Source organism: Phocoena sinus, chromosome 5 (assembly GCF_008692025.1).
Source record: "Phocoena sinus isolate mPhoSin1 chromosome 5, mPhoSin1.pri, whole genome shotgun sequence".
Lineage (NCBI taxonomy): Eukaryota > Metazoa > Chordata > Mammalia > Artiodactyla > Phocoenidae > Phocoena > Phocoena sinus.
In genome coordinates this window covers 35,887,546-36,031,724 of record NC_045767.1, presented here as the reverse complement: position 1 = coordinate 36,031,724, position 144,179 = coordinate 35,887,546, and the positions used below count along the sequence as shown (strand labels likewise).

General features: G+C 36.0%; 1 protein-coding gene across 1 annotated transcript; it reads right to left on the bottom strand.

The window, feature by feature from the left end:
* Positions 1 to 48,571: 48,571 nt before the first annotated feature.
* TACR3 (tachykinin receptor 3) lies at positions 48,572 to 117,426 on the bottom strand. The gene is made up of 5 exons (XM_032632838.1): positions 116,344 to 117,426; positions 92,371 to 92,559; positions 90,484 to 90,634; positions 51,010 to 51,206; positions 48,572 to 49,592 (listed from the first exon to the last, which is right to left on the bottom strand). The coding sequence occupies exons 1-5, from the start codon at positions 116,886 to 116,888 to the stop codon at positions 49,280 to 49,282; spliced, it is 1,395 nt and encodes a 464-aa protein (XP_032488729.1). The 5' UTR covers positions 116,889 to 117,426; the 3' UTR covers positions 48,572 to 49,279.
* Positions 117,427 to 144,179: the final 26,753 nt, after the last annotated feature.

Sequence of the window (144,179 nt, the reverse complement as noted above, 5' to 3'; positions counted from 1 at the left end):
TGCAGTAGCTGGCCCTGATCTTGTTTTACTATGAACATGGAATGTAGAAAAATAATGGGCTTTTCAACCAATAAAATTGAGATTTCATTCTTAACTCTACCACTTACTAATTTTGTGACACTTTGGATAAGTTACTCAAACTCTGAGTCTTATTGTTTTTATCCTTAAAATTAGGATCCTATCATATAGGGTTGTTCTGAGGATTCAATGACTTCATGTAATTAAAATTCCTGACATACTGTTTATATATAGCGTGGCATAGGGTAACTACTTTTTATTACTTACTTAATACTTACCACGGGCCTACTTGAGTTCTATCACCACTTTTACTCTGTTCTATCTACCAAAGCTGGCTGCAGTTTTGTTTTCCCAAAGCTCTTGCTTCCCCAAAGTTCTTCTTGTGGATAACAGGTTAAAGAGATCATTTACATAACTCCAACTTGAACAATATCTGTAATATATGGTTGCCTGATACATGTTAATCTCTCTCCCATCCCTGTTGTAGCATACTCTCGTTGGGTTGCTTTGCCTTAGGGTGGTTTTCCGCAGTTTCTGTCCTTTGGTACTGTAATCATCTATTTGCATTCTCTTGTGGAGGTCTGAATCTCAATGTACACTGTACTGTAAATATAACATTTACAGTGCTTTGTATCATATGAGACAATATTGATGTAGATACTGACAGGAGGACTATTCATCTTGTAAACAGATGATGTAAACTTATGGTATTGATAAATACAATATGGTACTGTAAAGGTATTTTCTTTTCCTTATGACTTTCTTAATAACATTTCTTTTCTCTAGCTTACTTTATTATAGAATACAGCATAAAATACATATAACAAACAAAATATGTGTTAATCAACTCTTCGTTATTGGTAAGGCTCCTGGTCAACAGTAGGCTATTATAGTTAAGTTTGGGGGAGTCAAAAGCTATACATGGATTTCCGACTGTGCAGGGTTTGGTACTCCTGATGCCTGTACTCAGATTCACAGTATTTTGTTTCTTGGGAGTATTTTTGGACTCTGCAACAAGTAAACTTTATGTTCTACATAAAAGGGTAATGCTAAATAGTCTAAGTTAAGCAATGCAAAGTAAACAGCTTTAGTACAGTCTCAATACAGAAATAATATGTAAAGTTCCAATATTTTTATTATTATAAATATATTTAAGATTCTAGAGTTTATAAACTACCATTTGATGATATCATTAAGGTACAACATTGCTTTCTCAAGTGGTTTGACTATTCAAAAGTGTTTAAGTTAGATTATAAGTTGGCAAATGTTATCATACACATTGTTAAAAATGTTTAATATTTTCAAATGTCACGAGAGAACCTGGAACTGTAATATCAAGCATTGCACATTTGGGATTTAATTTTGTAGTTCTTTGTAACATTTACCTTGCTAATACTTGGTATTAATCTCCTTCTTTTTGGTTTGATTTGCTTTGGGTAAAACTTTTAAAAATCTTTTATTTTGTATAAAATCTATAGTTTGTACTTGAAACATAAAATTTCTACTTTGGTTTCCCGGTTGTATATGTATATCAGATCACTGAGGTTTTCAAGCCTGAATTATACATAGAATAAATTTATCTGAAATAAATTTATTGGATAAAGCCAGCTGATATGGTCCAACGATGTGATCTACACTTTCACATACACATTACTGTATTTTTAATTATTTTCTGAATGTTTAACACAGTTACCTAATAGAGTATAAAGAAAATTTTAGTAGTTTTCTTACTAATTTTGCTTTCTTGTACTGTGTGCCCACACTCCAACACAAGTTGTGTTTATTTTTTCAGGGAAATTTTAAGATAGAAACTTGAATATTTTGGCCAATTTTTTTTTTTTTTTTTTTTTTTTTTTTTTTGCGGTACGCGGGCTTCTCACTGTTGTGGCCTCTCCCGTTGTGGAGCACAGGCTCTGGACGCGCAGACTCAGCGGCCATGGCTCACGGGCCCAGCTGCTCCGCGGCATGTGGGATCTTCCCAGACCGGGGCACGAACCCGTGTCCCCTGCATCGGCAGGCGGACTCTCAACCACTGCGCCACCAGGGAACGGGCTACCAATTTTAATTTCCTCAGGAAGTACTATCCTCACAGGCATCTCAAATATTTTCAGTTTACAACTATAATATTGATTTATAGTATTTAAGCAATGCTAAAATATTTTCAAATCTCTATGTTGGCATTTTGAAAATTATTTTATTCTTTAGTACCTATATGTAGATTTTTCTTGGGAAATATTTTATTGAAAAAATTTTCACTTTCAAAAAATCTACAAACAATAAATGCTGGAGAGGGTATGAAGAAGAGGGAACCCCCTTATACTGTTGGTGGGAATGTAAATTGATACAGCCACTATGGAGATCAGTATGGGGGTTCCTTAAAAAACTAAAAATAGAACTACCATATGACCCAGCAATCCCACTACTGGGCATATACCCAGAGAAAACACAAATTCGAAAAGACACACACACCCCAATATTCATTGCAGCACTATTTACAATAGCCACATCATGGAAGCAACCTAAATGTCCATCAACAGAGGAGTGGATAAAGAAGATGTGGTGTATATACAATGGAATATTACTCAGCCATAAAAAGGAACAAAATTGGGTCCTTTGTAGAGATGTGGATGGACCTAGAGAGTGTCATATAGAGTGAAGTAAGTCAGAAAGAAAAACAAATATCATATATTAATGCATATATATGGACTCTAGAAAAATGGTATAGATGATCTTATTTGCAAAGCAGAAATAGATACACAGATGTAGAATGAACAAATGTACAGATACCAAGGGGGAAAGGGGGCAGTGGGAGGAACTGGGAGATTGGAATTGACATATATACACTATTGATACTATGTATAAAATAGATAACTAATGAGAACATACTGTATAGCACAGGGAACTCTACTTGATGCTCTGTGGTGACCTAAATGGGAAAGAAATCCAAAGAAGACTGTATATATATATATATATATATATATATATATATATATATATATATAGCTGATTCATCTTGCTGTGCAGTAGAAACTAACACAACACTGTAAAGCAACTATACTACAATAAAAATTAATTTAAAAAATAAAGTTCACAATATTGTTACATAATAATACATTTGCATATCTCAGTATTTGGAACCACAATGCCTAGGTTAGAATTTGAGCTCCACTACTGATGTGCTCCATCTTGGGATTGTTACTTCATCTTTCTAAACTTCAGTTTTACATTATAAAGTGAGGAAAATAATAGTACTTATTTCACAATATTGTTATAAAGATTATATGATTTAATATATGTAAGACAATTAGAAGAGTGCCTGGAACACAGTAAGGGCTATAGAATTGTTTGCTTTGTTACTGTTATTTTAATTATTTGGGAAAGCTTAGGAGAAAAGGGTATGAATTATAAACCTGAAGAACAAATTTCCTACAGAGCAGTATTACAATAATCTCCCCCAGAAAAGGGCACTAAGATTCTCACTAATCAAGATTAGATTTAACATTGATGTACAATGAATCAGAGAAAATTTTACATTGATCAGTATGAGATGGTTAGAAGAATCTTTTAATATCTAAGTAATAACTGTTCTACTGAATTCTGCCCCTTAATAAGGCAAAATATTGGAGAAGTTATAATTCTTTGCTATCCTCATTAGTATCAATAGGTCTTAGGTGAAATAAACCAATAAGAGCTGAGCTGCTACTTCTGCTGCAGCAGAGGGAGATCGATGGCTTACTCAGGAAAGGGCCTGTTCATGATGGTCACAGGCCAGGAATGTGGCAGAAATATAAGATGCCAGGCTCTCTCAAGGCTGGGACTCCTGCATTACACAGCACTGTTGTGCTTTGAGATCTAGCTTGCCTTTGATCGCTTACTCTATGAGAAACAGATGTGGGTCCAGGAAAAGTGACTCAGGGTCCAAAAGGGAGTGTTAACATTATAAACATGTCTAGTTATTTCCATCCCAAGGAAGACGCAGAGTTGTAATCGTCTCTTATCTTGGGGTCAGGGATGGAAGAAGAGAGGGACGATTTACCCCACTTTTCTTTTTTCTTTTAAAAATGTACTGTACCCAATGTGCTGCGCTTCAAATGTATTAACTGGGTTGTGCCATGCTGGTGGACTAAGGAGAGTTAGACAAACTAGTTTAGAGGTCACTTCTATAGGTGCTATTTTAATTTTATAAAGCATGTCCTAATGCGATACCCATTTGTTTCAAACAGGTATCTCAGACCTCACTCATATTCCCCACCCTGCCCCAAAATTGTTTCCTTCATATCATTCTTGATTAATATTATCACTATCCATCCACTTTCAAGGCTGTAAATCTTTGTAATTCTATTCAAATTCACTCTTTTCCTCATTCTCTATATCAAATTCATAGTTCACTCTACCATGTGCCAGACACTGTTCTGGGAACTAAGAGTTACATCAGTGAAAAGAAATCAATAACAACAACAACAAAAAGAGTATCTGTCCTCATAGTGTTTATTTCTAGTGGGAGGAGACACATAAATTTACAAATAAATACATAATTTAACCTAGTGGAATATTATTGTTTTGTTATATTATTATGATTTGTCTCAAATTATTGTTGTAAATAACTCTTTAGAAGTAAAAGTAAAAGAAATCTGGAATTGAAAATGAAAAGTATTAAAAATGAGTAGTATCATCAGAAAACATTACAATGGACCAGAAAAAAACAAAAACATGTTTTTGTTTTAGAAAACAAACAGAAAAATTATCTTGAGCTTTGGGAAATTTAATCAAGAAACATTTATTAGAAGCTTACTATTTATGTACTTATTCATTCCACAAATATTTCTTGAGAATATCCTAGGCACTGGGACAAAATAGTAAACAAAATAAAATCCCTGCTCTTATGGAGTTTGCTTTCTAGTGGAGACAGATAAATACCCACCCCACCCCCTGCCACCCTGCCATGCACTATTTTCTAACTATTCTATTTTCTAGCTCTTCAACCTGCTCTCCACGCCCCCCTAATAAAATCTTTGCTACCAGGACCTTAGTGTGGGGCACTTTTCAGCCAAGGATTATTGTGTTTTAACTGGTCTCAACTCCATCATTCACATTGCCACAGTCATCTTTCTAAAACATAGAGTTAATAATTGCATTCCTCTGCTTATAAATATTTTGACTCCCTATCATCTGCCTTATGATTTTATTCACATTCTGGCCTATCTATTTTCCAGCCTTATAACCTATGTAACATTTCCTTTCAGCTGACCCTCCAGCTTTTAGCTGAAGAGCTGCTCTTACTCTACTGGGAAAATAGAAACAACCACACAGGAGTGCTTTCATCTTCTTAGCTCGATAGCTGTAACCCCATCTCCATAAGAGAATATGAGTCATATTCTTTATCTTCCTTTAAAGCCTATCATGGCCAATACTTCTGCTTGTGGTGCAAACCCCAGCTTCTCTCAATTTTTCAAGATCTTTTGAAGTAATTGTATCATAATAGGCTTCCTTTCTAGTGGTTTATTTTCACCTTTATTTGATATGCTCTTATGTCATTGATTAAAAAGTCTATTCCTTCATTTCATTTTCCCCTAAATATTTTACTCTAGTTTTCAAAACACTGTTGTCTTAACTTGTTCTCTCTATTCTTCACCTACTGTTTGCTCATCAAACTCTAGTGAACCTTCTCTGTACTCATCTTGTTGTATCATGCAGCAACATTCAATATGATTCACCTTTCATTCCTTAAAACTAGACTCTCTAAGCTAGTTCCTCTTTTTTGGTCTTCTTGCACTGCTGGTCCTTCTCTTCTACCTGAAATCACCGTATCCATACGTTCTAGCTAGGTGATTTCATTTAGACACAATGTTTTAAATGCTAATAGTTATGAAATTAAATATATCTATCCCTGTCTATACTCTGAGCTCCAGATTTATACATCCAAATGCTTATAGAGCATGTCCATTTGAATGCTTAATAGGCACCACAAACTTAAAATTTTCAAACCAAAACCCTTAATTGTTCCCCACTCCTCAAGTCTTCTTCAGGCTGTCTCCCCCATCCCAGTAAGTGATACCACCATCCACCCAATTATACAAGTCCCAAACCTAAAAGTCATATATTATTTCTCCATTTTTTTTCTAGTCCCTCCTCACAGAATCCATCAGCATGTTCAGAATATATTTTAAATCTGTCTACTTCCCATCTTTACTACCATCACCTTGGACTAAGCCACAATCATATCTTGCCAGGACAATTGGAGTAGCTTCTTAACTACTGTCTTTGCTTCCTCTCTTGATTCATGCCCACGTAGTTGCCAGATTAATTTTTATTAACATATTATCAGATCCTGACACTTCCTTGCTTAAAGCCCTTCAGTGGTTTCCCATGTCATTTAGAATAAAGTCCAGGATCTTTACTGCCAAGGCGGCTCAGTATGATTTGGCCCCGGGATACCTCTTTGAGATCACATGTTAACCTTTTACCCTCTAGCTTATTCTACTCTAGCCATTCTGTCCTTTTCTCTGTTCCTTGAGTAAGCCAAACCCTTTTCCGCCTCAGAACATCGGCACTTGATATTCTCAACATTTAGGATACTCTTTCTCCGGCTTTTTGCATGGAAGTTTATTTTTCTTGAATCTTAGCTCAACTATCACCTCCTCAGAGAAGCCTTCTTTACCCTTTATTCAAAATAGCACACTAGTCTTGTGGGGAGTTCTATGACAAACATTTGCTAGATACAAATACATTTAAGACATGTTCATATATTACATTGCTGTTTTGGAATTCATATGCACAGTAGCACATTATAACTTCATTCATTTGTTTATTAATTCATTCAGCTAATATTTATTGAGCACCTTCTGTGTGCCAAGAATTATTCTAAGTGCTTGAGATACATCAAAAAGTAAAACAGATGTAACTCCCTAACTTCTAGCGAGTGAGACAAATAAATAATAAATATAATGAAAAGTAAATTATATAGTGTAAGGAAGGCCATATATGCTATAAAAAAAAGGAGAGCAGGGTAAGGAGGATTGAGAGTGCTGTGGAGGTGAGGGGTACTCTGAGAATTGTGTTATAAAGTAACCAGCATTTCCCCAACTTACTTGACTATAGAAATTGTATTATGAGCTTATGAAACTAATCTTTTAAAGAACACAACTTTACCTACTTTCTGTCTCTTCCCTCCTGCCTGTAAGGCACACACATCATTTTATGGAGTAGAAACCTGCATTCTAGAGATGCTATCTAATTTTCCTTAAGTCACAAATCCTTCCTGGAATTTTAAGATATGATCTATGTGATACAAAGTTGATTATGGGGATTATGATAACAGAAACAATAAGTTTTATACCTAGCATATTTGACACTTCAAACAGTTTATTTATAAGACAAAATTACTTCCAGTAATAGTCTTGTAATAAAGCAAAAATAATGGTTAGGAAAAAAGGGAGATCATGAAAATTTTCTTTTCATAAATTGTGTATATATGATCATACCAATGAAAAAAAATAATAAATAAAATTAATATTATAGTACAAGAATGGAAAATAATAATGGATTAATGTTTTAAAACTACATTAATGTATTTTTTTAAAAAAGAAAAGGTTATATATGCTGATTGTTATGGATTGAATGTTTGTGTCCTCAAGTTCATATGTTGAAACCCTAACTCCCAGTGTGGCTGTATGTGGCGTACGAAAGTAATTAAGGTTAAATGAGGCCATAAGGATGGGACCCTGATCCAATAAGATTAGTGTCCTTATAAGATGAGATTTCAGAGCGCTTACTCTCTCTCTTTTTCTATGAGCGCACACTGAGGAAGGACCATGTGAAGGCAGCATGAGAAGTCAGCCATCTGCAAGCCAGGAAGAGAATCCAGAAACTGAATCAGCCAGAACCTTGATCTTAGATTTCTACTTTCCAAAACTGTGAGATAATAAATTTCTGGTGCTTAAGCCACCCAGTCTATGGTATTTTGTTATGGCAGCCAGAGCAGACTAATACACCACTGTATCGGTCTGCTACAGTAATTAACATATAATAATACAGTTTTTGTTATTGAAACTTAACCTCTAAAAATTTGTCAGTAGCTTTATGAAAGTTGATGTTCTTTATATGGTCCTACTTAATAGATTGTGTAGCCAGATTTGTCTATCTATCTTTACTCATAATAACTGGAGAACACTTTTTATTCACTTTTTTTTAAACTTTAATTTAAAAGTTTTGTCACAAAAAGCAACAAATATAAAACTAGAAAATATTCTGTCCAAGATTTTCTTTCTGGTCTAGAGGACTTGGGGCTGGCTGTTCAATTTCTTTAAAAATATTGGCTGAACAACTTGAGTTGGGATTGTATGTGATGGAGGGGAAGAAAGCATGGGGGTAAAGGGAAGTCTTTCTAGCTTATTTCTATTTATTTAAATCATGCGATCGTGAAGCTCCATTTCACTCTCTTCATAATGGTTTACCTCAATGTTGGTTGATAACATCAAAATATATAATACTGGTAAAAGTAATCATATTGTTTTCCTATATTCTTTAAGTTATTATTATGGAATCACACAATGTACCTTTGTTTCTCTATATTAATCATCTTGGAGAACTTTCCTGCTGTGAATATAATTATAAAATTTATTTTACTTCTTATTTAGATGCTAGAGGGAAATTGTTTTAATTTTTTCTTTTTCAACCTTATTTTTATTATGAAAAGAGAAGATATTTAAATTTTTTTCTTTATTTTATGTTATTTTATTTGTTAAATATGTAACCTTGGTAAACATTTGGTAATTCTGTTGTTTCCCATATCATATTACTCAAAAAAATCCTGCCTGCGAGTATGCAAGAACACCAGTATCAGCCTGTATTTTTCTAGCTTATTAACTTGTCTGCTCTACTCAGCCTCCTCTGTCCTACAGGGCCCCATCTGTACTTTAACAGTATTGATGATTAATTCTACAAAGGATTGTTTAAACTGCAAAGCAGAACCTGGAACTAAGCCAGAGAGTGGCCATATGCGCTGAGACATCTCTACAGCATAGAAAAGAATGTTTTCCGAAGAACATTTCTGTTATCTTGCTGAAAGACAGTCTAGAAGCTCCTGCCCCAAGTGGTTCTGGAGGGCCATAGTAATAAGTTAGATGATTGTAAACTTGCAGTAAAAACGACCCAGTTTAGGCCCTCATAGTGACTGCATGTTAGATTTCAGGAAAGCGGAGTATTTCTCATACTCAAAAAAAGGAGACCATTTTGCCTTCCATATAATTTGTTAAATTTTTCTTCTGGAACTCCTTTTTCCCCTTAATATTTGCTGTTACCATATCACTGTGCATGGCAATATGAGTATTTTCAATGATATCCCAGCAATATAGAATGATACCAGACTTGAAATTATTATTTCTACCACTTATGATTCATGTGATCTGGAAAACACCTTATTTTTTAGAAATTTCAGTTTCTTCTTTTGTAAAATCCTCCTTCTCCGGATGGTTGTAGAGCTTAAACAAGACAGTGCATATGAAAGTATCTGGCACAAAGCATCAGATCAGGGTGGAATTGGAAAGGCAACGTAAGGTTATAAGAATTCCCTGAGTCTGTAGAACATCTATATTCATAGCTGTCTGATGTGTTATTACTGAATTATTTGGCGTTTAAAAGTCAAAGGGGAGGGTTTCCCTGGTGGTGCAGTGGTTGAGAGTCCGCCTGCCGATACAGGGGACATGGGTTCGTGCCCCGGTCCGGGAAGATCCCACATGCCGCGGAGCGGCTGGGCCCATGAGCCATGGCCGCTGAGCCTGAGCGAAAAGTCAAAGGGGAAAAACTTACATCTTTGATAAAATAAGGAGTAGCATGTGTATTTTAAACTTTAAAAGACAAATTTGCTTAAATTAGCTAAAACAAGGTAATTATAATTTAGGTGTGTCTTTAACATGGACAAAGTTGTTTATTTAGTATTAAATTTATTGAAGACATTTAGAGATGATTTGTCTTAATGATGGTTTTTATTGCTAATGAATTATTTGTAAAATACAGGAGGAAAAGAGAGGCTTGACTTGATTATGTAGAATAATTAAAAACAGGGTATAATATCAGCATTGGTGATTATATTCTTAATTCTCCCCAAAATAGCTATTTCTTACCTGAAATCATCTTTATTTTACTCTTGGTTTTATTTATTCTCTATTGTCATGAATTGTGGAAATAAAGAAGGCATTACTAAAACCCCCCATTAAATCCATTAATATGATTTTCATATTTTTTAATTTAAAGTATTTGTATAATTATAATAGTTACTGGTATATGATTATAAAATGGTTAATAAAATAGTTTTAATTCAATGGGATTAAGAAGTCCTTTTAATCCCAGTTTTACTAGTTTTACGTTGGGAATTAAGAAAAAATTTGCCAATATTCCCAAATTCCAAACATTTAATCATGCAGTTTTGTTTACTGTGCCTTTTAGGCATTTTCAACTCTAATTCTACAGCTACCATTGTTGTTTGGTCTTCTTATTGGTCCTTTACCTTGACTGTGTAAACTGTAACTTTCTTATACTGTCTTCCTACAGTATGTTCCACTCCAATTCTTGTTCCACAATATAACCAGTCATTTTAAAAATAAGATCATATAAATTCTTTCTTTAATACCATTATATGGTTTCTAATATCTAGAAGGAAAAGCCTGAACTTCTTAGCACTGTATAAAAAAGTCTTTATAATGTCCCCAACTTTCATTGTTGATGGGTCCCCAGCACCCAGGGCCTGCGTTTAAGCTGCTCAGTGCATTTTTGATGAATGAATGAATGAACCTCCCATTTTAGGCTTCTCCTGCTTCCATACCCTCTACCCCATTCCCACACTCAAATCTTGCTTTGCTTTGAATAATGCTGTTTCCTTCCCTGTTTCAAGTACATTTAAGCCTACAGAACAGGCTTAAGTAAAATGGACTAAAGGGGTTTTGTCTGTGAGGCTCATAGGAATGAGTTCAGGCCATAATCAAGTGCAGAAGATGGTTGGCATAGTTACGTATTATAAAACAAAGGACTCGTGTAGGCACTGATGAAAGCATCACAGTGTTTATAAATGGAGCTTTGTTTTAATCCTGTCCTTATTGTCACTTAATTTTATGATTCTAGGAAAGCAAAACCGGTAAATGAAATAATACTGCTTCATAATGATGAAATGAAATTATTTCTCTCTCAGGAGAAATCCCACAGGGTTTCAGAAGAAATTATTTGGAGAGAGGAGGAATGTGAAGATATGGAATAGTTTTGAGAGACAAGAGAGTTCTGAGAAAGAGCTGTAAGAAGAAATGATAGCTTTTTTACCTTCTAGAATGAATAAGAATAAGAACCTGGGGGGAGCAGGATAACAGCGGAAGGCATGACTCGATCCTGAAGTGTAGGAAGGAACCATTGAGAGTGGAAATGAAAAAGGAAGGGAAGAAGGAACAATTAAGAGCTTCTGGAACAGGGACGGCTCTTCAGGGCAGTCTGCTGTGTGTGCGGCGTTTTGGTGTGACTTGTTTTATTTTCTTGCATAGTAATAGTCATAGGATCAAAGTAATTAAATGGAATAAAAGTAAAGGAGTGGTGAAAATAATGATTCCGAAGGGTATTTTTGAATAACATTTATGTTTAATGAATGAACTCCTCTTGGAAGATAATTTGGAAAATTTTAGTTATCTATTAAGAAATGAACAAGATCAAAATAGAATTTGAAGAAGAGAAACTAGGGAAAGCAGAATGCACCCATACATCCATAGCACCACAAAAATAAAAACAAAACTAATTCACATAGGAAGAAGTGATAAAAATAAAACAAAGGAAAAGTAACAGATTTTATGAATGGAACTTGATAAGAACAATGTGGGACAAAATGGAGAAAGATATACCAGTTATGACTGGTTGTGAAGTTGCAATGACAGGCCAAAAGCTTTATATACAGAGAAAGAGGACATACAAGAATATGACATATCAAGGGCTTGGATTACCACTTTACTAATAAATATCAGTAAAAGGTAAATACCAGGTGCATATACTGCTTAGTAGAGGGAACAAGGTCTACTTATCTAAAGAATTTAGAGGAAGCTTATCCAAAATACGTGGTACAGGGATGGATCAGCAACATTTTCTTTGGCAGAGGGAGGTACAGGATCCCTGGTCTTAAACTTCACCAGGAGATACATAATTGCACATAGTGAGGTCTAAGTGACTGAGGATCCCATCTAGAAGCATAATTTTCTCTATTTAGCAGTCCTGCATGTAACCTAGTCTAATACTTGCCAGATACTACCTCAAGGTCCAGCTTAATGATCATGGAGTATACACAACACAGTAGAATTACAGGATAGAGTATATTCAGAAATCAGGAATGCCCTCATCGACGATAGACTTTCCAGGCTATGATAGACCTTTCCTGGTTCCAAGTACATTCCTAAACTTAGTGCTGCAGTCTCAGATCCATTCCCCCATAAGTGCCTTAGAGACCAGAGAAAAAAACCTAGACCAGTCACGGGTTCTTCTGCAATTCCTTAGTAGATTATTTTTAAAAGGAACTTTAAGAATTGGGAAGAATTTCAGGTTTAGCAGTAACAGTTACAGAAAGCACTTACATGCACTTACTATGTGCCAGGCACTGTTTGGTGTGCTTTGCATATGCTAATTTGCTTAATGGTGCTGCAACCTTGTTCCATTACTATCCCATTTTCCAAATGGAGAACTGGAATCCACAGAGGTTGAGTGATTTAAACCAAGGTCACACAGCTAGTGACTGATGGGACTATGATTTGAACTCAGGCAGACTGGCGCTAAAGACTGTCCCTAACCATTTAGCTACACCACCTCTCTATGGCAACTAACTGCTTAGCACTTTATTCTTACCTACTTGCTTGTGTCCTTTACTGTTTTTTACATATAAAGAAACCAAGAGATGGAGTGGTTAAATCCAAAGTCACATAATGAGTTTGGATTTTTGAACTCAGGTTTGTCAGATTCTGTTGACTATGCTATATTTCATTCTGATCTTTGGAGTACAGCCCATTGCTGGATTTTGCTGCAGGTCAGAAAAATCAGTTGTGTGACCCTGAGCAAATTACTCAATTTCTTTGTGCCTCATGTTCTCCATATGTAAAATGAATGTAGAAATCGAGCCTACAGTGTAAGGTTGTCTTATTGGGTGAAGTTTGGAATGGTTAAAGTATATGAAATGCTGAGACTAGGTCCTTGTCCTCAGGGACAGAAGGATCTGTGGGATTAGAAAAGATTGAACAAGAAGCAGAGCAGTATTCATGGGCAGGAGCCAGATTATGTACCTCATTCCCAAAGATCGATGATTCTCACCTGGGAGCAATTATGAGTCCCTCCCCCCACCCAACCTAGGACATTTGTCAAAGTCTGGAGACATTTTTGGTTGTAACAACTGAAAAAGGGTGCTACTTAGCATCTAGGGGCCAGGGATGCTGCTAATCATTCAATAACTCCCAGGAAAGTCCCCCATAAAAATGAATTGAGTCCATACACCAAGGCTGAAAAACTGTGTGGATAGACCACAGTGAAATGTTATATTGGCCTTAGTCAACATATGAGATATCAGACATGTTTAATTTTTAGTCTACGCACAATACTCCAATACAAATTGAAGAATGATACAATACGTACTTTAAAAAAATTGGTTTGGTAACTTTATTTTTGGACTTTTATTTTTTAAGTTTAGAGAAAATATTTTTATAAACTACAGCCTGAATTATTGCCTGAATTACCCACCCATCCTTCAATGACTCTATCATATACTGCTTTAAATTGTCCATATAATGGACAGTCCATACTGTCCATACTGTTTTCTATTTCTTTTCTAAGAAGGAGCTAGTTTAGTTCGTTTGATTCTCTGGGCTATAATCCAACAGGTATGAAAAACTTTCAACTTATATTTAACACTATAGAATAGCATTTTCAATATATACTGTGTCACTGACAGTCGCTCAGTATTTTGGCAGGACAGCTAAGTATTCACACTTGTAATTACTTTTGAAGTATAATAGTATGAATTGATTTTTTTCAAGTAGTTTAATGGGTGAAGTACAGAATTGGGTATTGGGAATTAAACAATATAGAAGAGTGTTTGGAGAATGAGCACTGTTACCAGACAAATCTGTGTTTGATTCACAGCTCTCTATACCACTATCGGTCTGACTTTGGTTACTTTAAACAGCTTTACTGAGCATTAGTTTTTTGAGCTCTAGTAGTTTCCTGGTAGCGTCCTTAGGATTTTCTATGTATAGTATCATGTCATCTACAAACAGTGACAGTTTTATTTCTTCTTTTCCAATTTGGATCCCTTTTATTTCTTTTTCTTTTCTGATTTTTGTGGCTAGGACTTCTAAAACTATGTTAAATAAAAGTGGTGAGAGTGGACATCCTTGTCTTTTTCCTGATCTTAGAGGAAATGCTTTCAGCTTTTCACTGTTGAGTATGATGTTAGCTGTGGGTTTGTCATATTTGACCTTTATTATCTTGAGGTAGGTTCCCTCCATGCCCAGTTTCTGGAAAGTTTTTATAACTGGTATTTTTGCTTTCTGTACTAATATTTCTGCAGGTTATTATCCACAGCCAACTATTATCCTGGAAGGATGTCCATTAAAGGCTGAACAAGCCTGGCTAAATTCCAGGGTATCCCTTTTGGTTTGTGGAAGTTATGCATTTTCATGCTCCTCTGACAAGCTCTGGAAGTTCAAGCCTCTCCCCTATACAAGGGAATATTTGTTGGAGAGGATAGTATTAGGCCTGGGACTTTGAAAATTGCAATATATTAAAGTTACCATATCTATTATATTTCATAATTATGCTTTTTTATGATTCAAGAAACGTTTTCTCTCGGTTTGTGAGATGTACGATTAGACTATTCAAAGCATCCACTACAGAAAGTAAATAACTTCAAATGAGGGCAGTACTAAGGAACAAAGTCCTTCTTTCACACACATGGGAGAAGAGAATGAAATTTAGGAACAGTCGTGGAAGTGTGCAATTCTTATTAAAACTAAGTTTGAATATGTACTAAACTGCAGAGCACAGGATATAAAAAGCAGAGTAGGAAAACATTTTCTGTTGTACTAAGCAAAACTTAAGGAGAAATATAGAATTTGGTGAACAGCAGAGGAAAACATCTTGATCTATAGGAGTGCATACTGGGTCACGTAATTAATTATCAAGCCAGCAAATATGTAGATAAGTGGCAGTCCTAATTTATGATCCACTTAGGAACAATTAATGATAAAAAGTGAATTAATTGAACTATGTCTTTCTGTAATTACAGGCTTAATTCTCTGTTATATCTTTGGGCATATGTGCTTGCAGCAGGCTTTGCATTTTTTGGAAGGCAATTGAAGGGTGCCAGAAAGACATCTCCAAAATACCTCTACCACCCAGATCCTATAATTCTTAGCATTTCACTGTTGTGTAGTTGCTCCTTTTGGATTGAAGGCTTGCTCTCTCCAGGGAGAGGGAGTGGAACACTTTTTAAAATAAACATATTAAGTCACAATATCTTTAGCTGGATTTTAGCATATTGCTGACTTCTTTCATGGGGACTAGGAACAGCAAAAGAATACTGTGAATTCACAAGGGAAGCACCTCTGCAAGGGGAGATGATATAAAAAAGAAAGTTGGAAATTACTGACAACTTTGCCTTCTTTCTTACAAGTGGGGGGAAGAGTGCCCTGCTTGGGGGGACAGTGCCCTGCTCTCCTAGCCATTCAGATTTTCTCATCACTCAAGACTCAGAGCCACTCCAAGGAATGTAGAATCTAACAGTCTCCATGTTCTTTCCTAAAACTGAAAAAGTACTGGGATATGGGGCATTGTACAGGACTGGAAAGTATACCCAAATACTGGCTGAAACAAATATGGAATATGAATAGAGGTGGAGAATTTATAATATGACATTTTTCCAACCATTTAAAATATGAATGCATGTGGACAAGGACAAGATCATAATATGGGAAAAAGAAAGGTATTAAGATAGAGGCAATAATTTTACTTTTCAAAAACAGTTTAATTATTTTTTTTTTACAATAAAACAATAAATAATGTCTGGGGGATGCATAAGAAAAACTGAAATTCTCAACAAACTCAGTTTTCAGAGCAAAAAAATCACCTATATTAAATTCACTTGTATAAAAGAAAAGGCAGAAGGACAATTAAGGAGTTCTCAATAGAATTTGAATCTTGTTTTTCCTGAAGTGTAAGAGCATAACTATGAAAAATCAAAAAGACTGTTTCAGTGTATGTCATGATTTCTTATAGAAATACTTAGAAAAATAAATATTTTGGAATATCTGCTCCTGGAGTTCAATTTTACTTTGTAGTATTGTTCCAACTCAGATATGTTAAAGTACATAATAATTTATTTATTAAAATTTTTTATTGGAGTACAGTTGATTTACAATGTTGTGTTATTGTCTGCTGTACAGTAGAGTGAATCAGTTATACATATATATATATCCATTCTTTTTTAGATTCTTTTCCCATATAGCTGATTACAGAGTATTGAGAAGAGTTCCCTGTGCTATATATAGGTCCTTATTAATCATCTATTTTACTTTATTTTATTTTTTATATATAGTAGTGTGTATATGTCAGTCCCAATCTCCCAATTTATCCCTCCCCACCCCTGCTGTCCCCTCTGGTAACCATAGGCTTGTTTTCTACATCTGTGACTCTGTTTTTGTTTTGTAAATAAGTTCATTTGTAAAATACATAATAATTTAAATTCTGATTTCCAATATATGAGTTGCTATGGTTACACTTAAGAAAAAGTCTTAAAAATAGTCTGTATAGGAGAAGTGAATTCAAATTTTCTTCCAAAACATAGAAGCATTTCCTCCAGCAATGAATGAGAGACCTGTTGCTCTGTATCTTCACCAGTAATTATATTGTCAGTTTTGGGGATCATAGCCATTTTATTATTAATTAATTAATTTATTTATTTTGATTATAGAGCAATTACAATATTTATTAAGTATCAAATTGTATTATACAATTCTATATTTCTGTCATCTGAATTATTTTTTCAAATCGAAATTGTTTTTGGTCTTTTCACTCCTAAGGAAATTTATATGACCTCATGCTTAGTAGTAATTTAATATATACATGTCAGTTTAAATCCTCACAGTCACCATCATGTGAAGTCCTTTTTTCTCTTTCCCTATCACTTCATGGAGGGTCTTCATCTTCCATTAGATTATTATTTTTCTTTAACATCTTTATTGGGGTATAATTGCTTTACAATGGTGTGTTAGTTTCTGCTGTACAGCCATGTTAATAGATGTGGGCGTAGCTGTATCTCACTGTTGTTCTCCTTTGCAGTTCCTAATGACAAATAATAGTGAGCATCTTTTAATATGTTTGTTGTATGTGTATCTTCTTTGATGAAGCGTCTGCTCAGAGCTTTTGCCTATTTTTAAATTCAGTTGTTTCTATATTGTTGAGTTTTAAGAGTTTTTTTGTATATTTTGGATACAAGAGTTCTTTGCAATTTTGGATATAACTCCTTTATCAGATATTTGTTTTGAAAATATTTTCTTCCAGCCTGTGGCTTATTTTCTCATTCTCCTTACAGTGTCTTTTGCAGGGTAGACTTTTAAACTTGATAAAATCTAAAGTCAATTTTTTCTTTCATGGATCATGTTTTTGGTATATGCAAAACTCATCACCAAACCCAGGGTTATGTAGATTTTCTTCTATGTTTTCTTCTAGAAGTTTTATAGTTGCACATTCAACATTTAAACCTAAGATTGATTTGGGGTTAATTTTTGTGTACAGTGTAGACTTATAAGTTTTTGACTTGGGCAACTAGGTATGTAATGGTAACATTTACTAAGATGGGGAAGACTGAGAGAAAAATCAGTTTGGGGGTTGGAGATCAGAATCAGGTATGTACATGTTATATGACCCCGTTTGACAAACATATGGTTATGCCAAGTAGGAAGTTGCATAGAGAAGAGTCTAGTTCTCAGTTGTCCATTCTCAGATGTCCATTCCTAATATCAGGAGGTATAGGAATCTGGTTTATACCTTAACCAGCACCTTGAACTCCATTCTTCCTCACCTCTTCTCCTTCCTAATGTAATTGAGACAAGGTTCCAACTTTCTGTTTTCAAAAATTTTGTTGCTTATATAAAGTATGCATAAGTTAGAGTCTTTCCCATCTGAGTCCTATTTTGGTGCTTAGTATGTGCTAGAGAAGCATTGACTAGTTGGTGAAATTTGACCTTGATGAGACCTATGGAATAAGAGCAAACCTTCCACATACTGGGACAGGTTTAATAAATCTTTGAAGGTTTGCTGTTTCATCTGCTGGTGAGGGGACAGGAGTGGAAGGATACCCAGTCAAACTTGTCAGGTGCTTTTGGATTACACTTCTTTTAACCCATGAGATTTGCTCTGAGGAATAAAGAGATAACATGTGTAGAGTACGTGGTAAGCTCGTACTAACTAGTTGGTTCTCTCTCCTTCCCCATACATGCAGCAATGTGTGCTCAACATCTGAAGAGCAGTTGTTCAAGTGGAAAAGAGTGGCATAATAGATTTCAGATCAAGCTTAGGAGTACAGTGGCAAATACGAGAAGTGCGAAAAGCTTAGCTGCAAAGATACAATGAAAGACGTTTGCTGTAGGCAGCAACTGAATATACAAGGAGAATATTTTGATACACTCATGGGATTCCTGTGGCTCAATTGTGTTAGAAGTAAAGTATAATTTCTATTTCTATGTTAAAGTAGAAGGATACTATGATTTAATTAATAAACTTGTAGTAGATATTTGTATAGTTGTACTAATGGCTTGGTTTGTCCCAGCTTCTATTTTTGAGGGGTTATTGGGGCAATACAGGCACTTTAACTACAACTTACATTGCTCCAGATATACCCATTAGTAGAAATAGTTTGAGAATGAAAAGATAAATTTCTTTTTACCACTCAGGGAAAGAGCATTTAACTGTAAGAGCTCATCTCATGTATCCCTGTGGCTTCAATTTTCTTTTATATCTACCACACTCATATTTTTCTTTCCAGCTGAAATCTCCTTTCTGAGTTCCATACCTGTATAGCTATGTACCCACTAATCATCTCCACTTGAATTATTCACAGCCATCTTAAACTTAATCTGTGCAAAATGGAACTAATGTTCTTGATGTTTAAATTTGCTCCTCAGTGTTCCCTATTTTGCAAATTGCATGACCATTTCCATTCAGTAGCTCCAACTGGAAACTTATGATATATCACTGACTGTTCCCTCTTCTTTACATCCATCAATTGTTTCCAGTTCTTATTATGCTCTACAAGATTCTGCATAAAATATCCCTTTCTCACTTTTCCCGTTAGAGTAAACTAAACCACTATAACAGGTAGACCTCCAAAAGTAAGGCAGTGGAAATTTATTTCTCAGTCTTATAACAGTCCAGGGTTGGCATACCAGGTGAATTCTGCTCTACACTGGGACCCATGCTGATGAACTCAGCAATCTCTAATGCTTGACTTCCAAGGTTGTTCTGAACATTGCCTGGCAATGATGACTCCTGAGAACAAAGAGTGTAGAAAAGCTTGCATGGGGTGTTTTATGGGTAAGGCATGGAAGTGGGACACCATTAGAAAGAATGTAGCTACATACCACACTTCATTCTGAGGGAAGATGGGAAATCTAATGCAGTTGGGCATTCATATATCCAGAAACTATGGGGAAAAAGTGGAGAATGGCTTTGGTGAATCACTAGCAGTTTCAGCTCCATTTGTTGTTCTCTCCTTCTTCATTCCTTGTGGCCCAGAGACATTGTTTTAGTTCCTTGATTGTTCTCTTCTTCCCTAAGGGTTTAGCATATGCCATTCTTTCTGCTTCATAAACCTTTCGTCCTCTTCTTCACAAGCTGAAAAATATTCAGAATTAAGAGTACTTTATGTACTTGCAGAAAGTTGCTGTCTCCTTTGTAACACTAGGAGAACTTTAATAACTTGTTCAATGACTGTCTACCATGGTGGAGTGTCAGATTCAGGAGTAAAAGAACTCTCAGTCTTGTTCTCCACTGAATCCCAAGCATCTGGTGCATAGCAGTTGCTTGATAAGTATTTCTTGAATGCATACATGGATGGATGAATATAGATGGATGGATCAGTGCAAACATAGATAAGTTTAGGGATAAATGGGAAATAAGCTAATACAACTCCAGTGCAACATCTTTGGGTTTTGCCTATGAATGATAACTGCAAAGGAAGTGTAGGTGGTTGCTGGAAGAAAAATTGAGAAGACTGGTAAAATTTTATGTAGTTACAAAGATAAATGATGAAGGAAGATTAATGAGTAAAACAAAAACTAGTTGGCCAATAATGTTGAGTATTTAATTGTGGTTGAAAATCACAGCTCTGTAGTGGTAACTAACCATTATGATTTTCTCCAGCACTGTATAGTTTCAGAGACAATGCATTTTAAAGACAATATGGTTAATAATGGCTACAATATATTGATTCAGGTATGAGCTTAGCACTTTATATGTAATGTTTCATGTAATATTTTCAACATTTTCCTTATTTTATAGATGAGAACACTGAAAATCAGGAAATTTAAGGCCTAAGCACATGCAGTTATCAATTAGAGAAGGTTTGATTTGTACTCAAATCTGTCAGTCCTCCAGGATAGAGATTTACAAAGCAGGCTGGCAGAGGTGTGACTGTCACAGGAAAGTAACAACAGTGCTGTGAGAATGTCCTTGAAGTGCTGGTTCCTAGGGTGAGTTTGAGTAAAGAAGGTATAAGTTCTCATGGATGCTTAGTGGGAAGAGATAGTGGTAGAGGTATAAACATAGGTGTGCTGATTATATTTTCAAACTTCAGATGAATTTGGGAAGATGACAAGGCCCAAAATATAGACCTTAATAATGTTTTGTCAGAGGGGAATGGGAGTGAAGTTTGTTAGATGGTTGTCCACATGGACATTGTCTTTCAGAATAATGACAGGAATTGGTGGAATAAAAGACTATAATCAGGATACTAAAGGTGATAAAAGAAAGTGGAGGCTAGTTAATGGCTGGGATGAAAGTGAGAAGCACAGGGTATAGCTGAATTTTTAGAGGCTCAAATAAGGAGAGATTTTTGGATGAATATTAAATGTAATAAGAATGTAATTGCAGTAGGTAAACAGGAGAAAGATGAATGTATCCTCTCACTGTGAAATACAAGGAGAATTAACAGCTTCTGTGGAGGACTTTATATCATTAGAGGAGAGCCAGGTTATAGTTAGGGCAAGAGGCAGAGGGAATTGTCAAGATATTGTGTATTATAGAGGAGTTTCTTTAAAATAAGATGAGATTCCATGTAGTTCCAGTAAAAAGAGGTGGAAGTAGAATCAGCAAGATAAGGATAGCTCTGGGAGGGAAAAGATATAAATTAGATGGAGGGGTTTGCAATGTGGATTATAGATCAAAGGCACTATAAAGGCAAGGAATACAGAGGAAGTATTCCTCTGTATTGAAAGTAGCTAACTAGCCTCGGTTCCAGCTTGGGCTTTGATGGCAAGTTGTTTTGTTGCCACTGTAAATTCAGATCCAAGCATCCTGGGGCAGCTAAAGAACAAGAGGCTAATTGCAAAATAATATGAAGGGCTACTAGAGTGACAAAAAACTAGGATAAAAATAGAGATTAACGTTTATCTAGGTTGAATACTTTTGAAAAGGGCGTGGCAATTTGAGGGAAAAACGAGAAAAATAACACAATTTTGGTAGCTCTTATTAAGCCCAATGTGCTTCTCATAATGTATCACCCATTTTCTCCAGCTTTGAGGCATTAGCTGAAATTTTGAGAAAACAGGAAATGTTCTGTTTTCTTCAACTGCAAATTTGATTGTAAATTTTTTCCTCCTTATCTTCTAAATATACAAACATGCTTAATTTTCATTTAAGTGTAAATAACTCACAAAGGGAAAAATTGGAAAAGATAAAAGAGAGACTAGAAGACAAACTCACATTAAAACAAAACAAACTTGGAATTCCCTGGTGGCACGGTGGTTAAGAATCCGCCTGCCAATACAGGGGACACGCATTCCAGCCCTGGTCCAGGAAGATCCCACATGCCGCAGAGCAACTAAGCCCATGCGCCACAACTACTGAGCCTGTGCTCTAGAGCCCACGGGCCACAACTACTGAGCCCACGTGCCACAACTACTGAAGCCCACATGCCTAGAGCCTGTGCTCTGCAGCAAGAGAAGCCACTGCAATGAGAAGCCCATGTACCTCAACGAAGAGTAGCCTCTGCTTGCTACAACTAGAGAAAGCCTGTGCTCAGCAACAAAGACCCAAAGCAGCAAAAAATGAATAAATAAATAATTAAATTTATTAAAAAAAAAAACAAATTTAAAACAGTCTGCTGCTCTGCTTGAATAAAATGTCACAGAACTGGATAAATGTCTTAAGAATTAAGGATTAGGTTACATAATCTCTAAAAGAATTTCAAATATTATTTTAATTACCTTTAAATCCTTTTAATCTTTATTTCACAAGGGTTGAGTTTCATAGAATTCTTATACAAATCAGAGAGGTTAATGTACTCAGAGAAGCTAAAAAATCAAACTCTGGGTGTGATCACACTAGGACACCATTTGGAACAAGTTAATGGTCTGTTCTGCCCTAACTAAGAGTTTGTTTTTCAGGGAAACACATCACTAGGGTCAATTTCTAAAGCAAATCTGATTTAAAACCTATTTGAGAGTTGATATTTCTTCAGGACCCACTGTGTGTCAGGCTTTGGCCTGCCTATAGGGAGACAACAGCAGAATGAGACCACCATCAGCACCAGGCTGAGAGGAGCAAAACACTTTTGGGGAAGAATGACACTAAGAAACCGTGTGGCTCACAGGGTCTTGGTGCTCCAGCCAGGTGTCAGGCCTGAGCCTCTGAGGTGGGAGAGCCAAGTTCAGGACATTGGATCACCTCCCAGTCCCATGTAATATCAGTTGGAGAGAGCTCTCCCAGAGATCTCCACCTCAATGCTAAGACCCAGCTCCACTCAACAACCAGCAAGCTCCAGTGCTGGTTGTACACCCCATGGCAAATAATGAGCAAGACAGGAACACAACCCCACCCATTAGGAGAAAGGCTGCCTAAAGTCATACTAAGTTCAAAGACACCCTAAAACACATGAGCGGATGCGGTCCTGCCCACCAGAAAGACAAGATCCAGCCTCATCCACCAGAACACAGGCACCAGTCCTGTCCACCAGGAAGTGCATACACCCCACTGAACCAACCTTACCCACTGGGGGCAGACACCAAAAAACAACGAGAACTACAAACCTGCAGGCTGTGAAAAGGACACTCCAAACACAGCAAGTTAAACAAAATGAGAAGACAGAGAAATATGCAGAAGATGAAGGAGCAAAGTAAAAACCCACCAGACCAAACAAATGAAGAGGAAATAGGCAGTCTACCTAAAAAGGAATTCAGAGTAATGATAGTAAAGATGATCCAAAATCTTGGAAATAGAATGGAGAAAATACAAGAAACGTTTAACAAGGACCTAGAAGAAATAAAGAGCAAAGAAACAATGATGAACAACACAATAAATGAAGTTAAAAATTCTCTAGAAGGAATCAATAGCAGAATAACAGAGGCAGAAGAACGGATAAGTGACCTGGAAGGTAAAACAGTGGAAATAACTACTGTAGAACAGAATAAAAAAATAAGAATGAAAAGAATTGAGGACTGTCTCAGAGACCTGTGGGGCAACATTAAATGCACCAAAATTCAAATTATAGGGATCCTAGAAGAAGAAGAGAAAAAAAAGGGACTGAGAAAATATTTGAAGAGATTATAGTTGAAAACTTCCCTAATATGGGAAAGGAAATAGTCAATCAAGTCCTGGAAGTGCAGAATCCCATACAGCATAAATCCAAGGAGAAACACAACAAGATACATATTAATCAACTATTAAAAATTAAATACAAAGAAAAAATATTAAAAGCAACAAGGGAAAAGCAGCAAATAACATAAGAGGGAATCCCTGTAAGGTTAGCAGCTAATCTTTTGGCAGAAACTCTGCAAGCCAAAAGGGAGTGGCAGGACATATTTAAAGTGATGAAAGGGAAAAACTTAAAACCAAGATTACTCTAACCAGCAAGGATCTCATTCCTATTTGATGGAGAAATTAAAACCTTTACAGACAAGCAAAAGCTAAGAGATTTCACACCACCAAACCAGCCTTACAACAAATGCTAAAGGAACTTCTCTAGGCAGGAAACAGTAGAGAAGGAAAAAACCTACAGTAACCAACCCAAACAATTAAGAAAATGGTAATAGGAACATAAATATCGATAATTATGTTAAATGTAAATGGATTAAATGCTTCAAAAAAGACATAGACTGGCTGAATGAATACAGAAACAAGACCCGTACATATGCTGTCTACAAGAGACCCACTTCAGACCTAGGGACACATACAGACTGAAAGTGAGGGGATGGAAAAAGATACTCCATGCAAATGGAAATCAAAAGAAAGCTGGAGTAGCAATTCTCATATCAGATGAAATAGACTTTAAAATAAAGACTATTACAAGAGAAAAAGAAAGACACTACATAATGATCAAGGGATCAATCCAAAAAGAAGATATAACAATTGTAAATTTTTATTCATTCAACATAGGAGCACCTCAATACATAAGGCAAATGCTAACAGCCATAAACGGGGAAATCGGCAATAACACAATAATAGTAGGGGACTTTAACACCCCACTTTCACCAATGGAGAGATCATCCAAAATGAAAGTTAATAAGGAAACACAATCTTTAAATGATACATTAAACAAGATGGACTTAATTGACATTTATAGGATATTCCATCCAAAAACAATAGAATACACTTTCTTCTCAAGTTCTCATGGAACATTCTCCAGGATAGATCATATCTTGGGTCACAAATCAAGCCTCGGTAAATTTAAGAAAATTGAAATTGTATCAAGTATTTTTTCCGACCACAACCCTATGAGACGAGATATCAATTACAGGCAAAAACTGTAAAAAATACAAACACATGGAGGCTAAACAATACACTACTAAATAACCAAGAGATCACTTAAGAATTCAAAGAGGAAATCAAAAAATACCTAGAAAAAAATGACAATGAAAAAACGACGACCCAAAACCTATGGGATGCAGCAAAAGCATTTCTAAGAGGGAAGTTTATAGCAATACAATCCTATCTTAAGAAACAAGAAACATATCAAATAAACAACCTAACATTACACCTAAAGCAGTTAGACAAAGAAGAACAAAACAACCCAAAAGTTAGCAGAAGGAAAGAGATCATAAAGATCAGATCAGAAATAAATGAAAAAGAAATGAAGGAAACGATAAAAAGATCAATAAAACTAAAAGCTGGTTCTTTGCGAAGATAAACAAAATTGATAAACCATTAGCCAGACTCATCAAGAAAAAAAGGGAGAAGACTCAGATCAATAGAAGTAGAAATGAAAAAGGGGAAGTAACAACTGACACTGCAGAAATAAAAGCATCCTAAGAGACTACTACAAGCAACTATATGCCAATAAAATGGACAATCTGGAAGAAATGGACAAATTTTTAGAAAAGCACAACCTTCCAAGACTGAACCAGGAAGAAATAGAAAATATAAACAGACCAATCACAAGCACTGAAATTGAAACTGTGATTAAAAATGTTACAACAGGGGCTTCCCTGGTGGCTCAGTGGTTGAGAGTCCGCCTGCCGATGCAGGAGACACGGGTTCATGCCCCGGTCCAGGAGGATCCCACATGCCACAGAGCGGCTGGGCCCGTGAGCCATGGCCGCTGAGCCTGCGCATCTGGAGCCTATGCTCCGCAACAGGAGAGGCTGCAATAGTGAGAGGCCCGCATACCACAAAAAAAACAAAAAACAAAAATGTTACGACAAACAAAAGCCCATGACCAGATGGCTTCACAGGTGAATTCTATCAAACATTTAGAGAAGAGCTAACACCTATCCTTCTCAAACTCTTCCAAAACATAGCAGAGGGAGGAACACTCCCCAACTGATTCTACAAGGCCACCATCACCCTGATACCAAAACCAGGCAAAGATGTCACCAAAAAAGAAAACTACAGGCCAATATCACTGATGAGCATAGATGCAAAAATCCTCAACAAAATACTAGCAAACAGAATCCAACAGCACATTAAAAGGATCATACACCATGATCAAGTGGGGTTTATCCCAGGAATGCAAGGATTCTTCAATATAGGCAAATCAATCAATGTGATACACCATATTAACAAATTGAAGGAGAAAAACCATATCATCATCTCAATAGAAGCAGAGAAAGCTTTTGAAATATTCAACACCCATTTATGATAAAAACCCTCCAGAAAGTAGGCATAGAGGGAACTTACCTCAACATAATAAAGGCCATATATGACAAACCCAGAGCCAACATCGTCCTCAATGGTGAAAAACTGAAACCATTTCCACTAAGAGTAGGAACAAGACAAGGTTGCCCACTCTCACCACTATTATTCAACATAGTTTTGGAAGTTTTAACCACAGCAACCAGAGAAGCAAAAGAAATAAAAGGAATCCAAATCAGAAAAGAAGAAGTAAAGCTGTCACTGTTTGCAGATGACATGATACTATACATAGAGAATCCTAAAGATACTACCAGAAAACTACTAGAGCTAATCAATGAATTTGGTAAAGTAGCAGGATATAAAATTAATGCACAGAAATCTCTTGCATTCCTGTACATTAATGATGAAAAATCTGAAAGTGAAATTAAGAAAACACTCCCATTTACCATTGCAACAAAAGAACAAAATACCTAGGAATAGACCTACCTAAGGAGAGTAAAGACCTGTATGCAGAAAACTATAAGATACTGATGAAAGAAATTAAAGGTGATACAAATAGTTGGAGAGATATACCATGTTCTTGGATTGGAAGAATCAACATTGTGAAAATGACTATACTACCCAAAGCAATCCACAGATTCAATGCAATCCCTATCAAACTACCACTAGCATTGTTCACAGAACTAGGAAAAAAATTTCACAATTTGTATGGAAACACAAAAGACCCTGAGACACAAAATACTAGCCAAAGCAATCTTGAGAAAGAAAAACGGAGCTGGAGGAATCAGGCTCCTGGACTTCAGTCTATACTACAAAGTTACAGTAATCAAGGTAGTGTGGTACTGGCACAAAAAAGAGAAATATAGATCAATGGAACAGGATAGAAAGCCCGGAGATAAACCCACGCACACATGGTCACCTTATCTTGATAAAGGAGGCGAGAATATACAGTGGAGAAAGACAGCCTCTTCAATAAGTGGTGCTGGGAAAACTGGACTGCTACATGTAAAAGAATGAAATTAGAACACTCCCTAACACCATACACAAGAATAAAATCAAAGTGGATTAAATGTAAGGCCAGACACTATAAAACTCTTAGAGGAAAACATAGGCAGAGCACTCTGTGACATAAATCACAGCAAGATCCTTTTTGACCCACCTCCTAGAATAATAGAAATAAAAACAAAAATAAACATATCGGACCTAATGATTATCGGACCTAATGAAACGTAAAGGCTTTTGCATGGCAAAGGGAACCGTAAACAAGATGAAAAGACAACCCTCAGAATGGGAGAAAATATTTGCAACTGAAGCAACTGACAAAGGATTTATCTCCAAAATTTACAAGCAGCTCATGCAGCTCAATATCAAAAAAACAAACAACCCAATCCACAAATGGGCAGAAGACCTAAACAGACATTTCTCCAAAGAAGATACACAGACTGCCAACAAACACATGAAAGAATGCTCAACATCGTTAATCATTAGAGAAATCCAGATCAAAACTACAATGAGATATCATCTCACACCAGTCAGAATAGCCATCATCAAAAATTCTAGAAACAATAAATGCTGGAGAGGGTGTGAAGAAAAGGGAACACTCTTGCACTGCTGGTGGGAATGTAAATTGATACAGCCACTATGGAGAACAGTATGGAAGTTCCTTAAAAAACTAGAAATAGAACTGCCATACGACCCAGCAATCTCACTACTGGGCATATACCCTGAGAAAACCATAATTCAAAGAGTCATGTACCACAATGTTCATTCTACCACATTTATACCATGGAATATTACTCAGCTCTAAAATGAAACTAAATTGAGTTATTTGTAGTGAGGTGGATGGACTTAGAGTCTGTCATACAGAGTGAAGTAAGTCAGAAAGAGAAAAACAAATACTGTATGCTAGCTCATATATATGGAATCTAAAAAAAAATAATAATGTTTCTGAAGAACCTAGGGGCATGACCGGAGTAAAGACTCAGATGTAGAGAGTGGACTTGAGGACATGGGAAGGGGTAAGGGTAAGCTGGGACAAAGTAATAGAGTGGCATTTACATATATACACTACCAAATGTAAAATAGATAGCTAGTGGGAAGCAACTGCATAGCACAGGGAGACCAGCTAGGTGCTTGGTGACCACCTAGAGGGGTGGGATAGGGAGGGTGGGAGGGAGACACAAGAGGGAGGGGATATGGGGATATATGTATACGGATAACTGATTCACTTTGTTATACATTTGAAACTAACACAACAATGTAAAGCAATTACACTCCAATAAAGATGTTAAAAGAAAAAAGAAAAGAAAAACCCTCTTTGAGAACGTTAACTGCTTTCTGAGTCTCTTAAGACTCAAACAAACTAGAAAAGCCACATTTATTTTCTCTTTAACTGCCAATAAGCTTATGATATTTCTATTCTGGTCTTTCCAGTATCCTGTGAGCTTGACAACTCTGGGCAATGGACCCCAATTAGGACTTCATGAAACTGATTTCTGCATCCATTTAGGTTGAGATTTTGACCTGTGCGTGTGTGTGTGTGAACATAAGTTTATTTCTCTTTCATAAAGAGCCAAGAGAGGGATTTTTGAGTCATACAGTGTGTTTTAACTTTATAAGAAACTCCCAACTTTTCCAGAGTGACTATGCCTCATGCATATTCTCCTTTACTTGGATTTTTTTCTCTATACCAATCATATGCTGATAACGAGGACCTCACAAGAATAAGAGAATTATGATAATGAGGACAATGCTGTCTGCAGGATAGGATTAGAAGGGATAGCAGGTTTCCAGAGGTGGGTTCCTTGAGCTGCAAGCAGTATAGCAGTGGAAAATGTATGCCCCTCATTTCCAGGTTAGTTCAGACTTCAAGCACAGACATAGCCACTGGTTTTTGGCATCCAAAAGAACTCTGCTAAGTTTTCTTTTATAATAATAAGTAGCACAAGAATTATTATCAAGTTATGTACATTGGATTTTTTGTGGTGGAAGACTATATTATTTTTTAACTTAACATCTTGAGGCCTGGTTCAAGATCCTGCAATATGCATTTAGCCATAATGAGGGTTTATCTTGGGACTTATTAACTCAAAGTACTCAAAATTCGTAATTATATACGTATGCTTCATCTATACTAGAGTTCCATTGCATGGAGCTCCTTTAACTCGAATTAATGAACATTTACATAATGCTTAGCAGTTTCACCCTTCAAAATAGTCATTTTTGTTATTATCTCTTCTTGTAGAAAAAGTAAAATTTTGGCTCAAAGTAACTTCTGCTTGGAAGTCTAGCTGCAGGGGTCTAAGGAGGGTTAAAAGGAGGCTCTGACAAATGAGAGCTAAAGTGTCAGTTCACATTGTGCTCACATTTATTTGATCTTTAAGGGGAAAAGGATGATAATGATTTCTGCTAGATCCAACCAAGGTCATCCATGTAAGACATCAGATTATGGTCTAAGGCACAAAATCAAGGCCATCCTCATGCTTAAACCCTTTACTCAAAGAAAGCAAGCTTTTACTGCAATTTTCTTAAAATTCTCCATGTTCATTTGGGGGTTCAAATCACCTTGTTCTTGCTGTGGTGCTGCCTTCCCCTCTTCTCTCTGGCTAATTCCTTATTTACCATGTTTGATGGCAGAGCCCAAGTTAAGCTTCACGATGAAGCCTTAGCTCCTCTGCAACCTGACCATGTGCTGATTCATATTGTGGTCTAACTTTGATTTCTACTTGGTGAGATTAAGATTCTATGTAGTATTGAGCACAAAATAGCTAGTCATTACACGTACGTTGAGTTCAAGAAAAAAATACCACTTCCAAGACAGTCTTCAGCCCTTCCTCCTTTGCTGAATAACATCAGCTTCAAGTTGCAAGAAAACAAACAAGCAGCAACAACAACAAAAGAAAAGGTTGGGGATAGGGTCTATGTCATTTCTACTTTCAAGCTTTGGTGAATGATAAGGGTATTTAAGTTTAACAGCTTTCTATAATTTGACTCATTATACTTCATAAATATCCCTATTGTATCTTTGAATATCTATGATTAGTCTAGAAAAAGAACTGACTAGAAATGAGATAGTATTTGAATCTTTATTCCAACTTCAGGTTTACTATGGCCCCCTTGGCTGCCTAGTTTTTCTCTCTGCCAAAGACTGCTGGTAAACTATTGAATACATCTTTCCCTCAATCTGTTTATATTTACACTAAGTTAAAAAATGACAAAAAGTTATTTTCCTTAGTAATTATCTTCTCATCTTAAAATTACAACTTTTGCAGAATGAAATTATCCAGGGAAGCACAAAGTAATGCGTATCAGCTCAGATCAATATGTAGGCTTATTAGTAACTTTACTAAAAGTTTTAATTTCCTAAATTAAAGTAATAACTTTTAGCTTTCTGTGAAGGAGATAATTATTGAATTAAATTCATTAAATACAAAGAAATAATTGTCTGCAGTTACTAAAATTTTAATTTTAAAATGTTAATCTCCATGTAGTAAAACTATAATTGACCAAATCTGCTTAAGAGGCTGTCATATAATTCTTTCTCTTTTGGTAGAAATTGCTTTAGTATATATTTAGTATAATACTGATCCTAGTGAAATGCAATAAATTAATCTGCAAAAATCATAAAGTCTTAATTCAGTTTGGAGGCATCCTCAGTTAGATGACTTTGATTAATTAGTATCAGCTCATTGGAGTGAGGAGTTCTGAAATTTAATGCTCTGAATTTTACATGCCTATAATTTTGTGAATTTTGAAACACCTATTTTCTCTGAAACTACTTACTCTGACTTTTATTTCAGATGTTTTTCTGGAGGATAAATCAATTGATATGTTGATGATCTTTGAATATTATTTTCTCCAATAAAACCATTCCCTTGCACTGAAATGTGAGATTGATATTATCATTTTTCCTATTTTAGACATAGATTTCTATCAGAGTTTTCAAAATTTAATGCCCAGATCTCTCAGGAAAGAAAAACAGGAATGGTTGTGTATCAGTTATGATACATTTGGCTTCAAATAACAGAGAACCTGATTAGTAGTGTCTTAAAACATAAGGATCATTTTAAGTCTCTTTAATCAGAAGCTCATACATAGATGGTCCTAAGGTTGGTTCAAAGGTGTATTTGTCTTTCTCTGTGTGACTTATTTTCACTAAGCATAATACCCTCTAGCTCCATCCACATTGTTAATGGCAGAATTTCATTCTTTTTTAAAGACTGAGTAATATTTCATTGTATAGATATATACTACATCTTCTTTATCCATCAGTGCTCAACCTGCTGATGAGCACTCAGGTTGCTTCCATGTCTTGGCTATTGTAAATAATGCTGCTATGAACTTTGGGATTCATGTATCTTTTGAATTAGTGTTTTTGTTTTCTTTGGATATATTCCCAGGAGTAGAATTGTTGGCTCATATGGTAGTTCTATTTTTAGTTTTTGAGGACCCTCCATACTGTTTTCCATTGCAGCTGCACCAATTTACATCCCCACCAACAGTATACAAGGGTTCCCTTTTCTCTACATCCTCACCAGCATTTGTTATTTGTGTTCTTTTTGATGATAGCCATTCTGACAGGTGGGAGGAGATATCTCATTGTGGTTTTGATTTGCCTTTCTCTGATGATTAGTGATGTTGAGCATCTTTTTATGTGCCTTTTGGCCATCTGAATGTCTTCTTCGAAAAAATGTCTATTCAGGTCTTCTGACCACTTTTTAATGATTTGTTTTTGATATTGAGATGTATGAGCTGTTCACATATTAACCCCTTATCAGTCATATCATTTGCAAAGATTTTCTCCCTTTCCCTAGGTTGTCTTTTCATTTTTGTCGGGTTTCCTTTGTGGTGCAAGAGCTTTTAAGTTTAATTAGGTTTCACTTGTTTATTTTTGCTTTTGTTTCCTTTTGTCTTAGGAGACAGATCCAAAAGAATATTGCCGTGATTTATGTTAAAGAGTGTTCTGCCTATGTTTTCCTTTAGGGGTTTTGAACAAAAAACTCAAGCCAGCATTTCATAAAAGAACAGACCTGTATGACCAATACATTTTTTAAAAGGTACTCAACTTCATTGGTCATTACTAAAATACAAATTAAAACAATAAAGGAGGGCTTCCCTGGTGGTGCAGTGGTTGAGAGTCCACCTACCGACGCAGGGGACATGGGTTTGTGCCCTGGTCTGGGAAGATCCCACATGCTACGGAGCAGCTGGGCCCGTGAGCCATGGCCGCTGAGCCTGCACGTCCGGAGCCTGTGCTCCACAACGGGAGAGGCCACAACAGTGAGAGGGCCGCGTACCACAAAAAACAAAAACAAAAAAAAACCAAACCAAAAAAAAAAAAAAAAAGGACAGCTAATGTGAAAAACAGACAATCCCAAAGTGGTTGAGGACATGGAGCGAATGGGACTTTTGTAGACTGCCAGTGAGAATATAAATTACTGCAACCACTTTGAAAACTGTTTGGCAGTACCTACTAAAGCTGAACTTACATATGTCCTACAACTTTATGTTCAAGGTACCTAGAGACAAATATAAGAATATTTCTTACATTCTTACTCTTTGTAATGTCTCAACACTGGAAATACCCCAATGTTCAACCATAGAACAATGGAGTACTACATATACAGCATTAACCAATTTCAAATCTCATGCAGTAAAAGAAGGTCAGTGGTTGCTTTCAAATGTTACTTAAAGTCTTGAATCCACTGTTGGGTTTTATTTTTGGTGGTGAGCTATTGGACTTGAGATAGTCTTATAACATAAAATAGAACACCTTCTGTCATCATATAGTACATCATATGTTATATGTTGGAGATGGTGTGAAGGAGAATAATTTGGGGGAAAATGCTCAACATCTGACACATGTTCGGTTTAAGTGTTATATATAAAACCATAGAGACAACCATGTTTCATGATAAAATTAATTTCCTTATTAACAAATTTTGTTAAATACATATTATGATCATTTCTCAATAATGTGAAATACATAGCATTTGCAGCTCAAAAGAGTGAGGCAAGTTAAATTGTCTTTCAGCTTTTTAAAACTGTGTGTTAATTTGCTTCACTCTTGTGATCCTAAGCATCTATATAAATTTTCAGTGTGTCACTACAGCACTGTGACTTTTGTATATTTCTACACAATTGTACTGAGGCTTAAACATAGTTTGAGAGACATGATTTAAAATAAACAAGATTACAATTCAGTCACATAAAGTGTAAAGGGAGCACTGCCTCTCTTACATGCTTCTTATTTACAACTTACTTATTTTGCTATAATTTGAAGAATAGATTTTAACTAGAAGCTAAGGAAGTTATACAGTTTCTATTCAATCCTCTTTAAAAAAAACTGTCTAAAAACAACTGTCTAGTAATTGAGTAATCTGAGTGAATTAGAATTTTGTAATTCTGATTTTACTTCCTTCTTCTGTGTGTTGTCTCAAGATTTGTTAGAAGCTGACTGAAGCAGACCATGTCTGTTTCATAACGGTTTTTATTATTATGTAGGTCCTACATTAATAGGAATTGTTTAGAAACATAAAACTCCTGATATCTAATTTAATTCCCAGGAAACCCCTGTGAAACAGTTATTATTCACATTCTACAGAAGAAAACTGATTCAGAAGGATCACACAGCTAGTGGGATGGGAACAATGGCCTGTATTAAGGCAAACTTTATGCTTTAACAACTGCTTTCCTTTGCTTCATTCATTTGTTCTTTTAACCATTATCTATTAATTTCCCATGATGTATCAGGCAAGGCCCTGGATACTGAGATTACGCTGGTAAATAAGCCAGTCAAGGTACTTGCTCCCATCAGCTTCCAGTCTGGTTCAGGAGACAGATATCAAGTAAATGAGCAAATAAATAAACAAGAAAGATATCAGATAGTAGATGTATGAAGAAAATTAAAATAAGGTGATATGGTGGAGACTGAGAGATCAGGGAATATAAGAAGAAATGTTTTAACTCAGATCTGATTGACAATAATTAGCCAGCCATGACAAGATCAGAAGGAAACTCTTTTCAGGCAGAAAGAACAACTAATTTTATTTATTTATTTAGGCTGCGTTGGGTCTTCGTTGCTGTACGTGGGCTTTCTCTAGCTGCGGCGAGCAGGGGCTACTCTTCGTTGTGGTGTGCAGGCTTCTCATTGTGGTGACTTCTATTGCTGTGGAGCACGGGCTGTAGGCGTGCACTGGCTTCAGTAGTTGTGGCTCACGGGCTCTAGGGCACAGGCTCAGTAGTTGTGGCGCACGGGCTTAGTTGCTCCGTGGCATGTGGGATCTTCCTGGACCAGGGCTGGAACCTGTGTCCCCTGCATTGGCAGGCAGATTCTTAACCACTGCGCCACCAGGGGAGCCCAGAATAATTTAAAAGCCGCAAAGCAAGAATTCTAGGGAGAGATGAACAATTTAGTTCTGTGGTTGAAAGAGAGTGGGTGATGCATAGCATAAGACAAGATGAATCAAGGAGGCGAGCAGAATCAAATCATTTAAGACATTGTAAGCCAGGAAAAGAATTTATATTTTGTTTTAAGTGTGATGGAGAACTACTAGAATTTTTTTAAACTGGCTATTGTGTGAATAATGAATTTTTCATAGTAAGAGTAAAGGCTAAGAGTCCAGATAGGGGGTCACTGTGGTGATATAGGTGAGAGATAATATTAGCTAAATATAGGAGGTAATGCAGATGGAAAGAAACAGACAGTTTTGGGTTACATTTTTGAGGCAGAGTTGACAGGACTTTCAGACTGTTTAAATGTGGGTAAGAGGGAAAGAAAAGAGTGAAAGATAGCTTACTGACTTAAGCAACTTGCTGGATGGTAGCACTATATATTGAAATGTAGATCAGAAGGAGATAGTTTCAGGGGTATTATGATGACTGCCTATTCATCTCATGGCTGAAGGAGAGATCCTATGCCCTAAATCATAGAAGGTGGTCAAATATACAACACTGACACTAGACAGATGAGATCGACAATTTATTAGTCATGTATTCTCACAGCTCAGGGGAAGAGGATAGCACATGCCAGGCCAGGCCTAACAGGTGTTTCAGTCAGGGGCACAGTGAACCAGAAGGGGCTGTGGAAGGCAGGTCTTGTAGTAACACGAGGGTCAATTGCCCCCTGGTTCCTGCAGGAGGATATGATTGCTTGCTTAAATAATTTCATGGGTTGGCAGCCAGGTGGATTTGTTAGCTTGAGGACCAGGTTGTGGCAGCTAGTTCAGCTGATAGGAAACTAGTCAGGTGGGTAACATTTTCCCCTGGGTAGGAGCATTTCTGGCAAGAGCAGGGAACTCACAGCTAGACCTCTGGGCCCTGTGAAACTCAAAGATGTCAAGGCAGCACTTGAAATGTTAGATCTTATAATACAGCAGGAAAGTCAAGTTTCCTTTGGTCATATTATTATTATTATTATTTTTTGGGTTCACGGGCCTCTCACTGTTGTGGCCTCTCCCGTTGCGGAGCACAGGCTCCAGACGCGCAGGCTCAGTGGCCATGGCTCATGGGCCCAGCCGCTCCTCGGCATGTGGGATCTTCCCGGACCGGGGCACGAACCTGTGTCCCCTGCATCGGCAGGCAGACTCTCAACCACTGCGCCACCAGGGAAGCCCGTGGTCATATTATTTTTAAGATGCTTGTGTGAAGATTCCATCAAAGTGTAGATGTCAATTGTATATACACATCTAGAACTATGAGAGGTCAAAGTTGGAAGTAATGATTTAGGAGATACGGGTATTTAAAGTGATGGGAGAGTATACTGATGAGGAAGAGAAGGGGGCCCAGGACTTAGTTTTGGATACATTTCCACACTGAGAGAAGGAACGTCAAGTAGACTAGGAAGAGTAGCTGGTGAGATAGGAAGAAAACCAGGAGGCTGAAGTTTCTTGATCCAAGAGAAGCATTCCAAGAAGGAAGGGATCTCTGTGACAAACACTCCTGAGTTGTCTTGTTTGTAGTGAGGTTATCATGTTTTAAATCCAATGATTACTTACCGTACAAGACAACTCAGGAGCATTTGTCACAGAGATCCGTTCCTTCTTGGAATATGACAAGAGTCTCTGTGGAGTTGTGGGAAATGGAGAGGACATTGGATATTCTTTGTTGGTTCTCATTTAGAGTTTAGTGAAACTGGTAGTGTATACTGTTCTCTAGCCTCTAGTTATTGTTTAACGTTGACAACAACAACAAATTCCCTGTGGAATCTAAGGCACACAGATACAGTAAATAAGCATGGAGTTTCCTTCCATAGGAAGTTAGTCTCATCTCTCTTTCAGAGATCGATGTACGAATTTGTGGGTTGGGTCTTATCTGATAAGGTAAGTATTTATCACCTGAGAAGTCACAACAGGCAGGGGTATAGCAGCCAGCACATGGTCTTGCTTTCCTTTCATGTCATACTCCCTCAATGTTTACTCTGGAGCCTTGATAACCTTCTTTTAGTTTCACAAGCAAGACAAGTTCCTGCTTCAGAGTGTTTGTATACACTTTTTTCTCTGCTTGAAAAAAGAATCTACCATTTCTTCTGGATAATCTCAACAGGATCACCTTAGGTTTCTGTTTAAATGTCTCCTTTTCGGGAATCCTCCCGCCCCTCTCAAATGAGGTTTCTCTGCTATGCATTCTCACTGTGAATTTTTCCTTCACAACTCTTCCATGGTAATAATTAAATTGCATATCCATGTAATTATTTGAGTACTATCTCCTCCACTTGACTCTAAATTCTATGATGTCCTAGTCTCTGTTTCGTTCTTAATGATATTTCAAGTGCTTGGCACAAGTGCTGGTATAATGTGAATGAAAAATAAGTATTTTGCTTATTGTCTTCTCAGTCTTAAGTGGAAATGGAAGAGATTCATTCAACAGTAAGGATAAGGACAAAACCCATTCTAAATATTTTTTTCATTTCACCTTATGCCTAGGATAGCTTTTTAAAAAATTGAAGTATAATTTACAACGTTGTGTTAGTTTCAAGTGTACAGCAAAGTGATTCAGTTGTATGTATACATCTATTCTTTTTCAGATTCTATTCCATTATATGTTATTACAAGACATTGAGTATAGTTCCCTGTGCTATACAGTAGGTCCTTGTTGTTTATCTACTTTATATATAGTAGTGTATATATGTTAATCCCAAACTCCTAATTTTAGGATAGCTTACTGGAATAATTTTATTGAAAATATTAATATGTACTGCTGAACTTCCGTGTTGAACTTCACCCTTTAAAAAATCTATTTAAAGCTTGAACTGTAATATTGAATTAAAAAATAATAATTCCAAGGAAGACTACCCTAGTTAATATAGTTCTTTATCAAAGTTATTTTATCTATCTATCTCCCATCTGTCTATCTTTGTAGCTATTTTTATATTGCATCTATCTGCTAAATATTAATAACTGACAAATATAGGGACATTTTATTGGTGATGGAATAGTGCCTCAGAATTATTTTTTTTGTTATTCCATGGACATGAGTATTAGTAATCTACCCTTGAGCAGTAGAAAAGGTTCTGAGGAAAGGCACTTTGACCCTGGGTCCATTACCTTTACTCCATACATGGTCCTTACTCCAAATTTAACTCATTCTGAACTTGATGTCATTCCATTCTTGATCTCTGTACCTTTATTGCCTCCACCTTAAGCCCTTTATCTCTTTATTCATACCTGACTCTCATCTTTTCCTTCATTTCATCCCTGACCTTAAGTAGTTAGTCTCAGACATGGAGTAAGCACATCTGTTTTAGATATTAAATGGCAATAAAAAGAAAGCTGAATATTTTATATTAAAGTCTTCCTGAAACAAAAATGATTGTGTTAATGTTGTTGGGTTAAAATAAAATGTTATGTATCCAATAGCTCCAACAACTTGTACAAATACTGTAAAATAATTAAAACTTTTTTCATTACTTGTATTGATTTAGGAAATACACTGTACCCTGAGTTTGATCTGAAACGTTACAGACAGGAAATGCCTTGATCATTTGTAATCAGATTAGTGTCCGTTCTTATGACTTTGATGCATGATTGGAAGAACCTAAGGAGGATGTGAGGAGGGTGCTTTGTGTGAATCTAAATTGATGTTATAAAAGGTAACTGGCTCTGCCTGGCAGAAGTAATTTATTATTTGACATTGTCAAGCCTCAAGATAATTTTAGTGTTGCCTAGTGATGTACCATTAGCTTTTTTTACTTTTAACTTCGAAAATAATTTTGCAGGTAGTGGGGAAAAATGTGGATTTTTTAGGTCTCCTTGGCCCTTACACTCTGTTCTCTATGCATGACTTTTTCTTCTCTTTGGAAAAGAGATTTATCCTTCGGGATTCAGTTCAAACCCCACTTCTCCTGTGAAAGTTATTCTCTATACATTTCTTTTTTCCTCCCAGTTTTCCCTGGCAGACAGAGGTGCTCTCCCCAGTCTGTTCCCAAGGCACCTTATACATATATTCTTTAATCATTTGCTATATTGTAGTGAAATTATTTGTTCACAAATGTAACTGGGGCTCAGCATTTTGAGGATTCAACAAGGTAGATTCAAAAGAATAGATGCTATATTCATCAACAGTGCCTTAGTCATAGATGAGAATTGTCCAAGGGATAACATATAGAGAAAACTAATAAAAGAAAATGACTATATTATAACCGTTGTCCAGATTCCATGCTCAATCAATTTCCTGAATAATTGTTTCTCCATGTAGGAAGCTAATATGCTAGTTAGCCAATATTATGATATCTTCTCCAGTTGCCTGTGGGATTTACTAATATTACTTAACTAATCTGATTTAGAGTCAACTCTGGGACACCACAGGCTTAGAATAAGAATCAGGACTGACATTTATTCCTTGGAATAACTAGACCTCAGAAGATGTCTCTCCATCGAACTGGTCAGGATCTTCTCTGAAAATACTACATGTTTTGGTGTTTGGTGGTAGTAGTTCATCTACTTCGAAACCACCAAATGCAATGTATACTATCCACACTTTAAAGATTACAATATCAGAATGTGTCAGGATTTTTTGTTTCCTAAGATTGTATCAGCGTCAGAGACAGACATACATAGCCTTTACTGTATCAGGTTTATGTGGCTGGAACTCACAAACTACTAGTCAAAGGTGTAGGTAGCTTCTGGAGTCAAATTCCCTGGGCTCAAAGCTTACTTTCACCAACAGCAAGCTGTGTCATTTGGGGAAGAGTGCTTAAATATCTGTGTTTTAATTTCTTTACTAAATTAATAAATAAATATGGGGATAATATTCTACTTCATAAGGCTGTATAAAAAATTAATAAGCTATGCATGATTTAAAAATACAGTCTAAGTGCTTAAACTGGTAATAGAGGGTGAAGCTGATTGAAGATGATGATGAATATTTTTGCTGAAATAAATGTGTTAACTTTAAAACATTTTTTACTAAATTGAACACGATTTTCTCTTGCCTTCACACAAATGTTTTCTGTTGAAAACAGACAAAATAAACAGTAATTTCTAAGTCTACATGGCAAGGAAATCCTTATGTCCTTGGTATAATATTATGGGCTATTGTGAATGTTCTATGCCCTAATAGTCTGTATACACTCACATTTTCTGAGGATGATCAAAATGATAAAATGAAAGATTACGGTTGTCTCAACTCTACTCTGAACAATGAAATTTCATATGATCACTGAGGGAGGGGTATTAGCAAAGCAATTATATAATGTTTAGATAATTTTTAGCTGCTTTCACCTCTATCCATACAGGGCTATCCTTAATAGTCTGCTCTTCTGTTATCATATGAGGTAGGTGGACTACATTTTATACTTGACCATGATCTTCATGGACTCTGACAGGCATAAAAGTGAAATGGTTGATTCATGTTTACTGGAGTTCCTTTGATTCCTGAGAGAAACCACGAGGTGAAATCTAAGAGAAGTTAAGCCATAGAGAGGAAGCAGCTATCTCTTTGAACTTGAGATGGGGTGATAGGTTTTTCAGCCTGAAGAGAACAGCTAGCACGTGTACTTCAGTTGTCATACTCAGGGTCAAAAGAACTTTCAAAGCTGTTGCTTGATTTTGGCTCACTATGAATCTGGAGCTCCAAGTCTGAAAGAAGGTTTCCCGTAATCCAAGGACAAAGAAGGATACTTCCTATAAAATCCTTCTTGTACTCATACTTACAAAACCTAAAAACAAAACTTTCTGAAATATTTAAATCTTCTATATTAAAAGTTTTGTTCTGCAACAGTTAGACAAGATGTTAAAACATTTGTTAATAACCTCAGAAAGCACAGTACCTTTCAGTATGTAAGTGTAAGTGATCGAATTGCAGAACAGAATATTAAAGGAAAACTTCTGCATAGTTGGTGAAAAAGAAATATAATTATTAATTATTTCATATGCTTATACTCTTAAGGAGTATTTTTACTTATTTTGTGTTTTAACATCCATAGTCAATAGTAAAGGAAGCTAACAATATCTCATTTTTCCATTTGATTCTACACATATGTTTTTGATGCATGTGTTTTCAGATGACAGCCATTAAAATCAGATACTGAAATACTCCACTGCCAGGAACACACAATACTTTTCCTCTAGAGATCCATCATTGCAAGAACCAGTGCCTGCTGTGTGCTTCTATTCTTCCCTTTTTTGAATTTAAGTTTGTAGTTATATTTATTCTGTCCCTTCTCCACCACTGTGTGCTGGATGTGGGGTGGGACAAATGGCTTGTCATTTTAGATTGTAGATCACAGTACCAGGAATAACCCCATGCAGGTCAGATGAAGAGGGCTACACACCACCTGGATATCCTGATCTTTGGGCTGGCTGCAGTAACTGGGTGCCACTTCGTGAGGTCTGCAATGGGGTGTGTGGGGAGTACATTCTGTGTTGAGCACAAATAGTGCTCATAGACATTTAGTGGTCAGATGGGTCATCTGTGTCTGCCCACTATACATATTCTATACATATTTTTCTATACATATATATTTATCTCTTTTGACAGTGCACATTCTTTCTAGTGAAAGGCCACAGGTCCTCTGGGGAAAGCCTTGAAGGGATACTTACAATGTATACTTGTGGTTGTGTTGCAAGGTTCTTCCTCAAGGGAAACTGTCTTCCTCTTTCAATGAACTATGAACATAACTGATGTTGTAATTCTGCAACCCACACAGTTAAATTTTAGGAGTAATTTTTAGTCATATCAGCTCTGTGGTTGCCTAAAATAAGAGGTTATTTTAGGGCCCTCTTATAAAACTGATGGTCTTCCAATAATTACTTGTGATAAAAGTTTAAAGGCCTAAGCTCATCATTTTCACTGTGTATGTTTTCTAGTGTATATATTATTAGAAATACTACTACCTCCCCTCCTCAGTCATTGTAGTTAATAATCCCACAATAAATAAGTACAGCTGCCATTCAGCTTCCCAAAGTCTTGCCTTCAGTAGGCCTTTCATCCCAAGTAACCAAAGGTGATAATTTAATCACAATGACATTGCATGCCATTGATTATTAATGCCCAATTTTCCATCGATTGGGGGTTCAGATGGTATTCGAGATCAAAGACATAATTAAACTAAGCCAGAATCCAAGAAGTCCAGTAAGGAAAAGGTAAATCACATTAGGTATTTCAAGCAGAGGTTTTGGTTCCATAGATGTTAGAAGTCTGAAAGAGCAAAAATCAGGTCTTGATACAATGCAGAAATACATACTAGCTGCGGAATCTTGGGATACAAAAAAGTAAGAGGAGATATTGCTAGACTCTGAGAACTCAGAAGAGTGACCTCAGTGGGCTGGTGCTTGGGAATCTGTGAAAATGTCATAGACCTTCTGGTGAGGGAATGTGGTGTGGTTGGGATCTGATCATTAAAGGGGCACAGCACAGTTGCTACTGTTATCTTGGAGGGTGCATGGAAAGCTAGTGCTGGGGGTGTTGAAGAAGGTAGAGGTTTGCTGCTGCTGGAATACCGCTGACCAGAATTTCTCTCCTTCTACGCTCTGAGTTCCTTCTAATGACTCCTATTACAGAACCTAACAGAAACTCAGGCAATAAGGGAGTCTGGAGAGTGTATTTTACAAAACAGCAGCCCTGGCATCACAGTGAAGAGTGTACACAGGGGGCTTGATGGTATGAGACAGTAGGACAATGTCATCTGACATACTCTGGCATTGGGAAATGATGGCTTTATGAAGAACTTCAATCTCCACTATACCTTGCATCAAAACTTTTTTACTCACTCATTCATTTAATGATTATTTAATGAGCCCATTCCCTAGTAGAGCTTGTACATCTATTCAGGGGAGTAGATACTAAATAGATACTAAATATAATGAATAGATACTAAATATAATGAATAAGTTATATGGTATTCTAAACAATGATTAATGTGAAAAAATAAAAAGCAAGATGGAAAATTGGGAGGAATAGTTTGGGGTGGGGGTAAGGGTTTGCTATTTTAAATAAAGTAATCAGTATTAGCCTCACTGGGCAAAGATTTGAAGAAAATGATGGAGTTTGTCATGCAGTTATCTCGGTGGACAACATTCTAGACAAAAGAGATAGCCAGTTCCAGAGTCCTGAGGTTGTAGCATGCTTGGCATATGCTAAGAAAGAAGTCGATGTAGATGGATCCATGGATCTCAGTGAGCATGGAGGAGAAAAGCAGAAAAACTAAGAAGGGCCACATCACTAGGCCGTTGTAGGGATTTTGGCTTTTATTCTGAGTGAAATGGGAAGCCACGAGAGGGTTTTAAGCAGAGGTGAGAGATGATATGATGCAGTTTTAAAAGAATCTCTCTGGTTGCTTTCTTGAGAATAAACTTTAAGGAGAGCATGGGATGTAGGCTATTGCAATAATCCAGGCAGGAAATGATGGCAACTTGGACCTTGTTTGTAGCAGTTGATATAGTGTGAGTCATTAGAACATTGGGTATCTTTTAAGAGCTTACAGGATTTCCCAGTGCTTTAGATGGGTGGTGAGCTGGTGAAGATCCCTTGCTCTTTTCTCTCCTTCCTGCTTCTTCAGTGAGTTGGTAGGATAGGTTAGGGAATGCTTGTATCTAAATGGGGTTGAGGGACTGAATCAAATAAGATGTCCTTGCAGCTGGTGGAAATGGAGAGTCAGTGTGGGTCATTGCTGCCACCTGACCTGGAATTGTCCCTGAGCACTCTTCCTCAGAGCATGGGAGAGGAGGCCCTGAGAGAGCAGTCAGTGATGCTGCCAAGGAAACCAGAAAGAAAATTTTCTGCTTTTCCTCCATCACCTATTATCTTCTGAAGTTCAACATTTTTATTCTTCAACCTAAAATGGCTGCACCTTTCCTAAGAAGTGAGTTTAGTTTCACATGTCTGAAGCTACTCCTTCTCTTAATTGGCCATTTCTAACCCTTCACCTGTATAGCTTTCCCTGCTAAGGCCCATGGCCAGATGGCAAATTTCCAGAACACTTATGTAATCCCTGAGATCTTGTGGGGACTCTGAAAACAGCCCAGGGCTCAGGGATAGGAGACTATAGGCTCCTTATGCCCCTCAAAGAGCTTTGGATGGGGGCAGAATCATATGGGCAACAAGGGTTTCTTTAATCCCCCCACGCACACAATGATACTAATGATGTTTTTGAACACTTATGTAATGTTTGCTTCTGCCTTATTCATGCAGTAGCTCATTCAATCCTCACATTAGCACTTTGAAGAAATTATTATTTTCTCTTTTTTTATTGATGAGTTAAATGAAGCTCAGTGCAGAGAATCACTTGCCCCAGGTCCCCCAGCTAGCAGATGGTGGGGCTTGGATTTAAACTGGAGTCTGTCAGTTGTTATAGCTCTGATGCCATGGCTCTAAGATGCTCTGCTCTATACTCAGCTACATGCACTTTTCAGTCTGTGTTCCAATTAACCTGCTGCTGCTAACTACTCAGAATATTCTTCTGCAGTTTGCTACCTTTGCTCCCCATAGATGCTTTTTCCGAATCAAGGTAATTTAGGAAAGCTAGACATTTTTATGAAGAAAAATAAAGGAGGAAGCACAATATAGTTTTGAGGGGTGGTTAGGTGAATGTGTTTAGACAAGGTAGGACGTTCCATAACATATGTTTTGGAACATATGTTCCAGTAGGAAAATATTGACTGCTTTTATTTTTAATATAATTTTTAATGCTTTTAAAGGAAAATAAAAAAGAAATCAAATCTGTTACATATCACCACATATACAAAGGGTAATGAATGTATTAAATCTACTCAGTATAATTATCACAACTTGAAAATACTTTATTCACTAGCTACAAACATTATATACATTTATTTCTTATGTACACAGAATTTTTGCCAAGCTATTTTACAACACACAGTTACTGAATTTGTTCAGAACTATTGGACATTATTCTCCATTCCTGCTTGGCCCGAAGGAAAATATTACAACCTGGCCAGTGTCATGCTTGAATTTTCTTAACTTTTGGCACACGGACAAAAATAAGTGGGAACTCAAATTGTTACTGGTAAATGTGCGAAATTGTTATAATTATCCTGCCTTTGTATTTGATGGAGTAAATTACCAGACACTAATCAGAAGTTTTCTGATGAAATTCTGCACTAACAAAAACCAAATTCAAATTCTGAGCTAGGCAGCATTGATTTTTCACATTTATTTTGTTCTTCTGAGGTATGATACTAAGCTTCTTGGCATTCTTCTGTGTGCATTGGAAGGGAGGAGTTCACTTTGAAATGCATAGGATCTCTGTTTATAAGAGACTGGCAGGATCTGGAAAAGAATATGAATTTGGCTGCTGGATCAGAAATGTCATTGTCGTGAAGTTGGGAGATAAAAAAAATGCAGCAGCATACTGAGCTTGCTAAAAAAATAAAAGATGTTTGATTGGATTCTATAGTAATCATGTTTGCTTTAATTTTTTTCCATGCAGGGAATTTCAAAAACACTTTGTCCAGATGCAAAATAATGAAAATACAATGTTTATTATTTTTGTCTTTAAAAACAGTATTTAAAATGATGCAAGGTTTTTTGAGTCTTTTAGAATTCTCTCAAAATAGTTTGTATTTTTCTGCTGTTGATCTAAGTACAAAAACACCTAGGATGTTTTGACCATCTGCCTGGTATTTCCAGCCACTGTTTGCCTACAAACAGTGAAAAAGATTCACAGTGAACTTGAACATCAGAGGGTAGAGTGAATTTTGGTGGCAAATTCTTCCAAACCCTGACAAATATGAAAATACTGGCATAGCTTTATTTAACATGACTCCTACTAAAGCTGGTTTCCATGTGTATCATTCTACAGTTCTCAGTGTCAAAATTCAGACCAAAAATCTTCTCTCTTTCATTTTTTCATATTGTATTCATTCATTTTATTATTATTACTTTTCAAATTTTTGAACCTAAAGTATTCTGCTTCATAAGGTCTTGGTTTAAGAGTCATGAGTATTGAGTAAATGATGTCAGTTTTCCCTAAAAAGTATTAAAGATACTCTCTGGACCTCAGGTATTTGCATCATGCCAGAAGGATGATACTTGGCAAGCAAAGCAACAACAACAAAAGGAATACAAACAAAACAGCTGATTGGAGCAATATTTTTCCTTAGATGTCCTGCTAAATTATACTGAGTTTCCGTAATGTGTGAAGGCAGGAGTTATGTTTTTCAGGTGTATTAAAGTATTTTTTTAACATCGTTATTGGAGTATCATTGCTTTACAATGGTGTGTTAGTTTCTGCTGTATAACAAAGTAAATCGGCTATATGCATACATATAGCCCCATATCTCCTCCCTCTTGTGTCTCCCTCCCACCCTCCCTATCCCACCCCTCTAGGTGGTCACAAACCACTGAGCTGATCTCCCTGCGCTATGCAGCTGCTTCCCACTAGCTATCTGTTTTACATTTGGTAGTGTATATATGTCAATGATACTCTCTCACTTCATCCCAGCTTACCCTTCCCCCTGCCTGTGTCCTCAAGTCCATTCTCGACGTCTGCATCTTTATTCCTGTCCTAAAAGACAACCCTCAGAATGGGAGAAAATATTTACAAATAAAGCAACTGACAAAGGATTAATCTCCAAATTTTACAAGCAGCTCATGCAGCTCAATATCAAAAAAACAAACAACCCAATCCAAAAATGGGCAGACATTTCTCCAACGAAGATATACAGATTGCCAACAAACACATGTGAGAATGCTCAACATCACTAATCATTAGAGAAATGCAAATCAAAACTACAATGAGGTTATAACCTCACACCAATCAGAATGGCCATGTCAAAAAATCTACAAGCAATAAATGCTGGAGAGGGTGTAGAGAAAAGGGAACCCTCTTGCACTCTTGGTAGGAATGTAAATTGATACAGCCACTATGGAGAACAGTATGGAGGTTCCTTAAAAAACTAAAAATAGAACTACCATACGACCCAGTATTAATGTATTTTGGTGAGGGATGATTACATTGATTTTGGGGGCCAGACTTCACATTCCTATTCTACAGCTGAATATGGTCCCATGTATCTAGAACGTTCATTAATGCTAGTCCCACAATCATTTATAAATTAAAGAAGAAGAAATATTTGCTTTAAAATATTAGGCTTTTTCTTGACACTTTCACATTATATGATAAGCATTTACATATTTTGGAATGAACACTTAAAAACATATTCAACAATTAGGTAGTAAATGGTAATACATTTGCTTATCTAAAGCATGCATACAAGCTTCACAGACTTTATTGAACTGTTTGTGGCAACTCTGTAAAGGCCACTACTATTTCAGCATTCAGTTTTGAATTTAATACTTTGAAGTTCTTATATACGTTAAACAGACTGTATGTGTCTGCACACTTGCATGTGTGTGTATGTATGTATGTATGTGCATCTACTTGTTTGTTGGTGTAATCAGAAGAAATTCAGCTTAAACACATACGATGAGGGGTGTGTAGACTTTTTGAACACCTTGTAACACTTTAAATATTTCTGACTTCAGGTCCAAAACAGGGGGTAGGATTGGAAAATTTGATGCTGTAGGAGCAATAGACCGTGATATTCTCTTGAAATAATTGCTTTTATCTTGTTCTTAAAAAAAACCAGGAGGTTCTGTATTGATGGAGACATGAAAATCCAGTAAAGTGTTATCGGTATTTATTTTAGCTGGATAGCTTTAAAAATCTGACTATTTTAAAGGAGAAGTCTGTACTATACAACCACATTCTCAGGAGGTTTCTGCTTTCTTGAGCAGGAGTGAGAGTATCCCTAATTCAAGAAAAGATGGTTTATAAGCACTGAGGTCTGGAAGGTAAATTCTACGCTTAATGGTGTACCTTGTTTTGTTATGGGTTTCAGAAATGTGTCAGTATATTTTTGCTTGTAGTAAAACAGATGCTTCTTTAGGACCATTAGCTCATTTCTTTCTGGAGAAATTTCTGAATTATCTAAGCAGACAAAAGGAAGGGTCTCTCTGTGGAAAGGTGTATATTATTCTCGTTCGCCTGGTATTAGTTCACATTTATCCAAGTATGGTCCAGCTTTCTACTCTAACAGTTGATTCAGCTTTCTATGTCTTACTTGATTTACCTATAGGTACTAATATACATATAGGCAGTACATAAACTTTTTGTCCTAAGGCTTTGCATCTGAATATATTTTCTGATACTTTCCCCTAGTCCTTACTCTTTTTTTCAGTGGGGGAAGGGGAGAGAATAAGGGCACTGTACAAGTATTAAGTTGACATCCACCTTAAACGTTTTCCTTGGGTTATGGAGGAGAAACACGTTTCCCTTTGGAGCTAGTAGATGTTCTTGTCCGCTGTCATAACTATGAATTACTATATTTAATTCTCACCTAAAAATTGGTAGTCAGGGGCTTCCCTGGTGGCGCAGTGGCTAAGAGTCCGCCTGCCGATGCAGGGGACACGGGTTCGTGCCCCAGTCTGGGAAGACCCCACATGCCGCGGAGCGGCTGGGCCCGTGAGCCATGGCCGCTGAGCCTGCATGTCCGGAGCCTGTGCTCCGCAACGGGAGAGGCCGCAACAGTGAGAGGCCCGCGTACCACAAAAAAAAAATAAAAATAAAAATAAAATTGGTAGTCAGAGATTCTTCCCTTCTCCATTAGAAAGCATCTTTAGTGTTTTGTAATCTACCTATCTTTTAAAAATTTTTTTAAATATTTGTGAAAAATAAAATAAGGATCAGAAGGATTTGCTTTGTCATTTTAAGGCCCTAATTTTGTTTCTTAGCTTTTGGCGCTTTAATATATGTAATGGTCAAAAAGTAAATAATTATTTTTTTTCTTTTGAAGCCACTTTCCCAGATAAAAATGTAAAGAAAATAATATGTACAGATGCCTAATAATTTGATTAGATTTCTTTTTCAGTTACATTTCTTGGAGAAAATCTTTAAATCTCAAAAAAATTTTATTCCACAGAATTAGTTCTCTTTTGCAAAGATTTTCATTAACTTTTACTCCTGGAGGTTAAGTTTCCATCATTCTAATGGTAAAATTAGTCATATAACTTTTTTCTGTTTTATAGCTATAGATGAAAACATATCATTTTATACAGGTTTTGTTTTAATTCATTCACATAATTATATTTTAAAGGTTCTTTAATCTTTTGGGAAAATCATATGTCACCTTAGTGTCACAAATGTATATTGCAGTTTTTCCGTGAGAAAAATGGAACATTCTACAAGTATTTTTCAGTATATTTTTCTGTTACATATAATAATTCCGTTTTCAAAGAATAAATTTAAAGGCCATTTTACTTTTGAGGGGGCAAATACCTGAATAGTGTCTTTGTTATACTTATATGCTATCTTTCTCAGTTGAAACATAGTTGCCTAAAAATTGCCCTTCTATTTTCAGAGAGTATGTAGGACAGGGCTGACCGACAATCAGGAGGGTGTGGGCCTATGGTGGCACCATGATGGCCTCACCCTACTCTTTCAGCTGAGGAAATGGATTTAGGAATATTCATCCACAGAAGTATAGGGTGAGCTTATGAAACTTGAAGTGGTGGAGGCAGATTTGGAATTCCGGCGGGAGCAGCCGTTGAAGCTTGGGTCTCTTGGAGGCACTCTCTTCTTCCGACTGGATTTGGTCTTATCCACATCACTGGGGTCAAACACCACTGTCATGGACTCCATCCTGGTCACAGTGTACAGGCTGCTTTGCCGAGTCGGGTGAAACCTGGTGGTCTTGAGCTCCAGCTCATCATAGCTAGAAACTTTGATGAAAGGACACCAGCGGAATGCTCTCTTGAAGCCAGCTCGAAATCTGAGGAGAAGCAGGCCATGGGAAGAAAAAGTCATGTTTTCAAGTGGAAATTTCCTTCAACTGGTGCAGAAAGCCCTACTTAATGCAGTTAAGCCAACTCAGTTTTTAAATTTAATTTTCTAGTCAAACTCTTAGAATTTATGCCACAGTATTGGTACTAGTCTTTTACGTTCTTCTTGTTTGAACTGAATCTTAATTTTCCATCAATGAGAAGCAAGCTCATCATATAGTAAAAGCACAGTATCACTAATCAATATGCTAAAGAAACAGTGTATGTTTCTTTAATAATTTTATACATTTACATAAGTGAATTAAGTTTGCTGGGTAAGGCAATTAAAAATGACATTTCAAAATAGCTTCTTACAGAAATAATTACACATTTATAAAGTCTCATTTAATATTAAAATTAATTGCTCATCTGGATGGTTTTTATCTAATCATATATGAAAGTGCAAAATCCTTGGCTTTGTAAACCATTAAATGAAGTTGATTAAAAACAGATGTACTGCTTATGGGGAGGTTTGAATTGATATATGGCTTATGCACTTACTGAAAAAGAGTAAGAATTTAGTAGTTTTTAAGAAACTTGAGGAACGGTGTGGTAGAGATCCAACTGGAAAACGAGCTTAGGATTTAGGTCATGTAGTTACTTCCATGAAATTCAGTTTCTGCTTGTGCTAAACCATATTGGTTTATTAAGGAAATTATTGACCCTATGAAACTTAACCCTTCTCCTCCATGTGCTGACCTTACAACTAAGGTGCTTTTTATCTGGAAACCACAGTTTACCTTTTTTTTCCCAGTCTTAAATTGAACTGTGAATATTTCTACTTTTCTTTCCAACTTCACTTAAAAAAATAGCGCCCCCTCCACCAGAGGCTGCACCCTGTCTAACTCGCTGACCTCATTATGCTGGAAGGAGGATTGTCATTCTTTAGTGTTGCTTCTGTTGCTCTCACAACACCTTCTATTTTGAAGTCTATTTACAAGACATCCTTTTTAATAGAGTCCACTCACATATGCCATCATCTCTCTGTCTGTGCATTTCTACGAAGTGCCTTCATTTCTTGGAGGACTTGAGCACATTTTCAACTCTCCTCCTTTAATAACAGGGCATTTCTTTGTCTTTGGCAAGTATAATTCTAAAGGGTTTGGAGAGAGAATTTGGCCTATATAAAACCCACCCAGGTAGAATCCCTAAAAGCATTGTTTTGAGGAGGTAATTGTTAAGGTGAGCTATTTCATTAAATAGGGAGGAGTCTAGAAAAATATCTAGCTCTGTGCTCCTCTCAGTGAATTTTTCAATTTTCCCTTCCTTTTGAATTTTAAATGTGCATCAGGGAGCTGGAACAGCATTATATGCTTTCACTGAAGTCAGAAGTGAAAAGGAGCTTGCATTTGGTAGTCTTGTGTTTACCTCTTATTCAGACAGCAGTAGATGATGGGGTTGTACATGGTTGAGCTCATTGCCAGCCAAAAGCTAGCCAGGTAGACCTGCTGAATATATTTCCACCTATTTAGTTGTTGATAGATCGCGGTGAGGATGAAGTAAATATGATAGGGCAGCCAGCAGATGGCAAATGTCACCACGACAATAATCATCATTTTTACAACCTGGGAAGACAGAAAGAGGTCATTTTTGGCAAATATAAAAGTCATTGTATCTATTAGTTCTAATAGCCTACTGCAAATCATATTTTTCTGCCAATACAGTTAAATACATAGCGTGCCTAAGAAATAGTCAATATATTAAAAAATGGCAAGATAATATAAGGATAGTTACCTAAGGTAAGTTTCAAGAAAGCGTGCTTGTGTCACCTAGTGAATGGGTGACAATCACTCAAACAGAACCAAATACATTTTAATTGGCTTGAAGAAAATACATGTTTATAAAACATCAAAAAGCCTGGGGGAGAAAGAAGCAAGAGCTAGGATTTGGCTGTGCTAGCCTGAACTGTAAAATAGTGAAGACATTACATCTAGAGAACTGACTGTTGAGTCACAGTGGAGGTATATCAGGCTGTAGTGGCTGAGTGTGTTCTTCAGTATTTATTATAGCCTGAGTATAGGTTATGGCTGTTTAGATTTCTTTACTCTAATACCATTCCCCCTGGGAAACCGTCTGAATGTTACCTTGGTTTCTTTTCTAATCTGATATTGGTAAAGGTTTCTCTGGATAGTGGAAAAAGATATTCACATTAGTTTGAGAAAATATCACTACTTTTAAATTTGTAAGTAGGCAGTTGGCTTATACAACTGGTTTATATACCAATTTCTTTGAGTTTGGTAAGCATGGGCCATTTCCTCTGTTCTACACTTTTGAACCACAATATGCTGGAAAGCTCTAGTCAAAGTAGAATGTCAATCTCTATTTCTCCTCCATTAGTCTTTAAATTCCTAAAAGACATTGAGAATGTCTTAATTATATTAACGTCCCCAGCATCTAGCACAGTCTCTAGTGTATTGCTGGAGATAGATAATTAGATATAAAATGAATGAATAATGAACGACAATGTACAATTCATAACAGGAAGTTGAATGGGAGGATGTTTTGTGTGTCTGTAAATAAGCTAAAATCTGTTCCATTGTGTCTATAAGAAAGGTAGACTCAAAGTTATTGAACACCGTGAGCAGCTTCACTTTCTATGTGAAAAGAAATAATAATAACAACATCCTCAGATAACCTCATTTAATATTTCTCATTACCAATCTGTCGAGTAAATTTGTTCATACTTCTTTTGGGAATTTGTAAAAAGTTTAGAATAATAAATAAAATAATTTTGAGGCTTAACCACAGTCACAGAACACCAATCAGAGAAAGTCCTGATGTAAACAGCCTATGTAGCATCTTGAAGCTATGAAAGTACATTATTTAAGTACTGGACTCATTATTTGATTGCAAGTTGGGATTCAGATGAAAGTTGACAAGATTAAAAATCATGAGAGACATGATTCTAGAAATAGACAAGGCATGATGGATCAATGTGGAAGGCAAAGCTTTCCCAAGGGCCTAATCGCGGTTAGCATCCAGGTATTTAGTATTAGCTGATGGTAATTGGCCATCAGAGCTGAAAATCCAGGTCAGTAGCTCACAGAATGTCATCACTGGCCCCACCATGCAGTGTTTTGATTTTCTCAATGTTCTGTCAATTGCATTTTTTTTCTGAATAACTGTGTTCAGAATTCTGCATTTTATCTCTCCTATTTTTTATTCATATATTTGTAGAATACAAGTAAGGAGTCTATTTGATTATAATTTTACATTTATACAATGTTTCACACATCTAACAACTTATTAATTGGTTTTCAATTGCACTTTAGGAAGCTGAGGCAAAGACCAAAAGATTTGATGACTGTGATTCATGGGATCTAAGTTAAAATTTTTAAAACTCAGCCTCTTAAGTCTGTTTTTTTCTGCTTACAATTAATAAGGTTTATTGAATGTCTATTGGGTCTAAAAAACATAATAGAAAAAAATAATGAGTAGAAAACTAATTCCTTATCCTGAAGAAGATTATAATATAATGAAAAATGCAAAAATGTAAATTAAAACTGCGTAAGAATGGGGATGCAAACATGTAAATAAATTGAAAATATTTATGAGAACTTAATAGTTTATTATAAGCAGGAATGAAACTTACTAGTTTATTATAAGCAGGAATGACTCAATGCATGTTACCTGTAGACTCAGGGAAGTTTAGACTGAATGACATGGCTTTGGTTGATTTTTTCATTCTTCAATATGTGAACATCCTATTGTTCCTTGAACATTGTACACAAGCTCCTGTCCAAGATTATTCTCCCTGGCTTCTCCCTCTCCTTCTTCCCCCAGTTATGCTCACTGACTAGCAACCTCATCTCATTCAAACCTTTGCACAGTTGTCACTTTTTCTGTGAATCATTTTCTGACCAGCCTATTTAAAATTGCAATCTGTCCTTCCAGCACCCCAAACCCCTTAGCTTGCTCTTTACTTTCAGTTGGTTGTGTTTATTCTTTACTTTGTGTCTCCTTATGCTAGAACACAAAAAAAGCAAGAATGTTCTGCTTGTTTTCTTTACCTATGTATTTCAGGCATGTAGACTGGATTCACACATAATTGGTGTTCAAAGTTTTGAAAAATAAGTAAATGAAACTGAATACAAAAGCTAAAAGACTTTTAGTTGGCTAAGTGATGTTCACAGTTTTACTCTGTCATGAATCACTGGTATCATTTGTCCTCCAACTTTAAAATGAACATGTGTATATAGAACTATTTCCCTTTTCTAGGCAAACAAATTCAGGTAAAGCATGTTAGTGCACAAACAGTATTACTTATATATTATTCTGGATGCATGAAAGCATTGCATTTCGTTCTGAATAAATGTTAAGGGTAAGAAAAATATTTATGACAATGTGAACATGGTACAAGCTACTGTGTTAAATACAGAATCAGCAAATGTACATAAAAGCTTATTTAATTGCTTTAATACAGACTAACCAGTTTCCCTTTGCATGAAACAGTTTTTTAACGATAGCTGAAGAGCTGCAAAGGCTATCAGAGTCTTGTAATGTGACTTCCTACCATCAATGTGGAAGAAGTCTGGAATGTGGGAAAATTAAAGTGCATGTGTAGAAACAGAGTATCAGATAACTTATAATTCACATATATATGGCCTTAAGGACCCTGTTGCAAAACATTTAGAGACCTATTTGAAGATTTTTAGGAAAAATCTAAAAGAACCTAAAAGAAAGGATCTTTTATCGTGAAACAACAGCTATATTTTACTGATTCATTGCTCTCAAATACATTTGAACCATTACCTTGGGTCTCTGCTCATAAAATCTTCTGGAATGATTTCATATATCAAACTTTCAGGCCCCCAGGTTTGATGTAAATGCAAAAGTAGGCTCCTGGGTGGACAAAATTGCCTTGCTTTGTGAAATGCTGAAATCAAGAAATTGTAATCATCTTCCTCATAAAAAGGCAAGGGAAAGAGCACTTTGAAGCACAAACCTTGAGCAATGATAGATGTGCAACTGCTCAGTTCCCCTGTGTCTCATGGCTGGACAATGGTACTAGCTCAGACAGGCTACATATGCTAAGCAGGAAAGTTGGTGGACTTTCTGAAACTCCTGATACGTTTCAGGCAAGATAAGAGACTGGGATAGAGATGACTCAAATCTTTCACCATGCCTTAACAAATTTTATTGTAACTTGATACAAAGATTGATCGATGTTGGGTATTTCTTGAAGCAGAAAGACATATCCAGCTTCTGTGGCGATTGGATTTACTCTCCATGGCAACATGGATAGCTGTGGCCATCCATTGTCCTTGGCACAGGGACTTACCAGTTGAGAAAGAAGGGAGGTGGGACAAGGGAGGTAGCTCTTATAGCAACATTGCCTCTTCTTAATAGTTTAGAATCCACTTTACTCGTACATAGGCAGGATGGAAATGCATGTCATAAGTTAGTGAGAATAAGCTTTGGGCACCTTTTCTTCAGGTATCAGGGAAAAAAAATCTTTGACTTTTTATCCTGTACAGGTTAGACTGGAATGCCTGCAGCTGTTCTTATCTATCATATTAAATTAATGCAGGATGGATGATTTTGAGGTTTTAAGTTGTAAGAGAAAAAAGAATCAGTCTAGGAAATTAATTTGCCAGTCTAGGAAATATTGCCAACCTTAAAAAAATCTAGGAATTATATTCTTCAAGGGGGAATTTATTCTTTTTAAATGTCTGAATTGGAAATGGCCAACTGTATGTGAGAAGGAACTTCTTGTTTTGATTAAAACCTCAGAGCATGTTTTGAAGAACCATCCCATGGACTATATACTCTACCACTTCTCTGTACCTTTTATCTGCACAAATATTCTTAAATAGCCATTATATCTCCTTAGTTCAAAATTACAGGCCTGCTTATTCTAACTTCATAATAGCAAATTAAAATAATATTCTCAAGAGTAATGTATGGAAAAAAATTAATGACAAGCATCAAAATCTAAAGTACTACTTCTTGGACTATTTAGGTTGGACTTTTGCTGCTTCAGTTTAAAAGAACATGCTTAAAAACTTCAGTCCCAAGGGAGAAAAAGAGAACTAAGTAGTAACACTTGTGAAAAAAGTTCAGGATAGTCCAGAAGACGAGTTGAATTTTGCCAATAATTTCATAATTAGATGTGATTATAGGTGTATTTTGTTAGTGTCATCCAAGAAATTTGACACTGTTGCCAAATCCAACTAGCATGACTATACAATTAACATTAGTTTAGAGCAATGCCTGTAAGGAATTATGTCAAGGTGAAACAAATGAGAAAACCCTATGTGTATATACATGGAATGTGGAAAATATTTCTGTGTGAGTGTGTGTGTGTGTGTGTGTGTGTGTGTGTGCAGTATTGTGTTTGGATTCTACTTCTTTACACTTCATTGGTCATGCTTCATTTTTAATGTAATTTCACTTGTCCACTGGAAACTTAGAATTTTAAAGTATTGTAAGATTTCAGGTTTATGATGATCTGAAGACATAAAAGGGAATGCAGCCAGCAGCCACAAAAAGGAAGACAGGAGGACATTAGAATAAGAAGTCCATTAAGGCAAGAGGAAATAAAGTTTGATGTTATGGGATCATGGTTAAAGATAAAAACTTATAGAGGCTTAATATGGACTCAATTATGTCCTCACCACCACATTCTTTAAAGTTTACATTCCTTTTTATTTATTAGAAGTTTTTTCTAGATTTATTGAGATATAATTGGCATGTAACATTGTGCAAGTTTAAGGTGTACAAAATAATGATTTGATACATGTATCTATTGTGAGATGATTATCCCAGGTGGGTTAGTTAACACCTTCATTACATCACATAATTACCCTTTGTGTGTGTGTGTGTGTTGAGAACATTTAAGATCTACTCTCTTAACATCTGTGAGGCATCCCCAGTGGCTTGTGAGCTGGCTTCCTGATGGAGTCCATGATGGGTTAGTGGGATCCAAGTCCCTTTGATACGTTCAGTTTGGAGCCCTGCCTGCCGTTCTCCCAGCTGCTCTCTGTCCCCTAGTTGTGCAGATCTCCACAGTCCTCTGGATGGAGGGAGACAGAGATGGGTATCTTTGGCAGGGCTGCACACATCCGAGGAAGCCTGGCACTCCCCCGTCACATGCTCTTATTGCCCCCCCAGGGAGAAATCACAGCTGAGAAGGCCCTCTTGGCACTGAGCTGTGTCACCTTGGGGAAGAGGTGATGTGTGTAAAGTCAGTTTGTTCCTCTTACTCTTTCCACCGCATCCAACCTCAGATTTTTTTGTGCTGGAACTTCTTTGCTGGACTCCTGGACTTCCACAAAGGCTCTCTGATCCGTGGGTGACTGTCTAAATCACTTTTTTCAAGGGACTCCTGGTTCACAGCTAAGCGGGGGCAGAGCTGGTTCATGGGCCACTCAGGGGTTCACAGCCAAACAGAGGTCTGTATGTCTATTATCTGTCTTCCTGTGGGCAAGACTCTCCCAGCTGTGGTGCTGGTGATGGAACCAAAGCCAGACGGGGCTGTACCCAAGTCCTCAGAGGTATGAAGCTGTTTCTGGATCTGTAGCTGAGACCGTGGTAGGCGAGTCAGCCGCCAGGGTGCAGGCCATTCTTCAAAGTGACTCTCCTCATTCTTGGACTGCACTGCGGTTTCAGTCTCCTACCTGGATCTCCCAGTTTCTACAAAAGCACTCTTGCCCGTGGATAGATGCCAAATTGTTGTCATTGAGTGGGGCTATGATGAGGCACATCTTATTTGGCCATCTTGCTGATGTCACTCCCCCAGATTAATAGATTGAAGTCCTAACCCTCAGTACCTCAGCACCTCAGCATGTGACTGTATGTGGAGACGGGGTCTTTAAAGAAGTAATTAAGTTAAAATAAGGTCATTAGTGTGGGACCTATACCAATATGACTGGTGTTCTTAAAAGAAGAGGTGGGGCTTCCCTGGTGGCACAGTGGTTGAGAGTCTACCTGTCAATGCAGGGGACACGGGTGCGTGCCCTGGTCCGGGAAGATCCCACATGCCACGGAGTGGCTAGGCCCGTGAGCCATGGCCGTTGAGCCTGCGCGTCCGGAGCCTGTGCTCCGCAACGGGAGAGGCCACAACAGTGAGAGGCCCACATACCGCAAAAAAAAAAAAAAAAAAAAAAAAGAGGTGATTAGAATACAGATACACAGAAAGAAGACCATGTGAAGATAGAGGGTTACAGCCATCTGCAACATAGCAGAGTGATCTTAGAAGAACCCAACCCTTGATGACACCTTGAACTCAGACTTCTAGCTTCCAGAATTGTGAGAAAATATTTCTGTTGTTTAAACTACCAGTCTATGGTATTTTGTTATGCAGCCTGAATAGATTAATACAGTGTTTGAAATGCTAAGGAGAGTATATTACATATGGCTTAATTCCAGCAAAGTAGGAGGCAAAATACTATACAAGTTCCCAGTGAAAATGGAGACTTCCAGAGAGGTTTTGATTGCCTGGAAATTGCTTTCGGGGAAGTAAATGATAGACCAGGATCTCTATTTCCATCACTTGAGCCTCTCTTAGGTTATATATGGCCTTCCTCACAAGCACTGTTTTCCATGATAATTCCTTTGTAACAGAAATGACAAGCACTGAGAAAGCTTACTTGCTGGGCAAGGTGATAGATTCTTTGTGGTTGTTATACAAGTCAAAAGTCCAATTGAATCTGTCACTTGAGCTTAGACTGAAGAGTGGTTCCTTTGATTAAGGCAAAAGGCTTCTTTGTTATCAAACTTAGGTATTCACTTCTGAAGGAGCAGATCTGGCTTGTTAGTATTTAGAGGAAGACAGTTAAAATAGAAAATAGCCAGAAAAAATTTCTATGGTTTATAAAACAATAGAAGCAAATTTATCTACCAGTATTTCAGCTATTCAAATAAATAAGACCAACTTCAACAAGAATTAACAAAAAACAAATTGTCACATATTATGAATATTGGGGCCAAGTCATGTTTTTGAAGCTTCTTTTATAGTAGAATAGGGAAGAATGTCAAAATATGGTTTAAAAATGTGGTTTACTTTACAGGTATACATCTAGCTAATAACACAAAAATGTAATAAAATTATAATACTCAGAACATATGGACAAAATATATAAATGTATCATTCATAGTGAACTACAAGGTGATAGTTTAAAAATGGGACTGGAATTTGAAATTGTTTGATCAATATCTTCTGATCTTACTTATTGAGATGGCCTGGGTTGTTACACTGTAACTGGACAGCAATAGAGAGCCCATTCCTGACTTTACATTTCAAATTTCTCTCTCTTAAATTCTGGAAGGTATAGCAGTGTTTTACAATTTCTCATTCTGTGCTCTATTTAAGGACTTTCTTTTCCTTCAAAACTTCTATTTCCTTGTCTTTCCCTTTACTACCTTTCTGTGCTAGTTTGTGATGACACAGTTTCTGTGCTACAGAAACAATGCTCAGCTTGCTGGAGTGCTGCACTCAGCCAGGTAGTTCTAACAGTCATTTTGAGAATCACTAAAGGAAAGTCAAGCTGATAGTTACATTGTCGTTTGAGAGACGTATGGCCAGTGGGTACATTTAAGGGCAGAAGTGGTGTATGAGTCAGTGGAGTTGTGTCCCTCTTTGATTTTAGTAAAAGGCTTAGTGCTTTTTATATTCATTTTAAAACTTTCAAATATATGAGTTTATTTAAACTCCATGAAAAACCTTTGACCATATAGTTTCTCCATTTTATGGATGATAGACTTAAAACCAAGGAGGGAGATGATTTCTTAAGATCCCAAAGGCAAGTTCAGAGCTAGGATTACTGGGCCTCTTCCTTCTTCATTAGCTAGGGATCATTTTGTATACATTCTGCTTCTCAAGACCCTGAAAAATAACCTTTGCTTCTTTCCTCATGTAGCATTCTCAGGGGATGCTTAAGTGAAGGGTAGTCAAAGAACCTTACTCCACTAAGGGACAGCTCAAATGATATTTATGTGATATGAGATATTTTTCTAAATCTGGAAGGGGAAAGAGTGAGAAAGTAAGTTGGAATGGTGGAGTGGGCCTGAGAATTTGAAGTTGGAACCTGGCTGATCTAACACTACATGAATAAGGACAGACTTATCTGTACTAAGACTATGAAATAGGGACTCAATTCTTCAAATATTTTATGTGCTCATATGGTACCACTTACTTCCACGTTATTTATTTATGTCAAACACAGTTAAAGACAAATGGAAAAAAAGCATAAATCTTTGACAATATCATATATTCATTATACCTGGAAACCATAAAGCAAGTCTGCTGAAAGGACTGTTTTAGTCTCAAATAAATAGTTACTGTTAGGGTTTAGGATCTTTTGACAGACAGAAGTGGGGGAGAGAGTCAAGAAGATTTCTGTCTCAGTTACCCTTCTGGGGAAGAGGGTGTAAAAGAGGAAAGAGCTGCAATCAACTGCCAGGTCATCTCATCCTTCTCTGTTCTAGAAGTTGCAAGGAGGGATCTGGTATCTTGAGAATGCTCCTGGCCAGGTGAAGGGCTAGGCTGACATCATTTGCCAGAACAGCAGATTTTATGCCTTGATATGTGTTTATATATCTTGTCCTTTTAGAAACACAGTGTTGTTAATAAATTGTGGTCTGAAAGGTTGAGCCAGCCAGTGTCTTTTGCAATTGGCTTTTATCTTAAAGGTGTGCATACTTTAATTGTTTTTTGAAACAGCATAAATCTAGAATATTTAAGATTACTCTTTTCTATATTTCTATAGAAAATAAGATCAGTCACTGAAAATTAATTTTTTTCTCTATAGTATATGACAAACTAAGAAAACATGGTTTATTAATAAATGTTGTCCTTATTTGTAGTTACCTTGAAATAAATCTACATGATTTGCACATGTTTACCACTGGAATGCCCTAATCCAATTTCTTTCCCCGTAAAATTTTCTCTGCATCCTTTGGGAGAGTACCTCAAGTTCACCTCTTGGAGTAGCTTCCCTCATTTCTTCATGCAGGTAGGGTTAAATACTTCCTAATTAGATTTAGCATATTATACTTATAACACAGATATATGTTACAGTCGAGCATGTTTCTGTTTTCTTCTGTCTGGATATGGGGACAGGCATTATTCATCTTTGTGTCTCCAAAACTTAGCATAGTTCTTGACATTCAATAAATACCTATTGACTGAGGATATTTTAATTTTACCAACCATTTTATGAACACTTTAATTGCAAAAAATATCATTTATCTTACCAGTTTTTTGCCCTATCATGTACATAATAGGATTTCAAAAATATTATTTCAGTGAATAAAACAAAAACACCTTTATATATTTTAAACCAAAATTAAAATCATTATCATTGCCCTTGGCTTTTGTATTTAGCAGGATATTTGGAAAGAATAGCTATATGAACCATGTGAAGGTACAGCTTTAAGAAAGAAGTTCAATTATGTTTGCTTACTTAATCTTTATATCCTTAAATTACAATTGTTCTACAATAATGCCACTTTTCTAAAGAAACCAAGGCCCTAGGCTCTCAAGATACAGTGCTAAATTAAAAAGAAAAATAAAAGTTGTCTATTTTCACAGAATTTACATCCTATTAAAGATGTAGTCATTACATAATAAATACACAAATACATATGAATTACAAATTATGATGATTTCTATGGAGAAAAAGAATTATATCTAGATTTATGGAATGCAATGGAAGTTATATTTGAGGAAGTAATATTTAAGCTGGAACCTAGAGGATGTACAGAGAGAAGAATGAAGGGCATATCATTCTATGTCCTGATAATAGTGTGAGTGAAGACTGAGAAGTGGGATAAACTTTGATGTGCTAGAGCAGGTGAGAGCAAGTGTCACTGGAACATAGTATGTGAAAGGTGAAGTTTCATAGAATTAGATTGGCAGAGTAAGTGGTAGCAAGATTCTGCAGGATCTCATAGGTTATTTTGGGGGTTTGCAATAGCTTTGATCTATTTTCTTAACTATATCGGGGAACCACTGAAAAACTAGGCAGACTGCATGAGTTGATTTAGAATTTAAAAACATCATCTTGTACAGCATGGTGACTATTGTTAACAATACTGTACTGTATATTTAAAAGTTGCTAGGAGAGTAGATCTTAAAAGTTCCCATAATAAGAAAAAATTATAACTATGTGTGCTGATGGATGTTAACCAGACTTACTGTGGTGATCATATAGCAATTTATACAAATATTAAATCATTATGTTGTATACCTAAAACTAATATAATGTTATATTTAAAATTATATCTCAATAAAAAATCTTGGATGCTGAATGGAGAATAAATTTGAAGAGAACAAGTGTAGATCTGGGGAAATGAGTTGGAGAGGCGGTGGTAGTGGACGTAATGACTGTTGTAATGATAGTATCTTGGAGAATTATTTCAATGGAAGTGGAGAGAAGTACAGAAATGGGAGATATTTTTCAGGAGGGACTCATTAGGGTTTAATTTAATACCTGGGTGAATGGAAGTGCCAACTACTAATATTTGGATGACTGTAGAAAGAGTCTGCTTTTACGACAGACATGGAGACTTAAAGATCAGTTTTGTATATTATAATCTAAAAATACCTCAGAAATAGCCAAAACAAGGACATCAAGTATGCAGCTGATTATTGCATAAACTTAGAGCTCATAGAGGAAGTATTGCTTTGGAATATATATTTCAGAGTCAGAGACCTATAGATGATATTTAATGTCATGGAAATGAATGAATATAAAAATGAATATAGAAAGATAGCAATGAATATATTCTGTATTATTGGTTCTGTTTCACTGAAGAACCCTTACTAATACTGCTATGATATCAATTATACTGCACAGCTTCTTATTGCATACTCCATATTTTTGGCCTTCCTAGAAGTAGTCCAATTTCTGAGCACTTTCATTTTTATATAAAAATATATTTGATCTAGGGGAGAATACATTTTTTCTGATCATCTAATCTATTCCTCATTAGTTTAGCTAATGGCATTATGGCATTGCTTCATACATTGTTAATTCATTGATTCTGCAAATATTTATTGAGCATTTTGTATATATATGCATATATATGGTACTGGCTCAAACAATTAGCGAGGCCGAGAACTTCCACAATTTTCCATCTGCAAAATGGAGACCCGGGAAGGCTGGTGGAGAAAATAGATGTCACAACTTAAGCAGTCAGGCAGAGAGCAAATTCAACCTTCTTCTGCTTTTTTGTTGTATTTAGGCTCTCAACAGATGAGATGATGTCCACCTACATTGGGGAGGACCATCTGCTTTACTTATTCCACCAATTCAAATGCTAATCTCTTCTGGAAATATCCTCACAGACACACCCAGACATAATATTTAACCAGCTATCTGGGTATCTGATGGCCCAGTCAAGATGACACATAAAATTAATCATTACAATAGCATAGGCTTCATTATGCCATTGAATTGAATTTTAGTATGTTACTAATAGAGAAAGATAGATACATGTCTGGATTGTTCATTGCATTCTATTTCAATGGTGGCTAAAGGAACTATTTTCATACACAAACTTATTTTTATGATGTGTGATATTATGTCAGTGTAGATTTATTTATACCCTAAGGTAAATATAAGTCAAAACACATATTCTAGAAGCTTGTGCTTTCTCCCCTTAATTTCAGCAGTGGTAAAAAGAAAGAATTTGCTTTTTATTGAAAGGAATAACTCAGAAAAGATAACAATATGTAGGTACATTTAGTTTTATAAGACTGTTTAAGAAAGAGGATAGTAGATAAATAAGCAAGTTAATAAATAATAAATAAAATCTCAAAGAGTAAAAGTAAGGGACAAACAGTTGCCTCCTAAGACATAAGGGAAACTAAAATTTGTTGAGACCCTGTTATGTGCAAGGTACTGTGCTTGCATTGTATGCATTATATGCTCATTTTAATTAATGCTATTGGTATGTATTGGAGGTGCCCAGCTAACTGTGTTTTAATTAAAGTGAAAAGTCTAGTAGGTAAGAATTTATTTTCTAACAGGGAGTGTTGTCAAGAAGTAGAAGAGGCTGATTCTGGAGGTAAAGGTAAATAGAACATCTCTCTGTACATTAAATTCTGTTCAAGTGAATGACTCCACATTGCTAAGCTAGACCTCTCCTCTAACCTTCTGTTACTTTTTCCCTTGTGATCCTTAGGTGTTTGGCATATCTGTTTGTGTTTTGATATATTTCTTCATTTTCAATGGTGACATCTTCTTTTTCAACAATTGGAGTCTTAAATTTAAAAACGATACATTTAGTCTCATGATTTTCATGCCATAATTAAGAGATCTTATCTTTTGTGTTTTAGTCCATGAAGTACAGATTACTCTAAGTGCTCTGCTTCTCTGTCTTGTTTCTAGCAGCTGGGTTCCCTAAGGTTTGTTTTTATTTCCTTTTGCCAAGTCTAGGCCCTGTCTGTCTTTGCCTGTAAAGATAAACTGAGTGTTCTTTTCAGGACTGCAAATCTGACATGACAGAGGGAGCACAGTCTTCTCTCCTATTGTTCAGCTATGTGTCCTCGGAAGATGGAGAAAGACAGTCTAGTCTGCCCCGTGTGGCCGTAGTGGGCGTATTAGCACTTTCACAGTCTCCGGAATAATGAGGTTGATGCATAAAACCCTGTGCTTTTCTCTCCTTGATTGTACCACCTTCTGGCTTCACACACCCTGCTGAGCTCTGCCCACTCTCCTATCACAGTTACTGCTTCACTCAGAAGACTTAGCATGTGGCAGATGAGAAGGTAGAACTCAGGCCACCATCTTCCCCAGAATGGTAACCTGTGTGAATATCTCAAAGACATCTCAAATTTTATGTATTAAAAAATTTCCCTCCATTCTCCACTCCCCCTCCCCACCCCCCCTTCCAAGGCTGTTCTTTCTGTGAACTTCCCTATCTCTGTAAGTGGCACCACCACCCATCTAGACATTTAGAAGTCATGCTTATTTCTTTGCATCCCCTCATTTGCACTGCCCCATTCAATACCTAGGCAAATCCTGTTGGCCAAGTCACCAAAATATGTCTAAATCTTTTTGTCTTGTCATCTCTATTACTATAATCTCTGGGAAAGCATCATTATCTTTCTCCTGGACTAATGCAATAACCACCTAATTGGACTTTGCTGTCAAAGCTATTGTTATATTTTAATAGCTAATAACAAAATAATAATTGTCTTAATTAGCTCAGGCTGCTATAACAAAATGCCATCAACTGAGTGGCTTCAATAGCACACATGCATTTTCTCACAGTTCTGGAGACTGGAGGTTTGAGTTCAGGGTACTGGCATGATTGATTTCTGGTGAAGTTCTGCTTCCTGGTGTGTAGGTGGCCACCATATGTATTTAAGGAGAGAGGGAGAGTGAGTGACCTCTCTGGTGTGTCCTCTTACAAGAACACTAATCCTATTGGATCAGGGCCCCATCCTGATGACCACATTTAACTGTAATTATCACTGTATAGACCCTATCTTCAAATACAGTCATATTAGAGGTTAGAGCTTCAACATATGAATTTAGTAGAGACACAATTCAGTCTTTAGTAATACTAAATGTAAGACATTATAATATCAAGTTCTTATTTGTCAATGTGTTTAGGTCTATTATTTTCTAGAGTTTCCCTTTGAGTTGGTAATTACCTATTGATATTTTCCAGAAAGTAACATTTTTCTTTTGATATTAGTTTTAATATTTCTATTAATATACCATAATTCATTGTTTGGCCTGGGAAGAATAATTCCCAAATTGGAAGAGACACATAACTTATTTACGGAGTTGTTGAGAAAAATTCTTTCCCTGATATTTTAAAGTATAAGTTTTAAACTTGTTTCTATTTAGTATTGAGGCAAATAATTTAAATGGCTTATCAAGTGGCTGATCAGTGGTGTACATTTAAGCACATAACTTTATGGAATAGTTAGAAGCGAACTTTGAAGTTCATTACACAGTAGTGTACAGCAGTGTCAAGAGCATTGGACTCAAAGACTTTGATTTAAATCTAGGCCCTGATTGTAAATAGCTATGTAACATTGGGTAAATTAAATCTTTCTGAACATCAATAGCCTTATTAGTAGAGATAAGAACACTCATCATACAAGGAATTGTGAGGATTAAATGGAAATGAGAATGCCAGGCTCATAAAATACTCAGGGCATGCTGAGATATTCATTTTTACTTCATTCCCAAGATCTGACTAACTTATAAGCATATTTTAAATTATTGGTACTGAGGCCTAAGTTGGTTATGAATGTGCTTTTATAAAGGCAGTGGAGGGCTATGGTGGTGGGCTTGGGGACAGTGGGTAAAATGAAAATTGGGTATTGGAGAGCCAAGGTCTTCTATCAAATTTTGTGGGAGAAGGTATGCAAACATTAGGAGTTTTAAAAACAGCTCTTTTAAAATCATAATTCTTGCTAATCTGAGTTTGTGTGTTTATGTGATTGTGAATAGAAATAGAGATAGAGAAGGAGAGATATGGCATCACTCCATGTTTTCCATTACAGCTAAAAACATAACAAGCCCAATCATTTTATAGTCACAATAGCTTTGTCACATCTTCAACACAGCATATTTCTATAAGATAACAACATAACAGATGTTCCTTGAAAATCTTTCCTACAGGAAAAAAATGAATAAGATTATTACCAGAGGAAGAAAAAGAATAATAAATGTTTTGTTCTTGATTTATATTTTAGTTTTATAACTGGAGAATTAAGAACTTGAAATGTATTTAATAAAATATTAATTGAACAATAAAAAGACCATAAATATTTTTACAAAGTTAAAAAATACCTAGACTCTAATGCCCATTTAACTGTTAACTATAATATTTAGAGCATAAAATTAATCCAAGGCATATAATCTCAGTATCTTTTTTATTGGTATTTAAGATCTCAATTTGTTTGCAAAGTTCATCTGAGAAAAATAAAAATAACCTGTCTATATATTTACTCCTTTAGATGCATGAATAATTTCTGGGAAAGAGAAATATCCTTTAACAATTCCAGAAATATATTTTAAAACATCAAATTTAAGTCCTCCTCATGATATGTCAGGAAAATTGGTGGTGTTCCAGAAAATTAAATTTTATGGGTTCAGTTAGACCAGTAATGTCAGAAATTAGTGACTTGTGCTAGAGGAAATTCCTAGAGAGGTTATTGGGAGACTACTGGATTATAAGTGAAACATTAGTATAAATTTATGGGTCACTACAACACATGAAAGACACAACCAAAGAAAAAGGACAGGATATATTATAAAGATCTTTCTAATATCAGAAACATCAACATATTGTATAGTTTGTATATACTATATAGAGTATATAGAGTGTATATTGTGAATAATATATACAGAGTAACTTGAGTGTGTATATGTAGATGTATATCTATCTATCTATCTATCTATCTACCTTTCTATCATCTATCTATCTATCTTTTTCCCTAAGAACAACTATAAGCTCTGGAAAAAGTATAACTTACAATAACAACTACAAAACTGTTTTATGGCACTGGAGAGTGGTCAAAAGTATGCTGAAACTGGAGACTACATAACCTGGGTGAGATTCATACATATATAAACTTCTCCGAATTCCTTGGCTTCCCCTGCAATGCACAAGACAACGCTACGAGCATCTTAGGAGGTGAAAAACAGCTGAAAGGCTGTAAGAGGGGAGAGATTTTAGCAGTTACTCCTCATAAGAGAGACAGAGTTTAGAGTTTGAGTCTCTTCAAACTAGAGTCTCAGTAGACAACTTGGGTTTTCCACAAGGTCTAGGCCTTAAGATTAAATACTATGCCTAGGATTAAGAAATTAACCTTAAAACCAAGGGCAAAACTAAAATAGATTCATCCTAGCGAAGTACCAAACCTCTGCAAATTTGAATGATCTACCAGCAACTTAACTGCCTGCTCAGAGAAAGCACAGCATTTTTCAGATGAATGGCACCCTGAGTCTTAACATCATATCTCACAATACCCAGTATACAACTCCAAATTGTCGTACATGCAAAGAAATATAAAAATGTGACCCATAATCAAGAAAAAATGAGTCAGTATGTTTTGCAATTAATAGGTAAGGTTTTTAAATAACTATGAAAAATATGTTAACGTATTTACAGAAACAGATGGCTTAAAAGATGGAGAATTTCAGGAGATATATGAAAATTATAAAACTGTAAAAAATTCAGATGGAAATCTTAGAACAATATCTGAAGTAATTTAATAAAGTATTAGATGTTTCATTTCAATTCTGACTATGTAAATATTTGATAAGTACTTGATAATGCTTGATTCATTTTGTCAGTATCTCATCACTTTCCAAGATTACACTCCTAGAATAAGACATTTCTTTTCTTTCTACTACTACTAGAAGAGAAAAATACTTTTTTAGGACCATTAAACTAGCAAAATCATTGAAGTGCTGAGTCCACATTAATTGCTTCTGTTTCCAGCTAGAGTCTATTTTTGATAGCAACTCACAAAACATGAGAATTGGTGTACAGTGCCTTATCAAAAATGAAAACCAGATTTGGAGAGCCAAAATGAGTCATGATCTTTTAATATTAATATTTTATTTGAGTCATAAATATTAGAAGACTGTGAGTAATTTGAGTCATGGTTTAAGACAAATAAGCAAACAAAGAAATAGAAAACTTGCATTCATTTTGAAATACTCTGCCTTTCATAATAAGTATAAGCTTTCATGTGTAATAATAATTATTTTTAAAGTAATGATTCACTTGAGCCCTTCAGCTTTGCAAAGTTTGTTGGAAGAGATAGTTAAGCAAATGGATGTTTCTTATGTAAAGTTGTAGGTTGCATGCTAGGGTTTGCTGTGTGATGTAATGGGAGCACATGGACAAACACTGAATGCAGATTGGGGGTGGAAGTTTCAAAGAGGCTTTCTAGAGGAAGAAGTGCCTGTGATACAGCTTTGAAGACAAATAGGAAATATCCAGGTGAGAGGAGCAGAAAAGGAGTGGGAGAGTGGGGGGAAGAGTGTCCTAGTCACATAAATAAACTATGCAAAGCTCATACCTCACTCTAGTACTACAAATAGTTTGACTGACTGGGGATGTAGCGCATAATATAAGATATGCTGATGAATAAAGTAAGAGAGATGGATTGAAGTGAGATTAGGGAGGGCCAGAGAAACCATTAAAGGATTTTAAGGAGAGTATTAATAAATTTAGATTTTAGAGAGATTACTTTGAAAGCAGTGTAGAATCGATTTTACTTAAACCAGATTTAACGGAGGCAGGAGGATCATTAGTTGATGAGTATATTAATCTAGGTAAGAAATTATGTAGTCTAAACAAAAGTAGAGCAGGAACTTAGGAGAGAAAAAATATATTTATATTTGAGTGCTTTTAGAGTTAATTTGAAGGACTTTCTCATTGACTGAGTTTCAGTTGAAGAAAGAGAGATGTTACAGATTATTTCCAGTTTCTTTTTTCTGGTCACTCTGTGGATATTAGTAATAGTCTATGAAATGGGAAGAAGACTTTCAAAGTCTCGACAAAGTCAGTTATATCATTTTGACACGCTTATTTTGAACTGTCTGTTATACATAGGGTTGGGGCGAGAGATGGTTAATAGAATTTTAATCTGGAGCTCAGAGCCTGAACCTCAGAAGAGGAGTCTAGATATGGGCATAATATTAATGTTGATTTGGGAGTAATTTTCAAAGATGTTGATGTCGTGGGAGTGGATGAAATTATCCAAATAAGACTGTATATGAAAGCTATAAAAATATGAAGAATGGGCCTCCAGGGTAAAGAGTAGCATTGAAGTGGTATAGGAAGAAAAGCCAGAAAAGGATACTAAAGAGGAATATCCTGCAGAGAGAAAGGAGGCAAATTCCATGGAAGGAGAGGCTTCTTAAGTGGTGAGTGATGAAAAGGTATCTACTGTGTCAATCTGATCAAGGACTGAATGTATCCAATGAATTTACAACAAAGAAGGCACAGGTATCTTTGTCAAGGGTAGTTTCAGCAGAATGATATGTTGGAAGTCACAAAGCATTAACAAGAGGAGCAAAAGATTGGTAAACAAGAGGAGAAAGCAAATGTAAACAACACAAGATGGAAGAGATGTGAGTATGCTTACATTTTGGAAGAGAATTATAGTGAAGTGAAAGAGGTCATGGTTCAGAAGGGAGATGTTTTAATTGAGGGATGACTACTCTTGAGAAGGAGGTGCCCAGGATGTAGAACAGGTAATGTATTGACGAAAAACATAAGAAGACAGTGATCAGAGGAAGATAGCAGTAGCTGGATGAGGTGTGCAGACAGTGAGCCTAGTCAGCAGTCTGTGGCCACTTGAACCCCCATCCCTGCATTGAAGTGAATCCAAATATAATACTGCAGAAGAGCTGTGTTGTTGTGAAAACGTGGAGCTCAGTTGTAAGGAACAATCAGACCTGGAAGAGACCAGTATCAACGTGACTGGGGAAGGATATTCATCAGCTTTAGGGAATCACACTTACAAAAATAAAATGAAGTGCATATTAAAGTTTTAATCAAAATGAATTGTAGGGAAAAATGATCGATGGGAATGTTGTGAGGTCATTTGCTAGATCTACCTGCTCTCAAATTGGAGTATACCTACAATTTTCTTGGATAAAGGATTCAAAAATGAATAGATTAATTCTTTCTCCTACTACTTAAAGTTAATATAAATAAAGCTATAAGCTTTTCCCCGCTTTCCCCCTCAACTAGTATAACTTGGTACTTTAGTTGTATGAAAAAACTGATCCATTTCAGAGAAATGAGAATCTGATCTGTACTGTTAAATCACCCAAAGACAGAGATTCTGTGACTTTCCTCTAAAATTTTAAAATACCATTAATAAATTCATGTCTGGAAAATAGTCCCTTTTGCTTATAACAAAATTTTTGGTTTGTTATCACAGAATATAACAGAGTAGCCATTGATATGCCTTATATACATTAAGAACTGAGATCATCACAGCAAAATGTCCCTGAACTATGCCTCCCATCTCAGGCTATGAGACTTGAAGAAGGTATGGGTATACACCTTTACCTCTGAATCATGTGCTCAAAGCTGCCTAAATTCTCAGATATCTTATAGGAAAAAGATAAGAGAGCAATAGAAATGGAATTGTAAGGCCTAAGATCTCCCATTCATTGTATTACAGATGATCCTTAAGTAAATGTAAGCTGATTTATTTATTGCCTCAAAACACTGGAGTTTGTGCTCACTGTACTGAGTACTTCCTAGTGAAAATATGTGGTCTGATAATGAAATGTTCCAGGAGATGCCTCATGAAATCTTATGTCTAGAAGTTAGATTTTAATGTTCCAGGTATTGCAATGATGGAGACCTGGCTTGTATTCTCAGTCAAGTGAAAGAAAAAGTGTCTTCTAGTTCTCCATGAAGCCTTGTCTAAAATTGAACACTCTCTCTTGTTCAAACTGGATTAAATGTGGCATACAAACTTATTGTCACCAGTCATTAGTTTTCAATTTCCTTGAGGCACTGTGTATGAAGGGAACTATTATCTAATACTTGATCTTCTGCTTTTTAATCAGCATGGGTAGCATTTGAAGCACCTGTTGTTTATTCTAATTATTACTGCAGTTCCTATTCCCTTGGTTTTGCAACTACTATTCTGTCCATTGTTTTCAGTTCTTTTAGGATGCTTTTTTCCTTTACAGATTTAATATGTGAGGCATGTATGTGTTCCTTTAAGGTGTCAGTGAAAATCATTCTTTTCATCTGGGCTTAGGTGGCCATGGAAAAAGGCTTTAGGAATTTCTATTTCAGAGACTTTATATATTTTTCATTTCAGATCATGTTGGAGAATGATGAAATAATAAGGCAGAAATAATCTGACGCTAATATCTGAGAGTCCAAAGGTAAGAACTATTTACAGTATATTATTTCACCAATCTAAATATTTCCAAATAAAAACAGGTTAAAAACAGGTTTGGGAGAAATACAAATAATTTTAAAAATCCATAAGTTTGGAAATACACTGCGTGAAGCACACGGAAGTACAGAGAATCATAGTCCTTTGGGGGATCTACTACTTAAGCAAAGTAGTAGAGGTGAAAGTCTCTCTGAAATCTTTTCAGAAGTGAAATAAAAATGAAAACAGTAGCAGAAAGACATCTGAAAAGACTTGGAGCAAGTAATTAGAATCACATGCATAAAGGGTTCATGTGCAACCTGGTGTGACAGAAACAATAACAACAACAACAACATTAGTTTTCTATTTATAATCCTCTCCTGACTTGAAGGAGAGTGAAATTGGGACTATGGAGAATATTGCGTTTGCTGAGAAGGGTAACGGATGTAGGTGGGGATTGCAAGTTTGGAATTATTTGAATCATAGGATCTGTGCTACAGTTTGGATTGTAGGAACTGTGCTGGATTTGTCTTGAAAAATAATGGGTGAGTAGGCTTTCTCAGGCAGAGAAATGGATCAAGTAGAGGCTGCAAGAAGGAAAGGTGAAGAGGGAGAGAGAGACACATACAATTGCCTGGGAGCTGACTTGTAAAGAAATGACAAAAGAGTTTTATGTTCTGAGAGGCAAATTCTCCCTTTGGGCTAATGTACAAAATCCTCAGCAAAATTTACATTTGTCATTCAGGATACATGAAAATGAAAAAAAGTGATATATATGAAGTTACTTAAAATCTGGGTCATATGAATAATGGTAAATGAAAACAGTAGGTTATCGGGAACTAGCTGTCATACAAAATCAAGAGTCAGAATCACTTATAGAGCACTATGTGGGGGGCAGACAGGTGTCATTCTAGGCACTTTCAAGGACTGCACTGTCCCTTGTTGCAAAGATTATGTAAAGATGGAACGGCAAAATACCGTGAGTATTTGACCTGTGAATCACGAGGACCATCTGCCAGCATACCCAAGGTTAAGGTGGGACTGACAGCAGTGCCAACAACAGTGTACTTTATGAGCCTGCACAAAGCATGAAAGGGGACACAACAGAGCACACTCACAGGTGAACAACCCCAGAGGAGGAATACTCAGAGGATTCTCTCCCAGTGGGAGTACTTCAATCCTGCCTACCTTGCATCACAGATCAGAAACACAGCTAAGAAGCATATCTCAGGGCCTCTACTTCAACAACTAGGGAGCACACCATACCCCTGACAGGGCAGTGACAACCACAGAGCAAAGGGGAGGCCCAGCTCAATATCCAGCTCACCCACCAGGGGGCAGAAACCAGAAGCAAAAGGAACTGTGATCCTGCAGGCTGTGGAAAGATACCATAAACACAAAAAGTTAGACAAAATGAGATGACAGATAAATCAGTTGCAGATGAAGGAGCAAGATAAAAACCTACAGAACAACTAAACGAAGAGGATAGTCAATCGACCTGAAAAAGAATTCAGAATAATGATAGTAAAGATGATCCAAGATCTCGGAAAAAGAATGGAGGCATGGATTGAGAAGATGCAACAACTGTTTAATGAAGACCTAGAAGAACTAAAGAACAAACAAACAGATGAACAATACAATAACTGAAATGAAAAATACTCTAGAAGGAATCAATAGCAGAATAACTGAGGCAGAAGAATGGATAAGTGAGCTGGAAGACAAAATGGTGGAAATCACTGCCATGGAGCAGAATAAAGAAAAAAGGACAGTCTCAGAGACCTATGCGACAACATCAAACACAAGAACATTTGAATTACAGAAGTCCCAGAAGAAGAAGAGAAAGAGAAAGGGTCTGGGAAAATATTTGAAGAGATTATAGTCAAAAACTTCCCTAATGTGGAAAAGGAAATAGTCACCCAAGTCCGGGAGGCACAGAGAGTCTCATACAGGATAAACCCAAGAAGGAACATGCCGAGATACATATTCATCAAACTAACAAAAATTAAATGCAAAGAAAAAATTTTAAAACCAACAAGGGAAAGCAACAAATCACATACAAGGGAATCCCCATAAGGTTATCAGATGACTTTTCAGCACAAACTCTGCAAGCCGGGAGGGAGTGTCATGATATGTTTAATGTAATGAAAGGGAAAAACATACAACCAAGAACACTCTATACAGCAAGGCTGTCATTCAGATTCAATGGAGAAATCAAAAGCTTTACAGACAAGCAAAAGCTAAGAGAATTCAGCACCACCAAACCAGCCCTACAACAAATGCTAAAGGAAGTTCTCTAGGCAGGGAAAAAAAAACTTCAAAGAGACCACAACTAGAAACAAGAAAATCACAAATGGGAAAGCTAACTGGTAAAGGCAAACATACAGTAAAGGCTGGAAATCATCCATAAAAAATATATTAAAATCAGCAACAGTGAGAAGAGAAGTTGGAAATGGGAATTGCATTTGAAATGAAGAGACCAGCAACTTAAAACAACCTTGTATATATATAGACTGCTTTATCAAAACCTCATGGAAAACACAAACCAAAAAACTACAATAGGTACACACACAAAAAAGAAAAAGCAGCCCAAACACAACACTAAAGATGGTCATCAGATCACAAGCAAAGAGAACAAAAGAGGAAAGGAAGAAAAAACACCTACAAAAATAAACCCAAAACAATTACGAAATTGGCAATAGAACTACATATCAATAATTACCTTAAATGTAAATGGATTAAATGCTCAAACCAAAAGACTTTGACTGAATGGATACAAAAACAAGGCCCTATATAGGCTGTCTACAAGAAACCCACTTCATACCTAGGGATACATACAGACTGAAAATGAAGGGATGGAAAAAGATATTCTATGTAAATGGAAATCAAAAGAAAGCCAGAGTAGCAATATTCATATCAGACAAAATAGACTTGAAAATAAAGACTGATACAAGAGACAAGGAAGGTCACTACATAATGATCAAGGGATCAGTCCAAGAAGAAGATACTAAATTGTAAATATTTATGTATGGGGGGACCTTGAAGATGGCGGAAGAGTAAGACGCGGAGATCGCCTTCCTTCCCACGGATACACCAGAAATACATACACACGTGGAACAACTCCTACAGAACTCCTACTGAAGGCTGGCAGAAGACCTCAGACCTCCCAAAAGGCAAGAAACTCCCCACGTAACTGGGTAGGGCAAAAGAAAAAACAGAGACAAAAGAATAAGGACGGCACCTGCACCAGTGGGAGGGAGCTGTGAAGGAGGAAAAGTTTCCACACACTAGGAAGCCCCTCCGCGGGCGGAGACTGCGGGAGGCAGAGGGGGGAGTTTCGGGACCGCGGAGTAGTGCACAGCGACGGGTGCGGAGGGCAAAGCGGGGAGATTCCTGCACAGACGATCGGTGCCGACCAGCACTCACCAACCCGAGAGGCTTGTCTGCTCACCCGCCGGGGCGGGCGGGGCTGCGAGCTGAGGCTCGGGTTTTGGTTTTGGACGGAGCTCAGGGAGAGGACTGGGGTTGGCGGCTTGAACATAGCCTGAAGGGGTTAGTGCACCACGACTAGCCGGGAGGGAGTTCGGGGAAAAGCCTGCACCGGCCGAAGAGGCAAGAGACTTTTTCTTCCCTCTTTGTTTCCTGGTGCGCGAGGAGAGGGGTTTAAGAGCGCTGCTTAAAGAAACTCCAGAGACGGGCGCGAGCCGCGGCTAAAAGCGCGAACCCCAGAGACCGGCGCGAGCCGCGGCTAAAAGCGCGAACCCCAGAGACGGGCGCGAGCCCCCGAGACGGGCGCGAGCCGCGGCTGAAAGCGCAAACCCCAGAGACGGGCGCGAGCCACGGCTAAAACCGCGGACCCAAGAGCCGGGCGGGAGACGCTAAGGCTGCTGCTGCCGCCACCAAGGGGCCTGTGTGCGAGCACAGGTCACTCTCCGCGCCCCTCTTCCGCGGAGCCTGTGCAGCCCGCCACTGCCAGGTTCCCGGGATCCAGGGACAACTTCCCCGGGACAACTTCCCCGGGACAACGCACGGCGGGCCTCAGGCTGGTGCAACGTCACGCCGGCCTCTGCCGCAACGTCCCGCTGCCTCTGCCGCCGCAGGCCCGCCCCGCACGCAGTGCCCCTCCTTCCCCCATCCCCCAACCCCCGGCCTGAGTGAGCCGGAGGCCCCGAATCAGCGGCTCCTTTAACCCCGTCCTGTCTGAGCGAAAAAACAGACGCCCTCCAGCGACCTACACGCAGAGGCAGGGCCAAATCCAAAGCTGAGCTCCTGTGAGCTGTGAGAAGAAGAGAAAGGGAAATCTCTCCCAGCAGCCACAGAAGCAGCGGATTAAAGCTCCACAATCAACTTGATATACCCTGCATCTGTGGAATACCTGAATAGACAAGGAATGATCCCAAATTGAAGAGGTGGAATTTAGGAGCGAGATCTATGATTTTTTTCCCTTTTCCTCTTTTTGTGAATGTGTACGTGTATGCTTCTGTGTGAGACCTGGTCTGTATACTCTTGCTTCCACCATTTGTCCTAGGGCTCTATCCGTCCATGACTTTTTTTTAAAAATTCTTTTTCTTAATAATTAAGTTTAATTGTAATAACTTTATTATACTTTACCTTCGTTCTTTCTTTCTTTCCTTCCTTCCCTCCTTTAGACAACGAATCACCCCAAATTGAGGAGGTGGTCTCACGGAGCAGGATTTATGATTTTTCCCCCTTTACCTCTTTTTGTGAAGGTGTATGTGTATGCTTCTGTGTAAGATTTTCTCTGTATAGCTTTGCTTCCAACATTTGTCCTAAGGTTCTATCCGTCCCTTTTTTTTTTTTCTAAATATTTTTTAATTCAATAACTATATTATACTTTATTTTATTTTTACTGTATCATCTTTCTTTCTGTCTTTTTTCCTTCTTTCCCTCCTTCCTTCCTTCCTCCCTCCCTCCCTCCCTCCCTCCCTCCTTTCTTTCCTTCTTTGCTTCTTTCTTCCTTCCTTCCTTTCCTCCTTTCCTTCTTTCTTTACTCATACTTCTACTAATTCTCCCTACTTTTTCTCCCTTTTATTCTGAGCTGTGTGGATGAAAGGCTCTTGGTGCTCCAGCCAGGAGTCAGGGCTCTGCCTCTGAGGTAGGAGAGCCAACTTCAGGACACTGGTCAACAAGAGACCTCCCAGCTCCACATAATATTAAACGGTGGAAATATCCCAGAGACCTCCATCTTAACACCAGCACCCAGCTTCACTCAACGACCAGCAAGCCACAGTGCTGGACAACCTATGCCAAACAACTAGCAAAACAGGAACACAACCCCACCCATTAGCAGAGAGGCTGCCTAAAATCATAATAAGGCCACAGACACCCCAAAACACACCACCAGACGTGAACCTGCCCACTAGAGAGACAAGATCCAGCCTCATCCAGCACAACACAGGCACTAGTCCCCTCCACCAGGAAGCCTACACAACCCACTGAAACAACCTTAGCCACTGGAGACAGACATCAAAAACAACGGGAACTACGAAAGTGCAGCCTGCAAAAAGGAGACCCCAAACACAGTAAGATAAGCAAAATGAGAAGACAGAAAAACACACAGCAGATGAAGGAGCAAGATAAAAACCCACCAGACCTAACAAATGAAGAGGAAATAGGCAATCTACCTGAAAAAGAATTCAGAATAATGATAGTAAGGATGATCCGAAATCTTGGAAGTAGAATGGACAAAATGCAAGAAACAGTTAACAAGGACCTACAAGAACTAAAGATGAAACAAGCAACGATGAACAATGCAATAAATGAAATTAAAATCACTCTAGATAGGATCAATAGCAGAATAACTGAGGCAGAAGAACGGATAAGTGACCTGGAAGATAAAGTAGTGGAAATAACTACTGCAGAGCAGAATAAAGAAAAAAGAATGAAAAGAACTGAGGACAGCCTCAGAGACCTCTGGGACAACATGAAACGCACCAACATTCGAATTATAGGGGTTCCAGAAGAAGAAGAAAGAAAGAAAGGGACTGAGAAAATATTTGAAGAGATTATAGTTGAAAACTTCCCTAATATGGGAAAGGAAATAGTTAATCAAGTCCAGGAAGCACAGAGGGTCCCATACAGGATAAATACAAGGAGAAACACGCCAAGACACATATTAATCAAACTGTCAAAAATTAAATACAAAGAAAGCATATTAAAAGCAGCAAGGGAAAAACAACAAATAACACACAAGGGAATCCCCATAAGGTTAACAGCTGATCTCTCAGCAGAAACCCTACAAGCCAGAAGGGAGTGGCAGGACATACTGAAAGTGATGAAGGAGAATAGCCTGCAACCAAGACTACTCTACCCAGCAAGGATCTCATTCACATTTGATGGAGAAATTAAAACCTTTACAGACAAGCAAAAGCTGAGAGAGTTCAGCACCACCAAACCAGCTTTACAACAAATGCTAAAGGAACTTCTCTAGACACGAAACACAAGAGAAGGAAATGACCTATAGTAGCGAACCCAAAACAATATACAAAATGGAAATAGGAACATACATATCGATAATTACCTTAAATGTAAATGGACTAAATGCTCCCACCAAAAGACACAGATTGGCTGAATGGATACAAAAACAAGACCCTTATATATGCTGTCTACAAGAGACCCACTTCAGAACTAGAGACACATACAGACTGAAAGTAAGGGGATGGAAAAAGATATTCCATGCAAATGGAAACCAAAAGAAAGCTGGAGTAGCAATTCTCATATCAGACAAAATAGACTTTAAAATAAGGACTATTAAAAGGGACAAAGAAGGACACTACATAATGATCAAGGGATCGATCCAAGAAGAAGATATAACAATTGTAAATATTTATGCACCCAACATAGGAGCACCTCAATACATAAGGCAAATACTAACAACCATAAAAGGGGAGATCAACAGTAACACATTCATAGTAGGGGACTTTAACACCCCACTTTCACCCATGGACAGATCATCCAAAATGAAAATAAATAAGGAAACACAAGCTTTAAATGATACATTAAACAAGATGGACTTAATTGATATTTATAGGACACTCCATCCAAAAACAACAGAATACACATTTTTCTCAAGTGCTCATGGAACATTCTCCAGGATAGATCATATCTTGGGTCACAAATCAAGCCTTGGTAAATTTAAGAAAACTGAAATTGTATCAAGTATCTTTTCCGACCACAACGCCATGAGACTAGATATCAATTACAGGAAAAGATCTGTAAAAAATACAAACACATGGAGGCTAAACAATACACTACTTAATAATGAAGTGATCACTGAAGAAATCAAAGAGGAAATAAAAAAATACCTAGAAACAAATGACAATGGAGACACAACGACCCAAAACCTATGGGATGCAGCAAAAGCAGTTCTAAGGGGGAAGTTTATAGCAATACAAGCCCACCTTAAGAAGCAGGAAACATCTCGAATAAACAACCTAACCTTGCACCTCAAGCAATTAGAGAAAGAAGAACAAAAAAACCCCAAAGCTAGCAGAAGGAAAGAAATCATAAAAATCAGATCAGAAATAAATGAAAAAGAAATGAAGGAAACAATAGCAAAGATCAATAAAACTAAAAGCTGGTTCTTTGAGAAGATAAACAAAATAGATAAACCACTAGCCAGACTCATCAAGAAAAAAAGGGAGAAGACTCAAATCAATAGAATTAGAAATGAAAAAGGAGAAGTAACAACTGACACTGCAGAAATAAAAAAAATCATGAGAGATTACTACAAGCAACTCTATGCCAATAAAATGGACAATCTGGAAGAAATGGACAAATTCTTAGACATGCACAACCTGCCAAGACTGAATCAGGAAGAAATAGAATATATGAACAGACCAATCACAAGCACTGAAATTGAAACTGTGATTAAAAACCTTCCAACAAACAAAAGCCCAGGACCAGATGGCTTCACAGGTGAATTCTATCAAACGTTTAGAGAAGAGCTAACACCTATCCTTCTCAAACTCTTCCAAAATATAGCAGAGGGAGGAACACTCCCAAATTCCTTCTACGAAGCCACCATCACCTTGATACCAAAACCAGACAAGGATGTCACAAAGAAAGAAAACTACAGGCCAATATCACTGATGAACATAGATGCAAAAATCCTCAACAAAATACTAGCAAACAGAATCCAACAGCACATTAAAAGGATCATACACCATGATCAAGTGGGGTTTATTCCAGGAATGCAAGGATTCTTCAATATACGCAAATCTATCAATGTGATAAACCATATTAACAAATTGAAGGAGAAAAACCATATGATCATCTCAATAGATGCAGAGAAAGCTTTCGACAAAATTCAACACCCATTTATGATAAAAACCCTCCAGAAAGTAGGCATAGAGGGAACTTTCCTAAACATAATACAAGCCATATATGACAAGCCCACAGCAAACATCATCCTCAATGGTGAAAAACTGAAAGCATTTCCACTAAGATCAGGAACAAGACAAGGTTGCCCACTCTCATCACTCTTATTCAACATAGTTTTGGAAGTTTTAGCCACAGCAATCAGAGAAGAAAAGGAAATAAAAGGAATCCAAATCGGAAAAGAAGAAGTAAAGCTGTCACTGTTTGCAGATGACATGATACTATACATAGAGAATCCTAAAGATGCTACCAGAAAACTACTAGAGCTAATCAATGAATTTGGTAAAGTAGCAGGATACAAAATTAATGCACAGAAATCTCTGGCATTCCTATATACTAATGATGAAAAATCTGAAAGTGAAATCAAGAAAGCACTCCCATTTACCATTGCAACAAAAAGAATAAAATATCTAGGAATAAACCTACCTAAGGATACGAAAGACCTGTATGCAGAAAATTATAAGACACTGATGAAAGAAATTAAAGATGATACAAATAGATGGAGAGATATACCATGTTCTTGGATGGGAAGAATCAACATTGTGAAAATGACTCTACTACCCAAAGCAATCTACAGATTCAATGCAATCCCTATCAAACTACCACTGGCATTTTTCACAGAACTAGAACAAAAAATTTCGCAATTTGTATGGAAACACAAAAGACCCCGAATAGCCAAAGCAATCTTGAGAACGAAAAAAGGAGCTGGAGGAATCAGGCTCCCTGACTTCAGACTATACTACAAAGCAACAGTAATCAAGACAGTATGGTACTGGCACAAAAACAGAAAGATAGATCAGTGGAACAGGATAGAAAGCCCAGAGATAAACCCACGCACATATGGACACCTTATCTTTGATAAAGGAGGCAGGAATGTACAGTGGAGAAAGGACAGCCTCTTCAATAAATGGTGCTGGGAAAACTGGACAGGTACATGTAAAAGTATGAGATTAGATCACTCCCTAACACCATACACAAAAATAAGCTCAAAATGGATTAAAGACCTAAATGTAAGGCCAGAAACTATCAAACTCTTAGAAGAAAACATAGGAAGAACACTCTATGACATAAATCACAGCAAGATCCTTTCTGACCCACCTCCTAGAGTAATGGAAATAAAAACAAAAATAAACAAATGGGACCTAATGAAACTTCAAAGCTTTTGCACAGCAAAGGAAACGATAACCAAGACCAAAAGACAACCCTCAGAATGGGAGAAAACATTTGCAAATGAAGCAACTGACAAAGGATTAATCTCCAAAATTTACAAGCAGCTCATGCAGCTCAATAACAAAAAAACAAACAACCCCATCCAAAAATGGGCAGAAGACCTAAATAGACATTTCTCCAAAGAAGATATACAGAATGCCAACAAACACATGAAAGAATGCTCAACATCATTAATCATTAGAGAAATGCAAATCAAAACTACAATGAGATATCATCTCACACCAGTCAGAATGGCCATCATCAAAAAATCTAGAAACAATAAATGCTGGAGAGGGTGTGGAGAAAAGGGGACACTCTTGCACTGCTGGTGGGAATGTGAATTGGTTCAGCCACTGTGGAGAACAGTATGGAGGTTCCTTAAAAAACTACAAATAGAATTACCATATGACCCAGCAATCCCACTACTTGGCATATACCCTGAGAAAACCAAAATTCAAAGAGTCATGTACCAAAATGTTCATTGCAGCTCTATTTACAATAGCCAGGACATGGAAACAACCTAAGCGCCCATCATCGGATGAATGGATAAAGAAGATGTGGCACATATACACAATGGAATATTACTCAGCCTTAAAAAGAAATGAAATTGAGCTATTTGTAATGAGATGGATAGACCTAGAGTCTGTCATACAGAGTGAAGTAAGTCAGAAAGAAAAAGACAAATACCGTATGCTAACACATATATATGGAATTTAAGGGAAAAAAATGTCATGAAGAACCTAGGGGTAAGATAGGAATAAAGACGCAGACCTACCGGAGAACGGACTTGAGGATATGGGGAGGGGGAAGGGTGAGTTTTGACAGGGCGAGAGAGAGTCATGGACATATACACACTAACAAACGTAGTAAGGTCGATAGCTGGGGGGAAGCAGCCGCAAGGCACAGGGATATTAGCTCGGTGCTTTGTGACAGCCTGGAAGTGTGGGATGGGGAGAGTGGGAGGGAGGGAGACGCAAGAGGGAAGACATATGGGAACATATGTATATGTATAGCTGTTTCACTTTGTTATAAAGCAGAAACTAACACACCATTGTAAAGCAATTATACCCCAATAAAGATGTTTAAAAAAAAAAATCCTTATGTATGCAGCATAGGAGCACCTCAATATATAAGGCAAATGGTAACAGCTGTAAAAGGGGAAATCAACAGTAACACAATAATAGTGGGGGACTTTAACATCCTACTTACACCAATGGACAGATCATCCAGACAGAAAATTAATAAGGAAACACAGCCTTAAATGACACATTAGACCAAATAGACTTAACTGATATTTACAGGGCATTCCATTTGAAAGCAGCAGAATACACTTCTCAAGTGCACATGGAACATTTTCCAGGATAGATCACATCTTGGGTCACAGATCAAGCCTTGATAAATTTAAGAAAATTGAAATCATATCAAGCACCTTGTCTGACCACAACGCTCAGAGGTTAGAACTCAATTACAGGAAACAATCTATAAAAAACACAAACACATGGAGGCTAACCAATATGTTATTAAATAACCAATGGGTCACTGAGGAAATCAAAGAGGAAATCAAAAAATACCTAGAGACAAATGACAATGAAAACATTGATCCTAGATCTATGCGACACTGCAAAAACAGTTCTAAGAGGGAAGTTTATAGCAATACAATCTTACCTTAAGAAACAAGAAAAATCTCAAATAAACGACCTAACCTTATAGCTAAAGCTACTAGAAAAAGAAGAACAGAGAGAACCCAAAGTTAGTAGAAGGAAAGAAATCATAAATATCAGAGCAGAAATAAATGAAATAGAGACAAAGAAAACAGTAGCAAAGATCAGTGAAACTGAAAGCTGGTTCTTTGAGAAGATAAACAAAATTGATAAATCTTTAGCCACACGTATCAAGAAAAAAAGGGAGTGGTCTCAAATCAAAATTAGAAATGAAAAGGGAGAAATTACAATGGATACCACAGAAATACAAAGAACATAAGAGACTATTATAAGCAACTATACACTGATAAATGGAGAAATGGACAAATTCCTAGAAAGGCACAACCTTCCAAGACTGAACCAGAAAGAAACAGAAAATATGAACAGACCAGTCACAAGCACTCAAATTGAAAGTGTGATTTAAAAATGTCCAACAAACAAAAGCCCAGAACCAGACGGCTGCACAGGCAAATTCTATCAAACATTTAGAGAAGAGTTAACACCTACCCTTCTGAAACTCTTCCAAATATTGCAGAGGCAGGAACACTCCCAAACTCATTCTACAAGGCCACCATCACCCTGATACCAAAAACAGACAAAGATATCACAAAAAAAGAAAATAACAGGCCAATACCACGGATGAACATAGATGCAAAAATCCTCAACAAAATACTAGCAAACAGAATCCAACAACACATTTAAAGGATCATACACCATGATCAAGTGGGATTTATCCCAGGGATGCAAGGATTCTTCAATATACGCAAATCAATGTGATACACCACATTAACAAACTGAAGAATAAAAACCATATAATCATCTTAATAAATGCAGAAAAAGCTTTTGACAACTTTTAACACCAATTTATGATTAAAACTCTCCAGAAAGTGGGCATAGAGGGAACCTACATCAACATAATAAAGGCCATATGTGACAACCCTACATCATGCCCAATGGTGAAAAGCTGAAAGATTTCCTCTAAGATCAGGAACAAGACAAGGATGTCCACTCACCACTTTTATTTGGCATAGTTTTGTAAGTCCTAGCCATGGCTATCAGAGAAGAGAAAGAAATAAAAGGAATCCAAACTAGAAAATAAGAACTAAAATTGTCACTGTTTGCAGATGACATGATACTATACATAGAAAATCTTAAAGATGCTACCAGAAAAATACTATAGCTCATCAAGGAATTTGGTAAAGTTGCAGGATACAAAATTTATACACAGAAATCTCTTGCATTACTATATACTAACAACAAAAGATCAGAAAGAGAAATTAAGGAAACAATCCCATTTACCATCACACCAATAAGAATAAAGTACCTAGGAATAAACCTACCTAAGGAGGCAAAAGAACTGTACTCAGAAAACTATTAGATACTGATGAAAGAAATCAAAGATGATACAAACAGGTGGAGAGATATGCCATGTTCTTGGATTGGAAGAATCAATAATGTGGAAATGACTATATTACCCAAAGCAATCTACAGATTCCACACAATCCGTATCAAATTACCAATGGCATTTTTCACAGAATTAGAACAAAAAAATTTACAATTTGTTTGGAAACACAAAAGACCCTGAATAGCCAAAGCAATCTTGAAAAAGAAGAATGGAGCCTGAGAAATCAGGCTCCCTGACTTCAGACTACACTACAAAGCTACAGTAATTAAAACAGTATGATACTGGCACAAAAACAGAAATATAGATCAATGGAACAGGATAGAAAGTCCAGAGATAAACCCACGCACCTATGAACACCTAATCCACAACAAAAGAGGCAAGAATATACAATCGAGAAAAGACAGTCTCTTCAATAAGTGGTGCTGGGAAAACAGGACAGCTAGGTGCAAAAGAATGAAATTAGAACACTCCCTAACACCATTTGCAAAAATAAACTAAAAATGGATTAAAGACCTAAATGTAAGGCTGGATACTATAAAACGCTTAGAGGAAAACATAGCCAGAACACTCTTTGACATAAATCACAGCAAGATCTTTTTTGATCCTCCTCCTAAGTAATGAAACTAAAAACAAAAATAAAATATGGGGCCTAATTAAACTTCAAAATTTTACACAACAAAGGAACCATAAACAAGAAAGGGAACCATAAACAAGATGAAAAGACAACCCTCAGAATGGGAGAAAATATTTGCAAATGAAGTAACCGACAAGGGATTAATCTCCAAAATATACAAACAGCTCATGCAGCTCAATATCACAAAAACAAACAACCCAATCAAACAATGGGCAGAAAATCTAAATAGACATTTCTCCAAAGAAGACATACATATGGTCAAAAAATGTATGAAAAGATGCTCAAGATCACTCATTACTAGAGAAATACAAATCACAACTACAATGAGGTATCACCTCACACCTGTCAGAATGGCCTTCATCAAAAAATCTACAAATAATGAATGATGGAGAGGGTGTAGAGAAAAGGGAACCTTCTTGCACTGTTGGTGGGAATGTAAATTGGTACTGCCACTATGGAGAATAGTATGGAGGTTCCTCAAAAAACTAAAAATAGAACTACCATATGACCCATCAATCCCACTCCTGGGCATATACCCAGAGAAAACCATAATTCAAAAAGAAACATGCACCCCAATGTTTATTGCAGCACTATTTACAATAGCCATGATATGAAACAACCTGAATGTCCATCAACAGAGGACTGGATAAAGAAGATGTGGTACATATATACAATGGAATATTACTCAGCCATAAAAAGGACTGAAATAATGCCATTTGCAGTGACATGGATTGACCTAGAGATTGTCATACAGAGTGAAGTAAGTCAGAAAGAGAAAGACAAATATCGCATAATGTGGCTTATATGTGGAATCTAAGAAAATGGTACAGATGAACTTATTTGCAAAGCAGAAATAGAGTCACAGATGTAGAAATCAAACTTATGGTTACCAAGGGGAGTGAGGGGAGTGGGATGAATTGTGAGATTGGGATTGACATACACTACTATATATAAAATGGACAACCTACTGTAATGATAACCTACTGTACAGCACAGGGAACTCTACTCAGTGCTCTGTGGTGACCTAAATGGGAAGGGAATCTGAAAAAGAGTGGATATATGTGTATATATAACTGATTCACTTTGCTGTACAGCAGAAACTAACACAACATTGTAAAGCAGCTATACTCCAATAAATTTTTTTTAATTAATATAATCATTATCACCAATAATTAACACCCATTTATTGATCACAAAATACATGTGTTGACGTCTAGCAAACTGATATAGAAAACCCTTGTAAAAACAAAAGTATATGCATGGTGTAAATTCTTTTTACTAACATGAAATTTTTGTTTACTGGAATACTATATCAATAATCTATAACGGGGAGAGTCCTATATTATTTTACTAGTGGCAGGGCTAAGAAATATTATTTAACAAAATATGGAAAACTTTCAAGAACAGTTTCATTTATTCAGCAATAGATAAGTAGACCTCATTTTTGGTCCTGAGGATATAATTTAATCCTGAAGATATGAACTTTGTCCTGAAGATTCAGACTAAAATCTTTCCTCTCTGTGCTGAGTCTAGGGGCAGAGTATCAGGTTGGAACTCAGGAAGCCTAATTTCCAGAACTAGTTCTCCGTTTAAACATTTTTGACCTTTAGCAAGTCACATCACATGACTGCATTTTCTTATGTATAAAATGAGAACGCAGCTGATTCACAAAACTTTATTCTTTCAATTATTTATTAATTCACCATCCAGAAATCATTATGCTACGCACTGAGGAGACAATAGTGAGTACAGCACTTCTCTTCAGTAGTCTACAACAGATTTGGGAATTTACCTGTGATAAAATGCCCCACATTTCTTAGGGACATTACCAACCATCATTTTAATTTAACCTAACCTAATTTTAAAGTACCTTATTCTTTCCTCCTCTATTTTTTTGTATACTCTAACAGTACTTGAACTTATTTTTAAATGAGGTTTAATTATAAACTGAAGAATTGTAAATGGATATTAAATGATATATTGTTGAGATAAGTGAAATTTCAATTATTCCAACAGTCTAGTTAAGACTATTTAAGTCTACATTAAGAACTACTTAAGCAAGGTAAAAGAGCTTGAGTTTCCTGATTTGTTAAAAATGGAAGAAAATAGTTTCCACTAGGCTTACCTCCTGGGGATATTGTGAAGATTAGTACAGTCTATGTATGAGAATACAACTTATATAATATAAATACTCAGACGTAAAGTATCCTTCTGAAACCTGGTCCTTTGAGCAAGTTTTCTAAAAGAACTCAACTCTAAAAACTTTTGTCCAGGATTCAAGTCCAAGTTCTGCTACATATTAATTTTGTGAGTTTGAGATTCAATTTCATTTTTATGTAAAACAAGAAAAAATCACATAGATACTGTGAGAATTAAATAATATTCATGTGAGAGTTATTTAGAAACTGTGACTCACTGTAAAATGTAGGTCAATATTATGTTTAAAAAGATAAATGGCCAGTCTTATACCTCTTTACTTTTCTACCACATGATGCTTTCTTATCTTCACAGTACTGGCATATATATTTACAGTAAAGTGCCTAAAGTAACGGGTACCATTTACTGAGAACAGTTCTATGTGCCAGGCACTTTTTGAAGTACCTAACAAGTATTGCCTCATTTAATCCCTATACAGCCACATAGTATATGCATTATTATTATTTTCATTTCAGCTTATAGGGATTGTAACCTCTCTGAGGCTCAGATAGGCTATATTCCCCAAGGTATGTGCCAGAGTCAGCATTTGAACTTGGCACACTGAATAAGAGTCTCTGTTCCCATTCATTACATTAAATTGTCTAAGAGTGACATAAAAGAATGCCATTTGTTTATCCATTCATCAACCCATTCTATATTTCTCTGAATATTTATTTTCCAATTCTCTCAAAGTTTAAATATAATCTAATTCCATAAACAAAAAATCATTTTTAACTAAACAAAAGGATTTTATGAATTTTTATATGTAAAAATAAACAAGAATCACTGAGAAAATTCTGGGAAAAAAAGAGTAAATAGAGGTGAAGAGTTGCCCTATCAGATATTAAAGTACATATAAAGCTTCATTAATTTAACCAGTATGGTGATAATGCATGAACTGCCAGATAAAGCAGAGTAGAAAGGAGACTGAGCCTCAGACACATTGGAGAACTTAGAATATGATAATTGTATCATTTTAAGTTAGTGTTGAAAAAGATGGGTTACTCAATAAATGGAGGTAGATATAACAGGAAAACATCTAGAAAATAATACTGGAGTCTCATTCCACAACTTACATAAATAAACTTCAGCTACATTTAAATTTTACACAACAAACATATTATGAAACCACTAGAAGAGTTTGATTTAATCTAATCTATACATATAAAGAGTGATTTTATAAAATTGACAATAATTGATACTATTCTCACAAGAGCATGTTCTGAAGTATTGAAAATTGTAAGATAGTGGTCCAGGTTCATTCTTTTATATGTTGCTGTCCAGTTTTCTCAACACCATTTATTGAAGAGACTGTCCTTTCCCCATTGTATATTCTTGGCTCCTTTGCTGTAAATTTCTTGAGCATATATGTGTGGGTTCTTTTCTGGGTTCTATTCTGTTCCATTGATAAATGCGTTTGTTTTTATGCCAATACCATACTGTTTTAATTACTATAGCTCTGTAATACAGTTTGAAATCAGGAAGCATGCTGCCTTCAGCTTGGTTTTTCTTTCTCAAGATTGGTTTGGCTATTCAGTGTTTGTATGTGATTCCATACAAATTTTATAATTATTTGTTCTATTTCTGTGAAAAATGCTATTAGAATTTTGATAGGAATTGCATTGAATCTATAGATTGCTTTAGGTACTATGAGCATCTTAACAATATTAATTCTTCCAATCCATGAACACAAAACATCTTTCCATTTATTTGTGTCTTCTTCAATTTCTTTCATCACTGTCTCATTGTTTTCAGTGTATGGGTGTTTCACCTCCTTGGTTAAGTTTATTCCTAGATATTTTATTCTTTTTGATGCAATTGTAAGTGTTATTGTTTTCTTAATTTCTCTTTCTGAAAGTTTGCTATTAGTGTATAGAAATGCAACAAATTTCTCTATGTTGATGGTGTAGCACTTGTTATTGATTTCATATGCTAAACTTAATTTTCCTTTGAGAAATCCACATTATGTAAACTTGGTTGCAATCTTCCCTGCACCTGTAATTGCAGCATGAGAAATATTAATGGGTAATCCATAGAGGAATCTTTTCAAGTGATTGCCACGCACTAAAGGGCTGCAGATATTTCCTCCTAAAGTGCTATCTTTTCTTATATTTTTCGAAAGGAATAAACACTTCCACTTCTCAAGTACTGTAGCAAACTAGAAAGGAATACACAGAAACTTTCCTAGGCTTTTCAAAATAATTCCTATCCACTGCCACTTAGGAAGAAGATTTAATCAAAGCAAGTGACATTTGCGATCAATGCAAAGCTTAGAGGTAGGCGGTACACCCGATTGCAAGTTGTATCCCCGGTGGGGCAGAAGTTAGAGAGAGGGAACGAACAGTTTTCTTTACACTTCACTGCTTCAATTAGAAGTATTTCATGATAATATTATTCATATCTGTTATAAATTTTAGGTGTTTTTTGACTTTGTTTTGATTTTAGTTATTTTCCTTTAAGAAAATGGGGTTTTGAAATACCCAGTTGGATAAATTTTCATTATATCCTGATTAATTAAACTATTTATATAATTTCAGAAGTATGACAAGCAGGTGTGTTCTAATGGTGTTCTTTGATTTATCAGCCAAAATACAAACTTTTCTCAAAATATCTTAATGAAAAATACTTGGTAAAAAATTAGGAACTTCTATATAAAAGTGCTTACAATATTTATTTTTCTTTGTTGGGGAAATATTGTGTTATACATGACAGATACTTAAAAAGATAAGTTCATGGTATTTTACTTTAATTTCCCTAGAAAATCTACTACTAAAATGTTGGTTTTATACCTGGATGATAATATACATTTTTTTAAACACATTTATTTATTTATTTATTTATTTTTGGCTGTGTTGAGTCTTCATTGCCATGTGCAGGCTTTCTATAGTTGCGGCGAGTGGGGGCTACTCTTTATTGCGGTGTGCAGGCTTCTCATTGCGGTGGCTTCTCTTGTTGTGGAGCACAGGCTCAAGGCGCATGGGCTTCAGTAGCTGTGGCACACGGGCTCAGTAGCTGTGGCTCGCCGGCTCTAGAGCACAGACTCAGTAGTTGTGGCACACAGGCTTAGTTGCTCCGCGGCATGTGGGATAAATGAAACTTCTGAAAGACTATATAGTACATCAGAGGCATTCTGTTCAATAAAGGACAAAGATAGCTAGAGCTGCAGAAATACAATCCACTGGGACTCCTACACTGAAATTTCAGAAGTTTCACGTGGTGTAATTAAGAATGCTCTGCAAAAGGTAATAAAAAGTCTTTCTGTAAGGAAGTAACAATATCCCAGACTGATATTGTACATGGCCAGTGGCTTATAGAAGATAAAAGGAAAGTAAAATTAAAAATTGATTAAAAAAACAGGAAAAAAGTAGGAGTCAAGCATCAAATCATATTATATTAAAATGCCATAACTAGGTTTTTTCCCTTCTCTTCACACAAATGCTGGATAAATTATATGAAACAGTACCTTCCTTTTAGCCTTTAGCTGCTCATGATACTTGTCACAGGTGTCCCCTGGGATCTCTCCTCCCCAGAGAGTGATTCCAACAATGGTGTATGTGATACCCATGATGAGCAATGGGAAACAGTAAACCATTATAATAACAATAATATGGTAACTGTAAGAAATAAGAAAAATATATGCTGAAGAGCGTATTGAAATGAAATAGTAAGACTTTGAATTCATTCCATTTTAAGTCATAATTGAACATGCCAAAGATTATTCCCACATTTTCTCTAAGTCCTCATTTCACAAACCCATCACAATACTATGCTATTGTCACTTACAATCATCCAGATGCTACCAGTTGATCTTTGTCAATCTTTACTTCGTGTATGAAAACTATAGCTGAACTGTAGTGCTCATTTAAACTACACACGTTCTCCCTTGCATGGAAGCTCAGGATGAATGCCTTTTCTCTGCTTGGTAGTCATTGAGCTAACCTAATTAAATGTATAATCGGAGGAAAAGAGATGGGACATATTAAACTGATGAATTGACATATTTTCTCCTATGTAAAACTATTACATATATCCTACAACATCAGTCATATTTGAAATAAATCATTCTTCAACCAAATGGAGAAAATGTGACTAGATGCTCTGAGTCACACTGGCATTTTTCCAAAGTCATGGTACATTTGATTGCATCATTAAATTTGGTAAATAATATACAGGTGTGTTAGTCACATCAAGATTATTATACTATAAATTATAACTAAATTTTGGGATTTCATAGCTTTCAATAAAAATTATCAGGATGCAATTAGGGAGGACTAGAAGGGCAACCAATAACATAATAGCCAAATTAGAATTTGTATAAACTTTTGGGTGGCTTCTACTATCTTATGAAGGCTTTAAAGTAATTAAAGAGCTTGGCATGCTAGTCTTCTCAATCCCAGTATTTTTTTGATTTTTTTTTTTGGTAAAGGGAATCTTAAATCTTCTTAATTTCTGTACCCTGATAGCTTATTAAGTATTAACTAAATCAATGGGGAATTAAGTCAACAAATAATTTAATTTTATTATTTTGATTAAATTAATTTTGTTATCATACAACCTAAGAATTCTTAATAGTATATAATGGATAGATGCAGTCCTCAGTTTCATAACTGCTGCCTGCTTTTCCTTTAATAAGTACTTCTTAATGTTTTTCTTTAAAAGTCTGCACGCTGAGTAGAGCAGAGTTTGATAAAATGGCTGCTTTAAAAGATGATCACTGTATTTGCATCATTTGTTATTTTTAAAGGAAAAAATAGTTCACTAAGTAAGAATTTTTTGAAACAAAATTTAAATGGTCAGCATAAAACCCAAAATGCAAACAATTGAACAATTATGTTTTTTTCATTTGCTTTTCTTAAGGTGGGTTCAAATTATGAAATATCAAATTCTATCATATAGCATTCCTATTTCCTTTCTAACCTAGTGCTTAAGTTTCTTTAATGCTAAAACAAAGGAACACAACCAAGAACCTACTAAGACTTCCTTTCCCTTCAGCCAGTTTTCTTAAAAGAGCAATCTTCACCTTTGGGTTTCAGTTCCTCCCTTCTGGCTCGTTTCTCAGTGGATAACAACCTGGCTTTCCTTTGCACTTTCATTTCCAGTGATCTTATCAGTTCCTCCAGAAACTCTCCAGAGCTACCCCACATAGAGGTCTTCACATTTTTCCAGTTAGAAACCTTTGTAACTTATACAAACAAATTGACTATATCATATTGTAGTATAGTATTTTTACGTGTCTCTTTCCCAAGTAATGTGTGAGCCCTTGAGGGAAATATCTATGGCTTATCTATGTAATAGTTGCTCCCAACCTGTAGTTCATTTAGTTGAAAATTGTAATAGAGCGTTAACTTACGTGAAACGTTGTTTGGGACCTTCTGGCCATTGCACATAGCAAAGAGTACGGCCCGGCATGACTTTGGTTTTGGAGTAAAGACACTGAGGGAAGGCAAGTAGAAATGCTAGAATCCAAATGCCTCCAATGACAATCTTGGTTGCAGTGGCAGACAGTCTGGGCTTCAAGGGATCAATAATGGCCATATACCTATATAAAAACAAGCAAAACCATTTTGTTGGCTATCTTGTTAATGGAGTTTAAAATGAGTTTCAGAGGAGTTTCCAGGGCCAGGGTTATCTCTCTTCTGGTAAACAAACTGAAAAAGATTTTGCTTGTATAAAGGCAGCATAGAATAATTATGGCATAGTCTTAGGAATCAGGCAGATCAAGGTTCAAACCCTATCCTGTCACTTATTTAACTTTTTGAACTCCATTATTTTTAAAATAGAAATAAGAACCCCCCTCTCTTAGTGGTGAAGTAACGATCAATAGAAATAATGTAAGTGAAAGGTATTGATTATTTGCTGCTGTGCCTAACACATTATCAGAACTCATATGTCTGCTGGATGGAATTGGAAAGATGTGTATTAAGTGCTTAAAAATATGAATTCTGTACCCCAAGACCTTCATTTTTCTTATGTATGTTTAACTTTTTAAAAAGAAAATTCAAGACAACTAATATGGATAATGTCTACATGATTGACAAAATGAGGAATCCCTCATAAGGATATTGTCAACATAGCCATTTAAAAGCATCCAGAGACAAGTTCAGGTTTAGATAAGGATGAATAAATCAAGTTTGACTGAGACTATACTTTCCTATTACCTCTAAAATTGAATTCATACTATATCATATAAATCTCCATAGTATTTATCTATGTAACTATATATAACATAATTTTTATAGGAAAATATATTTAAGGCTCTAAAATATTTACATATGATTTTTAGAGTGCAATTTTTTTTTTTTTTGTGGTACGCGAGCCTCTCACTGTTGGGGCCTCTCCCGTTGCGGAGCACAGGCTCCGGACGCGCAGGCTCAATGGCCATGGCTCGCGGGCCCAGCTGCGGTGGGATCCTCCCGGACCAGGGCACGAACCCGTGTCCCCTGCATCGGCAGGCGGACTCTCAACCACTGCGCCACCAGGGAAGCCCTAAAGTGCAACTTTTTGAGAAATTAGAAACTGTTTGAATATGGTAACAGAAGTCAAGCTTTATGCACTTGGTAAAATAGTAAGAATATGTCTGGGAGAATTAAATTCCAGATTTAAATTGGATAAAATGGCTAATTGCCAAATTATGGCTAATACTCAGAGTAGAAAATAACATACACCAAATGAATTATATTTTGGCATTTCTATCAATAAAACACATTCTTATTTAATTGTATTATTTTTGCTATTGGCCATTTTGTGTTTCTCAAATATATTTTTATGTATGAAAATTTTCAAAGGTAATATTTTTATCAAAGGATGAGTATTACTTAAACCAAAAACATTTAATCTTATGAATGTAACTATTTCAAAATAAGGGTAATTCATTAACTTGTTTACTGCTCTTTGCTTTTGTAACTATTAGGCAGAATTAGATCTTCAGTAGATATATTGGAACTTATCTACCTACTATTCATAACGTTAACTTTAGTTGTAATTTACTTAAAGAAAGTACTCTTAATTTATTATGTATGACAGCTATTAGGCAAAAGTGAATGTTAGATATGAAAAAAGTAATCATAAAATGGTACCTTGGTTTAGGGAAATAAAGTGAATCATACAAAAAAAATAAAATATACATGTTTGAAACTGAAAACTGTTTAAAATTCACCTCTCATGCTTATGTTGGTAAAGATAATAATAGCAACGTATATTGATTGCTAAGCATGACTAGACAACTTATTGCACACAATATATATACATTTAGTATCCAGAAAAATTCAATAAATCAACTAATATTATCTCTATTTTACAGAAAAGAAAACTGAGGCTTAAAGATTAAGTAAAGTATTTAAAAATGTCCCAAATGGTAGGAATTGGAATTCTAAACCAGTTCTGCCAATCCTCAAAGTCTACGTAGGTACAGATTATGGCTTTGAATATAACCACTCGTTTAAGGAATTGTGGGAGAGAAAGAAAAATATATAAGGTGGTGACTTGAAGAGAATCAGAAGTCGCATCTTGTCTCTAAATTCAAAAGCATTTATGTGCAATATTAAAGACGAAAGTCAAATATATAAAGGCAATAATTGTGATTGGTCATTTCTGTTCCCATTGCTATGGACTATAAATCACCATAGCATTTCTCTCATTACATTGAACTGTTGCTTTATGGTGTTTCCAGAGTCAGACACAGTACTTATCAATAAATTTTGTTGTATTGAACTGACTATTTCTCAATCTTATCATAATCTTTGCTTTTTTGCTTGCCTGGAAATTTATGAATGCTATTTGAATATTTAGACAGCTGATTTTTTGAGACTGTAATGAGAAGTTGAGTGATGTGAGCAGGTTTAGAGTCTTGTACAGCTACTACAGCATGGACAATTCAAAATAAACTACAAATTTCTTATTGATTTTTTTTGTCAATTAGTTTAATGTTAGAGAAATTATTTCCTGACAGGTAGAATATTGTTTTAGTTGGATTGTATGGAAACAGTCAATTTATGTTCTCACTAACTAACACTTTAGTGACAGTAGACATTTTGAAACTTCAAGCTGACATTTTTGTCATTTCTGGTCTGATCTATTATTCATTCATTCAGCCAACATTTCTTGGATGTCTACTGTAGTATCCCAGATACTGTAGTAATACAACAATGAGAAAAAATGACCTTCACAGAACTCACAGTCTAGTGAAGTAGATAGATACTAATCAAATAATCTCACCAATAAACATAAAGTTACAAATATAATAAGTGTTACAAAGGCAATGTTTATGGCTGTGTGAGTGCATTTACTGGGGAAAACATTTAGATTGTGAATCAGTCTTCCCTAAGAAAAGCATTCTGGGTTGAAACTTGAAAGGGTGACTAGGCAAGGTAGCAGAAGGGTGAGCGTTGCAAAGATTTCTGGGGGAACAAACAACATGTGAAAAACTCCTGTGTTAATGGTGGGTTTTTATGGGTTGAATTGTGTCCCCCTAAAAAAGGTACATTGAAGTCCTAACACCCAATATCACAGAAGGTGACCTTATGTGGAAATAGAGTTTTATATAGGTAATCAAGTTAAAATGAGGTCATTATGTTGGGCCCTAATTCAATATAAGGTGTAAAGGAGAACTTTGGAAACAGAGAACCACACAGAGATTGCCACATGAAGATGGAGGATTGAGTGATGTATCTACAAGCCACGGGATGTCAAAGACTGCCAGCAATCCACGAGAAGTTAGGAAGGGGCAAGGCAGAATTTCCTCATAGGTTTCATGGCCCTTGCCAACACCTTGATTTCAGACTTCTAGCTTCTAGAAATGTGAGACATAAATTTCTGTTGTTACTCAGTTTGTGCTGGTTTGTTACAGTAGCCCTAGGAAACCAATTTGATGGGTAAGGGTGGGTGCATTGTGCACTTGAGGAACTAAGGGCTAATGTAATGGAAATGCTGAAAGTGAAGGGGGAAAGTGATTTGAAACGAAGTTGTAGTTCAGGTTATAAAATTTTGTCCTCTGGAAAGTAATTGAGGTGATTCAATCAGGAGGGGAGAGTAATCAGATTTTAGTCTGGAGAATGGATTGAAGGAGGGAAAGAATGGAAGGAAGAAGATAAGTTACCTCATTATTGTTTTGGTTTGGGTGAGAGATGATTGCTGCTTGGAATAGAGTATTACCACTGGAGATTGAATTACATTAATGATTGAGGAAAATAAAGAAATGTTGAAATATTGTAGAAAGGGAGAGCCAGTTGACCAAAGAGGTAGGTAGAACTTCCAGGCACTGCTGAAGACCAATTTGAAATTGGTGATTAGGAATTCACTGTGCCATCAACGTTTCCTATTCTGTGACTCTCTCCTGGAATAATAATTTTCTCAACAGTAAGCATGAAGAAAATGGATCCTTAGGGTCAAATAAATACCCTCTGGACCTTGAGAAGAAATTATCAAACCCAGGATACAATCTCTCTCAAATGAGTGTCAGTGCTTTATTCTTCCTTTAAAGAAATGTATATCTTTGATATGATCACACTAGATTTTCCTAGGTGTTTGTCTGAGCTTCTCATTACCATTTTTCCCCACCAAATAGATTCTCAAATACGTTAGAGTCTCCTTACTCTGACTGTTTCACAAAGAATAGCTAAGATTGGATTCTTTACTCTTCCAATTAGCATAACACCTAAACAAGTTTTAAAGTCACTTTTTGTTGTCTTTCATAGAGGAAGAAATTCTCAGAAATATCTATCAGAAACTTACATTATAATGCCATCTTTTATTAGTTTTCCTTTTCACTCTAATACAGGACCAATGTCCTTTACCATGTACTTCTTTTCCTGACATAATTGAAGGGGTCTTTTTCATGAAAAAGATGATGTCTTTTGCAAAACAGAATTTTTTGACATAACTTTACTGCTCTCAGTAAGTAAGCCTTTCCATTTTGTAATTGTTCTTGGTATATGGTATAATTTTTCCTTTTGGTAGCATTTTTTATTAAGCTCTGTTTCTGGATCTTTACATGCTTATATACATTTAAAATTTTTGGTATAAAGAGAGAGTGCAGTCTTCAGATGTTTATTTGATTATATTAAGTAATATTTGCCTGAAATAATATAGATTTTACTGTTCTCCAGTTTGCTTCTGGCTACAGTAGACATTGCTTTAGTCTGTAAATTCAGGATCCTATAATCTGAAGTGAGGAGATGAAGCCCAAGGAAGGAGCACTTGGTAAGAGATATGTATACAGCTGGAGACTTAGCCAATTTGCAGCAATCCTGAAAGGCAAGAGTGGTAGATATATCCCAAAGGCACTCTCCTTCCCATCCCCTCCAGAGGTCTCGCATTAGAAAAAGCCAAGAAGAGACCCAAGCGTGAGGGACCCTATTGATACAGTCAGTCTACAGAAGTAGTCAGCCTGGTGGGCAGGGGCAGAAAAAAGAGTGGAATAGATAGTGAGTAGATATGAATTGAAAAATGGACATTATCCAGCTCAGATAATAATTTCATGTATTTCACATGCTAGTTTCCTTGCTGAAGTGATTTTTCTTTTGCTTCATATGTTATTCTAAAGTTGTATGACTGGAAAACTTCTAACCATCCTTTAATTTCCACTCAGATTACAGACTGATCACTGTAGATTCTTTCCCTCTCTCTGTGCAGAGTTAGTTTTTACCTCCTCAGTGCTGCAACAGCATTATGCTCATAATGATCTTAGCTCATTGGAGACATGATTTATTCTTCTCTGTGTTCTGTAGCACCTAACAAAGTATCTATATTAGTCAACATCATTGTTGAATAGTGACTGCAAATAGTTGTTGAATATTTGGACAGATGGATGGGTGAATAATTGTTTACAAATGAAAACTTAAGCATGTACACAATTTTTAAAAGGAATAGTTTTCTTAACTTTGCTAAATGGGAATAAACATGGCATAGAGTATGATTATGAGGTTAAAATGACATTACTAATTCATTAAAATGAATTAGTATTCAAGGAGACTTAGGTAATATCAGGCACAGTAGACACTCAACCTAAATCACTCTAAAACTATATTGAATAAAAAATTAACACTTGAGAATTTAAAAAATGTTGCTGTGGTAAGCTCGAGACAAAAATAAACAAAGATAACTTATTTAATGTGGTTCTTAGCTAGTTGTGATCAGAGTAGAAAGAAAAATAAGTTCATGCCAAAATTATGATCTAAGGATTAAAAAAAAAAACTTCTTTTAATATTGTTATAACTTTTCAACAGAAACTGTTCCAGCAGGGTAGTGCATTATAGGTTATTTCTCTTTCAAATCTCTCCTTTTAGAAGAATTTCTTATATGGAGAGCACTAAGGTCTTCTATGTAACATCAGTCAGGGCAACTAGTGCTCAGTGGTTCAATGATTAAATAGAAACGTTGCATGTTATACTTGGAGACTCTGTAAGTTCTTTGGGTGCACTAGGAATTAATTTCCTTCAATTTTATTTAATATGGCCTATACCATATTAAACTCCTTTTTGAAGTGGCCTGTGGCAGTTCCACTCTGTTATCCTTAAACTCAGAAAGATGATGTTGTCCATCAAGCAGAAGGAGTACCCAATCTGCAGGTAATTAAGTTGTGATGATGTAAATTCTTATTTAACTGTGCAAATGGAAGAAAGAAGGTATAGATAACCTCTAAACTGGGATAATAATACATTATTGGATATATACTTAGATAATAAATATATTCATAGCATCTAGGATAATGACTGCACATATTTGGCACCTGATACATATTTATTGTATGACTAAATTAATGAATGAATGGAGGTGATTTTTAAAATTGTTTTTCTGTCATTTTCTATCATTGAATAATTTGTGCTCAAATTACCTTAATAAGGTATCATGAAAATATAATTAAAGAGAAAAATCAGATATGAAAAAAACAGCAAACAACAGCAACAATAACAACTACAAAAAAAAGAAAGAAAGAAAAGAAATAAAAGGCATCCAAATTCAACAGGAATACTGTCTTTATTACTGACAGAAGTAATGCTGTTTTTATTAGCAGATGAAATGATCTTCCTAAGGAATCCACAAAACCCCAAGCCCATTAGAATTAATATGTTCAGCAAGGTCACAGAATACAAGTTCAATGAATTGTATTTCTATATACTAGTTATGAACAATCTAAAAATGAACTTCAAAAAAGTCTATTCAGTAGCACCAAAAACAACCCAAGTGTCCATCATCGGATGAATGGATAAAGAAGATGTGGTACATATATACAATGGAATATTACTCAGCCATAAAAAGAAACGAAATTGAGCTATATGTAATGAGGTGGATAGACCTAGAGTCTGTCATACAGAGTGAAGTAAGTCAGAAAGAGAAAGACAAATACCGTATGCTAACACATATATATGGAATTTAAGAAAAAAAAATGTCATGAAGAACCTAGGGGTAAGACAGGAATAAAGACACAGACCTAGTAGAGAACCGGACTTGAGGATATGGGGAGGGGGAAGGGTGAGCTGTGACAAAGCAAGAGAGAGGCATGGACATATATACACTAACAAACGTAAGGTAGATAGCTAGTGGGAAGCAGCCGCATAGCACAGCAAGATCAGCTCAGTGCTTTGTGACCGCCTGGAGGGGTGGGATAGGGAGGGTGGGAGGGAGGGAGACGCAAGAGGGAAGAGATATGGGAACATATGTATATGTATAACTGATTCGCTTTGTTATAAAGCAGAAATTAACACACCATTGTAAAGCAATTATACTCCAATAAAGATGTAGGAAAAAAAAGAATAATTTAATAAACATAGGAAGAAATTTAATAAAAGAATTGAGACATACATTGAAAACTACAGCACATTGTTGCAACAAATTAAAAAAGACCTCAATAAATGGAAAGATGTAAAAAAAAAGAATAATTTAATAAACATAGGAAGAAATTTAATAAAAGAATTGAGACATACATTGAAAACTACAGTGCATTGTTGAAACAAATTAAAGAAGACCTCAATAAATGGAGAGACAGTCCATGATCATGGATTGGAAGACTCAATATTGTTAAGCTGACAATGCTTTCCAAATTGACTGAAAAATTCAACAGAATCCTTATAAAACTTCCTATTCTAATTCCAGAATTTAAAAAACTGATCTTAAAAATAATTTGGAAGTACAGACCTTCTAGAATAGTCAAAAATTTTGAATAATAAAAACAAATTTGAAGGACTTATACTTTCCATATTTCAAAATTTATTACAGGGTTACAGTAATCGAGACAGTGTAGTACTGGCATAAAAATAGACATGTAGATCAGTGAAACAAAAATATCAAGAGTCTGGAAATAAACACGTTTATGTTCAATTGATTTTTGACAACTGTGCCAAGGCAATTTAATAGGGGTAAATTGTATTTTTTCAACAAACAGTGCTAGGACGATTAGATATCCACATGCAAAAAGATAAATTATACGGTTATGTCACACCACACATAAAAATAATCTCCAAATGTATCACATGTAAATGTGAGATCTAAAACCATAAAACTATCAGAAAAAAAAACGTAAAAATGAATTTTCACAACCTTGGGATAGCTAATGATTTTTTAGAACTGACTACAAAAGCACAAACAATAAAAGAGAAAAATGATATGCTGTACTTCATGAAAATTAAAACCTTTTGCTTTTTAAATATGCAAGGAAGAAAGTAAAGTGACAAACCACAGACAAGGAGGAAATATTTGCAAATAATATGTCCAGTAAAGGAATTGTGTTCAAAATACACAATAACTCTCACTATTTAATAAGAAGACATATAACCCAATTAAAAACAGAGAAAACAATTTGAAGTCTATGCAAAAGACTATATGTGATATAAAATGATTCCATTTATATCAAATTCCAGAAAAGTCAAATCTGTAGCAGGAGAAAATAGCTTAGTGGTTGTCTAGGGCTGCGCGTAGAATGGGGAGTGACTACAAAATTGGAAGTGAGGTTTCTTTTTGAGGTAATGGAAATATTCTAAAATTAAATTGTGTTGATGGTTACATAACTAAAAACTTACTAAAAATCATTAAATCATATACTTAAAATGAGTATATTTTATGGTATGTAAATTATAACTCAATAAAGCTGTTTAAAATAAAATCTTAATAGTAAGAAAACAAACAATCCAATTTAAAAATGGGCAAATGGCTTGAATAGGCACTTCATCAAAGAAGCTGCATTAATGACAAATAAGCACATGAAACTTGTCTAATATAAATATCCATTAATGAAAGGTGAATTAAAAGCACATCAAGATACACATTAAAATGGCTAAAATTAAAACAAAAATACTGACAATACCAATTGCTGATGAAGATCTGGAACAAGTAGAACATTCATACACTGTTGGTATGAATACAACATGGTATAGCCACTGTGGAAAGCAGTTCCACAATTTCTTATAAAGTTAAATATACATTTACCAAAGGACCCAGTAATACCACTCCTACTTATTTACTCTAGAGAAATGAAAACTTGTTTTCACACAAAAATCTTTAATGGATGTTTATGATCTATGAATAGATCATAATTGTTCAAAACTAGAAACAACCTAAATACCCTGCACAGGGTGGATGAACAAATAAACTTTGGTGCCTCCATACAAAGAATAGCCTCAGCAATAAAAAACGAGCAAACTTTTGATCACTCAACAACTTAGATCTCAGAGATGTTATGGTGAGTGAAAATAGCCAGTCTCAAAGTTCACATATTGTATGATTATATTAATATGATATTTTCCCCAAAAAACCAGACTACAGTGGAGAAAGATAAATCAGTGCTTCCCAGGTTTTAGGGCAGAGAGAGGGTATGAATACAAAGGTATAGCATGAGGGAGTTTGTTTGTAGTAATGAAATTGTTTTGTGTCCTGATGGTGGTGACTGTTGCATGAATAGATTCATGCATTAAAAATCCTAAATCTGTACATCAATTAAAGTCAATTTTAGTACAGTTAATTTAAAAATTAAATAAAATTATGTAATTAAAATTTACATTTCCACACATCATGGGATCAAATTTGTGACTTCTAATCATATTAGACATTCTTGGTGTTAAAATGTTTGTGTGAAAGGGGTTACCATGTAAACACTAACCAAAGAAAAGATTGTCTAGAGACTGTCATATAGAGTGAAGTAAGTCAGAAAGAGAAAAACAACTATTGTATATTAACACATATATGTGGAATCTAGAAAAATGGTACAGATGAACTGGTTTGCAAGGCAGAAATAGAGACACAGATGTAGAGAACAAACATATGGACACCAAGGGTGGAAAGCTGGGGGTGGGTGGTGGGATGAATTGGGAGATTGGGATTGACATATATATATATATATATATATATACTAATATGTATAAAAGATAACTAATAAGAACCTGCTGTATAAAAATAAAATAAAATTCAAAAACCATCACAAAAATTAGGCTTTAAGGCATGAGGTGTTACTAAATGCAAAGAGGGACATTTCATAATGACAAAAGGGATAAATTCATAGGAAGGCATAGCAGTCCTAGATTTGTATAAATATTGCTTCAAGATGTACAAAGCAAAATGGACAAAACTAAAATGAGAGATACATTCCCAGTCATAGTTGGACTATCACGCTTTTCTCAATAACTGATAGAGGAAGACAAAACAACAACAACAACAACAACTAGTAAAGATAAAAAAAGATTTGAACATAACAAATGTGATGTAATTATAAAGGATCATTCATTATGTCAACAATGCTTTCCTTTTTTTTTGAAACGTATATGTTGCTTGTAGTTTTTCATTTTTTTTTTTTGTTTTTACTGAATGAACCCTTTAGAATGTTCTCCGCTAAAAATTAGCAAATGGAAAAATTAACAAATTAAACATATCCAAATAGAAGATGAATGGAAATTACTACGCAAAGGTAATGAAACTCAGGATGAGTTGTATGGAACAGGTTACAGCAAAGGCAGAACGATTGTCCAGGTTTTGACAAGTAAATTAATAACAGAATAAAAGAGTAATGAGGAAGCATATGAACATTTAGATCTTTCTACAAAGTAAGATTGTGGTAGAATAATTTTGTCCTGCTTTATAGAATGTTACATTTTCCCCTTAGATTATTAAATACACATTTTGGAAATATAGCAGAGGCCCCTCACAATACTGTGAGTTACTTCCAGGAACTGGACCATGATCCCACTGTATATATCAGAGAAACACCCCCTCATGCTTCTAGCAGGATGAAGGGGAAAAGGACTTTTTAAACACATCAGAGACTATTCTTCTTAACACAGATGTTTCTCTCCATTTAGATGGGACAGATGTCTAGAGTAGGTTAGAGTTGGCTATTTCCCTTCTCCCAAGTGGAAGGCTGATGCAGCTGGACTGGAGTGTATCCTCCCCTCAGGACAGTTAGACTCCGATAATACCCCAGCAGATTAAACTCTGGCCAACTAGTTTCCTCTGAGGGCAGTCCTTGTTAAGAAGAAGTAAAAAACAAACTTATGGTTATCGGGGGGAAAGAGCAGGGGAGGGATAAATTGGGAGATTGGGATTGATTACATACACTATACTATATGTAAAACAGATAACTAATAAGGACCTACTGTATAGCACAGGGAACTCTACTCAATACTCTGTAATGACCTATATAGAAAAAGAATCTAAAAAAGAGTGGATATATGTATATGTATAACTGATTCACTTTGCTGTACAGCAGAAACTAACACAACATTGTAAATCAACTATACTCCAATAAAAATTTAAAAAAAAAATAAAGGGAGGGAAAAAAACGAGAAACACTTGTGAAGTTCACAGAACAGAGACATAGGCTCACTAAATGACTGAGACCTAATTATAGGACTCTAGAATGCTTCCCCTTCCTCCGTACCTCACCACCACATTACTAACAGTCTACTTAGAGCAGTTCCTTTTATCCAGAACATCATGTCCAGCTATCAAAAGACAAAAAAAACCCAAAAACAAAAAACAAAACCTGAAGAGATGAAGGAAGCATGAGAACCAGGCATAGAAGGGATGTTGGAATTATCATACTGGGAATTTAAAACAACTGGATTAATATCATTAGGGCTCTAACTGATAAAGCAGACCACATGTAAGAATAGCTGGGCGATGTAAGCAGAGAGATGGAAATCCTAAGAAAGAAAGAACCAAAAGAAGTGCTAGAGTTGAAAAACACTGCAACAGAAATGAAGAATGCCTTTGATGGGTTTATTAGTAGACTGAGCATGGCTGAAGAAAGAGCCTCTGAGCTAGAGTATAAATAAGTAGAATCCATAAAAACTGAAAAGCAAAGAAAACAAAGACTGAAAAAACGGAAGAGAATATCCAAGGACTGTGGGACAAGTACAAAAGATTTAACATGTGCATAAGGTTCCCAAAAGGTTCCAACAACCTTAACAGACACCTCACCAAAGAAGATATGCAGATAGTAAATAACATACAAAAAGATGCTCCACATCATACATTACCAGGTAAATGCATATTAAAACAACAATGAGATACCACTACACACCTATAGAATGGTGAAACTCCATAACACCAGATGCTGCAAAGGATGTGAAGCAACAGAAACTCTCATACATTGCTAGTGGGAATGCAAAATGGTTCAGCCACTTTGGAGGACAGTTTGGCTGCTTCTTAAAAAACTAAACATACTATTACCATATGATCCAGCAGCAGTTGTGCTCCTTGGTATTTACCAAATAGAGTTGAAGATTCATGTCCACAAAACAAAACAAAACAAAATAAACAAAACAAAAACCCACAAAAAACCAAAACAACAACAAAAATCAAACAAAACCCTGCACATGGATGTTTACTGCAGCTTCATTCATAATTACCAAAAACTTGAAAGCAACCAGGATGTCCTTCATTAGATGCATGAGTAAACTATGGTATTGGTTTGGCCAAAAAGTTCGTTCGGTTTAAAGTAAAAATAAAAGACACATTTTTCATTTTCACGAGTAACTTCATTGAACAACGTATTCATTAACCAAACGAACCTTTTGGCCAACCCAATACATCAGATGATGAAATATTATTCACTGCTAAAAAGAAATCTAGTATCAAGCCATGAAAAAACATCAACAAATCTTAAATCCATATTACTAAGTGAAAGAAGTCAATCTGAAAAGGCTACATACTGTTTGATTCTAACTATGTGATTATGGAAAAGACAAAACTATGGACACAATAAAAAGATGAATAGGCAAAGCACAGAGAATTTTCAGGGGAGTGAAAATACTCTGGAGGAGACAATAATGATGGTTACATGTCATTACACATTTGCCTAAATGCATCGAATGTACAAGAGTGAAGCCTAATGTAAACTATGGACTTTGGGTAATTATGATGAGTCAGTTAGGTTCATCAGTGGTAAAAAAAATGTACCACTCTGATGGGAGATGTTGATAACAGGGAGGCTATGCAAGTGTGGGGGGCAGAGGATATATAGGAAATCTCTGTACCTTCCCTCAATTTTGCTGTTAACCAAAAATTGCTCTAAAAATAAAGTCTTAGAAAAAAATATAAAGGTATCATGAGTAGTTTGAATAGTGTTTACTTTATTCTTTCATATAACATATACAGAGCCAACATGTTTTCTATACCTTGGAAGAGTGTTGTACTCCTTTGTAAGTTTGAATCAGCTTCCAACATTTTATCCTTGAACTTTGAAAGTGGTGAAGTATCTGAGAGTTTTTTATATGAAGATTTTTGCCAGTTCTCTTCCTCTGGGACATCTTCATCATTTGTCACTATCATTTTCCTCATTCATGTTGATAAATTCACCTTCACTAATTTCCTCTGGCTGGATATTTAGAGTCTCTTGTAAAGTGACTGTCAACATTCTCTTATTCAGCTATTCTTCATCTTCACCTATACTGGATTTGAATTTCACTTTCAGTGTTATCACTTTTTATTTCTTCCTCTTTGTTTGCAAGTCCTTCTCTTGATTAGCCATTTTTCTAAGGTGTCATTTGAGTTTATCATTGAAAGACAATGAGGCAATGCAACTATGTGCTTTGCTGTCTGTGCATGAACTGACTAAGATAATCAGTGACCAATCAGTAACAGATTTTGAAAAATAGGAATATGATTGGTCACTGATTATGAAGTATATCTGTTATTTGTGGAGTGATTCGTGAGAGCTTAAGAGCTAGCAGATAATTTTTTACATTATGCAAGTACTCACAGTTAATGTGACATGGTAAGAAAAACTTGAGCCATGCTGTTGAGGGGACTGGTGTTATATAAATAAATAATCTTGGTAACTGAAATTTGTGCAAAGCAAGGATTGCATGTATTGAATTGTGCATGCATAGAATTGGTTATGTGTGTGTGTGTTCTTTGGCATATGTGTTCTATTTTTGAGCTGCTCATATGTTTCTAAGGAGACCTTATTCAGTTTCATTCTTGTTCATTAAAGATAGTCTCATCAATGGTTTTGTGACTGGTCAATGGAGATTGTCAGTAATTTCTTACATAGGAAAGCATTGTAATCTATTATTTAAAAAGTATTATTACACTAGTTTGTTTGTGAAATACCACAGCCTTCAACATGAAATTTAGCTTATGTAAATCTTTGTTGAAGAGATACTGAAAATATTTTTATTTTAGGATTAAAACATTTTAAGTTAATGAAAACATGATGTAAGTTTAAGAGTTTTGAATTTATTTTATACCACGTAGTTAACTTAATGGGGAAAACGGCCTTCATATATTTATTTAATTTGAAGGTATAAAAATCAATACATATGGCACTGTGACGTCTTTTAAATTCAGTAAGTTTATTCATCTAAGAATTCTGAATTGTGATTAATAGTACTTATTCAACATAAACACTCAATTTGTGAGTTTTTAATTTCTTCAAAATTGTTTCCTATGCTCATTTGAAAATCTCCTAATCATTTTCTTTATAGATGATACAGTTTAGTATGATAATCACATATTAGGTTGTATAGAATATTTTAAATGTTTTTATTTAAATAGTAACTACTCATAGCCAATTTATTAGGAGATATTTTCTATACTTCTATAAAATAAGGAACTTTAAAAATGCTTCTAGGGCTTCCCTGGTGGCGCAGTGGTTGGGAGTCTGCCTGCCGATGCAGGGGACACGGGTTCGTGCCCCGGTCTGGGAAGATCCCACATGCCGCGGAGCGGCTGGGCCCGTGAGCCATGGCCGCTGAGCCTGCGCGTCTGGAGCCTGTCCTCCGCAACGGGAGAGGCCACAACAGTGAGAGGCCCGCGTAACGCAAAAAAAAAAAAAAAAAAAAAAAAAAAAAAAAAATGCTTCTACATTTCTGTGTTTTACTGCTCTAACACTATAAATGTGCTTTCCCCTGCTATGTGTTCCCAGTTACCATAGACTCTATCTATTCTTCATTTACTCAGTTGAGACACAGGTCTAGCCTTGTCCTCATGGAACTTAGAATCCAGTAGGGCAGGACATACAAACAACAATAAACATTGCAGATGAGCTAACTATATAGTATATTAGAAGGTGATACATGTGGTAAAGAAAAATTTAAAGCAATTTCAAATAGAGTAGTCAGGGTCCAGAAGTAGTACAGGTAATGAACAATATGTCTGGAGTAAGAGTGTTTCACACAGAGTGTAAGATCCTGAGGTGGAAACACGCTTAGTATATTGATGTAACAGAGGAATGCAGTGATGGTGGAGCAGAGCAGTGGAGTGTAAGTAGTAGGAGATAAGGTTGGAGAGTAACAAAGAACCAGTTACTATAAATTCTTATAGACTGTTGTAGGAACTTTGATTTCTACCCTGAGAGAACTGAGGTGCCATTGGAGGATTTGTAGAGGGGATATATTATCTGACACATTACAGGATCTCTCTGATTGTTGCATTGAGAACAAACCCAAGCGGAACGAAAGCAGGGGTAGGGAAACCAGTTAGGTGAGAAATGATATTGACTTGGACTAGGGAGGCAACGATAGACATCTTAAGGAGTGATTAGATTCTACATATATTTTGAAAGTAAAAGTGATTAGATTTTCTGATTGATTGGACATAGAGTATGAAAGAAGAGATGAGTGAGAATACTTCCAAGAGTTCTGACCTAGGGTTCAGATTTTTGACCTCAGAAAATTGTAGGAGGAGTAAGTTTCAGAGGAAAATCAGGAACTTAGTTTGGAGCATGTAAATTCTGAGATGCTTATTAAACTTTCAGATGTTAAAGTTCAATAGATTATCGGATTTAGGACTCTGGTGGACCACAACTGAGGGATTCAAGTGAAGATATTAATTACAGTTTCATTAGGATATGGGACATGTTTGTCTTGTTTATTCCAGTGTGCCCCGTATCTATACAATGTTAATACTTAGAAGGTACTTAAGAAATAGCTATTGAGTGAATGACTACAAATGTAGTGATTTGTGTGCTGGTAAATGTTTAACCACAAGCACTCTAAGGAAAAAAAAAACCACAGAAACAAAACAAAACTCATGACTTCTAGCATTTGCAAATTTCTGTGGTGTAAATACTCCTACCATGATTTCAAGCTACCAAAGTAACATCACTAAATGCAGAGTTGAGAAGAAATGTGCACAATTGATTCCCTCTAGCAAGTATAAATCAGCTCCAGAGCACAATTGAGCCCTTTGCTGCTTAGTGATAAAATCAGATACACATTTTCCTTACTTACAGGTATGCGTAAAAGAAAAATTTAAATAACCTTGATACTTGGGCAGATTTGAAGGTAAAAAAAGTCATAGATAATAATACAAACTCAAAATGGGGGACTTCTTAAGCAAATATTTAAAAACTTTTGTCATATACCAGACTAAATAATAGAAATACTGAGCTAATTTATCCCTGTATCTTTAGGCAGTCTTCTAAATTACTCCACATAGGTGTGATATCTTTACATAATTCCTGGGGAAAAGATTTCACAGTTTACAAAATAATCCATTGTAATGTGAAGGTACTCTTTTGCCACAGATGTCTTCATGATTTCTAAATTAGCCTAGAAAGTGTATTTTAAATGTTTCCATAAAACATCTATCACTAATAATCTATACAAAGTTTAATCAAGTTTTTCTCTCCTTGAGTCTAAACTCTTTAGCGTGTATCTCAGAGTCATTATTAGGTCCTTAGACAGTATTTATTTATTTAATTAATATTTAAAAATTTTTATACTGATAAAATATACCAAACAAAATTTACCATTGTAACTATTTTTAAGTGTACAGTTCAGTGGTACATTCACATTATTGTGCAACCATCACCACCATCCATCTTCAGAACTTTAATTAATTAGCAATGTATTTTGTTTCATGTAAAAGAAGTACATTTTGTTGTAGATAATTAGAAAAGGAAAAGTATAAAGGAAAACAAAATTACCCAAAATCTCAGCATTCAGAGAAAATCAAATCTATATCTACCTGATTGCACATATAGAATTATATCAGACTGTTAAATCCATAGTCTAAAAATTCATCGTGTGTTAGAGATCCTGCTGAATCTAAAGTGGGATTCAGACTCTGTGTCTAATGAAGTGGTGGGGCTTCAAACCCCAGTTGTATATTTTGCACCATTTATCCAACATACCAGTGAGCAAGCCTCAGTAAGAATGGTGTATTCTCAAAGCAATGAGGCATAGGGAAGTAGGGAAACAATTCCTCATCCTGGACATTTGGTTTAGAGCTGAGCCCCAGGGAGAGAGAGTTGCAAGTAGAAGATGAAGGAACACTGGTCTTTAAGAATTTGTTAATGGAGCAAAGATTAAGGACAAGATAATTCCTCCAAATTCTATTTGGAACACAAATAGACATCACAAAAACTTCAGGCAGAGGGCAGTTTGTAATTTATGACTTCTGCAGATTTGGATGCAATATGCCCAAAACAACTGGAGAAAGGCATGGCTTCTTCCAGAGACACTATTATGTTCTGTACCAAAGTGCTGACATTGCTGTTTCTTTCTTTCTCTCTCTCTGGCCAGGGTATGGTGAGGAGAAGGGAAGTGCTAAGGAGGACTACTGATGAACTCTCATCAGACTTTCCTAGGGATTCTTTGAAATAATTGGAGACTAGAAAGAAATGGTTTATAAGCAAAGGTTATAAAAGGATTAAAAATGTTTGGATATGCATGTTAATGTTAGCACATTTATATACATGTGCCTAGAGACTTGAGAGAACTGATGTTATATTCAAATGTAATTTTAAAATTTCTACATGGAATTTCATTTTTAGATGCCTCATCATTCATTTCTTTTTGTTGAGCTTTTTAGTTGTTTTCAGTTCTTTGAATTTTGATTTGAAAAATATCTTTGAACATGTTGGAAAATTGCACCCTGAAAGATTTTTGACAATATATACCCAACTGTTAGATTAAACCATATGAAATGTTAATTGACATTTTAAACTATTAAAAACTGACAATTACATATGGTTCAATCTAAAATCATGTGTTAAAATGCCATGTTTACTACAACTTAGCAATCTCTGCCGATTTTAATGGAAAAAAGTTATATCTCATCACTTTAATTTTTATTTGATTACTTTTATGATTCTTTTATTCAGGAATCTGGATTGTGTGCTCACCATGTGCAAAACAGTATGATAGGCATAAGGATACAGTAAAGACTAAGAACAGAGGGAACTTGTCTTTATGATGTTTATAAGTTTATTAGAGGAAATTATTAATCAAGTATTCTTAATTTAATATATAAAAATGCTATGTCTAACATGTGCTAAGAGAATCTACAAAGTGACATTTAATTTAAATTGGGAGGCTTATGGAACGTTTCCCTGTGAAATGAGATTCAAGTTGTTATCTAAATGAGGAGTATGTTCAACTAATGAGGAATGGGCAGAAGGGAATTTGAGACAGAAGGAAAATTGTGTTTAAAGGCTTTATGGCAAAAAGATAGCATCATACATTTAGGCACTTGAAAGAGGATCAGAGTGGCTAGAACAAAGATTAGGAAGTTGAGGTATAGTATGAATTGAAGTTGGACAGGTCAAGGAACCAGGCTATCCAAGGTATTATTATCTGGATTAAGAATATTCTTCTTCTCATAACAGCAATGGGAAAACATTGTAGCACTAAGTAGGAGTGCAGAAACATCTTCTTATATATACTAAGGTGGATTAAGATTAGATGTGGGGAGACCAATTAAGAGGTGTTTTTAGTAGTCCAAGAAAGATGTGATAGTAGCTTGGACTATGGAAGTGGGGGTAGAGTCAGAAAGAAGGTAATAGATTGGGAGCTATTTGAACAACTGAATGGATGCTTGTACTGTTTATTGAAATGGGGAACACTGGAAGAGGAAGGGGTTTGGAGGTAAGATAATGGGTTTGGAGGAGTTTGAGGAGCTTTTCAGACCCCAAGTGGAAACGTCAGGTACACGAGCAGACCTCAAAGATGGTTTAGAGGATTTTAAGCTGGTGATCCATTTACTTTTTGAGTTTTAAAACATATGTATGTATTATTTCTATCTTATATGTACCTACTGTAATTTAAACAATTAAAGTAAAAATGTTATAGAGTAAGATAAACATCTATATCTTCATAACATATAATGTCCAAGTTTTATAATTTGTTCAATAAATTTTAATAACCCTGTATGGTAAATTTAAAATGACATGATAATGTGGTACTATTTTAGTAATTAAAAAATATATCTTTATTTATGTATGTACATAATGTAATATGTGAGATATACATATCACAAAAAATGAAGGGAGAGTTGAAATGTGAACATGAAGATCATAGATAGGCTATATTTGGGGTGTAGGACAATTAAAGGTAAATTTAACTTTCTAATATTTCTATTTTTAATTGTTTTCACTGTGCATGTATGATCCTTATAAGGCATGAGGGGAAAATAAGTTTCAATAAGAGACTGGTATAGAGGATGGATCAGGATCAGAGACTGGGGACTGGAATGAGAATGATTTGTAGAGCTTTTGCCATATGTTACAACTTTGAATTATCTGATTCTCAAGCTATATCCAAAGTTCAGGTGGAAAAAAATGCTTTTGGAGGAAATACATTTTATCCTTTTTTGTAGTTTTTTCAGTGCAACAAACCAGACCATCTGGAAACTGTGCTCAGATAGAGGTTTTACCCTGAGAATATTCACTGAGTTCTGCTTTGGCATATGTCTTTGGCCTACTCAGAGGAATGCTAAGCAAACACCTATGGGAAATCTTCTTTTGCATTTATGACACTGTGGTTGAGGACACTGTCCTCTTAATTGCCCATACAAAGAATTTCTTGAAACTCAAATATCAGAAATTCCTAAGCCCTTAAGGAATGTGTATATATTGTTTATACGGACAGTGTAAACAAATTTACTGATTTTATTTCCTTTTTTGTTTGTTCACTAAGAGGCTCAGAGACATATTTGAAGCTTAGCTTTCATAAATGATTGGGACTCTTTGACCTGAATGTCCATGTTATAACTTCACTCCCATCTTGTTTCTATTTTCTCCCTTTCTATCTTTTCCAGTTTTAATTTTTCATTCATTTATATTTGTCTACTTTATTGTATGGATTGTTATGTGTCTTCTATAATTCAAAAGAAAACCAATTAGATAATAGAAAAAATGGAAACTGTTCATTCAAAAGTGAAAAATGAAGCTGTGGGTTTGAATGAGATTACTTAGAAATAGAGAATAAAGTAAGGACAAAATCAGGTCCAGGATTTGGTATTGTGGAACCTATGCATTTAATTACTACATAGAGGCAGAGAATTAGAAATAATTCTAATTATTGAGAATTAATAATGCCATGGAAGAGAGGCTGAGGGGGTAGGAGGCGATCAGGACAGTTGGAAGCCAAGAGGCAATAGCCACCTGTGAGGAATACTACTAAAAGGTCAAGGAAGTCTAGGATTAAAATGCTCACTGGATTTCTCAATAAGGCTCTTTGGGTAGAGTGTTGGGAAAAGAGTTCAGATTTGAATGTCTTGAGAAGCAAATAACAGGTGAAAAATGGAGATGCAGAATATAAGCAATCCATAATTTAATGTTTGTCAGACACTTTTATTTCTTCTTTTGTGAATTGTTTGTTACTTTTGTTCTTTTTATATTAGAGATATATATTTTTATTAGTGTGTAAGAATATGTTATATATTCAGCATTTTTTATACTGTGTCTGTTAAATATGATATAAACTCCTTTTTCTACCAGTGTTGTTAATGTAACATTGATATCAACTGGAGTTCTGCTAGTTATCTAAGAGACACTTCTGATTTCACCTTACTTTGTGATAATTTTATGTTTCATTCATTCAATTAATACACATTTATTGCTTTCATTATATACTCAGGATTAATTTTATAAGAATTTTCACTTGAATTTGAATTTGTTTGATAGTTTTAATCGAACTTTCATAGCACACTACAGCAGTAATTTTAGTGACTGCAAATGGGGTATTTTAAAATCCTTGAATAAGAACTACAAATTGTAAAAGGAGCTAAAGATTCATAAAAATTTTTCTAAAAGTAATCTTTTCCAAAGCATAGTTGTAGTTACTATTTTGCAAAGAATGCAAATGTAAACCAGTTTATCTTGGGCTAAGCTCATGCAGTTTATCATCTGGGCTAAATAATGAGTCAAGTCTTATTGTAATAAAGAATATAACTGCTCAGGCACTAGAATTAAAGACTGATAAAGATGTTTTTTAAAAAAAATTTACCAAAGTATTTATAACCATAATATTTAAAGCAATGGTAAAATTTACCACAATACATTTAGATAATTTGTTACCACATTCAGGCCTTATGATTTTTTATGACTATATATTTTTATCTGTCCATAATAAGCTTCAAAAGAAATAGAGGTTCTATGAATACTTTGCATAACAGCTTTATGAGAAGCAAATTTTTTAAACTATAGCATATAAGATAACTTTTTATCTATTTGGCTAAAAATATAACTTACTTCAGTTAGATTAAATATTTATTTTACTAATTATTTATGTCAGGTGTCCCTGGGTTTGAAGAATATAAAGTATTTTTTGCTGTGTTTGTTAATGCTTTTGAATTATTAAATAAAACATATTAAATTACTTCCTTAAGGTTTCCAGGTAAAAAACAGTGACTGTCACTTAAAAAATTCTTTAAATATTTTAATCAATACTGGACCCTATGCCCCGAAATTGTCCCTTACCATATGTTAATAAACCTTCTTAGAGTTTCTAACTTAACTTCAAAAATGTGCTTAGAAAATGGAAGAAAATATTTTCTATTTTCTAATATCCCTGTATGTCAAGTGGGATATGCCATACATTTTTAAAAAGATAATATTTCTGTTATAAACTGTTCTATTAATTTTCTAACACCTGCATTCTTAATTAAAACATAGGTAATATATATGTAAGATGTGTTATATATAAAGTAGAGCAAGATTAGAGGCAATTTCACTTGTTCTCCAACTTGGGGCTAATTTTATTGCTTTTTGTACTCACCTCTGTCCCTACAAAAATGAAGGGGTGAGATACTTGTGGAAAATCAGAGATAAAGGGGAAAGGAAGATTGGCAGTTTCAGAGGCTTTTCTTTTTTTTTTTTTTTATCCGATAGGCGGGCCTCTCACTGTTGTGACCTCTCCTGTTGCGGAGCACAGGCTCCGGACGCGTAGGCTCAGCGGCCATGGCTCACGGGTCTAGCCGCTCCGCGGCATGTGGGATCTTCCCGGACCGGGACACAAACTCGTATCCCCTGCATCGGCAAGCGGACTCGCAACCACTGCGCCCCCAGGGAAGCCCTCAGAGGCTTTTAAAATGTGGTTTTATGCTTACTTATCCTAGTTAGTGGCAACTAACCACTGCTCCTTCAATTTAACCCCCTGGGCGTGGCATTTGAAAATTGTTTCTAAAGCTTTATGTCATCAAGACCTCTATGATCACTATTTCAAAATAGTAAACACAGAGGATGGACTTACGGAAAAAAAAAGTAGTTTTTTCTTATTCTCATAATGGTGGCTTAATGTAGTAAGAATTAATATTAAGCCTCATTTTACTTTGAACAAGTTTAATATAGAAAAAAAGTGTTTTTTTTATTTTCACAGATGAGGACATAGTTACTTGAAGTTAAAGTGACTTCAATCCCCTCCGCCGGCCTCCATGCATCCCCCTTGCAAGCTGCCAATCATAAAATGAAGACTAAAATCAACTGGTGTGTTTCTTTTTTTAGCATAACATTGAATTAAAATGTAACTATCAGTAACAGGTAGAGGTTTACCATTGTGTTAACACAGTATGCATAGTCCATAATGTTCAATATGAGAAAGAAAAAAAATACACAGAAATTTCATAAACTGGAACCTGAGGACAACTGTTGGAGGTCTCTCCAGCTTCTTAAAATTGCTTGAGAATCTCAGAATCCCCACTGTAGATGGGGGTACATTCTAAAAGATTATCTTCAACAGTTATAAAGCGGTGTGCCTCATTTCTTTCTTTTTTTTTTTTTTTTTGCGGTACGCGGGCCTCTCACTGTTGTGGCCTCTCCTGTTGCGGAGCACAGGTTCTGGACGCGCAGGCTCAGCGGCCATGGCTCACGGGCCCAGCCGCTCCGTGGCATGCAGGATCTTCCCGGACTGGGGCACGAACCCGTGTCCCCTACATCGGCAGGGAAGCCCGGTGTGCCTCATTTCTTAACCACTTATTCTTTGGGCTTTTTGTTGCCCATCATCTGAATGATTTGGATGCCATCTTCCAGACACAGGGTTTACCCATCTCATGGCCTTCACAGATTACTGAAAGTGAAATCTACCTGAAACACTGTGGAAACTGCTAGCTGACGGCAATCATTTGGAGGGAGCTTATTGCCTCTGATGGATCCTCCATAACTGGGAGATCGAACCAGTGCTGGCCTTGGGGCAAGGATGGGGAAGGGGATGGACCAACAAACCAGAGGGAGGAGAAGGGTAACTTATTCATTTCTCTGACAGAATAACGACTGACAGAAGGAAAGCCAAAAAGTACATTTTACAGATAACATAATTTTTGTGGCAATTGCTTGAAGCCATCTGAGAAAATGTGCGAGTACTAAGCGTTTCTAACTGAGTTTGTCCTACTTGGAATGACAGATTTTCCCCATCTCTCTCATTCACCTTCTTCAGTCCTTCTAGATGCCCTTAATGGGGATCAGGGGGATTAGGGTGGGAGTGGGGAGGCCGTAGAAGCAGAAACCAGTTCAGCCATTAGAAGACTACAAATGGGTTAGTGACCTCCTTTCTTCAAGAACTTTTAACTGGTCCCTTTCCTTTTATCAAACCCATTTTGTCACCATTTCCTTTGTAACCTTATCCCACCGCCCAGCTCCTCTCTCCCTCCCCCTCTTCCTCCCTCCCAGTCTTCTCACCTGTCCACTGCAATGGCCGTCATAGAGTAGATGCTGGCGAACACCGCTGTAATAGGAAAGAAGTTCTGGAAGCGACAGTAGTTGGCGCCGAAGTACCACTCGCTGTGAAGCGCATAGATGAAGTTGACCAATGTGTTGAAGGCGGCCATGGAGGCGTCGGAGAAAGCCAAGTTCACGAGGAAGTAGTTGGTGACGGTCCGCATGCGCTTGTGGGCCAGGATGATCCAGATGACGATGAGATTCCCGAAGACCGCCACGGCCACCACCACGCCGTACGCTAGGGACCAGAGCGCAATGCGCCAAGACGGCTGCACGAACTGGTTGGTGAGGTTGGCCCGGAACTGCGAAGGCGCCGCGGAGGCCGCGGCCAGTCCCAGCGTGGAAGAGGAAGAGGAAAGATTGCCGGCTTGGGCTAGCAGTTGCAGCCACTCGGGGTCAGCCTCTCCCGCCGCTGCCCCAGCCTCGAGCGCGGCACTCGGGTTCCCGGCGTCCGCACCCGCTGTTCCCCCGTCCGTCCAGTTCGCGGCTACGGGGAGCGAGGCCATAGCGATGGGTCGGCAACCCGGTTCCCCTCGCTCAACCACTGCCCGCCCGGGCAGTCTCCCTCGAAGTTCTTCTCTGCTTCCCGGTAGCTTTGCTGCTCAGTGGACCTCAGCCCCGCCCGAAAGCGGGGTAGAAAGGTACTCACAGCTCTTTCTGGTTAAGGGATGCTTTGAACCTGCAGGTGATGGGGAGAAGGAAGGCACTTTCCCCGAGGAGTCTGCGAACCTAGCAGGCAGGCAGGATGAGACAGTTGGAAAAAGAGATGCTAAGGGCTGTCGCCCGCGGAGAACTCCGGGGTCGCCCCTGCGCGAGTTCCCGGGCACCGGCTGGAGCGCCGAGGATCGGGGGCTGCTGCGAGCTTTATAGTTTGTTATAGTGCCCTACTTCCGTGACGTTGTGCGGAACTGACGAGCCCCTTCTTGGAATAAGATTGCCCTCCTTTCCTCCACCCCCGCCCTTTGGGTTTCATTCATTCGCTACTCGGCGAGTTGATACACCGAAGGAAGGGCTGCACTTTCTCATACGTAAAATCATTACAAGATTGTTTTCCGTCTTTTAACTTCAAGATAGTTTGCTGAGGTCCCTGCTTTCAGACATTTACTGTGGACTATTCTTTTCTAAACCAGTTTAACCATTCACCCGTAAAGCAAAGGCACGATCCCCGGAGATTTTTCAGCTAGGGCTAGAGCATGTGTGGGTGCAGCCTGCTGAGGACTGTGGACACCGAGAGCCGCGCGCTTTGTTAGGTGCCACTGGTTTTTGGAATTTCACTCAACTTTCTGCTCGTGTGTTTCTATTCTCCCTTCTCAGATCCCGTTTCTTCTCGTTCCCCCTTCCCAAATCCACCCATTTCCCCTCTTCCTCTAATCTCTATCACCAGAAATCTGACCCCTCCTCTCCCCCAGGCAGAGAGAGACTATGGTTTTTCCTGGAAGATTCTGCTCGGGTTGGAATGCCATAAAACAATGAGGGTAAATCAGAGATTCCAAGATGTAGATTTTCTTGAAACACAAGGACAAGACTTGAATTTCTTCATTGCTCTGGGATGAAAGTATCCTGTAAGCAATCTAAATACATACACATGGCTATACGGTTTTGGACATTTGGAGCCTTAGTTTTCAGGGCCTGACCATGAGGACACACTGATGAGGATGCAAGAATAACCTTAATTTCCTGGGCAGACAGGCAGGCCTGACTTTTGAGCTTTGGGTGAGAGCAGGTGAGCTGGAGTGTTCTGTGGAGTGCAAGCTGGAGCCTGTGCTTAGGTGGATCTCAAAAACAATTTATCAAGATGTTCTGGGGGGCTTCCCTGGTGGCGCAGTGGTTGAAAGTCCTCCTGCCGATGCAGGGGACACGAATTCGTGCCCCAGTCCGGGAAAATCCCACATGCCGCGGAGCGGCTGGGCCTGTGAGCCATGGCCACTGAGCCTGCGAGTCCGGAGCCTGTGCTCCGCATCCGGAGAGGCCACAACAGTGAGAGGCCCGCGTACCACAAAACAAAACAAAAAAAGATGTTCTGGGACCAGACTGTCTTTTATTAGTCTCTTGAGGGGCAGGTGAGAAGAGATTTAGGGTTACACGTATTTTAGCAATCCCCCCAAAACACTTGAACTCTTTCCCCCCTCCCCACTTGAACTCTTTGAGCTTTGATTTCCTCACTTGAAAATGAAGATTTTTTTAAAAATCTAATTTTTAGGGTAATGATGGGAATGAGTAGTTTCAACAGCCTTTCGACAACACCGGACAGGAGGGAGACCTCAATAAATGTTAGTGCCCTTCTCTCTTGTTACAATGTGCATTTCATCTAAACATTTTCAGGTAAGATGTATTGGAGAGCAACTTTTATTTGCTTCAAGAGAAGGTAGCTTGTGATTTCTGAACACTGTATTCTTTAGTTTCCCAGTTAAGTACCTATTCTTTAAAAACCCGGATTATTGCATAAGTGGACTTAGGGTGATTGGTAATGAATAATAGTTTCCTTCTTATAGTTCTTATGACAAAAAGGTAGTGTACATAAGTAAGGTTGAGGCAACCTGATAATAATTCTGTGGACACAACCCTACTTCAAAATAAATGCATGTTGAAAATGATAATTATCAAAGGTTATTATTTGCTATTTCTTCCCAGAAAGACCTGCAAAAACATGTGATAAATCATAAGTTAACAGACTCCACACTTCCTGCTTATTAATTCTAAATTAAATCATTTTCTTTTGAAAGGCAAATTACTTCTTTCTGTTAATTCACCATCTTGGAGAATTACTTGAATTACAAGTGAAAGCCTCTTTCTTCCCTAATGAAATCAATGGATAATTGTTAAAAAAATTCCTTTGTATGAAACACACCATTTATCAAGATTAGGAAATGGGTCATGATGTGGTTTGGTAATTATGCATATTTTGATCAAGTATTTACAGTTGTAAAATTAGTGGTGTGGAAATCTATTCAGTTTACACTGCTGTTTTACTTATACATACAGAGCATTATACGTTGTGATTTGTCCTCATTGGACTTAAACATGAGTAGAAGATATGACAAAAATTGATTGGTGATAGAATTAGAAGAAGTTACAATGAAAGGCGTTTAAAGAGTTGTTTTCTTTCAGAGGAAGAGAGGGATCCAGCTCATGGCTTTACTTTTAGATCTGCCTTACGTAGAGAGACTTTCCCTGTGTCCCAGTAGAGTAGTTACTGTTCATGCGTTGCTTCAGTCATTCCTTCAATGTGTATTGAGTGTACTTCCTTCCAAATCTGTACCAAATACTAGGGATGTAGCAATGAGACAACCAGATACAAACCCTGTCCTCATGGAGCCTGTAGTCTAGTAGTGTTTTTGACATTAAAGCAAGTGTTAAGGGTAGTAGAATAGGAAGATGCAGAGAAAAATGGGAGTACGTAACTAAGTAGGAGGATGTGTGCCTACTGGATTCTGTTAACTTCGCTTAAAACATAAAATGAAGTGCCAAAAAGAAAGATAGACTTAGCAGAAACTTATGCCTTGAAAAACAGGAAGGTTTAGGAGATAATGGTTAAGGAGGAAGTTTCCCAACTAAGAATTTGGCAAATAATCTGGCCATAGTAGCTCCGGAATCTGAATCTTGCTCTTATCTGAGCCTACTCTTCTTTTTTCCTAATTCTTTCTCATCCTCTTTCACTTACCGTAAGAACTCCAAAAGCCTTAGCCTTGGACCACTGAGGAAAGGAGCAGGGAGGTTGAGAAAACGTTAACCCACTAGAAGGTAACTTAGAGAGAATCCTATACTCCCACATTTAAAACCTGGGAGTGTGTGTGAGTATGCACCTATGCAAATGTATGAGGATCCTGGAAAATAAGCCAAGCATGGTATCCTAGGAGACATTAATAGGTTTTAGATAATAGTGTGTAAATCTTGGTTTGACTGAATAATTGTAATGCAAATTATGATCATTTATGTGAGTGCTTGCAGTTTATTCCTAATGACCAAGAAATGTTTGCCTATTTTATTATGCATAATAGATTACATTTCCTCCAAATGTTATTTACTCTCCATATTTTTGCTTAGAATACATACTGGTGATGTGCCCCAGTAATTTACTACAATTTATATTAATAGATTGGATGCTGGTCATATATTAATTATTTTTTCCTCTTTTACAACTCAAGGAAACGATATGGCATATTTCATGCTTGTATTTTTATTTTAACAGGCCTCCTAAAAATAAACATATCAGGGTAGAATTTCAGGTAGTGTTGCTGGCTAGTGAAAGAGTTATTTTCAGAAAGAAAAAGTCAAATTTCCAGATTTCTGTCTCTGACAATAATCTTCCATGTGACAGTTCTCCCACACTTTTAGCTTCAGTATGTTCATTGTTTCCCACTACGTTGAGATATTTTTTTCTTTTTACCAATGTCAGATCCTGATAGTCCACTCTTTGCTGCTTGCTTTATTTTTTACCTTTATTATTTCATCATACCTGCTTTGCAGTTACACTGGGTCATTTCCACCCTCTGAGTTATGGACTCCAACAATCAGGCTGCTGAGTATTGCTGACAATCAACAATCGATCATCTCCACTTAATTGTGTAGACAGCTACTTAGCAATTCTCGCTGTCTACCAGACCCTCTTTCCATGCGGGCCTGTGATCGGTTCTCAGCTGTTCTGCAATTCTCTTTCTTCTCCATCTTCCTCTCTATGCTCAGCAAATGATGTTATTTACAGTTTATCTGATAAAAGTAAGACCACCAGCCAAGAACTTCACATTTCTGTGCATTTCATCCATCTTTAAGTCATTTATTATTATCTCTGTGAAAGATCCTTGCTGGGTACAGTAATATTGATTGTAGGCTTTTCCCTTTCATCACTTTAAATATCCTGCCACTCCCTTCTGGTTTGCAGAGTTTCTGCTGAAAGATCAGCTGTTAACCTTATGGGGATTCCCTTGTATGTTATTTGTTGCTTTTCCCTTGCTGCTTTTAATAGTTTTTCTTTGTATTTAATTTTTGATGGTTTGAATAATGTGTGTCTTGGCATGTTTCTCCTTCAATTTATCCTGTATGGGACTCTGCGCTTCCTGAACTTGATTGACTATTTCCTTTTCCATATTAGAGAAGTTTCCAACTGTAATCTCTTCATATATTTTCTCAGACCCTTTCTTTTTCTCTTCTTCTGAGACCCCTATAATTCGAATGTTGGTGCATTTAATGTTGTCCCAGTGGTCTCTGAGACAGTTTTCAATTCTTTTCAACCCTTTTTCTTTATTCTGCTCTGTGGTAGTTATTGCCACTATTTCATCTTCCAGGTCACTTATCCTTTCTTCTGCCTCTGTTATTCTGCTATTGATTCCTTCCAGAGAATTTTTACTTTCATTTATTGTGGTGTTCATTGTTGTTTGTTAGGTCCTTGTTAAATGTTTCCTGTATTTTCTTCATTCTATTTTCAGGATTTTGGATCATCTTTACTATCATTATTCTGAATTCTTTTTCAGGTAGGCTGCCTATTTCCTCTTCATTTCTTTGATCTGGTGGGTTTTTACCTTGCTCCTTCATCTGCTGTGTGTTTCTCTGTCTTCTCATTTTGCTTAACTTACTGTGTTTGGGGTCTCCTTTTCATAGGCTGCAGGTTCGTAGTTCCCATTGTTTTTGGTGTCTGCCCCCAGTGGGTATGGTTGGTTCATTGGTTGTGTAGGCTTCCTGGTGGAGGGGATTGGTGCCTGTGTACTGGTGGATGAGGCTGGATCTTGTTTTTCTGGTGGGCAGGACCAAATCCGGTAGTGTGTTTTGGGGTGTCTGTGAACTTATTATGATTCTAGGCTGCCTCTCTGTTAATGGGTGGGTTTGTGTTCCTGTCTTGCTAGTTGTTTGCCATGGGGTTTCCAACACTGGAGCTTGCTGGTCGTTGAGTGGAGCTGGGTCTTAGCATTGAGACAGAGATCTCTGGGAGAGCTGTCAGCAATTGATATTATGAGGGACCCAGAGGTCTCTGGTGGACCAATGTCCTCAACTTGGCTTTCCCACCTCAGAGTCTCAGGCCTGACCCCTGCCCGGAGCAGCAAGACCCTGTTAGCCACATGGCTCAGAAGAGAAGGGGGGGGGAGGAAGAAAGAAAAAAATTAAAATAAAATAAAGTTATTAAAATAAAAAATTGAAAATATTATTAATTTTAAAAAGAGTAACAGAAAAAGGAGAGAGCAACCAAACCAATAAACAAATCCACCAATGATAACAAGCACTGAAAAGTATACTAAAAAAAATGGAGAGACAGAACCCTAAGACAAATGGTAAAAGCTAACCTATACAGAAAACGTCACTCAAAGAAGCATACATATACACTCACAAAAAGAGAAAAAGGAAGAAAAAAAAATATATATATATATAAAGAAAGGAAGGGAGCAAGCAAATCAATAAACAAATCTACCAGTGAGAATAAGCTCTAAATACTAAACTAATATAAACATAAAGCTAGGAACAAATTAGATGCAGAAAATAAACCCCAAGTGTACAGATGCTCCCAAAGTCCACCGCCTCAATTTTGGGATGATTAGTTGTCTACTCAGGTATTCCACAGATGCAGGTTACATCAAGTTGATTGTGGAGATTTAATCCGCTGCTGCTGAGAGAAATTTCCCTTTCTCTTTGTTCGCACAGCTCCTGGGTTTCAGCTTTAGATTTGGCCCCGCCTCTGTGTGTAGGTCACTTGGGGGCGTCTGTTCTTCGCTCAGACAGCATGGGGTTAAAGGAGCAGCTGGTTCGGGGGCTCTGGCTCACTCAGGCGGGGGGGACGGAGGGGTATGGAATTCAGGGCGAGCCTGCGGCTGCAGAGGCTGACGTGACATTGCAACAGCCTGAGGCACTCCGTGTGTTCTCCCGGGGAAGTTATCCCTGGATCCCGGGACCCTGGAAGTGGCGGGCTGCACAGGCTCCTGGGAGGTGAGGTGTGGATAGTGACCTGTGCTTGCACACAGGCAGAAGACCTAAACAAAGTTATCAAATTTCTGCTTGTCCAACTATTTCTCATTATAAGGATGGGAGTGAAGACTTCCAAGATCTTTGCATGTCAGAGCTGAAACTTGAAGTCTACTAATAAATTTTTAGAACATCTATTTCATATATTTCTGCCATGCTTTTGTGTACTGTCAAACTAATGATTCTTGCTATGTATTATTTTTAAAGGAATGCATATCTAGCAATATTAAAGTATTTCATAATGTATTCAATAAACATTGTCATGCTTTAAAATGATTAAGTGAAATTAAAATAGATCATATTTTATACAGGATTATTAAAAATCTAGAAGTGTCTTCTAGAAAGTTTATGTTGAATTGTGTAAACTTGAAATAGAAACAAAAAAGGCACTGTATGTTTTAGTACTTTTTTATACTTGCAAGGCAGGAAAAGGAATGCACAGGGTTGCTTGGTGAGAAATATAACTAGAGTTTTCAAATGTGGGTAGTCCAAAGGGAACAAATGCAGTTTTTTTATTTGGATAACATTTTGACAATACTATGCCAGATGGAAGACTGCAAGATGTAATTGCACAAAGTAGAAAGAAGGTTAAGAGCAATGCAGGACTCACCATATAAACAAAAATTGTAATGGTCAAGGGAAAATGATACCAAATCTTGGTGGATAAAGCCCAGCCTGCTGAAGATCCACTGCTCCAAAAACGGTCTATTGAGGGTGCCCACTCTTGCCACTATTATTCAACATAGTTTTGGAAGTCCTAGCCACAGCAATCAGAGAAGAAAAAGAAATAAAAGGAATCAAATTGGAAAAGAAGTAAAAGTGTCATTGTTGGCAGATGACATGATACTACACATTGAAAATCCTGAAGATGCCACCAGAAAACTACTAGAACTAATCAATTAATTTAGTAAAGTTGCAGGATACAAAATTAATACACAGAAATCTCTTGCATTCCTATACACTAACAACAGAATATCAGAAAGAGAAATTAGGAAACAATCCCATTCACCATTGCAACAAAAAGAATAAAATACCTAGGAATAAACCTACCTAAGGAGGCAAAAGACCTGTATATGAAAAACTATAAGGCACTGATGAAAGAAATCAAAGATGACACAAATAGATAGAGAGATATACCATGTTCTTGGATTGGAAGAATCAATATTATGAAAATGACTATACTACCCAAAGAAATCTACAGATTCAATGCAATCCCTATCAAATTACCAATGGCACTTTTCACAGAACTAGAACAAAAAAATTTGTAATTTGTATGGAAACACAAAATACCATGATTAGCCAAAGCAATCTTGAGAAAGAAAAAGAGCTGAAGGAGTCAGGCTCCCTGACTTCAGACTATACTACAAAGCTACAGTAATCAAGACAGTATGGTAGAACTTCCCTGGTGGTGCAGTCGTTAAGAATCCACCTGCCAATGCAGGGGACACAGGTTCGATCCCTGGTCTGAGAAGAGCCCACATGCCGCAGAGCAACTAAGCCCATGCACCACAACTACTGAAACCTGCACGCCTAGAGCCCATGCTCCACAACAAGAGAAGCCACTGCAATAAGAAGCCCATGCACTTCAACGAAGAGTGGCCCCCACTCACCACAACTAGAGAAAGCCTGTATGCAGCAACAAAGACCCAACACAGCCAAAAAAGACAGTATGGTACTGGCTCAAAAACAGAAATATAGATCAATGGAACAGGATAGAAAGTCCAGAGGTAAACCTACACATATATGATCACCTTATCTTTGATAAAGGAGGCAAGAATATACAATGGAGAAAGACACCCTCTTCAGTAAGTGGTGCTGGGAAAACTGGACAGCTACATGGAAAAGAATGAAATTAGAACACTCTCTAAAACTGTACACAAAAATAAACTCAAAATGGATTTAAGACCGAAATGTAAGGCCAGACACTATAAAACTCTTAGAGGAAAACATAGGCAGAACACTTTATGACGTAAATCACAGCAAGATCCTTTTTGACCCACCTCCTAGAGAAATGGAAATAAAAACAAAAGTAAACAAATGGGACCTAATGAAACTTAAAAGCTCTGGCACAGCAAAGGAAACTGTAAACAAGATGAAAAGACAACCCTCAAAATGGGAGAAAATATATGCAAATGAAGCAACTGACAAAGGACTAATCTCCAAAGTATACAAGCAGCTCATGCAGCTCAATATCATAAAACAAAGAATCCAATACAAAAATGGGCAGAAGACCTAAATAGACATTTCTCCAAAGAAGATATTCAGATTGCCAACAAACACATGTAAGGATGCTCAACATCACTAATCATTAGAGAAATGCAAATAAAAACTACAATGAGGTATCACCTCACACTGGTCAGAATGGCCATTATCAAAAAATCTACAAACACTAAATGCTGGAGAAAAAGGAACACTCTTGCACTGTTGGTGGGAATGTAAATTGATACAGCCACTATGGAGAACAGTATGGAGATTCCTTAAAAAACTAAAAATAGAACTACTATATGACCCATCAATCCCACTACTGCGCGTATACTCAGAGAAAACCATTCAAATAGACACCTGCACCGCGATGTTCATTGCAGCACTATTTACAATAGCCAGGACATGGAAGCAACCTAAATGTTCATCAACAGAGGAATGGATAAAGAAGATGTGGTACATATATAAAATGAACTATTACTCAGCCACAAAAAGAAAGTAATTGGGTCATTTGTAGAGATGTGGATGGACCTAGAGACTGTCATGCAGAGTGAAGTAAGTCAGAAAGAGAAAAACAAATATCGTATAATAATGCATATATGTGGAATCTAGAAAAATGGTGTAGATAGATGATCTTATTTACAAAGCAGAAATAGAGACACAGATGCAGAGAAAATATGTATGGATACCAAGGTGGTTTGGGAGATGGGGATTGACATCTATACGCTATTGATATTATGCATAAAATAGATAACTAATGAGAACGTGCTGTATAGCACAGGGAACCCTACTCAATGCTCTGTGGTGACCTAAATGGGAAGGAAATCCTAAAAAGAGGGGATATGTGTATACATATAGGTGATTCACTTTGCTATACAGTAGAAACTAATACAACACTGTAAAGCAACTATACTCCAATAAAAATTTTAAAACAAAAAAATGGCCTATTGGCTAAGCCATCTTATCTGTGGCTCAGTGTGCTTTATAATTCTTAGATGTGTTTCACAAGCAGACATATCTGTTCAATAAAGAAATATTTTGTAATGTAAGGCATTTTGATTTTTTAAATTTGATATAATTTCAGTTACATTTTTATATTTGAAACTTTACTACTATCTACTAATTAATAATATCCTTAGCTACTAGATTTAGTATATTCAGAATATTTCAGGCAACAATTTTCTGTATTATAAATTGATTTTTTGAAAGTAAATTCATCTTTTCTAGTTTTTCAGAGAAAGAATGCTAGTTCTAGCAACTGATGTTCAGAAAATATCTTATGTAAAGTGAGTCCTTTGTTTTGAATCAGACTGGCTGGCAGGATTTTTTTCTCTTACCTTCCAAGTTATTTAAACATACTCAAAAAGTATTGTTCAACAGGTATTTAACATGAAATGGAACAATCCATTCATTGATATTCTTTCAGTGAGGAGTCTTTATAGTTGCTATCTTTATTTCTTTAACCTGGGATTTTGTGACAACCAGAGGATTTTGTTCTTTTCCATAATTAAACAAAATTTTTTATTAACTATATTAGGAAAATTGTTATTATATTAATAGCTATGTTTTAGCCTATTTTAGAAGTTCTTACTCTCATATTTGTCATTGTCAGTAATACTAAAGTTTCCTTCCTCTTTTAAATACTAGCTCTAATAAGAAATCACGAACTATAACTGGTTCTAAATGGAAAATGGAGACCAGCTGGGCATTAATATGTACTTTTTTTTCTGAAGTTTATAGGAGTTGTTAAAGGATACCACATATATTTCAAGGTCCAATTCAGGGCCAGTCTCTTCCATAAGGTTATTTGCTCCTAGAGTAGTTTTCACTGATACCTACACTTCCTAAAATTCATTCAGACTCATAGTGTATTTCCAAAATTTGGCAATTAATTTATTTGCTCTTTAATATGATCTATATTATTCATATATTGTAATGCTATATGTTTGTGACAGATGACATTTTACAAAGATGGCTACACTAGTATTTCCCATCCTGTGTGTTCTTTGACAATTTGATCTTGACACCCTTCTCATCCTCTTCCCTTGAATTCTAAGTGGGCTTTTGAGTCAATTATAATGAATAGAATGCAGTGGAAGTAATACTGCACGACTACAAAGGCTATGTCAGAAGAGGTGATGAACTTGTCACTGGGACATTCTCTTTTGGAGCCCTGAAATGCTATTTAAGAAGTTGGATTACTCTGAAGCAGCCATATTATGAGGCCTTATGAAGAGGTCATGGGGAAGTCTCAGCTGAGGTCCCACAAGACAGCCAGAATCCACTGCCAGACATATGAGTAAGTAAACTTTTAGTTGATTCCAGCCTCAGGCTGTTGCTACAGATTGTCAGATTTGAAGTCTGATTGAGCCATGATTGCAAGTTGTTGGAGCTGCTGGATTAGAAGGTCATTCACAAAGGTGTGGAGCGCTCCTTCCTTTTGTGGTGAAGAGCCCAGACTGTTCCCACACAGGATAACACCCAGCCATCTTACTTACCTTTTACTCTCTTCTTCAAAGTTACTAAGAAGATTCTGGTAAATTTTAAAGATTCAGACCAAGACCTAGAAGGGAGAGAAGTTCCTTAAATCCCCTACTTAAGCCATTATGCTAGCTCATTTCTACATTATTCCTAAAATCAGAGTTTGATACTCAAATCCAAGTGGACTAGACTGTGTTTCATTTTCTTTTGTCATTCATTTTCCTGTGCTTTCAACTCTCCTGAAGCCTTTCCTCTCTTGAGGGAAGGAGTATGAGTGCCAGAATTTAACTGGCCTTTGTGGGTCCATTCGTCCAATATTACTTACTAATTCTAATTTTCTAGAGTAGGCAGAGATGGTCCATTAACTTCTAAGAGAACTCACAAAATACTGGTTAATTAGTTGAACATCAGCCACTAAAGTGTATTACTTGGAAAATAATTGGTAATAATAATAGGAATGACAAAAATAGTAGCATCTGGAATTTATTCAGAATTTTATATGTGCTGGCCCCTTTCTAAGCCCTCTGCCTATGTTCTATCTTTTAATAGTTCTGTCACACTTGTGAGGTAGATATTAGATAATATTTCAGAGGGCATATTTCTATCTCGGACATGAGAAAGCTAAGGAGCAATAATTTGTTCTAGGTCACACAGCTAGTAAGCAATGGCTCCAGAATAAACCCAGGTATCTGACTGGAAGAAATTACTTCCTCAACCTACATTTTGCTGAAACTGGAAGTAAATTGCTTGGGAAGGTTGGATTTTTGTTGTTGTCAAGGATTATTCATATATTTAAAGACATTCATGGTTACTAGAGTCTTATCCTATTGGAAGACTAAATTTGAGAGTAAGAAAATACTTTCATTTATGAAGTGTTTTCATTATTGAAAACTCAGATTAAAAAATTTTTAGTATAAAGCATATAAAGTCCTTTAGTATAAAGGACTTTACTGAATAAAGTAGTTTACCCAGACATAAACATAAAACCATTTTGTTTAGTGTAAGTCCAATTTTTTGATCCTTTAGTTTATATCTTTTGGTCTGTGATGTTTCACTTCACAGGTGTTAGTACCTTTGATTGACCTAGCAAAAGGATTTTTGTCAAGCTCAGCATGAAGATAATATTTATTCATATATTCCAATTGTAGAGTTGAGCAAATTTAGACACAGAACATAGAATGGAGTTACTTGGAGGCAAGAGATAACTATATAAAATACATACTCATCCACCGCAATAAACTAGTTAGCCCTGATTAAATATCTTATCGATTAAGCTGAGATGCCAAATAAAAAGATATCACAAGATTATATATTCTGGGGCTTCCCTGGTGGCGCAGTGGTTGAGAGTCTGCCTGCCGATGCAGGAGACATGGGTTCATGCCCTGGTCCAGGAAGATCCCACATGCCGCAGAGCGGCTAGGCCCATGAGCCATGGCCTCCCGGAGCCTGTGCTCCGCAACGGGAGAGGCCACAACATTGAGAGGCCCGTGTACCGAAAAAAAAAAAAAAAGATTATATATTCTGGTTCTTTTTTCAACTGTAAATATTGCTGCATGCCACAATATATTGACCACTGATCATAGAGGCTGCTTTTTGTCATTTGTCCCACAAACTAATTTAAAATTGTCACTGAGCATTAAGTAATGTCATGTCAGAGACTTTGAGAGACTGTTTTTTCTGTACTACATGGAAATACTTGCAAGTTTTCTCTGTATTTTTTTGACTACTTGTAGTCCTAGTAGACTTATTTGTTAATGCATAACATGGTATTGAGGAAAATTTGAGAAATGATTACTGCATATACAATTAAAAGGAGAACTGTTATTAGTAGAATGCTTTGATTATAAATAACATTAATTCAAGGACTTAATAGATACCTAAAGAAATAAAAATTTGAAATTACATGTAAAAATGTTCAAAAGCAAAATTCCAAAATAATGATACTGATATACTACTTTTTCATAATAAAAACCAGGGTGCACAATTGTATATTTTTGATAGGGTGATTTTTACTTCATTTTAAAGGCTCTACATATGTAAGAGATTTTTTACAATTCATAAACTGAAAGATATTGTTAATTTAAAGTACCTACCAGAGATGTAATAAGTGAAGAGACTGGTGATCAACAGTTGTGAAGTTTCAACAAGAGCATTTGCCTAAATAGCCAATTTTAAATTGGCTTCTCTGCTCCCATTTTCTCTAGAACTCATAATAGGGCTATTATTTGCACTTTAAGTTTAAAGTAAGAGATGAGACAGAAATGATTGCACCCCTTGTTGCGTGTGAAAATTGTCTTACTTTTAAAATGGGAAGCTTTATTCCAGCTCCATTTGGAAAGTTAAACTAGAAAAGCGTTTCGTGTCAGTCTTCCCCAGTCTTTCCTCCTCCAACGCAGATTTACTGTACTTCCTTACTGCTCTCTAAACTCTTATTTTCTCTCCACTTGCATTTTATTCTTTTCTCTTCTCTGTTTATTCACTCCACTTGTCCTCATTATATACATCTTTATCTTTTAAAATAATTCATTATAATAAAACAATTCAAGCATTATTTTATATGTACTACTATAAAAAGAGAGAAAATAATTATTCTTTAGTATTGAATATGGAGTAATGGCATGAACACAAAGCATTGCTATTAATCGTTAGAGATAGCTGGTGGGGATAAAAAAGAAGCTCAGGGAAGTGAAAAGATATTGAATTGTAGATTGTATTTGGCTCTCTGGCGTAACACAATATTGGTCTATTGGTAATAGTGAATAAACAAAATAATAAGTTAGTATACTGATTATAGTAAATCAAAATTTGAAGAACTTAAAATTTTAATGAACTCCAGTTAATGCTTTATTTGGTGCTGCTAATTTAGGATTTTTTTCGTTACCTCTAATTAATATGACGTTATTGGCATAATTACTCTTTTCTTACAGTTGTTGAATACAATTTAAATAACCACAGTGTTCTGACAGCGGTAGTTCTCCAAGTCTTTCTGATCTGTCTTTCTGATTGTCGAAACAGGCAGCAAGTTTTTTTTTTTAGCAAGTTTTTATTGTTCCCAGAATAGCTAGAATATTCTAAAGGTAATGATGAGGAAATCAGGTTTGTTTAATCTGGTGTGAGTCTCACAATGTATTAGTTTATTGAAGCATTGCATCCATTCAGCTAGTATTCATTAGATGTCTCATGTGGTGTGGTAGAGATACAGTGCATAGCATAGCAATGCCTACCCTCTTGAAACAAGAATGATGAACATCCAGCAGGCAGTCACAATTGGGAGGATTATCACAGGGTTACATGTAAGGTTGAGTTGGGGAATGGTCTATGACTTCTACAGAGGGCCTAAAACAAATCTCATGATGTCACAACTCTTGGCAAAGGTTCTAGGAAAATTTTTTCCTAAAACTTTTAAACAAAAAGCAGGATATTTTAAACTTTAAGTTATGTAAATGCTACAAAGCAGTGATAGAATTACAAATAAAACATGAATTGACATTACCATATACTTAGCATAACATTATAATACACAAAGGAAAAAATTGTTTCTAAAAGATATTTCATAAGTTTTATAAACCGTTTTCAGTTGATTTTATAATTGTTCCTATTGCAAAGGCTGTTTTCTACAAGAAAAGTTTCAATTTGTGTTTCATTCCAAGAATTTTACTTTGATTTAATATGATGAAATTCATAAATTATGCTTTATAATATTTTACATATGATAATTTTGGGGGGAAGGGTTGTGTGGGAGAAGATAGGTACATAGATTTAGTTTCTAATTTGTTTTTAAAGCACCATTATTCTAAGAATTGCCTCATGGTATATTAATGTCCCTTGACATTTGTGAACAAAAAATGGTTTTATGATAATGGAAGTCACTGATAGCTGCTTATCCAATATCCAATATGCCTATATTCTTTACTCACAGAAGCCCAGTTTTGATTGCAACAAGAGCCAGAACTCATATTTCAGCCTCCCTTCAGCTAGGATAAGTTGTCAGTTCTGGTCAATGCAATTTCAGTGGGAATCTTTCTTGTGACTTCTGAAAGCCCTTTGGCATTTCCTTCTTCTTCCTGCCTGAAATTCAGATGAGAGGGTGAGCGCTGACTGCCATCTTGGTAATATGAGGTAATTATGAGAGTGGTGGAGCAGAAGTTAGAACAAATCTAAGACAGTGATGCTTTGTAAACCTACTAAAGCCAGTATACATGGGATTTCTTGTTTGTGAAACATATTGGCTAAAGCCGCTGTAGTTGAGTCTCTTTTAAATGCAGCTGAACTCATGCAATGACCAAATAAGCAAAGAGTTTTATTAGTATAAAGTCTATGTTAAGTTCTGGTAGTTCTCAGAAAGTTTATTGGCCAAAGAATTCTTTAATTCACAGAATAATTATTAGTGTTTCGGTAGATAACAGTGAAACCAATTTGTAATATTATGACATTATCATGACTTTCTTTTAAATTTAAATTTCCATTTTCTTTCTACCATACTGTATCACCTCTAGGAAAATCATTGTATAATAATACACAGAACTTTTATTACTATTGTGTTATGCTGTGCTTAAAATATTAAGGTTAACTAAGTGAAAAATTAAATTCAAATATGAAGGGTTAGAAATATTAGCTACTGAGAGTGTACAGTTTTAGTATAGTTCTCAAGAAAGAACTTTACTGCTATTAACCTCAAGGAAGAATCAGACAAAAGGGAATTTTTTTTTACCAATAAGAAGTGGTGGTTGAGTAATTAATTCAATATACATTAACTGATTGTATATATATATATATATATATGTATGTATAATTTTTGTATATATAAAACTCTTGTATATATGCAACTCTGTGTGTTGTACCTATAATATGGATACTAAAATACTGCACTCAGACTTTATTGGGACACATAGACCCAATAAAAGTTGCAAGTCACCAGGAGAAATACTGTAATGGGAGTATGCACTGGGTAGTTAAGGAGCAAAGAAGATGGGAAATTACTAACTCTTGGGGAAGGTCTTCTTAGAAATATAAAACTGGAGCTGAAGTTTAAAAGTGACTAGAATTTAGCTGGATAAGTAATGAAAAAAACTTTTATTCCCAGCATAATAAACACAATGAGTGCAAAACCACAGACACAAGAGAATATTATTGGAGCATGAAGTATGAGCTGGATAGTTTGATCTGAGATTATGTAAACTAGGGTTAGATCCATGAAGGGCTTTGTATCTCATACTAAGAACTTTGCCCTTTATACTAAAAGCATTGGGAAACCATTGATGAGGAACTTAAGAGTTGGAGTGATGCTATTAAATGTATGTTTTTCATAATTTTAGGAAGGTAATAGTTGCAGTAGAGGTAGCTGAGCTGTAGGGAGTGCTAGAAGGAAGTTGGAGGGAGAAGGAGTAGTTGGGAAATTTTCTTCAAATCATCTATTTAACACATACAAATAATATTATCAGTTAATTTGGATTCTACAAATCCTAATGAACAAACAGTGAGATCACAGGGATGTGTCAAGAAAAAAACTAAGAAAAATAATATTTTTATAATCCATATAAAATGTTATATATAGCACAGGGAACTCTACTCAATACTCTATAATGGCCTATATGGGAAAAGAATCTAAAAAAAATGGCTATGTGTATATATATAACTGATTCACTTTGCTGTACACCTGAAACTAACACAACATTTTAAATCAACTATCCTCCAATAAAAATTTTAAAAAAATATTATGGAATGGAACACTTAAAGGAAACCATGAATTCTTTAAAACTGGTGAAGAAAAATGGTCTGTCACATTTGTGGTTTCATCCACTGAAGATTTTTTGAGTTTTCCTTCCTTAAGTATCCTTGAAATGAAGAGGGTGTATTAAAATATTCACCTTCAGTTTATGATGTGTCTATAATCCATGATATGCTTGTGGTGTCTTTGAAGTCTGTGATATGGTAAATGGTGGCTGAATTCAGATTATTCATTTGATTTTTTTTCACCAAATTCCAAATGGTTTCAACTAGGTTAATATGAGTACTACCTCTGTGCCATTATTTCAATATTTTACTTGTATGAGCAGTTATTAAATGAGAAGTTATTAAATGAGCAAAGGGGCATAGCAAATTCTATGTTCTCAGGGGCCTCATTTACATCTGAAAATATTAGTTTAAAAACTAAGAAAAATAAGTTGTATTGATTTACATTAAACATTAAATAATAGTCCTATGTTTCCTATGAGTGGATTATCAATGCAGAGGCCAACTATAATATTGATTTTTGTAAGTAAAATAGAACACAGCAGAGAAAATGATTATACAGAATATTCAACCTTATTTATACAGAGTTATACCAATGCTTCCTGCAATAGGAAAATGACATCTATTTTGATGAAGATAATGCCACTAGGTATAGGTGCTTTTGGAATAAACTACTTGGAAGATTGAAATCAAGGAGAAGCACATGTAGTCAGTATTCTTCAATATAAGAAAAATAAGGGACATATTTTCAGTTTTTCTGGGTTTTGCAAGATAATATGTATTGCATTGTAGCCAAGTGCTGGCTACTGGAGAGAGTAGTATTATCATTGTTAAAGCAATGTTCCCAACTGCTTCCAACTAAGAATATGTCAGTAAAAGACAAAGACCTTAGATACATTGAAAATTGCTGCACTGTGTTTTCTGGGCTCTTGAAATCTTCACAGGTCGCCTCAGCTAACAGAGGTCTCTTCATCTTCAGAATTCCTATTAGATATGTTGTTTATAATAAATTCACTCATTTATTTAACAAAAGTTATCAAGGTTATACTATGTACTGAAAGACAAAGGTATTTATGATCACCACTATTATTTTACTATATTTTTCTGAAATTTTAGTAATTTAAAAATGATTTAATTTCCAACACTTCTAATATTTTGAACAACTTTTAATTGATATATGTGAAGACAATCAGGCGTACAGGAATTAATACTCCCTGAGTAAGAATATTTGTTTGTTTCTTTATTTACTACATTAACACAATGAATAAAAATCGCATGATCATCTCAATAGATGCAGAAAAGGCATTTAGCAAAATTCAACACTCATCAATGATGACTCTCAACAAATTTGGCATAAAGGGAACATATCTTAATAAAATCAAGTCCATTTATGACAAACTCACAAAGAACATCATACTCAATGGTGAAAAGCTGAAAGACTTTGCTCTAAAATCAGGAACAAGACAAGGATACCCACTCTCACCACTTCTAGTTAACATAGTATTGGAACTCCAGCCACAGTAATCAGACAAGAAATAGAAATTTTAAAAGTCTGACAGGTGAATAATATTATATCCTTGTTTTTAATTTGTGTCTTCCTGATAAATACTAAAGTTGAAATTCTTATTTTTATTAACCAGTTGTACTTATACTATTAATTACCTGGCTCATAACCCTTATGTATTTATCTATTGATCTTTATGCATTTATCTATTGAGGCATTTATCTTTTAGTTTATATTTGTAGGAGCTTTTTGTAGATATGAATATTAATTTATGTTGCAAATATTTTCCCACGTGTTCATTTGTCCATTAACTTTTTGCTATCTTTGTTGTAAAGAAGGTTTTAGTGTTTTGGTAGTCAAATTTGACAATCTTTCCTCTGATGATATTGAATTTTGTCCTGGGAAGAAGTTTTCTGCCTTAAGGTATTTTCCTTGAATTTTTATAGATTGTGTGTGTGTGTGTGTGTGTGTGTGTGTGTGTTTAACATGCCTTTGTAGTTTGTCTAGAATGTGATAAATGCTTTGAGATAGAAATCTAATATTTTTTTTCCAAACGGACAGCCATTTTTTCCCACAACCATTTGTAAAATAGTGTCAAATTTCATCTACAAAAAAATAAATGCCCTATTTCTCTTATGTTAAATTCTCACATTAACAGAAATCAGTATCTGTATTCACCATTCTGGTCCATTGATCCCATAAGTATTCCTATACCAAAACCATATGTATATGTTTTTAATAACCTGGTAATTACTTTATTGCCCTATTATTTTTAACTTTCTAAATTAGCTGTTCTTGAACAATTCTCTCTTTTTCAAACTAACTTTAGAATTCATTTGCAAGTTCCATGAGGAGTCCTTTGAGGTTTGTTTGGAATTCTTTTGAATTCATAGACTGTGTTTTGAGGAAATAATATATTTACAATATCAAATTTGTCCATAGAGAAACATGAGAAATCTCTACATTTATTTGTGACTTCTTTTATATCTTTAAATAAAACTTCATGGTTTTATTTTGGGGGGACTGTTATTTGATCTTAACACATTTAGTAAGTTTATTACTTGTATTTCTATAATTTTATTTTTATGGATTCAGAAAGACAAAAGGAAAACTTTCTGTTTTAGTTAACTAGCTTGAATCAGAAAGACTATTATATATATTTATCTGTTAAAAAAATGGGATAAAAATATTCACCTTCACAGGACTTTTAAATGATTGAGATGATATATGAAAACATTTTTACCTACCTGAAAGATTAAGTAAGTATAAGGTGATTTAACTATGAGGGTTTGAAGGACCAGGACTAGACTTTGGGTGTATGGAAATGTTAAGCACTTGGTCGTATATATATATAAATACATGTAATGTAAATTAATTTATATGATATATATCATTTTAATTTTGATTGTCCAAACTTCTCTGAAGAACAGATTCTATCTGACTTTTAATTATTTCTCTCTTCATTTCCCGTATTAAAGATAATAACTAGGAGTCCAAAAGTTCTAAATATTATGTTAACCTTAAAATAAATAATAAGTGTGAATTTATACTATTTGCTTGTCAGGAAAGTCAACTTTATCGGTTAGAAATATGGCCTGAACTAACAGAAAGACACAAACAATAATTCCTGTTATGTTTTTCTCACATGGAAGAAATTTAGGCTTGAGTACTTGCTAATGTTGAACTCTCTACCAGATAATTCCATAAGAAGACCTAGATCATCTGGATCTTTATGCTCTGCCATTCTTATATGATGATCTCTGTTCATGACCATTAGATCTATAGACTTTGTGTTCTCATTCAAGGCAAAAAAAGTGCAACCTCCCCAAATAAATCAAGCAAAAAGTCAAGTAGCATCTATATGCGTTTATCAGGAAAGTAACATTCTTCTCACTGGAATCCTTCCTTGTGCAAGGCTATGTCACATAGACAACCCTAAGTTTGAAAGGAGACTAAAAAATGAGATTTAGCTTTGCCAGCCTCATGGTAGAGACAGGCAATGATAAAGAGGTTTAAAGGGTCTCATAATGTGGTTTTGATCAACCACTCTACGTTTCCAGCCAAGTAAATCTGAGAGGAAATGAGCTATAAATAATAGGATGTTCATTGACTTATGATTTATTATTACAAATGATATTTATTTTCATTATTTTAAATGTATCCTTAGTAGGTCAAATGACTACTCACAGAGAGCTTTATGACATTTTTCAAAGAACCACAGATAAATAAAACTTTTTTAAAAGGTAGAGGCAACATGGGCCATCACGAATCACATATTAGTACACAATTTCCATAATTTGTTCTTCTCTCAGGTATGACTCATCATTGAAGCTGGGAAATATTTTTTATCTATTAAGAGTAAACTGAATTATATGAAGGATGAAATAAAAAGCACACACATAAATAGATTTTAATGGATAGTTATGAGAGCATTCTAATACTGAGAAACAAGGGAAACTGGAACAAATACTCAGAGTGTCTACTATTTGACAGGCAGTATCCTAGGCACAGTGGATAAACTCCTTAGCAGTAGAGATATGCTCCCTGCTGCTCTATAGCTTGTTATTCAATAGAACAAATAGGTGAGTAGCTCGGTTTTAGAAATGTACACCCATGATAAATAATCAAGACCAAATTGTAATGTAAGCATTATTAATCCCCCTCTTTTTTTTTGCGGTACGTGGGCCTCTCACTGTTGTGGCCTCTCCCATTGCGGAGCACAGGCTCCACACGCGCAGGCTCAGCGGCCATGGCTCACGGGCCTAGCCGCTCCGCGGCACATGGGATCTTCCCGGACTGGGGCACTAACCCCTGTCCCCTGCATCGGCAGGTGGACTCTCAACCACTGCGCCACCAGGGAAGCCTCCCCTCTTTTTTTAAGGAAAAAAAAATGAGGCTTAGGATTAAAAGTGACTTAGATGATAACATAGAATTTGGAAAGGATCAAATATTAGTCAGATAAACCTGAACACAAATTCATTACCTTCCTCTACATTAGCAACCAGTACTGAGTTTATATTACACTAAAATTTAGTTATTTATATTTTACCCCAGTAAAGTGTTTTTAGTGTTCACTCCACCAATAACAATAGAATACATATTCTTTTAAAGTGTGTACAGAATCTTTTTTAAGATGATAAACTATATTTGAAGCCATAACACAAGTTTCAATACATTTAAAAGAATTCAAGTCATATAGAGTTGTTCTCTGCTCAAATGGGATTAAAATAGAAGTCAATAACTGAAAGATATCTGAAAAATCCTAACATATTTATAATTAAATAAGACCGTTAAATAATTCATGATTGCATAAAAGAATCAAAGAAGAAATTAGAAAATATTTTCAACTAAATAGAAATGAAGATACAGCATATAAAATTATTTGGGATGCAGCTAAAAGAACACTTAGAAATTGGTATCACAGAATGTCGTTACTAGAAAATAAGTTCCCAAATACATGAACTCAGCTTCCACCACAAAAAATTTTTAGAAGAACAAGAACAAAAACCCCAAACTAAGCATAAGAAATGTTAGACTGAAAAACAGTGAAATAAAAAGAAAAATCTAGTAGAGAAAACCAAAATAACCAAAAGCTGGCTCTTTGAGAATATCAGTAAAATTGGTAAACCTCCAGCCTAAATGACTTGGGAAAAAGTGACATGACAAAAGTTATCTGTGTTAGGAATTAAGGAGGTATCAAGACTACAATATGTGCAGATATTAAAAAGGAAAATAAGTGAATATTATAGACAACCTTATGCCAAAAAATTCTACTACTCAACTGAGGTGGACAAATCCTTGAAAAACACAAGGTACTAAATCTCACTCAATATGAAACAGATTATCAGAATAACACTATATTAAATGAACTGGATTCCCACAAATAAAACTCCAGGTCCAAATGACTTTACTGGTGAATTCTACTTAACATTTAAGGAATAAATATTACCAATTTTATGCAAATTATTCTAGAATATTGAAGGGAAACAAATACACTCCAATTTATTTTATGAGGCCTGTGTTACGCTGTTACCAAAGCCATACAATAACATTACAAGAAAATAAACTATAGACCAATAACCCTCAAGAAAGTAAGTGAGGTATTTTGTAGCAACATTTGAGCAAATGGAATCCAACAGTACATCAAAAGACTAAAACATTAATTGCCAAATGGTAATTATCACAGAAGTTCAAGATTGGTTTGACATTCATAAATCAATAAATGTAGTTAACCATATTAACCAACTGAAGAAGAAAAAATAGATGATCATCTTAATAGATACATAAAAAACATTTGACAACACCCTATATCCACTCCTCATATAAACATCTTAGCCACTTCCCCAATTTGACAAAGGGAATCTACAAAAAATATACAGATTACCTCATACTTAATGGTAAAAACATGAGCACTCTTCTTTTAAAATCAGAATCAAAGCACACAGATCCACTTTTATTGCTTCTATTTGATGTTATGCTGGAGGTTCCAACACAAGGAAAAGAAATAAAAGGCATTGAAATTGGAAAGCAAAAAGACATGATGGCCCATACAGGAAATTTAGTGAAATATATTTTTTAAAAGCTACTAGAATTAAACAAGTTTTGCAAGGAAACTGTATACAAAATAAATATATAAAACAATGACATATCTATATACTAGTAATCAAAAATCAGAGCTCAAGATTAAAAATGTTGAAATAGAATCAAGTATAGAAACACTTCCAGAATATCAAAGTAAGGACTTCTGAAAATCCTCTCTTTAAAAAAAAGCAATGATAACTGGCAAATTTGTTAAAATCAACTTTTTTAGAGCTCTGGAAATTAATTAAAGGCTTACAAAATGCAAGGACCATTTATTCAAGAAAAATGACTGAATTTCATAAAGAACCTTTCTGTCTTCTTTGGGAATGAAGGACCATTTATTCAAGAAAAATGACTGAATTTCATAAAGAACCTTTCTGTCTTCTTTGGGAATGGCAGGGAGGGGGAAGGGAATGTCAAGACATTTTGTTATGTTGCTAAAGACTCTGGGATTACAGAATACATAATAGGAGCACTCATAAATGAGTGAAACAGTACCTTTCAATAAGATATTACCTTATGTGTAATAGAATGCCTTCCTAAAAGATAATTTCAGATTTTATCCTTATCTTTTATAGGTATCTCTCAAGCTTGAATGTAAGATATTATTAGTAAGGCTAAATTATATTTACATAAATGACAAAATAATTGTTTAAAATTTAAAAATTATTAACCAAATCAATTGTTTTGTTTATATAAGCTGTGACTCATATTTGTTGATATAATAATTGTTTTAGGTAGCTAAGATACTTCAACATCAAGTTATTATTTCACTTGTATTAGCCACAGATACCTATTTTGTCCTCAAGCAAGATAGTTAAATATTTACTGAAAAATAATATCTTTTATAAAACAGGTAGATGTTTAACTGATATATTACAGTTTTACCATTTAAAACTTTTTTTATTCCATGGTTAGTCTAGCTAGACACTAAAAATTAAGCCAAATTATTTGATATCATAAAAAGCAGCCTAATTTGAATAATGCTATTTGCAGCAACATGGATGGACCTAGAGGTTACCATACTAAGTGAAGTCAGACAGAGAAAGACAAATATCATATGATATCATTTATATGTGGAATCTAAGGAAATGATGCAAATGAACTTATCTGCAAAGCAGAAATAGACTCAGGGATGTAGAAAACAAACTTACGGTTACCAAAGGGGAAAGGATGGGGGAAGGATAAATTAGGAGTTTGGGATTAACAGATACACACTACTATATATAGAAGAGATAAACAACGACTTACTGTATAGCACAGGGAACTATATTCAATAATTTATAATAACCTATAAGGGAAAAGAATCTGAAAAGAACATATATATGTGTATATATATATAAAACAGAATCACTTTGCTATACACCTGAAACTAACACAATGTTGTAAATCAACTACAATTTTTAAAAAAGTATACAGAACATAGTAAATGCCAAATAAATGTTAGTTATCAAAAAAAAAGCAGCCTGATTTGGAGACTCTGAACCTAACAAACAATTATTATTATTTTTATTTTAAAATAGCTCCCTATAGATTTGTATTTCAGATCAGCTATTTGAACTTCTGAATGACATAAGCAAAATAGAGTCTTGATTATGTTTGCTCTCTGAAGTTCTTATTGCTACAATCTAAAAAGCTGGAGAAGGATGGTCTCAGTATATTGAATTTGTAACACATTACATTCTAGGAGCTATGAACTTGGAATTAAAACTCAACTTGACATTTCTAAACTTTATTAAATTTACTATCAGTTGGAACATTCTTAGAACAGAACATTTTCATTGAGTCTATGGCAAACTATTTTAGTTTGGCATTTAGGACTCAATTACTTTGGAAGGCCATTTGCCCACAGAAGTTGACTGATTCATTCATATTCTGTAGCCAAAGATATCAAAGCTTTTAAAAAAATGAACTCCATTCTCACTCCTGTTGTTTATTAAATGCTCTTTATCATTAAACTTATATTTCTGAAAAAATAACTTCCTTTGAGATTACTTTTACTCTAGAAATATAGCAAATTCTAATGAACTTAATTAAATTAAATTAGTGACACCATAAGAACTCGATTTTAGTGCCTACTAAGCCTTAGGAAGTATTCAAGCGTCCTTAGTGAAATAATTACCCACTTGGTTCCATGTGCTCTATCAATAACTTGATTAGTTATATAGTTATTTCCATGGCAAGAATTTGGACTAATAAAAGGAAGGATTGGAAAGGCCTAGAGAATGTATGGATAGGAACTGTTTTCTTTATCTCAGATCTTTGAACAAGTTACTGCCCTTCCGAGCATTACAGTACTTTAATTTCAATTTTCTGTGAAAGCAGTCCAAAATTTTTATGATGACTCTTCTTCAAAAATAAATGACATCATCACATAAACCAAACTTTATGAAGAAATATAATTGATGTCTAAACTGAAAATTAAACCAAAATAGATATTTTCTCTTTCCTGTGATGTGCAGCCAATCTTGTTTTTCATAAAACTCTCTTCGATTACTTTACCTTCCAGTTTCATCTAACATGCCACCTATTAAAATAATCTCTTATCCTTGTCACTGCCATACAAAAATCTCTGCATTGACTCCCTGCAAATCAGATTTACCTCTCCTCTCTAGGTTTCTACCTCCTTGATAACACTTTATATTTTCACTACTCTTCATGTTGTTGCTCATGAAAGGAAAATTTTTTATGTCTTATCAAGAAAATAATCTTTTGTTACATTTACATAGTCTATATCAGATTTTCAAACTTTTCTTGTGGTGGACCGCTGAAAGTTTGGAAAGCCTATATCCTTCCTGAAAAAATATATTTTTTGAATTAAGAATTTTTTTTTATGAGCAGCTTTAGGTAAGGAGCAAAATTGAGGGGAAGGTATAGAGATTTACCTATATCCCTTACCCCTACCCTTGTATAGCCCCCCCCATTATCATTACCCTCCACCAGAGTGGTACATTTGTTAGAATTGATGAACCTACAGTGACACATCCTAATTACCCAAAGTCAGCAGTTTACATTAGGGTTCACTCTTGGTGTTATACATTCTTTGGGTTTGGATATATGTGTAATAACATGTATGCATTATTATGGTATCATACTGAATAATTTCACTTCCCTAAAAATCCTCTGTGCTCTACCTATTCATCCCTTTCCCACACCCTACCCCCAGACAACCACAGATTTTTTTTTTTTTACTGTTTTGCCTTTTCCAAAATATCATATAGTTGGAATCAGACAGTATGTAGCCTTTTCACATTGGCTTCTTTCACTTAGTAATATGCATTTAAGGTTAGTCCATGTCTTTTCATGACTTATTAGCTCATTTCTTTTTAGCACTGAATAATATTCCATTGTCTGGATGGACCACAGTTTATTTATCCATTCACCTACTGAAAGGCATCTTAGTGGCTTCCAGGTTTTTTGGCAATTATGAATAAAGCTGCTATAAACATCTGAGTGCAGTGTAGACAAAAGTTTTCAACTCTTTTGGGGGAAGTACTAAGGAATACAATTGCTGGAGCATACTGTAAGACTATGTTTAGTTTTGTTTGAAATAGTCAAACTGTCTTCCAAGGTGGCTGTACTGTTCTGCATTTCCACCAGCAACGTGTGAGACTTTCTGTTGCTCTACATCCTCACCAGCATTTGGTGCTGTCAGTGTTATAAGGATAAGGATTTTGACCATCCTTATAGTTGTGTGGTATCTCATTGCTGTTTTAATTTGCATTTCCTTGATGACATATGATGTGGAGCATCTTTTAATATGCTTATTTGCCATTCGTATATCTTCTTTGGTAAGGTGTCTGTTAATGTCTTGGCCCATTTTTTTAACTGGGTTGTTTCTTATTTTTGAGTTTTAATTTTTTTTGTATATTTTGGATAACAGTTCTTTATCAGATGTGACTTTTGCAAATATTTTTTCACAGTCTGTAGTTTGTCTTCTACTTTTCTTGATATTGTCTCTATGTATTCTGCTATTGTTGGATGAAGTAGTTTATAGATGTCAATTTTATCTAGTTGATTGATGATGTTATTGAGTTCAACTACATCTTTACTGATTTTGTGCCTGCTGGAGCTGTCCATTTCAGAGAGAGAGAGAGGTGTTGAAGTCTCCAGCTATGATAGTAGCTATATCTATTTCTCTTTGTATTTTTATTAGTTTTGGCCTCACATAGTTTGATACTCTTTTGTTAGGTGCATACATGCTAAGATTGTTATGTCCTTTGGAGGATTGATCCATTTATCTTTTTTTTTTTTTTTTTTTTTTTTTTTGCGGTATGCGGGCCTCTCACTGTTGTGGCCTCTCCTGTTGTGGAGCACAGGCTCTGGACGTGCAGGCTCAGCGGCCATGGCT

What these genes read in the sequence shown, in the direction of transcription:
- TACR3 (XM_032632838.1), bottom strand. Translation starts at nt 116,888, where the DNA reads ATGGCCTCGCTCCCCGTAGCCGCGAACTGGACGGACGGGGGAACAGCG. An exon ending in ACGGCCATTGCAGTGGACAG is followed by an intron (nt 92,560 to 116,343) that starts GTGAGAAGACTG and finishes GTTTTTATATAG; the next exon opens with GTATATGGCCATTATTGATC. An exon ending in AGCTAAAGGCTAAAAGGAAG is followed by an intron (nt 51,207 to 90,483) that starts GTACTGTTTCAT and finishes CTGTCTTCCCAG; the next exon opens with GTTGTAAAAATGATGATTAT.